At 27.8% G+C, this 144179-nt stretch overlaps 8 protein-coding genes and 1 long non-coding RNA gene across 16 annotated transcripts in view; 3 read left to right on the top strand and 6 right to left on the bottom strand.

Moving 5' to 3' along the window:
• Nucleotides 1-1153: 1153 nt before the first annotated feature.
• On the bottom strand, nucleotides 1154-17547 carry LOC129957816 (differentially expressed in FDCP 8 homolog). Of its 4 annotated transcripts, none has more exons than XM_056070175.1 (11): nucleotides 13005-13476; nucleotides 12821-12900; nucleotides 12152-12301; nucleotides 10996-11140; nucleotides 10465-10529; nucleotides 9553-9652; nucleotides 8902-9029; nucleotides 6831-6944; nucleotides 5995-6216; nucleotides 4681-4790; nucleotides 1154-1381 (listed from the first exon to the last, which is right to left on the bottom strand). In XM_056070175.1, the coding sequence occupies exons 1-11, from the start codon at nucleotides 13150-13152 to the stop codon at nucleotides 1294-1296; spliced, it is 1350 nt and encodes a 449-aa protein (XP_055926150.1). In that variant the 5' UTR covers nucleotides 13153-13476; the 3' UTR covers nucleotides 1154-1293. The 4 variants fall into 4 exon arrangements, with proteins under 4 accessions (XP_055926150.1, XP_055926153.1, XP_055926152.1 ...); XM_056070178.1 differs by having other exon boundaries at nucleotides 12821-12926; nucleotides 13005-13143; XM_056070177.1 differs by lacking the exons at nucleotides 12821-12900; nucleotides 13005-13476 and adding an exon at nucleotides 17423-17547.
• LOC129957863 (uncharacterized) lies at nucleotides 14128-18888 on the top strand. The gene is made up of 3 exons (XR_008782968.1): nucleotides 14128-14320; nucleotides 16632-16756; nucleotides 18382-18888. It is a non-coding gene; the product is annotated as an uncharacterized LOC129957863 (long non-coding RNA).
• A 10396-nt stretch (nucleotides 18889-29284) lies between these two features.
• On the top strand, nucleotides 29285-32976 carry LOC129959060 (peptide methionine sulfoxide reductase-like). The gene is made up of 3 exons (XM_056071859.1): nucleotides 29285-29541; nucleotides 30558-30809; nucleotides 32546-32976. The coding sequence occupies exons 1-3, from the start codon at nucleotides 29312-29314 to the stop codon at nucleotides 32775-32777; spliced, it is 714 nt and encodes a 237-aa protein (XP_055927834.1). The 5' UTR covers nucleotides 29285-29311; the 3' UTR covers nucleotides 32778-32976.
• A 2972-nt stretch (nucleotides 32977-35948) lies between these two features.
• LOC129961885 (prefoldin subunit 6-like) lies at nucleotides 35949-38510 on the bottom strand. The gene has a single exon (XM_056075505.1). The coding sequence runs from the start codon at nucleotides 38363-38365 to the stop codon at nucleotides 37982-37984; it is 384 nt and encodes a 127-aa protein (XP_055931480.1). The 5' UTR covers nucleotides 38366-38510; the 3' UTR covers nucleotides 35949-37981.
• A 6200-nt stretch (nucleotides 38511-44710) lies between these two features.
• Nucleotides 44711-67742, bottom strand: LOC129962003 (PSME3-interacting protein-like). The gene is made up of 7 exons (XM_056075664.1): nucleotides 67459-67742; nucleotides 64563-64782; nucleotides 63896-64033; nucleotides 60803-60846; nucleotides 58753-58942; nucleotides 52959-53021; nucleotides 44711-45788 (listed from the first exon to the last, which is right to left on the bottom strand). Exons 1-6 carry the CDS (start codon nucleotides 67571-67573, stop codon nucleotides 52964-52966), a joined length of 765 nt encoding a protein of 254 aa, XP_055931639.1. The 5' UTR covers nucleotides 67574-67742; the 3' UTR covers nucleotides 44711-45788; nucleotides 52959-52963.
• Nucleotides 67743-67937: 195 nt separating this feature from the next.
• On the top strand, nucleotides 67938-84381 carry LOC129962002 (protein NDRG3-like). 4 transcript variants are annotated; one of them, XM_056075660.1, is made up of 13 exons: nucleotides 67938-68090; nucleotides 69222-69338; nucleotides 69483-69582; nucleotides 70042-70162; nucleotides 70257-70319; nucleotides 71051-71111; nucleotides 71749-71913; nucleotides 71998-72101; nucleotides 72943-73008; nucleotides 73123-73222; nucleotides 77460-77544; nucleotides 77631-77684; nucleotides 82782-84381. In XM_056075660.1, exons 2-13 carry the CDS (start codon nucleotides 69243-69245, stop codon nucleotides 82889-82891), a joined length of 1125 nt encoding a protein of 374 aa, XP_055931635.1. In that variant the 5' UTR covers nucleotides 67938-68090; nucleotides 69222-69242; the 3' UTR covers nucleotides 82892-84381. The 4 variants fall into 4 exon arrangements, with proteins under 4 accessions (XP_055931635.1, XP_055931636.1, XP_055931634.1 ...); XM_056075661.1 differs by having other exon boundaries at nucleotides 67978-68115; XM_056075659.1 differs by having other exon boundaries at nucleotides 67982-68194.
• Nucleotides 84382-86999: 2618 nt separating this feature from the next.
• On the bottom strand, nucleotides 87000-116012 carry LOC129960708 (peptide methionine sulfoxide reductase MsrA-like). 2 transcript variants are annotated; one of them, XM_056074286.1, is made up of 4 exons: nucleotides 115748-116012; nucleotides 95468-95719; nucleotides 92268-92397; nucleotides 87000-87336 (listed from the first exon to the last, which is right to left on the bottom strand). In XM_056074286.1, exons 1-4 carry the CDS (start codon nucleotides 115837-115839, stop codon nucleotides 87175-87177), a joined length of 636 nt encoding a protein of 211 aa, XP_055930261.1. In that variant the 5' UTR covers nucleotides 115840-116012; the 3' UTR covers nucleotides 87000-87174. The 2 variants fall into 2 exon arrangements, with proteins under 2 accessions (XP_055930261.1, XP_055930253.1); XM_056074278.1 differs by having other exon boundaries at nucleotides 115752-115984.
• A 3106-nt stretch (nucleotides 116013-119118) lies between these two features.
• Nucleotides 119119-123435, bottom strand: LOC129960717 (uncharacterized). Its single transcript, XM_056074300.1, has 2 exons — nucleotides 123204-123435; nucleotides 119119-120002 (listed from the first exon to the last, which is right to left on the bottom strand). The coding sequence occupies exon 2, from the start codon at nucleotides 119999-120001 to the stop codon at nucleotides 119390-119392; it is 612 nt and encodes a 203-aa protein (XP_055930275.1). The 5' UTR covers nucleotide 120002; nucleotides 123204-123435; the 3' UTR covers nucleotides 119119-119389.
• A 14002-nt stretch (nucleotides 123436-137437) lies between these two features.
• LOC129959959 (OTU domain-containing protein 7B-like) overlaps nucleotides 137438-144179 on the bottom strand; it is an 18800-nt gene continuing 12058 nt past the window's right edge. Inside the window, exons 7-10 of the mRNA XM_056072889.1 lie at nucleotides 141868-141995; nucleotides 140009-140133; nucleotides 138918-139207; nucleotides 137438-138829 (exon numbers count right to left, since the gene is read on the bottom strand). Of these exons, the coding sequence (XP_055928864.1) occupies nucleotides 137724-138829; nucleotides 138918-139207; nucleotides 140009-140133; nucleotides 141868-141995 (1649 nt within the window). The 3' untranslated portion in view covers nucleotides 137438-137723. The remainder of the gene's footprint in view (nucleotides 138830-138917; nucleotides 139208-140008; nucleotides 140134-141867; nucleotides 141996-144179) is intronic.

Below are 144179 nucleotides of genomic sequence, written 5' to 3' on the forward strand. Positions count from 1 at the left end.
TAAGCAATATACCTCCGTATAAAGTGCAACAAAATCTGCATTTCACTTTCTAATGAAAGAACTGTTAATGATCTAAGCCCCACAATCTTATCAAGCTGATAAATATTTGCTGAAATCTATCAAACAGTTATCTTTATGACCTCGTACAATACTATAGAAATTTAAAAAATTATCTTTTATTTATTTATTTTTTCAGTTATCGAAAACTTGAGTAAGCAAACTTGCAATTTTTACAGCATAATATTGAAATGTAAAGCATATTTTCTTTTAAAATCAGACATAACAATTTTTTTGAAAAAGATTATGGATTAAAAAAAGAGCCGCCTATATTTGATAATAGCACTTGCCAAATGATTCACTTTTAATTCTTGTAAACTATGATGCCTTGCTCAGTTAAACAAAATTTGTGAGTCAACTCACTCTATTTCTCAACATCTGCATTTTAAGAGTAGAGTTCTTTAGTATCACTATACTGACTTGCCTATATTGGACTCTAAAAAATATATTAATTTGATCAATTCATGATTATTTTCACACATGTAAATAGTGTAATATTTTCGGGAAGATTGAGAATGATATTTTGTAATTCACAATTCTAAGAAATGCATAAGATTAATTGCATAAAAATCTTATGTTTGTTTTCCATATCCAGTTATGATTGTACAGATATCATCCAGATGATGTCCAATTTAAAATCTTTCACTTTTTAAAATTTCTCTAGAATTTTTTACAAATACTATATCATATAAAAATAGTATTCTTTACTTCTATATAGGATATTCTTTACTACTATATAGGAGATCTTAATATTTCAGTAGTATTGCTGATGTTTCCCTTTAAAAAAAATTTTATACTGTCAATAAATCTCTTAAAAATAGCTTAATTTGGAGAACTGATTTTTCTGCTTTATATCTATCTATGATAGAGCAATTGTTCTATTGTATATGTTCATTAAATTAAAAAATCTCATCAATTTTTCAGAATTCAGTTTTGATTAGCTGGATTAAAATAAATAATACATCATGGAATAAAAATAACAAAATAAATTAGCAAGTGAAGGACAAACTCAACAAGAATGTTCAACAGAAATTATCTGAAACATAAGTAAAATTGATAGCTAAATAAGATTTTTTTAAATGTATAGTACAATTAATTTACAATCAAATAAATATTAATTTTATTAAAAAATGCATTGAAAACAATTTTAGATAATTTTTTAAATTCATAAAAGTGAACAATCATTATACAAATAAATTCTATATACACACATAAAATATACAATTTCAGGATGTGTTATGTGTTATGATCATTAGAATTAGATGCAGTTCTTCCTTTACGAACACATTTTGGACAAACACCTTCCCATCTTAAATAGCAGTCCCTATGAATATGAAGAAATAACATTAGTTACTAGCTAGAAGACATAAATGAAATAATTAAAAATGGAATGGCCGCTTTGCATAAAAAAAGAATCTGGCAAATTTGTCTTGAACTTTTTAAACAAATACTCCCAGAATTCCATTATGATATCTGCACTAAGGTCATAGATAATAATAACCTCAAAGAAAACTATTAAAAAGTTGATAAAGTTACATATTAATGAACTAAATATCACTTCATGAATATATTTATTTAAAAATAGTTGCAAGTATTTATAGTGAAAATGTTTTGATTTCCCATTCAAAATTTTTAAAATTACAAACAAAAATTAAACTTATTATCAAAAATTTAATAATATTATTTGAATAAGTTATTTTCAATGAATTGATACACATACACAAACAAACAAACAAGTTTTCAAAACTTAATTTAAGTACACACATGTTTTTAAATAAGTTTTTTTTTTTGTATAAATAATAATTCTATGATACAAAACATTGATATTTTAAATACAATCGCAGGATTAAAAATCAATCTAAAATAGCAATCTATAATAAAAATTTCAAATTTACAATCTTATTATTTTCAAAACCTAATATCTTTGATTGTAATGAAATGATAATAATATCTGCAAAATTTTAAAACTGATATACCTTGTCTTGCCAAAAGAATTAATCAACGATTCTTACATAGAAGATAAAAATATATTAATATCGTACTTACCATAAAGAAACCATAAACCCATATTGCAAATGTTTACAATGCATATATTTATACTTACGACAAAAAATGACTTAAGCACTCACTGTATTTAAGTCATTTTTTTAAAACTTTTACTACTTTTATTTTTTTTTTTAAATTACATTTTAAAATATTATATGGAAGTCAGGAACTAACTGCAATATGCATTTATTGCTATGCTTTTTTAAAAAAATTATCAGAATTTTTGCTAAACAGGGTTCTCAAGACAGATTTTATTGCAACACAATTGATGTCCAGGCAATATGGGTGCAAAAAGTTGTGAACACATGCTTCAATTTAACTGCTAAATAGAGAAAAAATATTTCGTATATTTTGATAAGTTAATTACATTTTAATATGTTTTACTACTTTATTCTTTCAATAAAACTCTATGCATTGAGTTTTAAAAAGCTGCTTTGATTTTTCCTAAATTAACAAAAATGTTTGAAATCTTGCAATGGGCAAACTTGGGACAAACTGAAATCGGCAACATGCAAGACTTATCCTCAATTGTGTTTAATTCACTTACTTAGAGCATCTGCTTTAAATATTAGCATGCACCTCAAAAGCCAGTTTTATAAGTCACCAGTCAAAGATTCACTACAAAAACAGTCTAACAAAGGGCCAGTGAACGGGAGGAACTCAACTAACTTAACTACTACTTAACTAACCTAACTCAACTTAACTACTAGATAAAGAAGTTCTGTTTCTGAAGAAAATGTTGACAAAATTAATAAAAAATACAAAGAAAGATTAGAGAAAGGTTTAAGGCAGAAAACAAAGGATATAAGAAAGTGGTTTTCTCAAAATTTCTAGCATACATATTCTGTAATAAAGGTGAATTCGTACTTTAGATTTTTTTCCTAACTTCAACCAATTAGAACCAAAATTTGACACAGAACTATGATTGTGGTCACAAAATTATATACTAACTTTGGAATGTTTAAATCATCGCATTTTTTAATTATCACATTTACATGCTTCTGAAAGTACAGACCAGCAGATGTTCAAACCTAATTGAATTTGGTCCCAAATTTGATACTTCTCTATAATATAGATATAAAACCTTTGCACAGAATTTTATCCATGTAGCTCTCTTTGTTTTGCAGTTAATTTATATTCAAACAGCTATGCAGACACATTTTCTATGGATAGATTTTGTTCAAAATTTGATAGAAATCCACAGTTTGGTGTAAAGACCATAAGTCAAATTTAATCTGTCTAGCTCCAAAATTGTGTTTTTCGGGCACAGAAGTCTAAATCTTGAAGATTCATCAAAATCTCAAGTTTGAATTTGTCAACGAATATAATACTTTCTCTACATTTCACATATGAAAGAGGTAAAAATAATAATAATAATAATAAACAAATTTTGAAAAAGAATAGTTTTATTCTAATTTGGGGAGATATGTACAGCATAACATTTTGAAGCAAAGTTAAGAGTTATTTGGGATAGACAAAGCAATTCTAAACATCAATCAGAAAACAAGTACAGCATCTGACTTAAGAAGTCTTCTCTCCTTCCTGCCTTTTCACACAAGGCGGGAGACATTTTAGATTCAATGTACACTAAATTTACTTATAAACTGATTCTTCAGTGAAAACAAATTTAAAACCAGAAATACTTTGGCCCTGAAATTAAGCAGCCCTATTACAAGCAGGTAACCACAGTTTCATTCTGATGGATAAGGTGTTCAATGCTTAGGTTGAAAAATACAAGTGTAATACAAAACATACAAATGTAATGAAAGGAAGTACTACCATTTGCTTATATTAACTGCAATTCTGGTGCAGAATTACTTTTATGTAGATTTCTTAAATAATTTTATCATTATTTTACTCAAAACAAATCATCATAAAATTCATTTACTATCATTAAGCCTAGAGATAATTACCAACTGCTCCATCTATTCTAATCAATAAAAAAATAATAAAGGGAAATTTTTTTTTAATATTTTATTTTTTATTGTTACAACTTGTCCCACATCTATCAAAACTTACACCATAATCAAGGCACATTATAACAACAGATCAGTTGTGAAAAAATGCTTTGTTGTGCTAAAATCAACAAATTGTTGATTTTTTTTTGGTGAATATAACAATTCAATAGTTAATTTATTAAAAAAAAATTTAATCAAAGAATTGAAAATGCATTTGTAAAAACTTGTTACAGCTTGCCTCTGTCAGCCCTACATCTTTTCACCATAAAAATCCTTACGTTTAGGAAAATTGTAACATTAGTTTTCTTTAAGTTTCTAAGAAAAGTAAATCTTGATTTCCGAGTATAAAAAGAGATTGAAATTATGATATAAAAAAGAACTATTAAATTTATCTAAATTAAAAGAAAATACAATATATTAAAGACATATTTAATAACTTACTTGATTTAAAATATATAACAAAAATGTTATACAACATACCATTCTCAAATTGATAAAAATATTTAGATTTTATAAAAATGAATTACGCTATTATATTCATTAAATCTTTATCTAAATTAAAAAAATTATATCACATACTTCAGCTGGAAATTCAATGTAATTCAAAAACTAAACTTACTGATGAAAAATTGATGAACACATGCGACACATTTCAGTTCGGGGCTCAAAAGGAAAAAGTATGTCTTCAGATTTACAAAATTCACAAATGTATCCTTTGCCTTGACAACCCTGTAAAATGACAAATAATAATAGTTACTGACTAATGAAGCTATAATGTTGTATTTTTATTCTATTATCTTCACAGTTCCATAAAGATTTTCCAAAAATGCATTTGGAAAATTCAAAATGCTTTTTAAATAAATTTTTAATTCTTGAACAAATTATTTTAAAAATTGTCTTAAATGCTGGAATTAATTTTAGAATAGCAACACACAATGAATAGCATAGCATCCAACATCTTTTTCTTGTTCTCATTTTACTGAAGAAAATTATTAGTAATCAAGTATGGTTTCTCGCTTAAGCGTTTAAACATAACTATAAAAAAGATAATCAAAGCAAATGAATTCCTTTTCTTTTCCACAAGATTTAGATTAAATCTCAGAATATATAATTACAAATATTTTGAATAAGATTATAAAAAAATATGCAAAATCGCTCATTATTTAGGACATTTTCAATATGGACATTCATATTATCATTCATATTTCATATTCATAATTCATTATGGATTCATGTTAAGAATATTTTCATATTATTTGTATTGGTGTTGTTTGAGCCTTTTTCCTTTTCCCACAATGTTTAACTACTTTGTTTTCATTACTAAATAGATGACAACTCCCATTTTAGGAAGAAACTGACCTACTAATTCAAAGAATGAATAAGTAATTTACTTAAATTAAATAGCACCAATAATATCAGTTATACAGATGGTCACTAAAATGATTAGTTAACATTAAACACAATAAATTTAATATAATATGGTACTCAAGCCAGTACACATATAAAATGTTGTTCATATTTTTTAAAAAAATCACTCTATTAAATTTAAAATCTCTAAGAAAAAGGGAAGTCCAGTGAGATGTTGCAGACCTACTATTCCATGCATAGTATACAAGATGGGGGGAATGATAACTTATTCTACATTGACCATAATATATTTATATTAATATATATATATTTATATTAATGATGTTACAAATTCTTATTTACATACTTACAAATTAATGTAGAAAAGTTTTCGTTAATTAATTATTTCATTTTGTATTTTTTAAACTCCACAACAGGAATATTGCCTGTGATTTTTCCATTAATTTTGAAAAGGATTTTAGGTATAAAAACCAAAATTAAAATGCATAAAAAAAACCCTAAAAAAATAAACATTTTTCACTTAAAAAATTTTTCAAAACCAATATCAAGGGAACAACCTTTATACCTGGCATTTCTGGGTAATATGTTCAATAAATGATGCATGGATCCTTTCTAAATAACTTAATAAGCGACCTGTAGAGACATCAATGAGATCTTGAAGAGTATACTTATCAGCACTTTCTACAAAGTGTTGTCGATCTTTCAGTAGCAAAAGAAGCTTTTCTTCTAAAGCTGTATGACACAGCAAGAAGTACTGTTTCATTACTAAAATATCATTTCTTAATTTCTGAAATGATACAAAAACATTCATTTTATTCAAAACAACAATTACATCCGCAAAAATCTACTGATATTATAAAAAGATGCAGTCAAAATAATTTTATACAGCATTTATATATCATTAATAGAAAATCATATAAGGATGTAATTATTTTCCATTTTAAAAAACATAAAATTATTATATGATTAAAATGCACAATTAAGAAAAAGATTACATGACATTGCAATTTATTATTCAAAGTATCAATAAAAAATACATCTCACTATTCTGAAGAATATTCAAAAGAGAAAATATAAATCAAATCCAAATGCTTCAAAAAAAAAAAAAAAAAAAAAAAAAAAAAAAAAAGATTAAATAATAATAAAAAAAAAAAAAAAACACAATAAAAAAATTGTTCATACATAACAAAACTAACTTTTAAACTTATAAATAATAGATATTAACGTTCTTCAAGACCTTAAACATTTTAAAATACATACAGAAGTTTAAAAAATTTCATCATCTCTAAAAGAATTTAAAGCAAATAATGAAATTTATACTAAAAGTTTAAGCTAAGTATATTGCTTTATTCTTTATTAAATTTGATAAAGTTCATCCAAAAAATGAAAAATATGTCTTACCTTAACATCCCCTAGGTCTGTGACCAATGCAAAGAGTGTTGGATTCAGAGATTCTAAATTTATGATAGGTTTTTTAACCATGAGCCTCAGATACTGAAGAGAAGCTCGGCAGACCTAACATAAAAGTAATATTTAAAAAACAATGTTGATAAAAAAATAACAACCCTTTTCAAAAAATATTATAAAGTAGTTTTGGTAACAGAATGCTGCGGAAAAATAACAAAATTTCGAGAATTCACAAAAATGACAAAAGCAGGGTTTTTTTTTTTTTTTTCCATTTATAATATAGATAAAACTGACAATAATTAACTGTACTATATTTTTTTAGAATAAATGCCATAACAATCATAAACTGAATATAATTATACACTCAATTTTCAATAGACTAAAGGTTAATTACTATAAAAACCATTCTTGTTTACATTTTGCAAAACCTAGTTAAATTGATATATTCAGTCAAAATCTTAAATTAAAAGAATAAAATGTTATAGATTTTAAAAAATGATTACAGTTAAATAAGCAGGATATTATCAATTAAAGCTGAAAACAACTAAAGTAATCTGGAAGGGACACAGAATATTATAAATTGACAGAATGTAGTTTAAAAACTCTATATAACCACAGTATGACTCTGTAAAAACATGTCTTAATAACAAAAGTAAATCAGGTACATATAATAATAATGTGCATTAAAAGTGTCTACCATTTTTTATTTCTGAAAGGTCAATTTTATAATACTTATTTTTCCTTTCAAGGTCACACTACATCTGCCAACTAAATTAAAGAATACTCAAGTTTATTTATTTATTTTTATTGTTTGTTTGTTTCTGAAAGATTTCATGCAGGAGTGGACATACGAAATTCAAGTAAAATTTAATGGGCATGACAACTCACTTATTTCCACATATTGCTTGTTACATGGGGCGTATTCAGTAAAATAAGCATTCTTGAGAAAGAAATCACGCAAAATATTTTTAAATGTTAAAAACAACAGAGATTTTGATTATATAAATAATTGTAACACAATAAATAAATATATAATGAATTAACACCCGAAAAAGTCTTTTTAAAAAAATTCAGCCAGTGCATCACAGTGATATTCAAAGTAAAAAGAACAGTAATGGTTGAAACATACAATTTCATCAGGAAAAATGACTGCAAATAAAAAAAAAAATCAGTGGAAAATTTTGACCCATCAGTAAAGATGAGAGTAAGTTATTACTGTGCAAATTCTGCACATTCAAAAATTAAATTCAAGTGATTATCTTCCTTACCAAATCATTTTCAAAAGAATTAAACTGATTAAAATCCTTAATTTGCCAAAAAGGATTATTTATGATTTACGCGGGGACATTTTGATTGCTTAAACTCAGTTCTAATAAAATACTCTGCATTCTTTTGAAAAAAAGTGGATGTTGATAACTTCCTAAAATAAAGGTTAAAAAAAACATGAAAATTAAGAAAGGCGAGAAAGAAACAATGCAATTTCTTTTTAAATGCTGATATATATATTTGCTGAAATTATAAGGAAGTTCATGACAATTAACAGAAATATTTAACCAAAATAACTCTGAAAGCTTTTGAAAAAATTCTTAGAATAGTAATGTGGATGCAATCCAATATTTGAAGAACGATTTTCCTGGCAAAGTCATAAATAATACATGAATAATTTGTCAATTAACAGAAAAATAATGACTCAACAACTATGCATCAGACAATTTAACTACTCCTCAAGTAATTGCTGATTAAAAAAAAAGAAAGTGTGCATACACCTTGTACTATTTTTCATATTAAAAAAAAATCAAGATCAAGCACAAAGTAACACAGAAAAATCACTTTTAGATTTTCAAGCAGTTTTAAAATGCATGAGCAATTCAAACAGGCAAAATTAAACATAACAATTTGATGAAGGAAGAATTATTTTATCAAGCAAACATTTAATGATAAGTGTGTTCATAAAAAAAATCATTCATGATAAAAATGAATGTACATAAATTGCGTCGTATTTTTAAAGCTTTCAATTTCACAATCTTCATCAAATAATATCAAGGTGGAGAAGTAATCTTAATACCTTTTGTGGTGTGAAGTCCCAGTTATGAACAACCCTTGCTGGGATGATACTTAGGCTGTTCCAATGGCAGTGAGAGCAATAATAAAGACCATTATAATCACACAATCTGGGAAGACATAGATCATTTTCTAAAAAGTCAGAATGCATACTACTATTAGAAAGCTAATCTTACTAAAACTTGTATTGAATAGAAATGTGTTTAGAAAATTAATTATACATTTATATATAATAGCAATATATTAGTTTTAATTAGGAAAGGAGTTAGCAACCTTTATATTTATAAAAAGCCATTTTTAGAATTCTACTTACCAAAATACTTACGAGGTGAGAAATTGACAAATAAATTTATGAAATATATACTTTTCAAATTCACATACACATTTAAAAAATGAGTCATAGCTCATTCTGTTGCCTTTTGAGCAAGAAGCTTTTTCAATAAATAAATCAGTTTAAGAATTGTGGATAAATGAATAATTAATATTTTTATACAGTATTTATTTCCCTATATATAGTAAAGGAAAACTTTTCCTTTAATCACTTCAATAAATTATCTAATATGACAAAATTAGCACTTCCAATTTTAGAATAAAAGAATTTTTGAAATTCTCTATATAATCTAAATTAAATTTTAAAACAAAATTTATTACTTACTAAATACAAACTTTCTTTTACATTCTGCACACCTGAATTTTTGTTGAGAAAGACCAATCTCGGGACAAATGGACAATTCATAAGAGCAATCCTCTAATACCTACAGCAAGAAATTTAATATATTTTTTAAAGACTTTCTTTGTTTTAGCAAATAATTATTAAATAATTTTTTAAAAAAGAATATAATTTCATGCAGTAAATGCAGAAAATATATTGCTCCCAACATTACCTGTACATATTCAAAATTCTAAAACTGCAAGATAAATGCACAAATTAGATCAGAAAGTAATGTATAAAAGAATTTCATATAATTAATGCTATAAAATTGATGCTTTCAAATTTTAAAATAACATTCAAGCCCTTGTCAATTTCAAAATGAGCATTTTACTAAATATGTCTAATACTAAAATTTATCTTCACATATTTCATTCAGATACAAAAAAATATTAGAAGAAATTTAAAGTAAATGACATATTTAATGGCAGTTATATCATTTCGTAATAAAAGTTACTTATATTGAAAATGATTATTTACACAACATGATTTACTAAAAATAAAGTCATTTTAAAATTATTAAAACCTTAAATTTATCCTCTTATAATCATTTCAAGTCTGCACTAGATGGCAAAAAGATATTAGAGAGACTGTGAATAATTAACTCTTTAAAATCAGTACTTTAACATGTTTGCAGGCATGAATGCTAAAACCTACAATCTTTCAATTTGCCATAAAAATAAGTTGATTGCCTATTTTTACAGCTAATTTAAATGCTTATTTTCAAGCTAATATATTAAATCAGAAAATAACACTTCAATTTTTTTTTCTGAAGTTTGGAAAAAAATTGATACATATTTCGAACAATATACAATTATTTATTTTATAATACAAAGATAAAAATAAAATGATTATTACTTTAGAATTAGCGCATATCCTAGTGATGAGATTCAGGCATTTGTTATGACATTTAAAACCACAATCTATGAAAGAAAAGAAAAAAGTAATTCTCAAATTATCTATATCTATCAGTTACACAGACTATCTTTTTAATAAAAACAATCAATATTAATTGATATATAATTGAAATGCTTGAACCATACCAATTTGTGAACTGATTAATAGATAAAATTTTTAAACCTACAACACAATTTAATTCTGATTTCAGACAGAGAGTGATAATGCCAGACAACTCAACAATTTATACTAGCAAATTTAATTTTTTATAAATAAAATAAATCACATAACAAGTAATTTTTTTATCCCTCATTGATTTGCAATTTTACAATGAATTCACAAGCTAAAACATACTTTAATTTCTTTAACAAAAAAAAAAAAAGGAGGAGATTGGAGAAAAATTTAAAAAATACGTGATCCAGATATAAGCTTGACTAATAAATAAATAAATAAATATTATAACAAAAAAAAAAGAAAAGAATAATTTCTTACTTTTACAATGATACCAATTGGTCATCACACCCCAAATTATACCACAACACTTTTCACAATACTGCTTAGGTCTTTCTAAACTGCGCACTTCAAAACTGTGACCTAATACTACTTTTATATCAGGAGGAGGCTCAATGGGTCCATCCTGAAAACAAATATAATTATAAGCAAAAGAATAACATCCTTAATATAAATTTACCATCACACAATGCAAAACAAAATGTTATACCCTTCACAGAACAGTAAGAATTAGTTTTGCTATACTATTAAAGGTAAAATAACTAAAATTTAATATCTTCAAAAAAATTAAATTTGATTGAAACTCCAAATTTTTTTGGTTATTTCTTTCATTAACACATGAGATACAAACAAGTTATGAATTGAAATGTGTATCTTATTTAGGTCAAAATACATTAAACCATATCAATTTAAATTATGTTTGTTTCAAATTTTTCATAAAATTAATTTACAATATCCATTTTCAAAATTAAAAAAAAAAGCAGTATTCATTAAAAAATTTTGAATGCCATTTTACTTAAAATAAAAAGGATAATTTCCATAAATTAGACTTTAAAGAAGTATAATTACATATAAGAGTCCAATGTTCAATTGCAACTTTCAATACAAATAATATCCAAGTAAAATTTATCTTTATCTATAGTTTATTAAAAGCATTAGCAATTTTTATGCAAAATTCAGATAAGTCACAAAATAAAATTATATTGAGACTTCAACATTATTTTGGCTATTGCTGAATCAGATAAAATCTTTTAGTATATATTAAATAACTTTAATTGAAATTTGTGTAAAGACTGTTATAAAAAAGTACTACAGTAACAAAAGTAATACAGATGGATATTTCACAGACTGGTTACAAAAGTATCTATAACAAAATTAAAATTACAATATTAATGCAAGAAAAAAAATTAAAACAAACAACATTTAAAACTTTGAGTTAAAAAAATTCATGTCAAGGCAGAATGTTAAATTAAAAAATTCATGTATAAGCAGAAGATTACAAAAAATTTTTAATGATAAATACATTTGATGCTACACATAAAAATCCATGCAATATTAAACATTTTATAAGACTTCAATTGTATAAATTTAGCAAATACTTCATTGGTGTAAAATTAAGATTAAAATAAAAAGAAACCTTTATTTCTTCCAATTTCAGTTTCAGTTGCACAAGTTTTTTAACAAGCTGCTTCTTTTTTTCTGTATCATTCTCTTCTGATTTTATCATCTCTTTGCAATCATCAATTGCCATCTTTAATTCATCAGAAGTAGAAAAACCAAAATATCCCTGGTAATAAAAAATAAAAAAATATACAACTGCCAATTGATAATCAATTAAATGATTTGAACACTTTGGTATCACAATTAAAAGACTAAAGTAAAATGATAAAAGTATTACTCATAATTATAATAAATATAAAGTAAATGATGCACTTGATATTTAAAATAAAACGTGCAAAGCAGCAGCTGCAATCAAGGCTATGTACTCAAATTCACAAACAATAAAACTGTTTTTATGAAGATATTATCCATGCACAAAGAAAAAAAGTATAATGCCTATGAAAAGTAAATTCATGTTCTGAAATATAGCGATCTAATGTAACATTTTCAGAGATAAACGGAAACGCATATTGAAAGAAATTAAAATTTATTAACTGACTATTTCCTGTAAAAAAAAAATGTTAACACCTATGTGCATATTTAAACAATCCCATCACCTAATACTAAATCTTTTGGATCTTTTTACATTTTTATAATGCTCGAGGCAAGCAGGGTGTAGTAGGAATAAAGTTCTTTTAGAACCAACCTCAGGTCGGGAGAAATGGTTTTCTGTCAAACCCAGTTCCTTATCAATTTCTTGAGATATTTCAGCAGAGGCACTGAGATCTTAAAAAGAAGAATATAAAGAAACCCTGTTATTACTTCACAGATGCTGAATATTATTATTCCCAACAAATTTACAAATGGAATTTTTAAAAAAAAGAGGAAACCTTGTCGGGATCCATAGCTGTACTCATCATCATCTTCTAAATTTCCAATAGTAAAACAACAAGGTGCTCCTATTCGTATGATACTTTTAGTTTCGCTTGCTCTTACGCTTGATTCTTCAAGCACAGAACTTGACTTTTCACTTTGCATTTTTCAAAATAATGTAAAATATCCGACATCTTCGATTTAAAAAATATGATGAATAAAAAACTGCATTTAAATTTATTTGAAATAAAAAGGCAGAAACAAAGACCAATTTAAATAAATTTTTAGAAACTAATATTATAATAATTTAAGATGTACATTCAGGTAAATAATATCAATCATTGATAAAAACAGTTCTTTAAATGAAACTATATACGCAAATTAATCACATTTTAACATAACTATAGATTAACACAAATATAGATCCCTATCAATGACTGCTGAATTTTCCTTCTGCCATGTAGATTAAAAATAACCTTACATTAGCATTTCGTTACGCAATTCTTATCTCAATATAAACAAACAATTTGTAATTTTAGGTTACAGTTAATACCGACATATTTAGATATTATAAGTGATTTATTATAAATATTATCGTAAGTCTAGACAGTTGGCTGAATTCAAATTATTACATTCATTTGATCTAATTTAGGACAATCCCCTTTTTTTATTTCATTTAAAGTGAATTATATGAATGCATCTTATTTACATTCATACACTTCAACTCCTGATAATTGTCTGCACTCTTCAAAAGATCGTTATCGGCAGAGAAAAAAAAAAACACAAGTCTGGTAGACTTGTCTTTTTTTGCAGAAGATGAAGATGCGAACATTTTTTTCAAAAAGAAGCATGTCTGTTTTTTTAATTCTTAAGAAAACAAAAATGGATTTAAATTTTATATTTGGAATTAGTGATTATTCAAACACGAGGAATTCTATTAGGAACTGACCCTATCATGATTGTAATAATGTTTGAATTAAAAACGACGGTGCTCAAAGACCTTGCCTTTTACACAAATGGATCAACATTCTAATCTCGACGTTTCTATCTTAAAAAAAAAAAAAAAAAGTGAACATCGATAATTATATCCAATGAAAAATGCTCATCTTCAGTTCTCGCCCTAACCGTCAGCATTACACATTCGCCCAATTCTCTCTAAATAACGTTACTGTATGGTCTCGCATTGCGATAAACAGGCCGAACTAACTTGCTTAGTTTGATTTGTGAATAATTGTTATAGATATTTTGGTATCATTCGCATATTTATTTTATAATTATCTTCTTCACTGGGATTAATTGCCAACATGACTTACTGGAGACAAGCTGGTCTTTCGTAAGTTTGTTTATTTAATTTTCTTTTCAGTAGAGGTCATCCGGGTTGTTTTAAGAATAACTAATTATCTAAATTTCGGTGTCCTAAACTTTGGAAATTTTAATTATTCTCTTTATAAGTGCTATATATAAAATATAGAAACGTGTATTTCATCTAACAAGGAAGGAGCAAACTTTTGATGACTATTCAATCGTTAAATTTTGTATCGCAGAGATGTTTCTTTTGTTGAATAGGAAGCAATAATAGAATTCAGTTTTAGTTGTTTAAATGTAAGTGCGAGAGTGAAATCTTTTGTATCCGTTCAGGTTGGAAAGATTTTTAGATGGCAATGATAAGCAGACAGTAACTGCTGAATAAAATTTCTTCATTTAGAAAGTTTTTGATTATATTAATGAAAAGAATAGATATGTCGATTCAGTAAGCAACTATTATTTTGTAATATTACTTTTTGTCTGTTTGTTTTTTGCATGTATGCAGATTACAAGATAATGTGCCAACTTAATTGGAATCCAGGGGAAAGATTGGATCATATATCTACCAGACTAATATTGAACAAAAATTAAAGACTAATATTTAACATAGTAAAGAGACTAATTTAAACAAAAACTAAATTTTTTAAATTTATTTTACATTTGCATTACTTTTTGAAAATAGAAAGCTTCAATTACAGATACATTTTTTTATTTAAAATTTTTATCTTGCATTATAATGATTTAAATATTTATAATAGTCTTTTACCATGTGATAACTACGCATAGTATTATAATATATGTGAAAAAAAATTTGCATGCATTAATAAAAAATAGTAAGATATTTGCATAAAAGTCGAAAGATTTTCTTGTTTTGTAGAATTTTCTAGCTATTAGAAATGTTAATATAACAGTGCCTGTTTGATTATAAAAATTGTTGGTAAACTTAGTAATATATATTTTCTTAGACTTTCTTTCTTTTCTTTTTTGCTAAATAAAAACCATAATCTTAAAGTAATTTTATAAACTGCTTTATATTTTAAGCATACAGATTTTGTAACTATATTTTGTGAAATTTAGTTCTTGTATTGCATTATCTTGTATATTTATGTAAGTCATTTTATTGTCAATTTTTGTAAACTTAACTTCAATATTTATTATATATATTTTAGTTTAAATGTAACATTTCATTATGATAATTATTAAAATAATTTTCAAAAAATGCATGTACACTTGCAAAAGCCACACTTGAGAAAAAAGACTGGAGACAACCATATTAAGTTGAATAAAAGTTGGAGAAATTCCATCTTATGAAATGCAATACTATTGATATTTATTATTTTAACAGCTTACAATGCTATATAAATGAGATAATTTAATCATAATAAATGAATGAACTGTAAATTGCATTTAATTTATCATTGTTACGTTTCAGTGGAGAGGAAAATTATCTTCCATAATAATGTGAGATAAATTTCATGCTTATAACTGTAAAATAAAGAAGATTGGTGAGTAAATATTAAAATTAAAGAAACTGTTTTGTTAAATAGCACATTAATTACAGTATTCTTCGTTTGCAAAAGGACTGCCTGAAAAAATCAGTAATTTGCTTGATGCCAAAACACAATGAAGTGTAAATGTAAGATCTCTAAATTTTCATTTTTAGAAAGACTCATAAGAAAGTTTAATTTAGCTTTCTGCTCATTTCTTTTCAGAACAGAGTAGTGGGAATTGCTTCTCTTCAAAATAATTTTTAAAAATATAAATATACTGTATTTAATTTATCACATACAATCATTAACTTGAGTATTCACGATAAATAGCGCATAAAAGTTTTTAAAAAAAAGTCATTTTAATTTTTTTGATGAAAAATATATTACATTTAACATTTAAATTATTCAGTTATAAGAAATTTGTTATGAATTTTTGAGGATTTAATTTTGAAAAACTTAATATATAATGTTCTACTGCAATTTTTTAAAATTGTTTTCCATGATTACAATTGTACCTATATCACTTGCGCTGGAGCTCATTTAACAATTGAGTGCATTTATTTTTTCATTTCTAATGCAAGAATAAACAAATTGAAATCCATAATTTGCTGTTTTCACTTTTGTTGCAAATAAAAAATTAATCTGATTGATATTCAGATTAATTTTTAATTATGTAACACTTCTACACTCTTAACACTTCAAAAATAAATTAATTATGTTCTGTTCATTGAATACATTAATCTACCTTATATTATTTCATCTTTTTTGTATATTTGCTTTTTATTAATGTTTAGTTTGCAATAAAATATTATCGCATTATTATGTTTCTAAACAATGTTTTAATTTCAGCTACCTGAAATTTTCTGCCATCTGCGCACGGCATGTAAGAGCAGCAGTAAAGAAAGAATTTAAAACTGATGCTGCTCAGAGACTTCCAATTAAGCAAACATTATGGAAGGAAGGAAAACCTCTAAGTTAGTATAAATAATTATAATTGAATAAATTATTTATTGTAAATGCTGTGTCTCTCTGATACTTGCTGTTCTCTACTAATACAAATAACAGTTAAATTTGCAAAAATTCTCTTTTTTTTTTTTTTTTTTTTTTTTTTTTTTTTCTTTAAAATATTACATTAATTATATTCTTAACTTGTAACTTTAGATTAGAGTTAATATTTTTTATTACCTGATATGCTTATTTAAAAACTTTTTGTACAGCAATTTTGTTATTACTTTTTTTGTTTGTTTGTTTAAAAAATATTAAACTGTCATTACATAAAATATTAAACGAAATGGCATTTTCTATAATAAATTTTTTTAAATATATTAATATATTTAAAAGAATATGTTTTTCATTTTTATAACAATTTTTTTATATATATATAATTAAAATTGTCAATGTTAAACCTAACATTGAATAAAAGTATTTTTTATGGGAAAAGTAAAACTATATTGCATCAACTAGTAAATTACTGACATATGTCTTAAAACAGGTATATTATTAAATATGTAATTTTATGAATTTTAAAAAACACATACTTGAGAAATTATTTAATGCTTTAAAAAACTGGAAATAAATAAAAAGTAAAATCTACTTCTAATAGTTGTAACCAAAACCAACAGAAATTATTTCAAACTGACCTTGGTTACAGAATAAAACATCAAACTTGAGCACTACCATAAAAAGTTGTACAATTGATGCTTAATTCAAAAGCTGCACTGAAACTGATTATTTTTACCACTTTACTACTACCTTCAAATTAAAGGCATCTGAAGCATCAGATTTGCTTTGAAATTGAAGATACCATGTTATCAGCATGTTATTTATTTCTCGATATGAAAGAGATAATATCATGATTGTATTATTATCAAATTCCATTGTTTTTAATCAACTTGGACTTTTTTACAGATGCATTTTCTTATTATATTAATCGCATAATAATTTAAATTTTATTTTTAAATTATTATTCATAAATTTTATTAATTATTCTTTTAAAAAATTAATTTTTGTTGAATTATATAAAAACCCTAATACATAAATGTGAATTAATAATATTTTAATTTGCTTAATACTTAAACATTTTATTCTCATATTGAAATACAATATAGTTTCAAATAAAAATTCTGTAATGCATATCGTGAAATATCTATTTGTTTCGTACAATAGTCTTGAAGTGTGGTTATTTCATTATCTTAGTCCTGATTATTATCTTAAGTATAAAATACTTGTCAGATTTAATTCTTAGTTATAAAAATGTTAAAAATAACTTAGAAGATTAAATTTAAAAAGATGAATAACTTTACACTGAGAAATATATGAGAAACAGGAATTATTTTAATAAACATCTTTATGAATCATTTATATAAACTAAAACCAATTTAAAATCTTGTATGAAAAAAGTGAAAGCAATAAACAGCAGAATGATGTTTTAATTATGGACCTTCCCATAATGTGTTTAGTTAAAAGTAAATTTTAAAAATTTTCATTCCATCAAGTAGAGAGTTTTCAATATATATGTATTTATATTTCATGCATTTATTAATTTTGTTTTTAAAATCATGTTGTTTTATTTCTCTACATTATTTTCCTCACTTTTCAGAGGCTGGTGAAGTATAAAGTGAAATGAAGAAATATATGGACTTAAGAAAATTATTTAGAAATATGGTGAAGAAATATTTTCTTTTAAATCTTCAAAACAATTCAATGAAAACACTTTTTTGTTCTAAAATATCTACAATTCAAAATTGTGTTCCTTCTTGCATTCAGTAATAATATATTATGAGATGTTTTATTGTTCAAGTGTAGTATATATTTATAATATTTTCACTATTCAGTATTTTTATAGCTAATTTGTATTCATCCATGTGACTTATAAAGGTTAAAAGAAATTAACTTTGTTATTTGTGTATCTCTAAATTCTTTATTCAATTATTCTAATGATCTTCCATCTAACATGCATTTCTCTATGTAGTTTTTGAAACTGCTCAGAAGCAAAATGCTTAATATCAAATGTCCAGTTAAATTAATTTTAAAAAAATCATTTAACTGATTTTAAAATCAATTGACTGATCTTGTATTAGATAAAGAAATAAAGCTGATATCATCATTTTGTTATTCTTCAGTTAAAACAAGGTTTGCTTGTTTGTGTTTTCCTTTGTATGACTGATAGAATGTTTATTTTGTTTTCTCTAGCTAAAGAATCATGTGAAGGGCTCTTAAAATTTTGCCTTACTTTCAGGGTGAAAAATATACATAAACATCAAAATAGCCAAGGATTTGATTACGTATAAAATGGAATATTTAAAAAAAAAAAAAATCAGAAAGCTGTTTGTTGGTACAGTAATGTCTTAGCTACTTTTTTACAACACAATAACAATCGCCATATTATGCATTACTTTTATTTATTACCATTAACAACAGTGTTCCTTTAGAGAAAAGTTAGCATTTTTTGATAAACGAAATTATTCATTTTTACTTCATCCCAGGGGATTATCATTAGACATTCTTAACATAATGAACATACCTTGTATTTTTTTTTAATTTTTATTATTATTATTTTACAAGAAAGTAAAATACATCAAAAAGCATTTCATGTTAATAGAGATTATATTACTAAGCCGAAACTTTTAATGGGGAAAAATAAAGGTGCTTACCACTTATAATTTCAAGCATTGTCTAATGTTTAAAGTTTGTCCAATTCCAAAAGCTTTTCTTCTTTCACTGCTAAGAAAAAATAAAAATTGTTCCCTTTATAAAAATTGTAGGGGTTTTATGGACAGTTTAAAAAATTATCTAAGAGTAACTTAAAGCAGTTACCTCTTGAGAGAATACCATTAAATATATCTGTATCTGTATCTAGATTAATTGTTGTTTACTTAGTGAATATTAAATTCTACCATCATGTATCAAGTATCCATCTATTGATGCATTGTAGAAATTTGGAAACAAAATGCTAGTTCAGTTGTTTTCCTCATCATCTGGCCATGATTTAAAAAGAAAAATATGAGGTTACTTTTAATATAGCACTTGTGTTGCTTACAATTGGGATGCTAATATAACTAAATTAAATTCATTATGGCACATTTTTTAAAATATATTTTGACATGTGTTTCTGTTGAGGTGAGTTTTGATTGGAGTTTAAAATTAGTCTAGATCTTTATAGATATATACAGTTTAAGGATCTTTACCTTAAAAATATTCTGCATGTGAACATTTAATTATCAAAAGTGTTAATAGCATTTAATTAATTAATATAGTTTAAACTTATACATTATGTGATCTAATATTGTATAATTAAAATATGTGCTTATGAAAAAAAGTTATAATTTTCAAATAAAATTTGTAAATTAAACATTATTATACCATAAATTAGAGAGGATAAAACTAGTTGGATGTGCCGATGGTTCTAAAGTCTTTCCATGATTATAAGAAAAAGATTATATAAAAAAAAATTATAATTTTGCTTATGGTTGTTTCAATACATTGTAAAGGTATTTATAAAGTTTTTAATGAAACCCTTTACATCAATAAATTTTTAACGTGAGCACCTTTGATAGTTTGAAGAATATCAAGTTGGTGTTTCAATTCTGTCAGTTTTGTCCAACATTTTGACTGTTATACTATATACAACATATCCTATTCTAATTTTGAGTTCATTGATATCTTAATGTGATGCTACAAACACTTATCCATCATTAATCCTGAAATTGATATTGAATAGTAATGGCCAATTTGAATTCATAGACTCAAAGAACACACTAAACTTCTATTTCTTTGATACCATTTTAATAAAAATCAAATGTAAAAGCATTATTCCTGCATTAATTGCTTTATCTGTAGGATTAAAAGAAATTTAAGAACATGGCTATTCCATTCCAAGCATTTTACCTATTATTTTCAATGGTTCTTTTTTAATAATTTTTGGAATATGCATATTTAGAATACTGGATTGCAGTGGATATGGGAACTGTTTGTTATGTAAAAAAATCAACAGTTGTGAAAGCTAGATGGAAGTATTATCCAGAATAATAGTAGTAGGTGAATATTTAGGAAAAATTACTGACTAATGCAACTGTAAGTTATGCTATAGCGAAAAATTGCAAAACCTTCAACCCAAATCAATGTTCCATGATGTATCATTGGTTTTGACTTATCTTTTTTAATTTAGCATTTTTACGAATTAAAACTATTATAATCTCTTCTTTTGATTGAATTATTTATTTTATTTCAGTTCGGTACCGGCCTATTGTAAAAATAAGATGAAAAAAAATGAGAGTTTTCAAGTTAAGATCGAGTTCTGATTGTCTAATGCAAAAAAAAGTTGCAGAAGGGTGCAACTACTTTAATTGTAAAACAATTTAAAAGCAACAGAGTGTCCTATCAAAAATTTGAAAATTTATTTCCAAAAATAATTGTTAAAGCTAACTTTACACTAATAATAATTCTTTGAAAAAAAAAAAAGAAAAGAAAAAACTCTGGACATAAATGCAAAGATTATGGAGAAAAACATAAACATATTCCTCTTAGCAGAAGAGGCACCATAAAATCAGCAGCACGTGCCATTGAAGTTCTCAAATCTACATTATTCAAATTTTGAAAAAAGGAAAATCCATAAAAAAAATTTATGCACTGTCAAGTCATCAAAAAAGATTAAGAAAGTGAAACTTTGCAGCTAAGGGCTCCTACTTATAAATTAAAAGTGTAATTACTGAAAAATTCAGAAATTATCTGAACACTCAAAATAAAACTTCCTAACTGGAAAGCTTCAAGCTCGAGGCCCGATTTCACCGTGATGAAACCGGTCTGTTGCACGTTAAATCCGTCAGGGCCAAACGTCCTCCTCCTGCTGGTGTGGTGTGGAGAGGGGGGTGCCAGCTCAGGTGTCGTTCTCGTCATCTGACCGCGGTTCAAAATTGCGAGGTCCATCACAAAATAGCCCTAGTGTTGCTTTAAAACGGGACGTTGATATAACTAAACTAGTATTAATGGTTTATGAAGTATCTGCCTCGGTTCCAAGGCTATCTCCGTTCTAGCTTTATTTCTGTAGTCCTGGCCTGTCTGGGTCTGAGATAAAGTGATTATTTTGTCTAAGTCGGGTAAAAGGCCTGGATGAATTGTTAATATGTATTGCAATTTTAAAATTGTTCACAACATTATAAAGAACTATCTGACAATTTTAAATATCCAGCATAATATGAAATCTAATCAAGTATGGAAAAAAAAAAATTGCTCAATTCTTTTACATGAGTGGAAAAAAAGACATGTCAAATTTTACTGAGCCAGAAGTCGCACTTTTACATTATAATTAAATTTAGGGTAAGTAATTTAATTGCAATGATCAGTTTCGAAATATATGCACAAAAATTATTCTTATCTTATTAATAATGCAAATAAGAATCTGAAATTATATTACAAATAATAAGCTGACTTACAAAATAAAAAAAACTCAGTAACCAATAGCAGCAAAGATTTTTTTTTGACTCTTCTTTTTCGAATATTATCAGCTTTATATCTAAAGGAATTTCATGATTGCAGGTGATGATAAAATAGAGAGAATGATGATAAAATCTTGATAATAACATATTCAAAATTTTGCAGTGATTCACCAATGAAAATATTATCAGTGGGAATTTTCACATTGCCTGATAATATGTGTATTTATAGAAATTTACTGTAAATGTATTAGAATTGTCAGATGCATTTTATTATTTATATTTGAAATCTTATTTCTTTTATTAGTATTACTTATGCTTAATTTCATATTCAAGTTTCGAATTAGAAATGATTTTATATTTCAGAGAAAAACAATTCAAAATTCTTTTAAGTATTTATTCCTCGACAACTAACACTATAAAAATGAAACTCACTCCAATAGCGAAAAAAGTTCGTTTCAAAAATGTTGCATTTTGTAATGCAAAAAAAAGTATAGTAAAATTCTTCTTTAAACGTTAAATGGAGAAATAACATAAAAGAAAATGACTGCGATGACATTGTGACAAATTACCAATATGCAAATATACTGACAACAGTAGTATTACGCATAAATGATTAGTGCATTGGCAGGACTTTCATTTATATTCAAGGGATTCGTGTGAAAAGATTTAACGTTATTATGACTAAAACGACGAGAATGAACAGACTTGGAACGCGGAATGGCAGTTGGAGCTTGTCACATGGGACGTTCCATTTCAGATATCGTTTGGGAATTAAACATTCCGAGATCCACCGTATCAAGAGTATGCTGAGAATACCTAATTTCAAGGATAACCTCCCACCATGAACAATGCACTGACCTAAACTTAATGACCGACCAGCAACGTGTGCGCAGAATTGTCCGTGTTAATAGTCAATTACTACTGCGCTAAAAAAACCGCAGGAATCAATGTGAGACATGCATCGGACGTGTCTGTAAGGACAGTGCAACATAATCTGGCTTTAATGGGTTATGGCAGCAGAAAATAGTCAATGCCTTTCGAGTGCCTTTACTGACAGCATGACATCGTTTGCAGTGCCTCTTCTAGGCTTGTGACCATATCGATTGGATCTTAGACCGCAGCTTGGACAGGTGAGTCATGATTTCAGATGGTAAGAGCTAATGGTAGGGTTGGAGTGTAGCGCAGATCCCATGAAACCATGGACCCAAATTGTCAACACGGCTTTCCGAAATGACCTTCACTATTTCTTTCTTCATATTTTTATGGGAACTACTAGCAATATGTAAATTCTCATTTTTTTAAAAAATTTATTTATTTTTTCATATTAACACTTAACAAAACAAATAATATCTTACACACGTTTTCAATCGAAGGAAACTATTTTCAAAATTAACATTACCTGAAATATGACATTTTTAACAACTTAACGTCATTAATATTGACCAAAGTCATTGCCTGTTAATCATGACATCAACCAATTACAAAAAGAAAATAAATTAGGTTGTGTAGGTTAGCAGACGCCGTTTTAGGTTTGATTAGAATCGTGGCGACGTCTGCCTTGATCGTCTGCCTTTTTTAATCGACTGCCTGCTGTCCCCCATCAACCCTATAGCCTTTGGCAACAGAACAGTTGGAAATCCGCTACTGCTCATTTATATATATAAAAAAATGGGTATATTTAAATCTTAATCTAAGTCGAATTTGGCATTACATTCACACGAAGCAAAATAAACAATATACAAAACAAACAATCAATAATTAAATTATTTCAACAAAATGCTAATAAATATTTTGCAAAAATACCGAGTTGAGTTATAAAATTATGGTCTTTTTATCCAAATATCGTCGACGAGCACAGTAAAATATTACGTAAATATCATAGGCAACAACATAAAGTAAATGCACAGTTTTCTCCAAGAACATTTCGAATTATATGGAGGGACACTATTTTTGATATATGTCTTCTTCATAAAGCTCAGGGCACTTGTAGTTTTTGTCATATTCATGAATTATTTTTTAAGCTTTAGACGCAGATGCTGAATGCTCTATTTTTTGCTGATGATAATTTTGTTTACTTCTTTCGTTTCCCAATTGATTATATCAAAATTAAATTACAAAATACAATGGATAGAATTTATTAATAGTGTTCTTGAGAGATTTCAATCAGTGCACAAAAAAATATCATTGATATATCAAAAAAAAAAGTTCCACTTTACTTCTATACGTAAGCTATGTCGGCGAAGTTCACTTATATAAAATGAATTAATCAAATATCTTGAAATTCCGTTTGTTAAAAAAAAATGGAATTTTTTTAAAAAAAAAAAATTTAAATGCTTTAGAAATAAGGCAATTAAAAATACAAAGTCCAAAAATTTTAGTTTCCAAAGGACACAGTTCAAGAACAAAAAAATTTAATCATAATCGTAAACAATATTGTAATTAGTTTATGCTATTGCTCTATTATTAACAACTTCACTTTTATATTATCGGATTCGGACATTTCGAATCCGATAATATAGTTCAAACAATGGCCCTGAGAGTAGCTCTTGGATTACTCATCTGAATTCCCAACACCAACCTACTAAAACTTTCAGAAAAAGAAGTACTTTCTGAAAAAAATTAAATGCCCAACAATAAAATTTTTCATCAAGCAGCTTGCAAATATTTCCTTTTCACTTGTAATCAATAATTCTAATGAACTGTACATCCATTTAACTGAAAAAAGGGAAGAAAGTCTCAGAGTTACGCTTCAAATCTGTTGCTAGAACCAACAAGTGCTCCTTCCGGAGTATCTAATAAAAATATAGACTTGCTTTTAATGGATACCTAGTCACAGTACCCACAAAAAGGAACGCTTCCATTTATCACCTCCTTCTCTCTCTTCTTCCATCTGCTTTTTTATTCCATAGAGTATCGGATGGATTGAAGAAGCAGACGTACTTGCAAAAGCAGTCACGGAATCTCGCTATTTATGAACTGGACCTCTCCAGAAGAAATGATCTCCAACATCAGAAAGCACTCAAATAGCCTTAGATAATTATCACAGAAGCAAATATCGAATTTTCATTGGGAATTTTTTACACATCATTAATATCACTAAATAAGATTTATTACAAGTGTAATTTATAAAAGGATATTATATTTGTAAAAAAAACTACAGGTTTCTTACACAAATCCAGTCTTTCGACAACTTGTGCATAAATGCAACGAAAACTACTATATTTACCAATCCTGTTAAAATACTCAAAGTATACAACCTACAGAATTGTGTTTTGAAAAAAACAATATCTAGAGATCGAAAATTTGATTTGTCTATCTTTTGTCTCAAGCTCTCGCAAGCAAATATCATTTAAACATCTACATTCAATCAGGCTCTCAAGTATTTGTATATTCATTAATTGTCGTTATATTCCCTCACTCTTTACGTTCGAATTCAACGCTATTTTTTGGAGTAATATGAAAAATGAATTTTAAGTCAATCGTCGAAAACGAGAAGTTAATGTAATTGACGGTGTTAAATAATTCATAAGTAGATCCAGTTGGAATGAATAAAATAAAAGAGCATTGTCAATTAATTTCTCCGTCTTAAAGTATAACTAATGTCTTAGTATGCTCTATCATTATTACTCAAGTATAAAATAACACGGCATCTTTTTATGATGATGTTAAGATATATTTCATGAAAATTAATTAACATGACTAAAATAATCTTTTACTAATACTTTCCGTCCTTGAAGGTTATTTCGATATTATTAATATTACGACTACCAATTTTGATGAAACACATTTTATCAAAACAGGGAAAGAGAAGTAAATTTAATTTCGATTTTTAAACATTTTAGAATTATACTTTTTTTCCTTCTTCTAACATTTATATGTATCAGCTTCAACAAAATTTTAATTTTATTAGAAATTCATGATTTAGTTTTTAGTAATTAATAAAAAATTCATGTTAAAAATTCGTGCAATTCAAATAATTTAATTTCAATTTTAATAATGAGGGTATTTATAAAATTTTATTACTATCAGAATAGCATAAATGATTGGTCAGAAATCGAAGCAAGCTAAGATCATAAAGTGATTGCAAAAGAACACAACGTGATTCTTAGGAAATAAGAGGAGAAGAATATAATCCCTTAATATTAGATTTAAAAAAAACCGATAAACAAAAATACAACTTTGAAAACAATTTCAAAAATATTGCAGCTCCGCATTCCTAATAAACAAACATCTACTGCTTGAACCATTTTGAAAATTACCAAAATTGGGTTTAATAATTTCTGTGCTTAGAATTTACATCAGATATGAATGAATTAAAGTTTTAGAACTTGTTTTGTACTTTATTAATTTTTAGTTAATTATGCTGCATTGATCTCGATTCAGATCAAAAGAAGCAAGTGCCTGTTTGCGGATAAGGCCAGTATGGGAAGATGAAGGATCCAAAGGGAAACAATTTTTCTAAGCCAGTAAATATATGAATGATGAAGCAGTACATGATTTTAATGAACCGATTAATAATATTTATTTATAATGTTTTAAATAATTATTTTAATAAAATTTCTTGCATAATAACTGAAATTTTAAAAAGAATTCAAAAATTTTGTATCGGTTTTTATTTTTATTGTATTCATTGTACAGTACTTAAGTTCTCGGTTGAGTTTAAGGATCTAAAGAGTCATTTCTTCAGAAGAGATGAAAAAATAAGAATTGAGAAATATAAAATATTACAATGTTTAATTTTGACTGTGAATAAAGCAAACTAAATTAGGATAACAGATGATAATTTTACATCATGTTAATAGAAAATTCCAGAAATCAAGGGAAAAAATTCCAATCATAGAAGAATTTGTATTAAAAACATTCGAATTAGCCAAATTTAACTGTAATAATAATGAATTCACTTATTTCTTCAAAGCAAATTCAACATAATAGTCATTATAAGTCACAGCATTTTTTCACGCGTTACCTAGATTCAAATAAGGAAATATTGTCCTTTCTCAATCTGTTGTTTTTAATATTCGTTTATCATATTAATAGCTAAAAATATTTACCTAATCAGAATTCAGAGACTTCTGTGATGTGAAATGGAAAATAAAGTATTTGAAATGATTGATGCTGACTACTTTAGATACTGAAAAATGGACGAAAAAAATTTCATTATAGTCTGAGTGTTTTCTGAATTTCAAGCCTTTTTACAGAAGCGTATTTTAACTTTTATGAACATTTCATTGTTCCAATAAATGCTAATTGAAATGACCATATCTTTTATAAATTTTGTACTAAAAAAACAGAAACAGCAGTGTTTTCTTCACATCATGAACTCTACTGCCCTGATTACTTTTTTTTTGGGGGGGGGGAATCAAACCTATCTTTAGACATAACATTCTACTACTGTTATTTTAAATCATCTATCTTTTTGCACTTCGACAATGATAAACAGGCTGATTTTATAAATCACTCTAAGATTTCTAATCTAAAAGTAGCCTTGAAGCTCTAATTTAAATTACTGTCACTCCAATTTAAGTTAATTTTATTTAGAAACCAAAAAATGATTAACTAGTTGACTTAAACTCTCCATGTTTCACTCTACTTGATCTATTCGCATCTACTCTCTTTTCAACTTTATAACACCTAGCAAAATTATTTTGAAATTTTCCGCTCTCAGGAATTTAAACCATATTAATAGCCATTTTAGCAATTCATTTAAAATTAAAAGCAGATTAAAATAATTAAAATTTTAATGAATTTGTTTTTACAGAGACAGAAGCAACAAGCAATACAGTTTTTCTTTCCTTCATAAATTTTAATCCCTATTTTTCGTAGCCCAATGAATAAAAGAAAAAAATTCAAAAGGCAACGAATTCTAAGTAATGAAAGACATAATCAACCGTGAAAAATATTATTATTAATAATAATTCATAACATCATTATAGAAATAATAATAATATAACCATAATTATTACAAAAGACATCTACAAAATAAGTTTTCTGCATCCTCGAAAAAGAAAAAAAGCATCTAGAAAGATTTAGTACAAAAGATGCAACAATATTTCAACTATTTCTCAATTTAATATTCATTGGAATTGCCGCACATATCATTTCGTAGCTTAAGTTTTTCTAGTCCAATGTCTTTAAATTCTGCTGCCCGGGCATTTAACCTTCCATCTGTTCAAAAACTGTGGGAAGAGATGACTTGACAAGAATTCTTTAAATGTAAAAGCAGATGGAAGTCGCTGACAGCAAGACCAAGATTATATTATGGAAGGGTAACAACTCGCAGCGAACTTCTGCAGCAGATTTCTTTTTCTTTTGTAAAATTAATCATATATGGGCGAACGCTATTGTAGAACGGCACAACACCAGTAGTGAGCCTCCTACGCCTTTTATTTTGATTTGATGTTTTCTATGCGTTTAAAAACTTTATCACGAACCTAACTTCGAAGTAAGCAGAAAAAGAAATGGGAGCCGACATTTTCAATCTGTACAACAAATTTAAAGAAGGGAAGTAGAAACTTCCACATACGAAAGGCGCATTTACAATTTATCCGGTATGTGCATTCGCATTTTATATTTTTAGAAATGTGAAAAGTTTACTTTCTGGATGACCCCCATGAATACTGGAACAGGACCTCATATTCGAGACCACACAGCGAAAGAGAACGGACATTCACTATTGTATTCGCATTAATTTTCTTAATTCAGTTTCTTTTTTTATTAAGGTAAACAATAGGAAGTAGTTATTACATTTCATCTTCGAAAATCGCTGTAATTATTCGAAACAGCATATCGCTATAATTGATATAATTCACAGGAGAATGGTCAAAACTATGAAAGTCTCACATAAGGATTTTCTAGGTGGAAAACGACACTAATGATAAGATCTAGTGCGACATTATCTAAAAAATTAAATTTTTTCAATTTGAATTCAATGGTGAAAAATATTGGTTTAATATATACGTATGGAAAACCACAAAATTGTGAAAGTTAATATAAAAAAAGGATTTTGCAAAAAAAAAAAAAAAAAAAAAAGAAAAGAAAAGACTATTTTATGCATCAAAATCGGTTTTAGAAGGTACTACAATATTACTATTCAAAATGTATGCTTTACTTCAGATATTGACAACAAATGCCCGATCATTATTTACAGTTGTTTTCACTCCTTATCACGCTGCGGCTATTCATCAATCTTCAAATATGAAAACAGCAACTTTTGCAATGGGATGTTTTTGGCATCCTGATGCTCTTTTTGGATGCCAAAAAGGAGTTAAACGTACTCGTGTTGGTTATACAGGCGGGTCATTACGTAATCCTACATACCGAAATTTGTAAGTACTAATTTTAGGAAATCAAGTCAAATGATTGGAATTTGTATCGCCCTCCATGATAACACATTAAGTATTAATAGTAAAGAACAATTTAAATGAATGCTAATCTATTTTTACAGTTCCATTCTAAATTTTATGAGATTTTTTGCTGTAAAAAATTAAATTTATTACAATTATATAAATAAGATTTAATAAATCTAATTTCTTCTTATCTTTCCATATCAAACATCTAATGGATATTAAATATTGCTTTAATATGATGAGTATCATCTGAGGTATCATTATCAGAATCATTGTCTCTCATAACAAAATAATATGTGCAGAATTTATTTATCAGATGGAGGTTCAGTGATTCAGCAAATAAAATCTTTCATTTTTTTGCTGAGTTTCAATCTTAAAATGTTGAAGAGATTTCTGTTCTAATTAGGCTATATCTCAGCTTTAGCATTTGTGTCATAAATTGCATATTTTTAAAAATAAATTTTTAATCTGTATAATAAAAATTTATAAAGATAGTTTTTAAAAAATATATAAATTTTTATTTTTATAAAGACTTTTCCATAGTTTTGCTTAATTATAGCTGTTAATTAAAATTTTAATTTCAATGAAACTAAAAAAAACTGATTCTATTTTTATTCAATTTAAATCTGTATGTGAGCTTAAAATTTTGAATTATTACCTTCTTTAAAATTGATTCCATAAAAAAATATTATTATTATACAAAAATACAAATTATTTACCTGATTTTGGCATGGTTAAAATCTATATTGTGTAATAGGGGGAGAAAGCTAATTTGAATCAAAAAATAGTAATGAAATAAAATAGAATTGAAATTGAAGAGAAAAAAAACACAATATCTAATTGAAAAAATATAACAAATAAAATATATACCATATAATTAAAATTATTTTCCACATATTAAGTAATGTAAATTCAAATAGATTTATAATAATAAATTAATGTAGTCATATAAAAATGTTACTGATATTGCATTTATTTAATATGATTTTTTTCAGAGGTGATCACACTGAAGCTATTGATATAGATTATGATCCAGTAATTATTAGTTATGAAAATCTTTTAGAACTCTTTTGGAAAAATCATGATCCTACTGTACCTCATAAAAGGCAATATCGTACTGCTATTTTCTACAGAGATGAAGAACAAAAGGCTTTAGCTTCCGAGAGTAAGAAAGAAAAAGAAAAAGTTTTCAGAAATCAGATTTTGACAGCAATTGAACCATTTAATATATTTTATAATGCTGAAGAGTAAGTTTTATTTTACTGTTTTTTTACTTTTGTGGATTAATTCTTTTAAAAACTAAAATACTGAATATCAATAAGCACCTTCATATTAAGGATACTTTAATTAAATAATTTAGGACAATTAAGAAATGAACATGTAGATAATATAATAATATAGAATAGGGGATCACTTTTTTTAAAAAAATATTTATTTATATTTTTTGGGGGGGATATTCTCAAATGCTCATTAATTTTTGTTTATAAAGTGCTTGAAAAAATACAATATATGCACTGTAAGTATACTGCTAAAAGTGATCAAGTCAAAAGAAAAGCAAGTTAATATTTTCTAATTTTAAAATGCCATATCTATTAGAGAAAAAATCATGGTAAAATCCTAGTTTAGTTACCCCTTATTTTGCCACGGATGTCAAACAGTGCAAAGTTGCCAATCAAAATGGCTGACCATATAAAAATACTATAGAACAAAATTACAACTTATTTTTATTAAAATTATAAGATTTATAAATCACAATGATTTTATCTGAGAATACTTCTTTTTGAATTTTTATAGGTCACAATGACTGAATTTCTTCTAACTGAATTTGCAAATCAGCTGCGCCAGTCTATACTTAAGACAATAAAATTCGATGCTTTTGGCATCTAAAGAAGGTACCAGGCAGCAGTGTGAGTTGTTTTATGGTACAAGGGCCAAGATAGGCCATACTGTGCCAAACAATGGATACCCGGCAGAATTTTTTAACTTGAAAAGACAAACTACAGCTTCGCTAGCAGTGAGAGCATGAACCTAGTATTTTTACTAGCACACTGAATATAAGAAATTTTTTTCAAATAACTCAAAAGAAATAAAATAAATTGGACATACGATGCTTTCAGCAAATGAAAAAGGCACCAGCCATAATTCTTTACTTCAAAAAAACATCTTCCAGCTTCACTAGAACCAGGAACTTACTAGCTCATTAAACTTAAAAGATTCCAGAATAACAAGAACCACAAGGTAAAATGAAAGCATCCCTTCTTAATAGCTTTGTCACTAGAGTGATGCTTTTCTTAGAAATAAATTTGAAGGAATAAACAACTAATTCTTCAATTGAGCAGGTAACACTTTAAGAATTCCCATATAAAAAGCAGCAGAATTTTTCAGTGATGCAAATGTTGCTGTTGGTTCAATGTATGTTGGCAAATGTTGGTTCAATGTATATTTTGAAATGTAGATATTGAATTCTAAAATACAACATCCCTCATAATATTTGTGATCAGACACTCACAGATTTATTGAATATTCACAAGAAATCCACAAAAAGAACAACAAATCTTAAAGAATTCCATTAGAATATTAAGATAATATCAAAATAAAAAACTGTGAATTAAAGATGAATGATTCAAAAGGCTTCAGCAGATATTTTTAGTTTCTGTTCCGATAAAGTTTATAAATATATTATTTTAATTAGAATTAATTATAATGTTATTTAAGTAATTCTGAAAGAATAACAAAAAGATAAATATTATCTGTTCATAGTGCACTTTAAAAATAACACTGAATGGTTTTATTAGCAGTACTAATACTTTCAATTATTAAGTGTAATTTTATTAAATTCTTTTATGCATATTTATAATATTTAAAACATATTTACTAATATATATTATAATAATATTTAATTTAATACATATTAATTAAAGATTGAATGTTTAACGGTAAAATGTAAAAAAATTTGTATTCTAAAATTTTTCTTTTCTTTCAGTTATCATCAAAAATATTATCTCCAAACGCATCATACCAAACTTTTCAATAGCCTAGGGATAAAACCAAAAGATTTGGTTGATTCTACAATAGCAGCTAAATTAAATGGTTATGTTGTTGGAGAAAATACATTGGAGGCTTTCCATTCTGACAGTGAATTATCCAGCCTTTCACCAGAAAATAAAGCTTATGTTGAGAAAATGATAGCTAAAGGAAAGCAAGCTCATTGCTGATACTAGAAGCTGTATCCATAGTACAAAAACAAATATCTATTAAAATTAAAAATATCTATTATGTTGCAGAATTATATTATGCACATTGCAAAAAATTATATTTGTTATATTTTGAATGCATTATACTTTGGTAATAATAATTTATCAGATAAGTTGTTATTACTTTAATTGAAATAAAATATTCTGAAATATGTTTTTATTTATTGAGTATTTATTTATTTATATTCTTGAACTGTAATCGATTATGTACAAGTTAACAGTTATTTTTCCATAGTGTGATATTTTTTATGTGAAATGAGAAGTATTTAGACAATTGACAATATACCATAGAGGAAAATTAATTTTCTTTAAAAACTTGTCAGGTGTGGAGCAAAGATAATATGCAAACAATATAGTAAAAATAACAGTATTTAAAGAAAGCTTTAAACTGCAAAGAAATTGGCATTGTCTTTAAAGTGCCCTCTAATTTTAAGCAACCATCAGCATCAAATGGAATATTCAGTCTTTTTAAAACAACATTGCTTGGATTGGTAAATTCTTTTCTGTCACCAATCTTTTAAATCAAGAAATGAAAAATGATTATCTTTCTTGCATAGACATAATTACTATCATTACGAAAGATAAGACAATTAAGTAACAACCAATTTTGAAGTAGATACAAAAATAAATACAATCAACTATTGCACCCACCCATGATAAAGCATTTCTTTCTAAATCTAAAATTCTCCTTAGAATGTTAATATACAATGAGTTTTTCAGCATGCTTTAATGAATTAGAAACCTTAGTTTCAAATTTATAAATGAGTTATAAAAAAATGTAAAATATATATTCTTAAAACATACATTAAAAATACCAAAATAATGTAAAATTAGTAAGCTTTTTAACAATCAGAAATTTGAAAAAAATCTTTAAATTTTTTAGATTTATGGATAATTTTGGAAATTATAACTACTGCTTTGCAGAAAAAAGGTTAAAAATTCTATAAAGAACCGTAAAAAATTTATGAATATGTTTGTCACCATCCAATAAAACAAATCAGATGTATTACCATGCAATAAGAATACTGTATATGAAAAAAATATACTTGCAGCACTAAAATAGGAATCAATACTATTAATGAAATGCTAGTGCAGGACACCTCAGCTAACTTTTCAAAGGTAACAGCAAGTCCTGTCCTTCATTACTATTATATTATTATCACTGTAGTATTAATTATATCTTTATTAAAACAAGGAGAAAATTATTAATTAATTACTTTTTCTTTTCTCGACTAATGTTTTTATATGCCTAGCCTATAATTAACTTGATCTCTATTTAAAAATGTTTTCTAATTATTAATTATATTTAAGGAAATTCTCATCAGAAAACAATTGCAAACAAAAATGCAATTATGTAATTCTGAAGACAATGAGAATACAAACTAATTTTCCTGTGAGTGAATAATTAACATAGTTGACCTTGAATGATTTATAATATATGATATCTTGAAAAATAATATAATCAGTGGCATTTGCTTAATATTATATGTGTAATACGCTTCCACATTTTGATGTTCCAGATCCGAAATCGGTTTCCACTAATAAATAATGATTTAGTTAATGTTATATCTGCTGAAAATAAAGAAAATACTAGAATGTAATGTCCTATTATTAGAAGCCTTTAATCTCGAAATTACAGGATTCATCCCAAAATAATCCTTGAGTGGCTTAAAAATAAAATATTAATACAACTAATTAATTACTACAAAAAGTTCACTTAAATTTCAAGACCTCTAAGATTGCTCAGTGTATAAATGATATCTTTCAAAAAAATTTAAGAATGGCATGAAGTTTGATTTTTAACTTCTGAGATACATATATTGTACTAAAAGAATCAATTTGCCAACTTCATTCTAGTTGTGAATTATGTTAATAAAATAACAGCCAATCCTATTCTGATTGAAACAAGATTTTACTGCAAAATATTAATGTAGCTTCTTACAAACCTGAACCTGACCAAACATGAAGAAAATCTTCAACATATAACCGAAATAATATTAGTATTATCAGTAAAATATGTCATAAATAAAACTTTAGTTCAAATAGTTTTCAGTCAGAATAATACACTGTTGCACTAAATGACACAAGAAATGACAATTTTCCTGCTAACATACAATCTTGCAACAGCTTTTTATTATTTTTATTCAAATACCTATATTTATTTTAATAGTTCATAAATATAAATTCAGAGAAGGCTAAATGATAAATAGGTTTAAAACAGCAACTCTTATATCTAATGCAACAATAATCTAACTTTTTGTTTTAGTAAAAATTTTGTAAAGGAAATTTTAATATGACAAAATTAAAAAGCATATTAAAGTCATCAAATTTAGAAACAAATGTTTTTTCCACCTTTTAACACTAGTTTACATTTCATTACACATGAGATATGTATTTTATTTTTCGTGATTCTAAAATTGTAGCTCTTTCTAATAGAGCATTTATCATACAATAAATGCTCTTAAATAATTTTGCATGGATTAATCCGTTTCTTAAATTAACAGACTTTTTTGCTGAATAATTGAGTTAAATGTTTCTTGTACTTCTGCTAAAACAATTACTAGCCTATTCTTTGTTTTTATAATGGAAGTTAAAACTTTTCTTCAAAAGGAAAATGAGACAAAATTCGAAATATTTGCTCAAAACTGTAAGTTATTTCTTCAATAATAAATTATGAATTTATTTTTGATTTGTAAAAATAAGATTAGAAAGAAAGAAAAAATGCGATACTTTTATACTTATTCCCACTGGACTTTTCTTCTAATAGACACATTCTGAGATGCCAAAAGATGACTTCAATCACTCATCTTATGGTAATTACCAGTAAAACAGTTGAGTCACATCATCAATATTTATGCATTTAAGAGAATAAAATAATGAGTGATGAATAATATCTCAAGCATTTTACTAATTTTACATATTTAGAATAAAAGAAATTCATTAGCAGGGATTTTGGTAACATTTTTCAAGTGCAAGCTTAAGAAAAACACAAAACAATTCTAGATTAGTTTTACATTTACATAATGATAATGCCGAAAAATAATACCAACCAGCTGTTTTGTTTGTCAATACAATTTAGAAACAAATGAGCAGCTCTGTTTATAGATAAGGTGTCAAGAAAACTAGGTAAAATCATAGTAAAAAATTTTTATCTCTAATTATTCAAAAATCATGAATTATGAGAAATATCACCAGTACATAAAACAAAAACTGAAAGAGAAACATAACCATTTGGGTATGTGATGAAATATAATTGCCCATTTCTTTTCATCTGTCCTCCAAAAAAAATAGATATTAGTTCATTTCAATGTTTTAATTTCGAAAATAAACAAATTATGATATTTGTATGAATGAGTTTATAGAATGGTATCATTAATAAAGAAATATACAAAAAACATGTAAAAATCAATTCTTTGTCATTAAGATAAAAAGTATGAAACATAATTCCATCTTTCAGAAAACAATAAATTTTATACAATAATTTAACAATATATTTTCTTCTGGCTCTTCTAGATTATTTTCAATAGAAGTCAGATCTATTAGCAGATTCACTTTCTCAAATAAAGATTTATCTTGGTGAAGAAGAATCATTTATACATGCATTGATAAAAATTGCACATTTTCTATTTGAATACAGGTAGAAAATGGGCTAAATGATTTAAGAGTATTAATAACCGATTCTATCTAGTTATAAATCATTTTTTTCCTGCAGAATTAAAATCCAAATACCTATTTAACAACATTAAAATATAAAAATAATTAAACAACATTTAAAATAATATATCTAAAACTGAAAATAAAGTTACAGAGCTTAGATATAAAGCAATGAAAAAAACAAAATGTTTAAAAATCTTGCTTACAATTTAGTTTTATTATAAAAACATCACCTTGATTGTTTAATTTTATGATTACATGAACAGTTCATAGATAATTGTCCTAACATTTATTATACTTTTGGAAATTTGATACGATTTCTGACATCCCAATCAATCTATTCTATGGAAACTAAGCAATCACATGCTGTAAGACAGGAAGAACGAATTAATCATGACAATGAAAAATCTTTTCTCTAAAAACTTCATACTTTTAACTTTATAATGAAAGGTTTGAACTCACAAAACAAAAAAAGAATTGTTTTTTTAAAAAAGAAACAAAACAATCATCTCAACATTTTAAACTATAATTTACATGAATTCTAAATTATATTAACTTTTTTTCTTCTGTTACATCAAATATCATACAAATGTTAAGAAAAAGTAATTTTCAATCCATATTTGTTTATCAAAACAGATCCATCATAGTTAAATGTTTTCTATAAGTGTTTCCTTATTCTGTTAAATTTTATTATTTTAGAAATGTCTAGGGTGATAAAGTAAGATGACGAGAGGCAGGAGTAGGAAGATTAAAATTTTTCACAATTTTAGATGAAAATAAAATATTTAATTTATATGTCATAGGTATTTTGAAGCATCAAGGTTTATGTGTTTAATAACTGCACTATTTTATGATGTTTCAGCTGAAAAAAAAATTATTTGCAAAAATTCTGGAATATTTCATAACCACAGCTATGAATAAATGTTTACATATTATTAACATTTTCTTTTATCATAATTAATAGATCTGCCAAAAAAAATTTATTTTAGAATTCAATTCCAAACCTATTCTTTAAAATAGCAGATGAAAACATTATTCATTATGATTTTGTCTTTTAAAAGATACTGCAACAAGAAAGATATAATAACTATCTTCAGATGCCTTAAAAAAATCAGTGTATTGAAAATTTAATAAAATCTCATAAGTAGTAAGAGAATTTTTTTTTAAATAAAAAAAAAATGTGAAATTAAACTTTCACAGTACGGAACTTTATTTTTAAAAGCAAATGACAAATTAATATATAATATCATAGGTCAAATAGTCTTTCAAGCTTTGCATATGAATAGAAATTTTGAACAGCTTTTATTATTCACCATTAGCAACAACTCACACCATTAGCAGACAAATAAACATCTGATATGAAGAATTTGTTCCAGATGAATGATATTAATTCACACCTTTCAACAAGCTATAATGAACTGATGAACAGAATGTAGTAAGCAGAACATTACAGAAAGACTTCGTAACTTGAATTACGTACTGATATATTACATTCAGGCACTTGAAATTAATTACTTTTTAGCCATCTTCATTTGCTGTTCCTCTGCAAATTCCTTCTGGAGACGTTGCAATATTTCTTGCTGCTTGTCCTGCTGGCTGCTTAGATCTTTCAGTAAATCTTCATTACGTCTGATCTCGGACGTAATGAACATAATTCTTTTCTCAACATTTTGCTTGGCTTCTTCGATGTCTTGCTCAACAAGAACAGGCCCTGTCATTTTGTAAACCTTGTTTTCTGGTGTAAGGAATTCCAATTCTTCTTTAACAACATTATTTTCAGACAGCTGGCCATCTAAAGTTTGTTTTGCCGACATCGCTTTTTGCATATTTTTCTGGATTGTTTTCATTTTATCCAGTTCTTGAGATAACCTCTTTTGAAATTCCTCTGATCCCATTTTGCAATTGGAAAAAATTATATTAACAAGACTTTAATGTAAAAAAAGGTATTTTAGTTTATATAAAATTCGATAATTTTCACACCTGGTTAACAGAAAATAACGTGTGCCGATAATGCTAAAGAATAAATAGATGCAGTTGCTGGATGATGCCAGAACCAAACTAATAAATGTTTCCGAGTTCGGTAGATTTCGATTGAACTCTTCTCAATTTGGGACCCTGATCATTTTGTGATCTTTTGCTGATTTAAGAAGGGACTGGTCTCTTCTAGTCCAGGATGACTATGTATGAAAGCTTACATCAGTTCATATTTTATAAAATTTTATCGGTATATGGAGATTTACTGTATTTTAGAGAAGGGAAACTCGTTCAGTTGAAAGAATTTGACATTCACCATTTTGATTCAAGTCATTGAAAATGAATAGTTCGTTCATGAACGACAGAATAACTTCATTTGTTCGTGTGTTTCGCTTCATTGCTCGCAATTCATTATACTGACCAAATTAAAAGATTTCGATTTTATTGAACGTCTTTCCTGTTACAGAATATTGTCCGGCATCTCTACCATGTTGATAAATGTACTGAATGCTATACATTATAGTAAAAATATCGTAACAATTTTCTTTGAAATTTTGTATTAACTGGAGTGGGAAAGTGCGATTCTCTTCAGAAGACATTCACTTCAAGATGGATGATGTTCTATTATTATTAGGTCAGAAAAATCTATATTTCATTCTGAGCAGGCAGTTTATATATAAAAGAGAAAATAAGAGAAACACCGACACTCACATTTTCTTCCTGACAAAACGAATTGAAAAGAATAAAAAGAGTGACATCAAAAATGTGATCATTTCTAATTTGTAACATTGCCTAAGATTACGACGTGGTTTTTAATGCTTTTTTAAGTTGTTCTTTTTATTAATAATATCTCATTTTTACTTTGTAGTGAATAGCTTATAAGCCAGTTAACAACTACGCTCCACGAGCAATTGCTTTTGTATCGTGGTCATGTTACTGGACTGCGAACCACAAGTTCCCAGGTTCCATCATCGCTCATCACAATCCGCTACAACTTTTTGTTGTATTATTAAATGTTTTCTAATATAGTTTAATATTATAGGGTTTCCGGCAGCCTGTAGAGAATTAAGGCTCATACTACTATCATGAATTTTAAAAGTGTATCGTCTTTCAATATTATCTAAACCACTTTTTATAATACTGTTTAAGAATTTTAAAGCCGGCGTCCTGGCATAGGGTTAGCGCGTCTTCCCCGTGACATGGGCGTCCTGGGTTCGAGTCCCGGTTCGGGCATGTTTGTTCGTCATCTGTTCTATCTGTGAGATGTGTGAATGCGCCCCCCTGTAAAAAGGGGTTGTGCAAGCGAATGTGATGTGTGAGTAGCTAAGACGTGCTCTTGACCCTAGTTGGCGCTACTAAAACAAGAGACACTCCCTTGGCTTAAAATCGCTGACTTCGTCAGTGAGCTTGTCCGTGGCAAGTGCCATTATAAACAACAACAACAACAAGAATTTTAAAAGTAATAAATTCAATCAATATTTATTTATATTTTTATTTAATCTAGATTTTATTTTATTACTATTTATATTTATTTTAAACTCTTGTAAGGTTGATCAGTAATCGTATTTCCTAAGAGCTTGGACTCTTGGAATTCTGATTGTTTCTCTATCCAATTTCTACAATACTTTTATGACTTTTACCGCTACTTTTAGAAAAATTCAAGAAATGCTAATTATTCAAAATTATTAAAAAAATTAAACGTGTTTGCATTATAATTAATAATAATAATACACATATATACTTTTTTATATTATTTTAGCAAAGAAATTCTTGTTTCCACCCTCTAATTTCTCTCAGACAATCTCAACTCTTACAAGGGGAGGGCACGGGGTTGAAATCTGAGATCGGGATAAGATTTAGTATAATGATAGTATACATTTAGAATATTCATTAGAAACATTTATCCTTGCATAAAAAGTAGCATATTAATTAAAACTATCTGTAAATAGTTAATTAAATTTAAATAATTTCATTTTGTTTAAAAAATGCATCTGTATATATATTTTTTTTCTTTTAAAATTTTATTTTTATTATTATGTATTTCGATAATAAATATTTATTTTGGATGAAAAAAATTAAAAGCATATTAATTAAGAGTATTTATAAATTTTTAATTGAATAAAAGTTATTAAAAAAAGAAAAAAAATCCTAGCCAGGTTCGAACCCTGACCTTCCACATACGAGACGGTTACCTAGACAACCATACCATCGGGATGTCAGTCAAGTTATCAGTATATAAGCTTTACCAAAAGTTTGAGGACCATTTCCTCGAAATTGACTGGCCATTGCGTTTTAATATTTTCATGAATGAACATTCTAAATGTATACTATCATTATACTAAATCTTATCCCGATCTCAGATTTCAACCCCATGACCTCTCCTTGTTAGAAAAGTATCTCTCTTTCTGTCATAGTTATAAATAGTTATTGAAAATGAGAAAAAAAAATTCTACTCAATAGTAATTTAGCTAAAATTCTTTCTGTAGCAATTCTTACCTCTTTCTCGGATTAAAAGTATCTGATGATACAGTATTGTAGTTTTTCAGATGGGTATTTTTTGTGATGATGAAGTTTTTTGGCTGCTTTAGCTCACATTATCCTTGATATTATTTTTATCAGACTAAATGTTGATGTAAAACTTAAATTTTGTTAAGATCGTGTATAATATATGCAACTTTTTTTCATTACCACTTGACTTTCGACAGAATCGGCGTTAGAAAGAGGGCAATTTTTTCCTCTATCCATAATTGCTTGCGGAAAATTAAAGTTCCATCGGCAAAAATCTTCACCACTTTGGAATGGTTGGGCATTAAGGAGCATAGTAATTTAAAAACTATCTTAAAGTTAAAAAAAATCGAAATGTAACAAAAATCGGCAAGATAAATACATTTGGCAAAATAGTTGACAGTATGACAAGTCAATAAAATGTAATTTGCCGATTCTTTTTGATCGTTCGTTTAAGAAATCAATGCGTCGGATGTAGAGGACATCAAGTCCGCATAGTTTCATATAACTGATTCGGATGCCCTTCATACAGCTAATAATTTGTCCGACTTTTAGCAAAATAACCGACAAATGAAGAAGATGCCGCATGTTGCACTAATCTTTGTCTTTTGGCTAAGGCATCATCATGATTTATGAGTTTTTATTTTCATCCACTATTTCGATCACTTGTCAATGGGATTATAATAAAAACTGAAGTATTTGTATTATACATAAATAAGACGATAGGGTTATTTTCCCTGATTAAGAATTCACTGAAAAGTTCGGAAATCATCATTTTATTCATCTAATTACTACTTCTTCGGTAATGAATTTGCAAGTTTTTCTAATATATTATGTTTATTTTATTATTCGTCTACATGTTTATTTATTTATTTTTTTGTAATCTATTATGCTTATTTATTTATTATTTTATTATGATAATTCTCTGACTAAAATGTGGTTAATGGTTAAAAAGAAAATTTACTGAAAAAGACAACTATTGAAGACACTCTTTTGCCATTTTATGCTTATAAAACTTGCTTTTCTGTTGCCAAATTTAGTGGATTAATTACAAATCACTGATATAAAAAAATTGTTTAATTGTAAATTAAGTTTATTTAACAGTAAAAGTATTTTTTCTTCTTCCAATCCAGCTTATTAGACTTAAATTATTTCACTAATGAAATTTTCTGATTTCAATTGATAACAAATAATAAGTGTAATGCAGTAGCTCTTTAGCTGAACTAAACAAGCTTTCCCAAGCGTTCATTAAACTTCTAAAAAGAATTAGTACCTAGATTTCAAGAATTCTATATTCTGTATTATAAAATGCGATGGCGGAATGTAATTTTTCTTTCAATTACTCTTTATGATAAAAATTATGTAATTGCAAGTGCATTTAAATTTTGAATATGGATAATGGATAAATAAAACAATGACTTAAATAATTATTTATAAAATATTCATATATAACACATTAAAAGAAACCAATACATACAATTGAGAAAAAAATTCGGGGGGGGGGAGAAAAATATTAGACTGCAATAACTCTGAGAGGAATTTATTGATACGAACATGTGCCTAGAAATGAAGATAGGAGATTTCAAATTCAAGATCTATTGCTTTTCAATAAAATTTATTGATTTTAAAGTCTGAATATACACATTAATTTCATGGAAGAATTTAACATTTAAGTAAATCATTTTTCACATGTACATTTTTCATATCTCATTAAGCATAAAATAAATGATTAAGTTTGCACATTTATTTACAAAATATTTCCTCTAGCCTTCTTAAAAAACAGCATCATCGCATCTTTTCCTTCTTCTATACTGCTCATGACTGAGCAGTAATAAATTTTTGTTCGTTTGTTAATTCTTTTAGGTAAGTGACTATGCTTTAAAAAAAACGCTTTTTAACGGAAATATCGAATATTTTTTTAATTAATTATTCTGTATTTTAAAAAGTTTCTTATATAAAACAGCCTGAATTTCATTTCTACATTCATTTTATATAACCTCCATTATAAGAGTACGCATTCGTTCAGTTAGCATTTGATGTCATCCAGACACAATTGATACAAAGCTGAATACGTTGTTTATCAAGATGCTTTCACACTAATTACGCTAAAAGACACGCGAGTGTGAATATCCCAAATTAATACAACAAAATCGAGTAGCTTTGGTCTTGGACAGTGTTTTATGCATTAATTCTGTTCGTATAATTATATACTGTAGAAATATTGCTCATTTTCAAGAAACTAACTAATTAAGAAAACTTTTTATGAAATTTTAGATTTAGTTATTTGATTTTATTAAGTATTATTTTGCATATGTCATTATTATCTAATATTAGGCATTTAGAAATTACTATAGACCTGTCTGATTAATTCATTTTTGTTATTACTGAAGTATTTTATAAGTTTTAAAAAAGAGCCAGAAGATTAAGAATTTTTTAAAATTCGAAATAACTTCAAAAGTATTATTTGCCAATATCCTATAAAATATTTCCGTGATTTCAGTTAAAGTGATTTATTGCCATAATTTGTCTTTCGATAACATGTACTAAAATCTAGAATGGAGTATAACTATATTTTTTCAAAATTAAATCCCTGCGCAATTAAATTTTAAGACATCCATTAAAAATCCTCTCATATAATAACAATCTTTTGATGACCAGTAAAAGAAATCAAGAACATTCTTTTTTTTTTACAAATAACCAAGCAAATTTTTAACAATGAGGAAAAAAATCAGGGTCGGTATTTAAATAGAAAAATAAGAGGGTGAAGAATTTTAATAAGCTAATTGATATTTAATTGGCTTTCATTAAATATGAAATTAATTTTTATGAGCTATTTCGAAGCTAAATTAGAGAAATTGCGCTTGTTCTCCTATCAGATTTGTCTTGCTCCCCCTCCCGTCGGCAACCTCTGACTTTCGATAACGTAGTAGGTTTTGTTTACTCATTTTATTTTTTTCTCATTTGTAAAGAAAACTTTTATGTTCCAAAAGTTTAAATATTATCCAGATATCTCGTTTCTCATAGTATGAATGATTTAAGACAGCAGCCTATATTTATCTCGAAAATTTCAGAGGTCTGAAAGGTTTTTTTTTTTTTTTTTTTTTTTAACAGTTTATTTCTTATCACTCGAGTCTGCTGTTGCAGTAAGTAAGTTTGGAACTGTGTGTTCTTTATATATTGAAGGTCCAAAATTGAAGGTTATTCCAAATTAGCTGTCATATTTCTTCAAAGCGGAAAGTAAATTTAACTAAAAACGAATTAAACTGTCACATCGATTGAAGAATCCTAGATTAAATATTTCGAGGAAAAATTCCAATAATTAGATAATATAAATAATAATAATACAATTTCTAGGCAAGCTGCAAAATTTTATAATTTATACATGACTTTTGCCTTTTCCGTTATTATAGTTTTTTATAGAAATAAAATTAAAAAAACGATTAATAATTTTATGAAAAGTACAATAACTACAAACTTAATTTTTGAGATTTTAATTAATGCCATCTATTTAAAGTTTATTAGATTGTAACTAGAAAAATAATATTATTTCTTTATTTATAAAACAGTAAATGTTTTTTCAATTATTTCAATTAATATCTACATTTGTAAAATGCATTTGATTGCATTATATAGAATATGTCAGTATTTAGAATTCAAAAAGTTCTCTGTACTTTTTAAAGGTAAAATGAAATAAAAAATTTATTTACGATAAAGAAAATGGTTCGCATTAAATTTGACACAAAATAAATTAATAAATAAAAGACATTTTTCCATTCACATTTATTGTACAAATTTATTTCAAAGAAGTAAAAATAAAAAGTTTCAAAAAATAAGTAAATAAATCTTAACAGCTTTTTTTAATAATAATAATTTTAAAAGACATGCATTTATTTTGCATCTTGAATTATTATCAATTTATATTAAAAAGAATATTTCGATAGCTTTTTTGCATCTTAACTTATTTCTTTTCTTACCAGCTACCAGCAATAATCAGTTTTTGAAAAAAATTCTTTTATAGAGGACAGAAATGGCTGGTAAACATTATCTTCTTCCCATTAATTTATATAGCCTTGGAAATCTTGATTTATTTATAGCTTACCACCTTAATGCATCTTATTTCAGAACTATTTATTTATTCTTCAAATGCATATCCATTCCAGATATTAGGATATCCATAAGAATTTTCTCGTTTCTCACTTTCTCAGAAATCATCAACGAAATATTCGCCGCGTCTATCAATCACAGTTCTTTTGTTTCCTTCAATAATTTCTTTGATGTTATGTTTTCATAAATGAAATTCATTTAGCTTTTTAAAACTACAGCTTTGACTGGGTGGAACTTCTGTGCAGTGAAACATTTTCTCTTTGGTCCGGGATTTAAAGAATCTTTTATGATCTCCCGCTTTCAAAAGCGACGCATGTTGCTTATTGCTTGCTGTAGATTAAAAATTGGGCACAATATATAGACGAATCTCTAGAATTCTGCGTCCTCGACTAGGTTGGAATGTTGGCATTCCTTTACAACCATTTTCAATAACTGCTTATCTAGGTGCTTCTTTTTAGTCATGGTCAATATGGTTTCATAAATTTATAAAAAACAAACAAAAAAACCTGGCAGATCCAGGCTAGGTCCGAAAATTCTATTTGTGGTTAAGGAAATAGAGTTTGCTAGATGTTGAAACAAGTCTGAATAACTTTTGTTGCTACATTCTATGCTACTATAGAAATTTCGCTCGTGCTTTTCTTCACAATTTATCTTTTCCCATCTTCATGAAATGAAGAGAATTTCCAAATGAGCCTCCAGAATAGTACGATTCTGGACTTCCTTGCCGATTTCATTCTATTTAAATAAAAAAAAATATATATATATTTTAAAACAATTTATAGATAAAATAGTTTTAAAAAGCACCAAAAATCTTTCTGTAATCAAATTAAAAATGTTATTCCTTCAACTGAAAGGTGAGTTTAACCATAAATAACAGAAGCGGAAACAATTTGACTTTTAAAATGGTAAGATTCTTTTACATAGCAGTATCTTTTAATAGAAGATTAAAACTTTCAAAAAAAATTGTATCGCATTTTGTTTTTTTTTACAATAATAGTTGCAATATCCACATTTGAAGAAAAATACACGTTTAATTTTTCCGATTATCTTTTAAACCAACATAATGCGTTGAACAAACAGAAGACTACTGCTGATAAAATGTTTTGTCTGAATCCATAATATTTATTTCCAGTTAATTCGGCAATACTATACTTTAACTGTTAGTCTTATCTAAATTATCAATGGCATTCAACAAAAAGAAATATTGAAAGAACACAAAGAGTATCCATGTATAGGTTGAAATAAATGGAAGGGAATCAAGCATTATATTTTCCCGTAGCAATATCCGAACACGTAGCTCGATTAAAATAATGTAAACAAAATCAAAATATTTTAGAAATTACTGATTTTTTTAAATCTTTACTTTTCTTGTTACAATGATATCATATTCAGAACTATGAACAAAGAAATAAGATTTTTTAATTCATAAAGAATTAATTTAAAATAATTTATAGATAAAAAAGTTTTAAAATATACCAAAACTCTTTTCATACGTAAAAAAAAAAAAAAAAAAAAAAAAAAATGTTACTCCTTTAAAGAAAAGTGGATTTAACCATAAATGATATAAGCAGAAATAGACTGATTTTTCTAATATTGGTACGAATCTTTCACATCAGCAATGACTTACAATGGAAAATAGAAGATTTGTAAAAAGAATTGCATCGAATGTTTGTGACATCACTTAGTTTGAAAAAAATTATTTATACCATATCTGAAGAAATACCAAATCTGATTACCATATTTGAAGAAAAATACATATTTAATTCGTTTTATTTTCTTTTAAGCCGACATAATAAATACATTGAACAAATAGCATAAATATTTTCTACTGATAAGAAAGAACGTTTCGTCTAAATCCATAATATTTAATTCCAGTTGAATGAATTTATTCTAAATAAACTTATGCAAATGGAATCAAAATATAGCAAAAAATTATTGCTTTTTAAACATATTTTTATTAATTCGTTTTCCGCTCTATCTATTTATTTGTTCGGTGCATATTTTGCAATCGATATTCAATTAATTTTTCTATGAGCTAGATACTTGAAACTTTAAAGATAATTCATATGATGACAGTACAATATTAACTTTCTTGTCTGTTGGTTAGTTTATTTATTCCGCACATATTTTGTTGTGAAGTAAACTCTTTCGTTATCAACACATAGCGCCATGGCAAGTCGTTAGCTCATTGGAAAGTTAGTTCAAAATCGATTGTAATTTCACATACACAAGCCTGAAACACAGAAAATTATTATTTAAATATTTTTTTAATACACCACGATTTTAAAACGGATTAAAATATATAAAATAAAGTCCGATATATTTATAACTCTATGAAATTTGTGACTGTGAATTTTAAAAATTCATAATCACAAATTTTCAGTACAATTTATAGGGGCTGAGAGAAAATTATTTTAAATCTAATATAAATTAATTATTTATCAAATAAAAAAATATTTTATACTTTTTAACCCGATTTAAAAATGTAATATAAAAAATGTGTAAAAATTATTTATTTGTATTTAAATGATTATATACCTTCATTTTTCTTCGCCACAATGATATCGCGTTCAGAATTATAGGCTATAAAAATTCAAAACAAATAACTGAAAATAAAGATATCTCAAAGAATGAAATTAAACCTGGTTTTGTTTTTTAATATATGCTACGGAGTTGTCAGTGGAACATTAATCCTCATTTAGTTTTTTCATAGATTCGCAATTCATAGAATCCAACGAGTTTGCGTGGACTCAGGCAAACACTTTTTTTTATAATTTTTTTTTTTTTAATTAATGGTATTTGGAGCTTACTGTTAAATTGAAGATATTATTTTTTCACTAAAAATAATATATTATTCTATTGAATGTATCGATTTGTTTTAGCTATATCCATTTTTAAAAAAAGCTTGATTTTTCTTTTTCAATAGGTTTTTTTGTAACATTTTCGTTTCTCTGATATAAGATGATGATTTGCCGCATTGAAAAAAGTAGCAGTCGACTTTCCATGGCCGAATGGTTATAGCACTGGTCTCTTAATCAAGCGATCATAAGTTCGAATCCAGCAAGAGACAATGCGATTCACAGTCTGTGTAAATATTTAATTCCTTAATTTATTTTTTCCTTTATTTCCTGTTCCAGAAGATTCTGGACATTTCCTTAGTTTACCAGACAAGTGTTCTGGACTTTTCTTACTGTCTCCAGAAAAGTATTCTAGAACTTTCCTAGCTAGTATAAAAGCAGAAGATCTGTCAGTCACTGTGTTCTGAGTTCACAGTTGAGTTAATAAATTGGTTTAGCTCAACTTCTTGTGTGTGTCATTGAGTTCCATACTGAAGTACCTACGTGACAATATAATGATTTTTTTTTTTTTTTAACAAAATGAGCGTAGTTCTTGGTGTTTATTGTAATATAGGATTTACTTTATACGCATAATTTTTATTTAAAAGGAAATAAGATCAGCGGGTGAGGTTTCACCGATACTTTCACGCCTATTCTCTAATAAAAGTGTACATTCACTTTCCCTGCATAAAACTGTGGACCTCTGGCAAGGCTAAAAATATCACAAATGTTAAGATTTTTATTTTCCCAAATGAGAGTTAAATATTAGGATACATTTGTAGTATGGTAACAAAAAGCGGTACTTCATCTGCATTCTATTGGTGAACAACAGTTAGAAAAGATCGATCTTAACGTGAATTTAGTGTGCGATCTTTAGCGATTAGTAGTTAACATGCAGTTAATACACAAGTACCACAAAATCAAATAAGCATTTTGGACATCTCTTTTCCGAGCAACTGAAATAAAAATTTAACATAGAACTACAATTATTATCACAAGACAAAATTTCATTGATTTAAGTCACTGTGTTTTTAAGTTATTGTGTCTAAATGCACGACAGAAAGACAGACGGTGAACGCTTCAACCCATTCAGTTCAAAATTTGATAACAATTATCACTTCAGATGATAAAATTATGAACCAAATTACATTTACCTAAACTGTTATATTTTTCAATTATTGTGTTTACATGCATGGAAACGGATATGGTTCCAAATTTCATGCAGATTTACATTACAGATGCTACATATGTGTATCATATTTTATCTACTTAGATCTTTACGTTTGCAGTTATCATATTCTCTTGTATTCGGACAGCTGGTCATATAGACTTTCTCTTTAAGAAATTTAGTTCAAAATTTGATAGAAATTAACAAATTTCATATAAAGACCATATACCAAATTTCATTTCTCTAAGTGTTTTTCGGTTATTGTGTTCACAGACAGATTTACAAGCTATTACTCAGATATGCTTGTATTGGGTTGGCAACTAAGTAATTGCGGATTTCACTCATAGATGACTTCAGTGAATTTTTAGGTTTGCAGACGTAGTACAAATGTAAAACACATTTTGTTATTTGATAGTTGGCAATTCAGCTGTCAATGAGTAAAAAAAGTTTTTTGATCGGTTGCGTAGTTTTCGTTTGGCGTTCGTTGAAAAATGGAAAATCAAAAGGAACATTTTCGTCACATTTTGCTTTTTTATTTCCGCAAAGGGAAAAACGCATCGCAAGCTCATAAAAAGTTATGTGCTGTTTATGGTGACGAAGCCTTAAAAGAACGGCAGTGTCAAAATTGGTTTGCCAAATTTCGTTCTGGTGATTTTTCACTCAAAGATGAAAAACGCTCTGGTCGTCCAGTTGAAGTTGATGACGACCTAATCAAAGCAATAATCGATTCGAATCTTCACAGTACAACACGTGAGATTGCAGAGACGCTTCATGTATCACATACATGCATTGAAAATCACTTGAAACAACTTGGCTATGTACAAAAACTCGATACATGGGTTCCTCACGAACTGAAAGAAACGCATTTAACGCAACGCATTAACAGCTGCGATTTGCTAAAGAAACGTAATGAAAATGATCCATTTTTAAAACGACTGATAACTGGCGATGAAAAATGGGTTGTTTACAACAATATCAAGCTGAAAAGATCATGGAGCAGGCCAGGTGAACCAACTCAAACAACATCAAAAGCTGATATTCATCAAAAGAAGGTTTTGTTATCAGTTTGGTGGGATTACAAAGGAATTGTCTACTTTGAACTCTTACCACCCAACCGAACGATCAATTCTGATGTCTACATTGAACAACTAACGAAATTAAACAATGCAGTTAAAGAAAAGCGGCCCGAATTGACAAATCGAAAAGGTGTTGTATTCCATCATGACAATGCAAGGCCACACACATCTTTGTACACTCGGCAAAAATTATTGGAGCTTGGTTGGGATGTTTTGCCACATCCACCATATAGTCCTGACCTTGCACCATCTGATTACTTTTTGTTTCGATCTTTACAAAACTCCTTGAATGGTAAAAATTTCAATAATGATGATGATGTCAAATCGTACCTGATTCAGTTTTTTGCTAATAAAAACCAGAAGTTTTATGAACGTGGGATTATGATGCTGCCTGAAAGATGGCAAAAGGTCATTGATCAAAATGGCCAATACATTACAGAATAAAGTTATTTAGTTCCATGAAAAAATTGTCTTTGATTTTGTAAAAAAAAATCCGCAATTACTTAGTTGCCAACCCAATATATCTGTCTGTGAGTGAGAGCAGTCTTCCCAAAACTTTCTCGCTTACTTTCTCATAAAGTTGTTATACCCCTCATCCCGTATAAAATTTTGAACCTTCAGTAAGACCACGCTGCGAGTATTTTACATGGCATTGCAAGTAGTTACGAAATATTGATCTTTGGCGAGAATTTAGTATTTTTATTAAATCTGTCATGTGATTTTTGGCGGGTTTTTTTTCTGATTAATTTTTGGCATGCTGTTACAGTAAAATAAAATGAAATTTTTGCTTTAAACGTTTGAAACCTAAGTTTGCCACAAAATCACAACTGCAATCGCAAAATCACATACCAAATTTCATATACTTAGTCATTTCGTTTTTTGAGCAATCGCACTCATCTACTTGTGGAAGCACAAGCCGAAAAGAAGTCCACATTTTAATGGATTTTAAATTAATACATTTCCAAATTTGAAACCTATCCACACTTTAGATACTAAATCTGTGTACAAAATTTTATTCATCTCACTCTTTTCATTTTGTAATTATGATGTTAGGTTAAATTCGGACAGCCAATGACTTCTTTAGAATGGATTTCGCTTAAAATTTGACAGAAATCTATAAATATAGTGTAAAGACTTTATACCAAATTTCATCTCTCTACCTCAAAGCATTTTTCAGTTATTGTGTTCATAACTGCACGGAAAAACTTGACGCCAAAGACTTGGAGGTCTTGAAGAGGTTTAGAAAGTGAAGATTCGTCAAAATTTCGAAGTTTGAATTATTTTATGATTACAATATTTTCTCCATATTTCGTACATGCAATTCATGCAATTTAGCTCCATAAACTTACCTGCAAGTGCTTTACAATATCGGAAACAGATGGGTTCCTATTCGCAGTTCAACTTTGTATTGGTATTTGTTGACTAAGTCAGAACAAAAATGATTCAAGATTTAAAAGAAAATCATAAATATAATAAACGAAAAACATACAACTTCAAAATAAAATCGAAATACAATAATTGACTGAATTGAAGTAATTCCAGTGATTTTCTAAAATTTAATTTTCATTTTCAGCATTTCAGATTCAATCATAAAAAATATATATATAAAAAGTTAGAAATGCAAATGCACTTAAATTCAAATGATAATTATTTCAAATTCCTTGTTAAAATGATAAAAATAATAAAAATCAATAAATAGGGTTTTTTTTTTTTTTTTCTTTTTTTCGTTTTGTAATTGTAAATAGTATATGAGTTTTGGATGACTAAAACCTTTATTTCTCATCTGAGCATTTTATTTTAGCGTTATTAACACTCATAAATTCAATGGCGATAGGGCCACTAAGCTAAGAAGCCAGGCTGGTTAATTAAAAAAACAAACATTACTTTTCTAATTGAGAAATGAACGAATCTTAAAAAATACCAATTCTATGAATTATAAAATGTTAGGATACTGTTAACACTTTTTGGAATATATTTGATACAGTTCCTATATGTTTCGAACGTTCACTTAATTAACATAATATTTATACATGCCGATGATCTGCTTGATCAATAATAATATGTGAAAATATGGATATCGGACAGTTTTGAATCATAATAAATAAGTTGAAAATTTAATAAAATAAAAAAAAATTATTATAAAATAAATCATTATTACATTGATGAAGTTAAAAATGTATTGGAATGTTTAACTAAATTGTCCGATTTATTAAAATAGAAGTTTCATAATATGCATTGTCTATGGTCACAAAATACCTAAATTCGCCGCTGGAGAAATTATATATGTATGGAAATGCATAACTTTTTCAGTACAGTCTGTCGAAATTGAATACTTATTATTTTCGTACTTCAACTGTCAACTTCATTCATATTGGGACACATCTACGCTAGCCTTTCTATATTTAGTATTTTAATGTAAAATAAAAATTATTTTCAGATTCATTATATCCTGAAGAGGGGGGGGGCATCTCTAATTCTAAATTCCTATTTAGAATTAGAAAGTATTTGTAGAATTCGTGTACAAATTCCAAATCGATTAAAAAATTCAATTAATTTTGCAAATCTAAATATGAAATCAGCCCTCTGTATGAAAAATATTTCATATATTTATAGAGAACATATTTCTACAATGAGAGGCATTTACATTTTATTGTGCGATAATTAGTGTGAGAATAACGAACAGTGTCTGATTTTTTTTTTTCTTTTTGATGGACCGTACTATTAATATACTTACTTCTATAGGAATTCTAAGAGAATAAAATGCTACTTCTAAATAAAATCAGTTTTGAAAAATATTAAAATAATGAATTTCCAATAAACTCACCGTTTTCAAAATACATTGCTTTTACAGAAAACGACAGAAGTAGACAAACGGGAAAATTTCATCCTAAAAAAAAAAAAAAACCGAATTATTTATTTTTACGTCACAATCTGTATGCATGCTATCTTATATCACAGGCAAATTATTATACAAATGTATCTTGAGCATAATCTTTTTTCCGCCCTCTCCTCCCCTCACATTTGTCGATTTTTAATTTTTATCAAGAAAATTAACTTTGCATTCAGGAATTTTTACACATTTTACTTTTTAAGTGCTACTAAAATTAATTAAATCGATTAAAATTTTAAATTTTATTAAATTACAATGTATTGACTCTGCTATAATTTTTTTAATTATTTTTTTTATTTATCGATAGTGTTTGTGAAAATTACTACGGAATATAGGGAAAGAAAACAATTGAACATTTAAATTTTTTTTATCAAATACAATTATTAAAATTCGAATTTTTAGTTTTAGTTTCTATTATAAATAAATCTACACAAAAAGTCATCGGAAATAATGTTACAAATCGGTATTTAAATTAATAAATTTTTAAAAGGCAAAAATATAAGTAATTTGCACATGCTTCCCTACGCAGCGTAGTGTTTAACTAGATAAATAATTGCCCCAATTATATAAGATGACTTTTAATTAAATATGTATTTTGTTGGTCTTGGAAAATTAATCATTAAATAGAAATTAATTTCCTTGAACACAGCTCAATAAAATAATTGGCATTATGAACTTCATTTTGCTTAATTTGTTTGTGATATGAAAATAATGGCGTAGCAAGGGGAATGGGCGGGCAAAAGAGAGAAATAGATATCCAGAAAATCAAGGGTGATAAGGAGACAAAACATTTGTACATTTATGTATATTCTTAAAGAGCTAAAAAATTATACCTGCTACGATCGTCATGTAATTATGCACCGGGCCTAACTTACACCAACCACCGTATGAACACTCATACATATTCGCAAAGATATCTTGCAAGTCAAGTAGAATGATGTACCTAATACGCTATATTATTTCAATACGAAACATTATTTCTAAGTTCTTATTTTATTTTTGTTATAATTTGTGGAGAAAAAAAAAAAAGAAAATGAATATAAAAATGATTTTTTAACGTCATTTTAAGATTTTATTTATAAATAATTAATTTTCCAAAGAAGGAACGCCAATTATAAAACGATTTCAAATTTCTCCAAAATACCGCTTAAAAAAAACAGTAAAACAAGTGTATCAACATTCTTTTAAAAATATTAATCATAATATTCAATAGACAACAAAATACCTATGCCAAAATTTCAATCTTATATTTTATTGATTCATCAAGTCAGACTGTAACGTTTCTATAAATATTAAACTTTACTGGCTATAGTAGGGAAACTAACTTAAGAGGTGAAAAATATTCGAAATTTAACGGAAATTAAATTTTCAATCAATAACCTTTTTTTCAAAACTTACTGAAATTTTTTCTTTTTCATTATTTTTTTAATTACTGTTATATGATTGCTATATATTACTTTAAATCAATTTTTGTTTCAATCAAATTAGCACAATATTTTTCGAATCATATTTTATGGTGTACGTAATATAGCATATAAAAGCAGGATTCAATAACTATCATTTCATCTCTAATAAATTTTTAATCCTGTATTACTATAAGAGAAGTAGTAAGAGAATAACAAAATAATAGTTCGGGCTTTTTTTTTTTTTTTTTCTTTTGCCATGTGTACTTCAACACGCGAAATTTAAGACATAGAACAATCTTTTTGTCCTATTCTCTGCTGGCAGCCTCTCCCGATAAAAAAAAAATAAAAAAAAGAAGAAGGGGAAAAAAAAAAGAAAGATATATACTAACCCCCCCCCCCTCCTCAAAGCATTTATTCATTACTAGTCACCTCAGGCGACTAGCTGGTTCGACAGGAATATAGCTTTTATTTGTTCTCAGAAAAATCGTTTAGATAAAGCCTAATATCCATGATTTCGCCAATCGTGTTATTTTAATTATCTTCTTTAAGTTCTGTTTACTGAGCATAAGAACCTTTTTAAATTGAATTTCTAAATTCAATTTAAAATTCCTACAATTATTAAATTGGTATCATTAAAAAGATTTTTTTTTTTTTTTTTTTAATTTTGGAATGGTACAAAACTTACTTTGTGCAATAATATTTTCGGAAATTATCGTGGGAAAACGTCAAAGTTCAGCTTAATTAATTAAAAAAATTATTTTTTTAACTCACCAGGCTGCACATTTCCCTTCAAGGTATATATATATATATATATATATATGAGCCAAATTTAATGGCTGCAAGTCAAACAGTTTGGTATGTTGATTGCAAACATACACATACATCTTTAATATTAGTAGAGATCCCACATCAGAGATAGCGGATAATGAAAAGGTGAGGGTGTTTTGCGTAATAATTTATCTCCAATGTATAATCTGATGTATGTGATAATCTCTGCCTAACAACTTAGCTAACCCTGCAGAAGTCTCATACCACTTGTGCTATTGTCACTTCTAACAATCTTGCAGAACAGTATGTGATTTGCTCTGTATGGAATATGATATGCAGCCAAATGTAACATTTCTTTGGGGATGCAGAGAACTGTCTTAAAATATTTTATCATTTTGGGAATAAATTAGCTTATTATAAGGATTGTAATTAGCAGCCAAAATCTGAGCGCTTATGACCGACGAAAATGTCTATCTAATATTAATAAAAGACATGTTAGTTTGATTAATGCCTTATAAGTTTGCAAATCAAAGTCCTTCAAAAACAGGATTTTACAAGTAATCTTCAGCACCCTTCATCATATACATTAATACTTCTAATTTAAAAATTATCGTTTTAATGCCTACATGAAAATAAATTTTTTCTGCTATATATTTATTTTATAAAAAACAATAATGGGTTTCCTATTTTAATTAGTATAATAAAACATATAGTGATACTTTGCAATATAAACAATCAGCACTTTATTTAACATTTATAAAATTATTTGTTTTATTTAAATATGTTAATCTTACATAAATTTTATTACTGCCTTTATTTGTGGCAAATTCATCAGTAATTCTGGTTTGATCTATATTTTCTAATATGCCATATTCAATAAAAAAAAAAAAATGCTTAAAACCCATAACTTAGATTTATCTTAATAGCAGTTTAAGTTAATATATATATTTTTTTACTTAATGTCGAAAATGATTTCTTTCAGAAGTATTCTTTTTCTGTCTTATGCTATTTTTTTCTACATATGTAGTTAAAAGAATATTCTAACTGAATGCCTTTGTATGAATATTTTTTTTATTGATATATATGCTTATGTAATATTACAAAACATAGGATGGACTAATTACAAACTCCTAATTATAGAATTACTTTTAATATAGATAAAATTTTAACTACATAACTCTAAATAAATTATTCAATAACAATTAATATATAATTAGTGTAATAAATTTTGAAGTGCTCTTGTATCTTGCTACTCATGGACTATACCCAATGAAAAAGCCTTAAAAATATTACAGCACAAAAATAATTTTTATACTACTTTATATTTCAAAAAAAAAATTATCTTTTTAATGATATTAATTTAACTATATGATTATTTTCTGTAATTTTTAATAAATTTTTAAAGATACTTCTTATATATAATTTGCAGCAATACTTCTCACTGTTTCAATATACTTCAAATCGTTTTCGTTGTTCATTAGTTAACAGCGTTTTTCTCTCTCTCACATTGTTGAAAGCTAAGAAATGATTCTGTTTATTTTTCATATTACTTGGTAAAATTGAGATAAAATTACGTTCGTTTTTCTTAATCTCATGACTTTTTTTATGGAATTTGTAAACAAAGATCTTCAAGATATTAAGCATTTTAGGAACAGAAATGATATAAGCTCTCTTATGTCTTAAATGTGCTTTATACAACAGGAAAATACAAAAAGATAATCAGAAATTGCAAACTTTGTGAAATATTACTGGAAAACAAGTAAGGAAAGCAGTTATTCTGTCTGTCACCATAATTATAAGCACGAGCTGCAGAAATAGAAGATATTTAACATGGCCAATATAATTTTTGTGGAAAAAGAGGTTTTCGGGAAGTGATATCTATCATAGTATGGTATTGATGCATCGAAACTAAACATCATCAAGCAAAATTCCATTGTGGATAAGAAATTGCAGCCAAATATATGAGGAAAGTATGACCTTCAACATTGCTTCGACAGCAAATATTGATGATGTGTCATATTTGACAGGTGCATTACGAGCTACAGAATTAGACTGATATTGCTTGAAGGACATTGAAGTCGTCTTTTTTCCCTGCATAATTTGATACACGCTGAAATCTCAGTAGAAACAAAAATGCAGAGAAACACTTGCACTGCACGGTAAACACTGGGCAAAATGAAGGATGCTGTACAAGTCCAATCACAGAAATAAGATAGGGAGTTACAGATTGATGGTGCACTAATGCACTCGCATAATGGTTTTTCACAATAAATGGCATAAATTTGAATGTGGAATATGTTTAACTAAAATAATATTCAGTATTTTTATAATATATTCATAATAATATTTCTAATAATATTCAGTGCTTGTGAACAATTCGGCTTGCAAATGTGTATGTGATGTTTGGCAATGAAAGAATTGCTCCCAGCATACAAAACAGTTGCTTGTGAACAATTTGGCTTGTAAATGTATATGTGATTTTTTCATGATGAATGCATAAACATATTCGTGAAGCAATATTAATGTTGCACTTCTCTAGATGCAAAGACTTGTTATAGGAGAGATATAACTAAATGTTTCAACATTCATACATGTTGAAACAGCTGTCACAAAAAGACAAAAGTCTCATAAGTAAAAACTTCAACTTCAGCTATAATAGATGGGGATGCAATAAAAGTAGATGTGGAAACAATATCAAACATTCTCAAATTTAATGTAATCTCAGGAATATGACTCATGACTTTTGTTATTCCTTTCATAACTTCTGTTTTTTCCTCGAAGTAAATCAAATCGTTGATATTTCATGATCAGAAATAATTCACTTATTTTTTATTCAAGGAAAAAAAAGAATGAAAATAATAAGATGATTTTCTTTCTTGTAAATAATCAAATATAAGTAAAGAGATTATTAAGATTTAAAAGTTTCCAACTTCAAATTTAGAAGAGAGATTTTCAACAATCAAATAGCATTTGAAACTTATCATTGTAACAGTGACAAAATTATATCATCTTTTGTTCCACACTAAAGTTTTAGAATTTGCCATTTACCTTGTAATCTAAAGCAACTGTTTTTAAATTATGAGATTGTAAAAACTTTGACATCACTTTCTTTTATCTAATCCTTTCTTGTAAGGAAGCATTAAGGAAAAACTCATAAAATATTTCTCAAGTGAAAAAGCATAAATTTGAAGTTTTGGAAACTGATATCTAATGGTGCTTCTTCCTTTTATAATTAAGAAAAAATATGTAATTTTTAATAAAAGGTTAGCAATATATATAATATAGTAAACAATAAATTTAAATAAAAATTTTACTTAAATCAATGAATATTATTGCAAATGATTAAAGCAGTAATAAAAATATAGAAAAAGTGTGAAGCCTCGATAAAACTTTTATTTCTGAAAACTAAGAACAAAAGCCACAGTTTTCAAGCTCGACATAGCAAGCACAAATGCCACACACTGAATTTCAAATATACAGTAATAGGAATCATTTTATTTTTATTTTTACAGTTCTTTTAACTATCGCTCTGAATTTTATGGACATGTACATGCCTCCTTCCAACTAAATCGTAGTCATTTTCTCTCTCAACTTCTGAGTCGGAAGTGTTTTCAGAATCACTGCTATCAGAATAATAGGCACCAAGACCAGGTAAGACACCAAGACATGATATTGTATTAATAGGTTTAGAAGGTCGCTTAATGACTGGTTCATCCTTTTCACTTTTGGTTTCCTGATCTTTATCTATAAAATTTAAACACAAAAGCATATATTAATGCATGCTCAATGGAATTTACAGTAAAAAGAATATAAACTTTTTTAAAGATATAAAACACTGATTAATACTAAATATTCTGGAAATGCATTATTTTGCTATTTTTTCTCATGTAAAAATTATTTGATTCTAATTTCTTGCAATACATACATTTTATACAATGAATAGAAAAACACCATCTTTCTTTCCATTAAATTTTATTGCATTATGTTTCAGTAAATTCCATACACATATTTACAATTAAAATATACTGTAAATAGGTATATGGAATACCCTAATGAAACACATACATCTATGAAACGGCATGCTATACATACTCAGTGCCTTCCAAAATAAAATTTTACCACAGAGAGTTGGTATTTGAAAATAATAATAAAAATTAACATTATGGTAACTTGAAAAAATATTAATAAAACATAAGGTACCACTAACAGCTTTTAACCTCAAGGTAATCAAAGTCACTTTAAAAAATAAGAAAAAGCAGTTTTGCTATTCATTATAATAGTATTATAATAAGAATAATTTTAATTACTTAATGATGCTATGTTCAAATAAATCATTGCAATTAATTAATAATGGCAGAAAGTGACTCATAGCATCAGTATTTTAAATATTTATTGAAGCTGTCTAACGGATCATGCTTAAAGGAAGCATTTATATTATACTTTACACTGGTGGTTTATGAATGAATCCTTTTAGAAAATGAATATTTCTGAAAGCTGATGGCTCGTAACTTTCCTTTCATTTAGAGTATTTGTACAGAACAAATGATTGCAAGTTCATTCAACAAACTTCCATTTTACAAAATTTTTTTATTGAATAAAAATTTTCTTCTGAATTTCAATTTTGAAATATATTTACATACCGTTTCCTTTCTATATTTCTTAAGATAAGTTTTTTAACAGTGTTACACAATTTCAATAGGAATTATCGAAAAAGGTAAGAACTAGCCAATGATATTGCAGCCAATTTGCAACTGCTGAATATGCAACAGAGCATGGCATGTTTGAAAGGGATACAAATGTAATAAAAACACGACAATTTATGATGAAGATGAGAAGGGAGAAGTTATTAAAAAAAATCTTCTAGAAGTAGAAATGTAACAGCATATGATACAGTGAAAAGGGGTTTACAGTTTCAAGAAAATGCAAGCAATCTAATGTGTATAAAATGAGTAAATTTTCGTTAAAAAAATGTATTTTTAAAAAATCTACCCAAAACATGATTGTAAAATTTTCCTTTACAATTTAAAACATATGTTAAAGTGAATAGGCTAATTTCACTCTTTTTTCCTCCTTTATTTTTATTATAATGAAGTTTTAAAATATGATATGATAAAACTTCATTAAAATGGGACTCACCTGAACATAAGAAAAGATAAATGATGTATACATAAAAAATGTAATGTAATGAAATGATCAGTTTGATGATGAAATTGCTACAAAACAACCACACTTCTTCTTTTTTTTTTTTTTTTTTTTTGAATTTCTTTGTCTATTTTTGATGACAAATTATGTGATCTCGCAGAAAATTCCCTGAATAAATATTTAAGTTTATTGGTACTAAATATAATGTACATTATTTAACTGTTTAATATAAAAGGTTTATAAATTTTTAAGATTCAATCAGCAAACTGATGATAAATAAAATAATCTATGAATTGGTATATCTAGATCTTGGAAGATATGTTTATATAATAAATACAATAAATAATCTCAAAACAGTCTCATCATATAGAAAGAGAGCTTATTATTATATGAAACTCTAATGATTTTCATATAACAACTAATATTTTCATAAAAAGTAAAATAATAATGAGAAGAAATTACCTGTATTTGAATTTTCTTTCTTCTCTGGACTAAGTGAACTGGACCTGAGAAAAATTTAGAGTCATATTTCTAAAAAAATCTAATAAACTTGATATTATAACTTTAAAATTGTAAGTTAATCTACTTCAAAAAGTGCTTTAATATTGACAGGGTGCACAGTGAGAAATTACTGGAAAAAATTAAGCACTTTCTAAGCACCTCAGCCAAAGAAATTAAGCACCATTGATCATGCATGCATACTTAAATTACATATTTTCTAAGTATAGGATGTTTCCTGTTTCATAATAATGCATAGTTCTTAATAAAATTTTTGAAAAAAAAAATTTTTTTTAAGATGTATATTCTTTAAATTTTAATATTTATTTCTGTATTTGCAAATCTTCCATCGTAAAACAAAGAATATCTTTTTAATTTTGATAAAAACTAAAAACGATCAAACTATCAATACCAAAAAAATTAAGTCAACTTTTATAATATTAATAATAAAGATTGTGATCTTTTACAACTCAAAATTAGCAATTTCTTTAATTGGATGCATTATTTCTGAAAATGCCAATAATGATGTAGAATCATAGTATGACCAAAACTCTTGTATTTGATATATGCAACAACAAATAAGATTTGACATGCAGAAAGATTTAGCAGCATGCACGGCCGAAAATTCCCTCCTACACTAATTCACTAAATTTAGTAATTTTATTTGTTGTCTTATAAAGCTAAGAACTAAATCATTCCAGAATGTCTATTATCAGAAGACTGGCAAAACGGTCATGAAATTGACAATAGAATAATACCATGTTCTAAATGAGTTTTTTTAAAGGCTATTTTAAATAGAAAATAGCAGTGTTCAGAAATGGACAGATTATAAAAAAATGTCTTTTTACTTTCAAGGTTTAGTAAAAGACCTTTTTTTTAAATGTTTAATACTTCAAAAATTTAATAAAAACTTGCCTTTTAACCTATAAACAAAAATTCTTACTTTAAAAAAATTACAGATAAACATGATTATATATTTTAAGAAGAAATGTAAATCTTTAAGTCTTTAAAATAAGCAAGTCTTTGTTTCTATAAATAACAAAAACAAATTCATAAAGTTAAAAAAAAAAAAAAAAAAAAAAAAACAGCTTTGTGGTTAGAAGCAAAATAAAAATAAAAAATGACAGTTGAAGAAAAATTTTTTAAGTATTTTGTGAAATCAGTGCAACACAATATTTCACATTACTTCAAAATTGAACAAAATCCATCAAATAAAGAATCTTATTTAATAAACTGCTTAAAAATTTTAAATTAAGTTTAAATTAGATCAAATTAAGCCTTTTCCCTCCTTTTATCATGACTTTAACAGCAGTAAAATAACATGACTTAATGAATTGAAGGAGTAATTATATTGTTTTGAAATTAATTGTAATAAAAATTAACTAATTTTTCAAAAGTTACTAAAACAAAAGGAAAAAATGCATTCATTCAAACAAAAAATTTTTTACCATTGAAAAGCTTTTATTTAAACGATGATAAACTACTTTTTGTGTAACAATAGGCTTTGATGTTATGATGAAACACTTTAAAATGCTTTTTTATATTTTTTAATTAAAATTTTGAAAAACCTCTTATTAGTGGTCCTCTAATGTCCATAAAAATAATTTCCCAAATTTCATACTCCTACCTCAGTTGCTCTTTCAATCAGAGCAAATTTTTTATACGTAAATGTAGATTTTATCAGGAAAAAAAAATTCTATAAGAGTTATAAAAAGAAAAAAAAAAATCCTTATACAATATAAGAATCTGAATCCTGAAAAACATTTTTTATTTCTTAAGATTGACCCAGCAAATAATAATTTTCAAGTGGGTAGGGACATTCAAAAAACATTGAGAAGGAAATCAGGATCATTGAAAACTTCTAGTTGAAGTTGCAATGAATTATTATTCAATAAAATACAAAAAAATTCCTTTTATAGATCATTCAGTCCTAGCTCCAAAATGATATATTAATGAAAATGATCAAATATGTAACACCTATAAAGAGGCTTCACTGTAAGTATTTTTAAGGCAGCTTTTCCCATATCTCTTTTGCACACAAAATTCCTCTCGCTGTATTGTTATTTTTCATTGACTGAACTAATCTGAATATTCTTCTTTAACAACACATAAAAAGTTAAGCATATACTTTCCAGGTATAACTTAAATTCTTCAAAATATAAAATACTACAGATGGAAGTACGAACATTTTTTGAATTGCAACAAGTACATATTTCATACTGCCCCTTCCAGATAATGATTCAAGTATTTCAACAAAAGAGAATGCACAATGTTCAAGAAAAAGGAAGTGGGAGAGGTTGAAAAAAAGGATATTTAAATGTATCTTAATATGTGTTAGAACTCCTAAATTCCTTCTACAAATTCTTCCCTTTTGTTGGTTTTCTTTCTTGATACTTATCGTAAACAAACCTTTACGATCATGCTTTCGAATCATCATTCTCAATGTATGGGGAAACAAAACAAAAGGCTTTCTTCGCACTTCTCAAGAAAATTAAGCACTCTTTAAAGACTATCCCGAAATTAAGCATTTTATAATGCTACACACCCTGCATCGAATAATTTTTAAATGGAGCTAATTTAATTTTTTAATTCAGAGCTAAAAGAGAGATTTTGTTTAAAATAGAATAAGTGTTATTATTCATTTAATAAAAATGAAAAAAAAAAAAAAAAAAGAAATGCTTTTCATAGTTTGTAGTGAAAGAAGAAACTGTTAATCACTATACAAAAAAAAAAAAAAAGGAGTGGCACAGTAAATACAAATGAAAACATTTATTAATATTAATAATTATTTTCGGATTTCTTCAGAAAATAATGAATTCAATAATTTAATTCATTCATCCTTGATTAACATAATTATAAATAAAATCTTTAATCAATTCTCACTCAATAAAATCATAATTAGCAAGCAGAAATAATCCAAGTACTTTCAGTAATAGCAAATATTAAAATTTTGGAATTCAAAAAAATTTAACATTAATAAAATTACATTTTCTACTTCAAAGATTAAACATTTTTTTTTAAATTAGAAAAAATTTAAGCCATTTAAAAAAGACATACGCTTTTCGTTTCAGTGCACCGGCAAGTAATGTTTGCTGACTCTTTTTCGATGAACCTGAAGTTGGTAGATTAAGCGTGCGTCTTAGATGTTGCAGCTTGGCTTCTTGCTCTTCTTCTGTCAAAGTGGATACAGCACGTCTTTTGTTGTTAAAAAAAAAGAAAAAAAAGAATGGTATAGAAAAGTATATATATATATAAACTAAATACTGTAGCTACATTTAATAATTTATTATTATCTCTTCAGTCAAAATTGCCTGGGACAAATACATCATTTTTTATGATTAAAATCAATTTTAGATAAAATTATAACAAAAAAAAATAACATTATGTTTTTAAATTAGAAATAACACATGGATCAAACTATGATAGAGTGATAATCGTGGGAGTAATCAATCTTCTTTTTTAAAAAGAAAGGGATTTTATAAAAAAAAGTATTAATCACAAAAAATTAATTTGAAAAGTAAAAGACTTCTCATTAAAAACAACATCTCATGGTCAGTTTTAACAATTAACTGATATTTCTTTTTTAAGGGATACAAAATCTAAATGAAATATTCATATCTCCCCTTTTCAAAATTATTTCCCATCCTTCCTTCTTTAAAGTATTCTATAATTTTTCAACTAATAACAAAAGAGAAAAATTAGCAAAAGATAAAATAAAATCAACCTGAATTCTTGAATTTCTTTCTTTTCCTCTTCCCACAACTTTGTTTCCATTTCTATTTTAGTTTGGTCTACTAATTCCAAAAAAGCGACTTCATCATCATCTAACCCTTTGATTAAGTTTTTCAAACGACGACTTTCTTCCAATTCAGACTGCTTAAGATCCTTTTGTTCTTGCAGCCTTTCATAGAGTGAACGCGGATCATATTCCTCTTCTGGGGCCTCTGTTAAATAAATTTTATAGCCAACATCTCAACTATATATACTAAGTGGAAAATTATAAATGCTTACAAACTCAGTTTAAATAATTGTCAACAATTAAACACTTGTGATAAAATCTCCATAAAAAAGTGTAACGCAACATATCCTTAAAAAAAAAAAAAAACTACAGCACTAAAATTTTTAAACTGTTTTTTGCCTTATTACAGGAAATATATATATATATTTCTTATTTCAAGTGGTTATATTTTCTAATTAAGTAAATTTCTTTCAATTCAATTTTTGAGAGAAAAGAGAAATATAATATTTAAGTATAATAACTGTAAAAGGAACTATTAAATTTAATTCTACATTTTGATTCTAAATTACTTTAAGGGCTTTAAGCTCAGCAACTATTCTAAGACTACATATTCTTTTTGAAAAAAAATTCAAATGTGATCTTATATTTATACAATATAAAAAATACCATAAATGATTAATCAAACAATAAAATCTATAAATAAATAAACTGTTTTTTTAATCTTATTTATAATTTTAACTTCTGAGTCTATCATATCCTAACTATAAATACTTCTTTTGGTATAACTAAATAAAGAATGGAAAGTGACAAAATCAGCTCAGAAATTTTAAGGCAATTGGATTCTAACAGTTTAGAAATATAACTAAATATGGATACTTAGTCTCACTTTATTTCAGTTATAAAACTTTAAAAAGCAAAAATTTGATAGAAGGCTATGCAAGTAGAAATTTATGAGAGATCGAAAAGAAAAATATAAGAAATAGTCTCCAAACTTGATATAACAAAAATACAAGCAATAAATATATCCTTACATATAATTGGGATAACAAACAAAAGAGAGGTTTATGGGTTTTTTTCCTCAGAAAATTTATAAAATGAAAAAATAGTTGAGATGGAAAAATTACCATACAGAAGCTTCATTGCCAAATCAAATTAGACTAGATATATGGTATCAATATTTTAGCTAAATGACTAAAACTCAAATATCCCCTTTGAAAGAACTTATAAAGATATTAGTATACACCTGCAGCATTCAATGAGCAGGGGGGGGGGGACAGCCATGGAACTATCGAGTATAAAAGTTGTTCAGTAAAGTATATAAGAAATTTACTATCAAATGTGACACAAGCATAGAATAAATAAAGCTGAATTTCATAAAATCATAAATTAATCCAAATAAATAAAAGAGAGAAAGAAATTGTACAATAAAATAAATAATTTATATAAAAAGTGCTTGAGATATTAAAAACATTTTGGAATTATTACATATGAGTAAATTATTTTCAAGAATGATAAAATTCAATTCTGAAAAAGCTGGAATCCGTACAGATGTCATGTCTGTATAATATAAAGTTTTTATAATAAAAAAGTTAATTTTTATCAATAATAGATTAATCTTTGAAGAATAGATATTGTACAGACCAATTTATTTACGTCAATATATATGGCATTAATATTTAATTTTTTTTTTCTGTTTGTTTTTGTGTTTTATAATATTTTGGCTATGTACATATATATGTGTATTCATAGTTTGTGGGTAGGTAAATACATATAAAGAAGCATTTTTTGTATAGTAATATGGAGTGGGAGATGAAAAGCGTAGTTGATAAAAATAAGATATGCTAAGGAAATGAAAAAAAAACAAACACCTTTTTATTTCTATAACATTTTTAGAGTAGATAATACACAAGTTTAATGACGAAATTTAAATAAAGATGAATTTTTGGTAAGAAAAACATTGGACAGTTATAAAGGTTTATTTAGTTTGCATTATATAATCATTTGCAACATAATTTTAATGAGTATGAATGGCATTAAATGAATTTCAAATGATTTTTTTTTACTGTAAGAGACTATTTTTTTCATGATGGAGCAATTTATGCTCTCCAAGAAAGCAGACATGCATCTTATTTATGGGGCTGTGAATTGTAAAGGAAGAGCGGAGTTAATATTGTACCATGAATACTTCCTTAAAAAGACAAAACTGATCACAAAATTTTCTGACTTTATGTCTCTAGGTTTATGAGAATGAGATGGCTTTTCATTTCATGTCAAAAAACTGGATGTGGGTCCTTTGGTCCTCAGTATTCATTATTTCTGCCCACACTTTTCATTTCCAACCCCATCATTGTTATTCAGACAAATGCTCCTTTAAATATATTTTAAAATTTGGTCTATGAATTCAGAGACAGTCAGTATATAGAGAAAAAGAGTACATATATCCCTTGTTTTTATGACAGATGAAGTTTGTGTTTGATTATCAATTGTGAAAGACATACCACCCATTATACCCACCTTTCTGACTACTTTCTCTAATAAATATAACTTTCTTATTTAAACACCACAACCAGAAACTGTTTAGAAAAAGACATATCATGAATATCGTAAGAAAAGTTTTTCATTTCAAATGAATCATAAAATAAAAAAAATCTATAGCAGATTACTTCAAATTTACAAGGGACTGGATTTTTTTCTCTACTGCTGCAGAATAGTATAAGAGTATAGATGTACAATTAAGTATAAGCATTATGAAAATAAAATAATTAACTAAAAAATAATCAAAGAACTTGTAGTTAAAACATAGATAACTGGTGCAAAGTTAATATCATATATTAATAATAAAACAAGATCATTTACATCAGAGAATAACTAATATAGTTACCTTCAGGATCATCTGGTTTTCTAACTTTTTCCCATTCTTCTTGACGTTTCTTTTTCAGTTCTTCAACTTCACTCTCCGTGATAAATTTTTTGCACTGCACAGTACCATCACTCATTTTTTCTACTAAATCTTAACAGTTAATATTATGATACAGATTTTAAGTAAAACAATTTCTAGATAAAAAAAAATTATGAAAAATGAAAATTCAAAACATTAGACGCACACCAATTTTACGGAGTAGCAAGAATAAAACAAAACACTAAACACATTGAATCAAGATTACAGTTACCGTTATCATGTGATACAGGCATAGATCTGTTCTCAAATATCAATCAAATTGTGACAAAAATTGATTTAATTATTTCAACATAATGCAGTGAAGTTATGTTTAATTTTATAAACTCAAATTGCATAAAAAATAATATGTGGCAGTATTTTGATTTTATATATATATATTCGTCTGTTGCTCTAGTGACTATTGCTCCTGCGTCAGCAAGAAAAACGAGTTCACTTCCCCTGTGGTGGTAGTAGGCGGGACTTACTGAAGAAAACCGTAAATTTGGTTGGTTCGTCATATATATACATGTTCAGCTTTTATAAATTACATAAAACGACTGCAAAACAAACTAGAAGTAAATATCCTGCGTGTTTAAAATTGTAAATGAGTATTATTATAAATATTTGTAAAAGTAACTAGTTGCATTTGTATAGCTATTGATTCATTTATTTGCTTATTGTAAGTAAATACAATAATTTTCTTTTCGCAGTATTTATTCAATTATATATTTAAATGCGTTGTATTCAAATTTTATTACATTATGAAGATGGGAAAAAAAAAAATCTATATTCTTATATCATATATTAAACCGTAATCACAAATTTAATACGAAATGAAATATTACATTGTAAACTAACATTTTTTATTCAAGTATGCTGCATTCATTTTTAGGTTAAGTTATCTATTCTTGTTTCTTAATCTGAAATAAGTTTCTGTTTATTAACGAATAGTAATTTTTTTAATTGCTGATAACTATATCGATAATTAATGATCATATAAAAGACTTCTTGACTAGTTGACTTTATTCAAGATTTTTACATAATTGTTTTGTGTAAATAATATTTAAAATGAATTTTATTGGTAAAATATAATAGGATTTCATATGTAAAATTATCAAATAAACCTATAAATTGTAATAGTATGCTTTATTTTAAACAACCTAATCCTAGAGGTCATTCCTCCCTATTATTAGTCATTGAAATAATGCAAATTTAAAAATCTTCATTATGCTTGATACCAGTGAAATTGAAGAAATTTTCTTCAAAATTTTTGCAAATGTATGATAAATTATTATATTTTCATTACATGAGGGCAAAATTGGAATACTTTTTAATTTTCTATCTGCAACATTACAATTCAAGTGTATTTTCAACTTAAAAATTTAAATATATATATATTCATAATTGAATGTTGTTTTGTGTTTTAAATCCCACTGGTTTTTTTCCCCTTCAAAAGTTTTATACAATTACTTAACTGAGTTAACAAAGTTGAAATTTTTAGAACTATAACTTTTTAATAGGTACATCCTGCATGATTAATTTGTGCAGTACTTGGCTCTTACTTTCATTTTGTAATCATTACTAATAAATAATTTTTAAGATATTAAATTTAAATTTGCCTTTTGTTTTGATTAAAAAAATTATTTTATTTTTAGTTTATTAAATTATATTCAACAAATAAATTTATTTGATTTCTTTATTTATAGATACAGTAATATTTGTGCAAAATGAATCTTAACATGGATGATATTGAACTTAGGAATATAGAGCCTGACCAGCCTTTAATCAGATCCTTGTCAAGATCAGAATCTTTTACACAACAGGTGATTTTCTTAAAAACATTGTGTGTTTTTGTATACAATCAATGCATCTTTAAATGCATTTTAATTTAATATTTTTAGTTGTTATAAACTTGCAGTTGATATGTGAATAAATATTCCAGTTTACTTACGTATGTTTTCATTTAGGATGATGTTATTGATACGGAATATGGTGCTATTACTGTTGCTGTTCAGGGAGACCGGAATAAACCTGCAATTTTGACTTTCCATGATATTGGTCTTAATCGTAAGCATTAACATATTTGCTTAGTATCATTCATGTAAACTTATTGTTCTTTGGTAGTATATTTTAAACATGAATTACATTTGAGATTAATACTATTAATATTTGCATCATATTGTGATATTTTAAATAAAAATATGTCGATGATGAAGAAACTATACTCTACAAGAAATTACCATATGCTGTAGTATTTATGTTTAAAATGCTTGATAATAGTTTTATGTTTCAGTAGTATAACACTAATTCATTGTTTATTCCAGTAAAAAAACAAATGATTATTAAATTATGTTAATTTATTTCTACTAATATAAAATATTATTGATCCAGCTTTATTTTTCTAAATAAATATATATATTTTTAATATTGGAATTTTTAAATTCTTAGTTTTATTGCAGCATATGTTTTTATTTCTTGGTTTTCATAAATATATATATATATATATATATATATATTTTTTGTTAGACATTTCGAATTTCCAAGCTTTTTTCAACTTTGTTGACATGCGAATTTTGATGCAAAGCTTTACAGTGTATCATGTGAATGCTCCAGGCCAATCTGAAGGAGCTCCTAATTTACCAGAAAAGTAAGAAGACTCTTTTTATATGCAGCACTTTGAAAATATTTGCTCTGTATTCTGATTTTATATGAAATTATATTTAAAAAATATTCTGTTTTAGTTATATTTATCCTACTATGGATGAGCTGGCTGAAACTTTAGTCCAAGTTATGAAATTTTATGGGTAAGTTTCTTTCTTGTTTCATATTTATCATTGTGCAGTCATTTCAACATAATTTAGCTAACCCTTTTGGTGTTGTTAAAAATAATAATAATATTTCCTCCTGTTTTACCAATAGTAAATTTATAAATGCTTCCAAAAACTAAATCAAAGATTGTTTTTTTTTTCCCTTCATTTATAATGTATAATTACTTTAAATGAATATTTATACGTTTTTAATTTTTATAATTGCATTTCAGGCCTAATGTAAAAGTTCTCTTCAACCATTAATCTACTATGTATTATTTTCTTGGAAACCATATCTTAGAAAATCAATACTTTAGAGTTTATAATATTGATACACTATGCTTTTTTATAATTCATTTTGAATTTTTCTTTCATATTAAAATTTTTGTTATTGTCATGTTTTAATTTCAAACTTTAAAATAAACAATAAATGGAAAACAAAATGTTATAAAGTATTTACTTATAATGAAAAAAAAAAACATTTCTTTGTGAAACCAAGAATTATTTCTGAAATATTTTTAAAACGTGTTTTCTGAAGCATACATTTAAATTTCAAGTATCAAATCCGATCTTAATGCTTCAAAATTGTTTAATAATAGATCATTGGCAGGAGAAATGTAATTAAATAATCTTAGATTATATTTGTTAAGTACATCAAAAGTTATATTGCGTATTGTATTGCGTACAATACAAAATTTAACACTTAGCACTATTTTGTTTTTATTTAGCTTGAAGCATTTTATTGGATTTGGTGTTGGAGCAGGTGCTAACATCCTTTCTCGTTTTGCTGTAAGGCTCCTATATTATATCTCTATTAACATGTATGCCATTCTCTATTTACTTATTTTAATACTGGTATATTTATATTGGAAATTGCAGATAATGCATAGTAAGCATTTTAAAAATTAATATTCATATCTGGATATTATTAGATTTAAATTATTAGATTTAAATTTGTGGAGTTGAAATTCTTACCTATGATATTATGATGATAATGAGTTTTATTTTGCCGTTTAAAGACATTGACTTTGTGGATGAAATGTGATTGAACTATTTAATTAATTTTAAGAAAACATTAAATTGCTTAAACTCTTAATCTTAAAAAATCATTTTCTCATTGTCATTCTGAACATTTCTAACCTTTTGCTATTTTGAGTTCTTTTTTTAATGTATTTTAATTTTGTAATTTATGAGTATTACATTTGATATAAACATTATTGGTTAATTTTTATAAGCCTTTATTTAAAATTTTCAAAATACAAAATGTTTTATTAAATTTTGTAGATTTTTGGATTATTCAGAATTTTTTAAATACTATAATTATACTATGATTTCATGTTATTATCAAACTATTTGCTCATAATTAGAAGAATTTCCAAGCTTGTTTTTTATTTTATTACTTTTTAATAAATATTTGTATTTTTAGTTGGAACATCCTGATTGTGTAGATGGCATGTTTTTAGTTAACCCAACTTGTACAGTGGCCAGCTGGACTGAGTGGGGTTATCAGAAACTGAATGCAATGCATTTACGATCTTCTGGCATGACTGCTTCAACTCTTGATTATTTAATGTGGCATCATTTTGGAAGGGTAAATACTCCAGTATTGTAAATGAAGAAAATATTTGAAATAAAAAAGATAAATGCCCTATTTCTTATAATTAATGTTTTACAGCTTTTGGAAGAACGCAGTCATGACCTGATTCAGATCTACAGACAGTATTTCAACACTGCAATTAACCCCTATAATCTTTCCCTCTTTATTGATTCATATATAAGGTAATATTATAATAAGGTAGATAATTTCAAATGAAATTTATTCAAAATATTAAAATTCTGTACTATCCGTCATTATTTTGTTCTGTATTTCGAAAACTGAAACTTGATAGTTATCTATTGTTTTCTAGATTTTCATTATTATTCCATGCATTAACTTGTATATTTCCATTCTGTGCCAATAATTAATTTTTTTTTATCATTTTTCGATGTTGTATAAACAAATTTTTATATTGATTTTTGGGATTTTTTTTAAAAATAGTTTTGATTTGTCAAAGCAAATTTCACAGATTTTTTAAAAAAAATAGTTTTTAAATATATTTTGAATTTTGATAGTTAGCATTTTTGTCTATTATTGCTGAATTAATTATCAAAGGGAAATGATTTTGAAGTTAATTTTAAAATTCTAAAAATCATATTTTCAGAGAAGTACATTCAGTTGCTACAGTATATTTTCTACAATTGAGACATTTTTTTTAAAGTTGACATTTAAATATAGTTTATGATTTTATTTCAAAAATATTTTTATAAAAATCAGTTAAGAATAATGAATTTGTAATAGAGCATTGCTTCAAATCTTGGCAAAAAACTCGCTCTAAGATTAGGTTAGTTTAAAGTGAAATTATTTTTTTAACCTGTTAAAATTTATAAAAATTTGTATTTAATATAAATTATTTTATCTTACTGTGATAATTTTGAATTGTTTCTTCAAGTAATTACATTTTTGAGTTGTAATAACATTCCTGTTAGGATATGTAGTTATTCGATCTCATTATCTTATAATCCTTAATTTATTTTATAAATTCTCAATATTATTCTTATGTTATAATTTTTTTTAATACAGACGCACAGATTTGGGTATTATTCGTGAAATGGATCCAGTCAAGAAGAAAACTGCAAAGAATTTCAAGTATATATCTTTTAAGTGATCTATTACCAACTCCCTTAAAGCTAATTTTTGGATTAAAATTAAATTTAATAGCTATAATAAGTTTTTTGTACATCTTTTTTTTTTATTTGATAGATGCCACGTTTTGCTTCTCGCTGGAGATATGTCACCTCATCTTGAAGATTCAGTAACAATGAATAGTCGTCTCGATCCTACAAATTCCACTTGGATGAAAGTAAGTTTTGAAGATTTTTATACTAATTTCATACTTTTTTGTTTTATATTTTAATTTATTATTATTTTGCTCTTTTAGAATTATGACAATTAACACAAAATATTATCATAAATCTTTGTCAATATGTTGAAATACAAAATCTTAAATAAAAAAAAGAGCAAATGTAAAAAACATGTTCTTGAAATAAATAGATTTTTATACATTTTATTGATATCTTTTCTTATTCTGAAAATATTTGCTTATTATTTATCTTTAAATGTATATTATTTGCATTTTCACTTTTTTAAAGATAGCTATTTGATATGTTTTTTGTATTTTTAAATGTACAACCTGTTTTTGGTAAGTGCAGTTTGCTAGGAATATTGATAACTCGTATCAATTAAATCTCTGTTACTCATGCCGTTTAAAATTTTCGTACAAAGATATTCGCCTAAATTCAACCTAAACCTAAATTCATTCAACCTAAAATATATTATTACTATTTTAGAATGCATTTTGTGTTTATTGTGCTCATATTTCTACGTAATGCTTATTTTAGTATTAAAATGTAGATGTTATAAAATGTAATTAATACATAACAGATGGACGGGTCACATAAATTTTTCTATTGGCTGAGAAAGGCAGAGCTGATTCAATGTCCATTGAGTGTTAATATAGCTACCTAAGCTGAATCTAAACTTGCTCATAAAAATATTACAATAATATCATTGTAGCAAATATGTTTCATAATTCAATTAGTATTTAAGGGAAATTTTGTGTATAGGAATAATTAATTGATCAGTTATTAATAAAAAGCAAAGTAATAAAAAAAAGGTATTTTGATATATCATTATTCTTTATTCTTATTTCATTTAACTTTTAGCATTCTTTGGATAATGCTACAAGGACATTCATACTTTAGGCTTAAAACTCATATAAAGCAATTTTTTATTCTAGAAATATGGACAGACCCTTTACTGTAATTGAAGCTACTAATTTGGTTATTAATCAAAATGATTATATTGCCTTTCAAAAATTTAACTATGACTAGTAAAGAATTATAAGCATTTATAATGCTTTTTATTAGTTAGTTTTGGAATTATGCAAAGAAGCATTAAAGGTTAATATTCATGTGGAATGTTGTTTGTCCCTTTTTACTTAAACCTGTCTGTATTGGTATTTTTAAATATGGAATTAAGTCTTACTTTTTTAAGACTTGGATTTTTATTTCATTTGCATAAATTTGAACATTAATATAACAGAAAAACAATAGAAATTCTATTAATGAACATCATGTTAACTAAATAAGAACATGCTTTTAAAAAGAATAATTTATAATCAATGTTATGATGCAATATATTGGATATGCATTTGCATTTCCTTTATAAATTAAAAGAGGTTGCCTATAATTCTATCAAATTTAATAAAATTATGTATGGCTTTATTATGATAATGACATTTCAAAAAGCAATGTCAACATTCTCTAATTTTTCTGACAGAAGAAAAAAATATTATATGCTTGATTTAATAGAGGCATAACATGTTTGTAGAAACAATGAAAATTTTTCTAATTTCATTATTGTTGTAGTGTGTATTGTTGGAAATTATGCATAAAAATAATAGTTGAAAATTATAAATATGAAGGAAAAAATTACATTTAAATTGGTCTGATTAAATCATAGTTTTTGTATTTTAAGATTATTTAAATACTGTTCTGTTTGGAAATTACATCAAATTTGGTTATTATAAGCCTAATTGTTTATCTAGTAAATTGTTATCGAACAGATTCCTGTTTTTAAAATTTTTGAAAGGTGTGTAAATCATAAAGAAAATTAAAACCATATATTTGTTCCTAATATTCTTTGAATTTCAGATATAAAAGTAGGCTTCACTTCTTAAAACATTAACTTCTGAAATATTTCAAAAGCATATAAAAAGATTTAACTCCTCTTTTGGCAGTAAAGAATTCACATCCCAACTATTTTTAGAATTTGGAAGACAACCGTATTATAACACTGTAGGTGTTTTTGTTTTTAGGTCCTTTTGAGGTGCACGTTGTCATAAGAAGTGCCTAAATTAAAAACCACTTTTAAGCACCTTAAAAGTGCTTAATTAAAAAAAAAAAATGGTCCTTAAAAATCATTTAATATTCTAGAGAAATGCAAATAATTTTTTAAATTTCCCTTGACTTTGAAAATATAGATCATATAGCTTTTGTTGTTGGATCTCTAAAGGGAAAGTTAAAAACAACAAAAAGAAAGAATTCAAGGAAGGAATCCAGAGTTGCTGCAAAAATTAAAATAACAAATGATTTTTTTTTTTTTCCCCCCCGCAATTCCCCTTTTTTTCAACAATAGGCACCCTTTTTTCTTGAAATACTAGGATGGTTATTCCTAAATAAAAGGCAGTACAAAATACAGATTCTGCCAAATTTTGTGGAATGGGGGGGGGGGAGGAACTTAACTAATGATTATCTATAATTTCTTTTAAAAATAATAATTGAAAAATTCCTTGATTGTTATTTATGACAGTTATTCCTTGACAATTCGCTTATATATTTTTCATGTATTATTTTTCCAAATTGGTAGAATAATGCTGCAGACTGGGTTTCAGAATATCATTTGACTCATTTTGGCATTTGTTATAGTGTTTTCTTCAAATCATTTATTGCAATCAAAATCGCCACTTATCTCTGAGTCCTTGTCAAACAAAAAAGTGGTTTTTCAAAATTTTACAAGCAAGAATCTGCAAAACTTTCAATTTTGCTGCAATATTACATTGAATCAATATAGGAAGACTTTCATAACTGTTCAGAATTTCAGTTTTGGGGTTAACATTTAAATTGGCTTTTTTTAGGCCACTTTACTTTCATTATTGAGTTGCTTTTAACAGTGGTTTATAGCATTTGACAGACTTCAAGCCATACCTAACAGTGTAATTGTCCCTTTAAACCAGTCCAAATCATTCTAGTCCAGATTTGAACCAGATTTCATTGGAAGAATTTTCCATAGTTGCTTCCTTAAAAGTGAAGCTAGAATTTTCATGAATGTTAATTGTTATCACTGAAAATGAAGCATCAGTTGATTCACGAATTCAAATCTAATGACATTAAATGATGTAGAGATTTCACTAAATAAATATTTTTGTGTACATTGGATATGTTGGTTTGGGAGCAGAGAATTTTTATAACATAAGGTGTCTAATAATATTAACCTTGATCACATTAAGCAGTATTCATTCTATTACAAATCTATTTTTAACATATGTGTATATGTATATAAATAGATAGATTCTAATCAATGTATGCCATAAATCAAATTTTTAGAATTTTCTATTCTTGTGTCGGTTATTACTTAAAGATGATATTGTTATTCTCAATGAATAATGAGGCCCAAATGATCTTTAACCAAAATTATAACCATATTTAGAATTCACCATATCGTATTAAAATATTTCAATTGAAACACGAAGATTGTTTCCAGAATGAATTGATTTGAATCAATTATGATTCATGTACCATATTGTTGTGTAATAAATAATATGGCACATGGATAAAGATTTAAAGAATCAAGATAAAATGAATAAGCATAAATTATGTTAGAAATTTCTCAAAACATTTTTATTGCAAGATAAAATCTTGATTTAAAAAAATGCATTCTCTATTTTTTTAAAAATTCTGCATAGAATATTTTAAGTATATGGTAGAAACATGTAAAAAAATTGTAGTCGTTGTTTTCTAATTTTTTTTTTATCATACTTTATTTCTACATCAGTGTCAGCATTTCCAGAATGATGTATCCATCAAAATTAAAATTGTCTGGTAATTTCTTGATTTTAAGAAATTTTGGAAAAGGTCACAATTTGCATTATCATTTTTAATTATTTGTCAAACCAAAAAGACATTTTTATTTTATAGTAATGAGCAAGTATAGAAATAAACATTAAAATTTATGTGTGTGTGTAAGTCTTTCAATTAAAACTTTGCATTATTATGAAAAAGAAAGCATCTTAGAAAATGTGTGAATTGATGTAGATATGCATGTGTGAAAGAACTTAATTTTTATGATTAAGGTGCTTAAAAATTGTTTAATTTTTACAGCAATATCTCTCTACCCATCCTGCCTTTTTTTTATTATTTTTTTCTTTATAATATAGTTAAATATTTGTGTTTATTTTGAAAATAAGTTTAAAAAAATTATCTGTTTATATTCATCATATATATAATATAGATTTATTACATAAATATTTTTTATATTAGCTTTCTAATTGTGGCATGGTTTTGGAAGAAGAGCCAGCTAAAGTTAGTGAAGCTCTGAGATATTTTTTGCAAGGTCTTGGTTATGGTGAGTTTATTTCCAATTTTTTCTCTCCTTCTTTCTTAATATTGATTGAATATTTATGTAAAAAATGACAACTGATATTTTTTCAGCTCTGAACCAATATCGGCGCAAATCATCAGCAGCTTCATCACTTAGTTGCGAAGGTAATGTCACGATCGCCTGTTGAAAAATTTCCTTCTTTTGTAAGTTTTCAGCCATTCTTGTCAATATAATTTCTTTGTAGTGTATTTATAATTTAAATATCTGCGTAGCTAAAAATGTAGTGAATATCAAGTCTAAAATGCACATTTTTGTTCTGCACAAAAGATTCAATAAGTAGAAGTAGTAAGTAGAGTTTTAATTTTCTTTTTTATAGATTAGAAATATTATTAGGTTGCACTTAGTTTCAGTATTGAAAGGAATTAAGCTGCAATGGCACTATTTATGATTTTTTTAAATTATGAAATTATTCCAGGGAATAATTACCTAATTTGAAGAATAAATAATGAATTCTCTGAAATAATATATTTAAAGAAGAAAATTAAAAGGGAACTTATATGTATTTACTTTGCTTTTGTAGAAAGTATAGGCAAAAATATGGTACACTTTTATAAAACATTTTATAAATTATAATAAGTCCTATAACTATGATTCTGGTTCTTATCAGACTTTGTTCAACTGTATTGTAATTTTGAAGTTTCAAAATTTCATTGTTTTATTATTACTTACTCAAATGTACAAATTTTAAAAAAGATTTTCATTTCTCTCCTATAAATAGAACAAAGTTCTCATGGTCCCTGAAAACCCTTGAAAATTCTTTGTATTTTATTTGTATTTGGACCCTGAGGAGCACTTTTGGTCTTTGTGAAAAGTACCCAAATTGTGCACCCGTCAATTTTTAGAAGAGAAAAGATGTCTATTTTTATGATTTACCTTTGTCTTGATATTCAAGATATATCTTGACCATAAAATATTATATATATATTGAGGGCAGTATCACACTTTTCTCTCTGTATAGGAGGAAAGGCAAGCAGGATTACTAATTCATTGCTAAGGAATCTCCTACACAACCAGCAAGAGATAACATTTATTATGCTATTGATTCTGTCTTCACAGTACTTAATTGCAGAATTGAAATTATCTTTAAAGTGTGCACTGTGTTTTCATTCATATAAGTCTTGGAAAGAGATCTTAAGCTTGTTCGGGGAATGTTCCTTGAGAGCAAAATTGTTGAAAAGGTTTCCTTGGATCAGCAAAATGCTTGTATTTAATTTCCTGGGTGTTTTTCATTAAATTAAAGCAGTTTTATTTAAATTTCTGTTTAATTATAATCTAATATTTGACAAAGTATTCAAAAAGTCATTGCAATTGGATTTATTCATACAGTTTTTTGTAAAATTTATTTTGAAAGTAAGTTTAAACTAAATAATGGCTTCAACTTTCATGAACCATTCATGACCAAAGATATTTTATGAGAATTTTGTAATTCTACTGAAAAATTGAAATCGAGGATGGTTAGTCCATCAACTGAATGGAAATTTTTTAACTTTGAATGATGAAATATAGAAAGAATTTTTATTGTTATTAATAAATATGGGGAGTTGTTACTGGTATGTTGTAATAATTCATTTAGATATTGCAAAATCATATCTACATATTAGCCTTTTTTTCTTTTATCTAGTATATATTATTTATTCAAAGGTCCACCAATAAGGTGAAAGATTTACCAAAATTTTTTAAAGTATGAAAAAATTTCCTAAGCATTTTTGTTGAATCAGATGTCTAGAGAATGTAGTTGAGCTTTCAAAATGATCGTCAATGAACTTGTTGTATATTGAAAAGAGCAAGTTTCCTAACCAAAATTTAAATTATATTTATTTACTTTTTCAAATTGGCAGCAGTGATCTGGTCTTATCAATCAAACTAGGGCTTCAATTGTTATTGACTAAAATTATTCAATTGTTTTTAACATTCTGCAAGAGAGACGGTCTATTCTTACTATTTTTTGGCTTGGGATATAAAAAGATGATATACTTGCTGTTTGAAAACTGAATATCATGAAAAAAGCTTGAAGGCCTATGAACATAAAATGGCATTTCTAAGTTTATCAAACAAAAAATTGATATGCTGATACACAAAAGTTTGTGCAGTTTAGCGGAATAGAATACTAAAAAAAATTATTATTATTGAAAAAACAGCTTAAAGATTTCAAATATGAATGCCTGGACATTGCGTATATTTTCATTCAGGGATTTTTGGATAATTCTTCTTTTATGCTAGGTCAAGAGTTATTTAGATTCAAAGAGAATAGTTAAAATAAGCCATTCATACTGTTGCATTCTTTCTGTTCTTGTGAATGCATACAACTATAAGAATGTGATTTTATTTTTACAGAATTTAACAATTTTTTTGAATGATATGGCTTGTAATTTAATAGAATTTGAAGTATCCTAGAATTAATGTTTTAATAAAAACATTTAGAACAGAAAGAAAAAAAAAAACATTTGGATTTTTTTTTTTTTTAATTTTGGGATTTGATTATAATTCTGGTGATATGCTATATGAATACTGCTTCAGATTCTCTACAATTACGATAGATTTTATTGGAAATTTCTACTATCTATTAATACAATTATAATTTGTGTGGGGAATTTTTTTTTTCTGCTAAGATGTTAAATTTTGATTGTGTTAAAAGTCATTGCTAGCTTATTTATTAATTATATTGTTTTCTATAAAACAAGATACCTTGATAAAGGTAAATAAATTTTAGAAGATAGCCATTTAATCTTTTATGAATATCAAGTATTAATGAATATTTTGTATAATGCATGCTTTTGAAGTGTATAGGTATCTTGAATGATATTATAGTAATTTCACAGATCTTTTTCCCCAGCATTTCATGTTTTTCCAAAAAATATCATTATTTCCAAATTTTTTTTTATAATAATAATATATACATATTTCTTATATCATTTGTTCAGATAAAATATTTTTTAGAATATAAATTTCTGATTTTTTCAAAATATCATGAAATATATCAATAATTATAAATTTCATGAAATACATGAATAATTATAATTTTTCATGCATACTTGCATATCTGCCATTCTTGCAGACTTTTCTGCTGTCAGTGGCTTATCCGAAGTTGGCATGTATGGTACTATTCCATTGCCAGCTAATAGTTGAGATTTTTATTGATAAAAATATTAAAATATATATTATTTTCCTTACCAAAGAACATGTATTGTAAGACATTTTGTTTTAAAAGAATTGATTTAGTTCAAAATTTTTAAAAAGTCGCGTATTGGAGAAATGGTTTTTGCACTGCAGTTTGTGGACTAAATAGTTGAAAAGGATGACATGAGCAGAAAATTTCAATATATAGCAGTAAGAAAAGTATTAAGATTTGAAGCTTTAACAGAACAATTTAAAATATTTCAATGATGTACTGTTTGCAGTCATATATTTAATTACATTTAAAATGTTTTATATCTATCTTCTGCATTCTCCCCCTTGATTCTGTTAATCTCTGGACAATACGGTTATTCTTTTGGAATTTCAATTTTTAATGAGATTTTTTCAACTAAATTAAATGTATTGTGTAGTAAGCAACTCAGTCATAATTTATTTGAAATTAGCATCTTGTAATAACCACATGGTGGTTATTAGCAAAGGTGCCTAAAATCTCAAATTTCTCTTTGAACTTCAAATTTAGATTTCAATTACTAAATGAGTATAAGAAAGTCTATTGCCTTTCACTAGAAAATAATTTCACTGAATTTTTAGAAGTAATAAGCGAAATGTAATAAGATATTTGAATGTTAATAATAAAGATTTAAAAAAAAAACAACTTTAAAAAAACTAAATAAAAAAAATTGAACTTCAGTTTCTGTGAAATTCATTATTTACCAAAAGAGAAGAAAAGAGGCAATTATTTTATTCTGTTTTGTATTTATTTTTAATTCAGCAAGAAAGTACTTAAGTACATATGTACTTTTCAAAAGATATGGTTATTAAAAGTGATAAAGATGATAAACTTAATTCTGAAAAAAAAAAAAAAATTAAAAAATCTAAGAATTTTTTTTAAAATTTTAGATGTTTCAAGAATAGAATGTTTTTAGAACCAGAAAATGAAAATAAGTATTTTTTTTAATTTAAATTCAGATAAACATGAATGTTATTCTATAAAAGGTAATTACATTAAGATAAGTGGAATTGCTTTCATCGAGATGCCTCCTGGTGTGTATTTTTGTTGAAAGATTCTTATAATTCTGAATAGAAGCTTTTTAGCTATAAATTGTGATTTTTTTTCTTTTATCTTCCATATTATAATACTCAGATTTAGTTTGCATTCCCTCTCCCCCTTTGTCTTGCTTATCATTGACATAAGAGTCATGTTTGTACGAGAAGAATTTTTAAGATGTGTTATATCTAAAATCATATTTTAAATCTGGATTGTTATAAATCATATATAAGATAATTCTAGAATAAAATGTCTCATTCTGAAAAAATATTAATGTGTTTATCTAATTCAGAATATGTGATGGAAATTGGAAAAAAAAAATAAATAAATTGGACTAAAATTAGTAGATTTTTGTGCTAAAATTGCATATGTGGAAATTATTTTTAGAGATATTAATTGGTGATGATGAAGTGCTTATAGATGCTTAATTTGGATTTTTGCACATGCTTAGTACCCAAATAAAGTTGAATAGACTTCATGGAATGTTTAACACATATTAAAGTTTTCCCTATAATGTTAACTTCATCATAATGTACAAAGACTGCTGCTTGTTCTGTTACTCATTTGAATGATATCTTTCTTCAAGATATCTTATTTTCCCATTGAATAAAATGTATATCATGAAGTTCCATATTCCTACAAAAAAAAAGGATACTTTTTAAATTAAATTAGAGACCTCCCACCTCAATGCATTGTTTCTGCACAAATATTCTATTACAAAATCTGATTATTTTTCTCTGCTGAATCTGGCATTAAATTTTTACTAAGTATTTTAGAATCATTATTGTTATGTCTATTTCTGATTCAGTTCTGTAAAATGATATTTTTAATAATTCATTACTTCTTAATCTGCATGATTGAAAATTTATAATATTTTGCATATGGCAAGAATTTTCTTTCAAGTATCTTTTTATTTTTCAGTATTGAGTAATCTTGTCTTCCACTACATTTAGTACACAATAAACATGTAAATATACTATTAAATATTTCTTCTAATTATTTTTATTTGTTATTTCAGGGTCAAGTTCTAACACATCAAATTCCGCACATTCCAGGGGCAGCTCAGCAGCCAAATTAGAAGTGCACATTGTGGAAAATCCCATCAACAGACTCGATGTTCCTTGCTGATTATAACATTGTTCTTTTCCAAAAAATTTCGATTAACTAAAGGAACAGCTATTATCTAATAGAGTAGCCACTGCCACCAAATAAATGCATTTTTGCCTTGGAATGGAGAAGAAATAAGAATTTCTAAAATTGCTTTTCAAGTGGTTTTTTATTTCTATATTGTAAATATCCTACCCCTTCCCCCTTTTTTTATGAGGCTATTTCAAACTGGCTTTAAGCTTTAGTTATTTTCTGTGTTTGAACTTTTTTTTTTTGCTTCGTTACTGGTATTATATTTAAACATAGCATGTGAAACACTTTTTTTTTACCCCATTTGCTTTTTTTTACAAATAATTTTAACTGAATTTGTTGCATTTTTATCTATACTTTTGTTGAGGATATGAATTTCAATCATGTTATATTTTAAATGTGTTCAAAAATACTGAGCTGTTTGCTAAAGTATTTTGAAACTTGTAGTGAGTTTTAAGTAATATACCATGTATTTATTTTTTAAATAATTGATTAGAATTAATGTTTGTCTTCTTTTTTTGAAAATTGAAGAAAAATACATGATGAAAATCAGCTTTATGTTAACATTGGCATATAATTCGATTGAAAAATATAATGTTTGTTTTGTCTTTTGTTATTTGGTGTATTATTTTTCATTTTTATATAGTTGCATTTTATTAACTTATTGTTTGCTGCATCTCTAAGCGCACTTTTCGCTTAAAGCATGAATAATAATTTTGAATGTTGAAGGTTCTTTTTCTTTTTTTCATTGCATGGTGCTATTTTGATAAAGTTTGCCTGAAGAATCTATTTTTTTACTCTTCCACAAATGATGTTTATTATATGTACAACAAGAACTAAAATCGTGAGTTATCATTTCTTGTTGGTGATTTTGGAATTATAATTTTCTCATTAATTGTGGCTGAACTTTCATCGTTTTATTGTTTAAAAATATTTATTCATGATTGAACCTTTTAGAATAAGTGATCTATTTATAACATGAATAAAAAGGCAACTATTCATAAGATGAATAGTTATTTTTTTGTAAACATAAATAAAAGGGAATATAAAAAAAAAGTTATTTAATTTTGTTGAAACATTTTAGAATGGAATCAAATTGAAAGGTAGGATATTCCCTACAACTATGATATTTTTATAATGTGTGTAATGAATGAAATCTGTAAAAATTTCAAATCTTTTTTTAATCTCTTTCATCAGAAAAAAAAAAGGTATTGCCTATCTATTGTCCAGGAGAAATAATGCACATCAAAGTAATGCATTTCTTCTGAGATGGAAAATCGAATGCCCTAATACCTCTTATTATTCGAATCTCGTTTATTATTAGATGAAGCAAAATATTTTAATGTTTGTTTATGGGAATGTAATTATTTATGTGTCTCAATGTATTTTTTTTAAAAATGAGTTAAATTTGTATTAAATTCTGAATGTTAATTTGTATTTTAGGAAATTTCCCAGCATATTAAATATAATTTGTTATTTCACATGTGTGTGCTTTTTAATATGCTGGATAGTTTGTTTCGCAATATCAACTCTTTTAATACGATTAAAAAGAGTTGATGAACATAAGTGGCAATATCTGGCTAAAGCTATTATAAATTTTGATAAAACATTCTTTAAGCTCTTATGTTGTTCTAAAATATGAAGAATGAATGTTGAAACAAACTTAAGTTCCTCACCTTCCAAATATAAATAATAAATAAATTTCATATCTATATTAAATTAAAAGTAATTTGGGGAATTTTAATCGATAATTTTTAGGATATATTATCAAAATGTAGTTGACTAATTTGATGCTGCAAGTCAAATTTTAAATAAAATTTGGTTACTTTTTTTTAACTGCATTAAGACAATATTTTCTGTTGCAATAATGACATTTGATTCAAATATTTGCTGATAAGCCTTGCTATTTAGCAAATTATTCAAGTTTTGCTTTTGTAAAAATCAACAAATATTTTCTGGATTTGTAAATTATTATTAATAGTATCATATATATTTCTAATGCATGGTATTTCAAAATAATTTTTAAAATTTGCAGCTAAAAAACATCTAGCTTGAGTGTTTCAATCTAATAATTTCATTCTAGTCTGATGAATTTTATAAAAATGAGCTGGGTTATCCTGAAATGTGCAGAAGAACACCTAAATTACATTCAAAGTTTTAATCACTCTGTATGTGTTGTGATTAGATTTCACTTTTCACATTCGACAGATTTTTATAGTTGAATCATATTTGGGGAAAGATTGTATTTGCACAAGTAAATATTGACACAATATATGTTTTCCAGTTCTGTTTGTGTGATGGCCGATATGTATGAAATATATTATTAGTAATAGATTAAATTTATTTAAAAAATGTTACTATAGCATAAATGTTTTCAGATTATTATATGTTGATATTTTATATATTTTTAAAATAAGGACATAGGTATATTTATTGAATGTAACCTTGAAAGCTTTGAATTCTGGTCTATATCAAAATAACTTATAATCTATTCAGTTGTTTTTTTCTAGCTTTATTACAAAAAATTTACTATAAATACTTCATTTGAAGCATTTATTTTATTTTACTTCTTACGGACAGATATTAGAAAATGAATAATTGTTCAAAGTTAGTGTTAGTCAAGCTCTTTCTTTTCTATATTCTATGGAAATCTTTTTGTAATATGATTGCTGTAATGTACTGATTCAATAAGTAAAATATTTATCTGCATGCAGCCTTATTGTTTCCTTCTGAAATAATTTCAATTTCTACTATAATACAATAATTTTTACTTTCTACAATAATTTCAGTGTTGGGACTAAATTTCAAAAATAATTAATGGCTAAATTAAATATTAAAAATAAAGGAATTGACACAATCCGTTATTTTTAATTTGGTGTTATTTTTAACAATAGTTCAATTTGTAACTTTTTCAAATTGTGTAATACATTTTTTTTATGATTCTTTTTACTTATATTTTTTTCTTGTAACTTATAAAAATATAAATGTTAGAAAATCATTTTTCAGAAATTTTTGCTTAACCCTTATGTTTATTTTGTATAGTATACCATACATACAACTTTATAAAAATATACTACCACTATAAGATAAATATATATATATATAATATAAAATAAGCTACCTATATACATTTTTTTTTTTTTTTTTTGCTTTTCTTCAAAAAAGCAATCTTGCCACGATAAGGGTTAATTTATATTTTGTAATTAAATAAAATTATATCCTGCTTAGAACTTTAGTTATGGATATCAACCTTTTTTTCTAAAGTAAAATTTTGCTTTCCCCTTTAAAATAAGAAATTACTGAGTAAACTCATTAAATGAGATTTCTGTACAAAAAAAAAATTTTTTTTTAACTGTATTTTAAAAACCTGAAGTCTAGCTAATTATTTTTAAAAAAAATCCCCCCTTCTTAGAAATTGTTATTTTTAATGAATTTTTAAATCTAACTATAAAATTAAATAGAATTATATGCAGCTTTCTTTTAAGATTTGGATGATATATTAACAGAAAAATTTGTTCTTTATATCATTAAGACAAGAGAGTAAATTAAAGTCAGTATTAGTATGGCTCCAAATGAAATTGTTTTTCTGTATAATTAGTATACCCTTTATCATCTCTCTTGCATCTTTTAAGATGAGAAGTCAAAATGTATATTTATATATATACATATACATACAGAAATGGAATAATAATTAATAGCATACAAGTTTTGAGTGGATGAATAAGCAATTGAAACAATTTGGAAACTTCAGTGAGGTGAAGGGAACTATTAGAATTACTTTGACACACAGCAATCTTTATACAATTTCCAAGTGCATCCCCCACTCCATTTTCCCCATCACTGTGAAGGAATTTGAAGCTGTTTCAAAAATTTGAAATAAAATAGTTTTTATAGGATAAAACAGCATATATTTCCTTGCATAATTATGGTGTTGATTGATTATAGCTTTAATGGGAATGGTAAAATCATAAAAGAATAAAGAATTTACCTGTTAGTTGCTCTCCAGCAATTGTAAATTCCACACGACGAATTACTATGTTCTTAGGAATGGAATAGAGCTTCAGACTCTTGTTTAGGAGCGCAGGATTTTGTGTATCTGTACATACCAAAGTTTTTTATTCTAAAAGATTTCGTAAAGTAAAATAATGTAAAAACTAAAAATATTCATGTACATTTTCTTCTCATAACACATATTATACAGTATTTAGCGAGTCATTGACCTCTGAAACAGTTTGAGCAAATGTGAATCATAAATATTCAGGTGCCGTAGTACACTACAAACCAACGGCTTTCTTTACAAAATTCCAGCCCACTTGAATGACAGTTCGGATGAAAGGTTCGACAGTTGGAGCTTTGTGTTCTCCGGTCATGTGATTCCGAACATATTGGAGCTGCTCTTCCGTCAGTTCAGACAAATATTCATCTTTTTCCATGTCCTGGAAACATAAAAAAGTTATTAAAGAATCTTAGTCTGTTAGGTTTTTACTGCTAAAAGAAAGCAGATAAATAAAAGAGAAAAGAAGGGGAAAAAATTGAAAAACTTTCTTGGAAATCTGGGGGGGGGGAGAGATCCATTATTTTCACACACACACACACACACAAACTATTCAAGGCAGCAATTATCTATAAGTATAAATAATGACTCATAATATAACTGAAAAGAAATAATAATCATATATACTTTTTACTAATACAGTCTTTATAATCTTTATTAACAATGAATTTGTGTATTTTTGATGTCTCTTCACTTTAGACATTATGTTGTGGCAATTGGGCAATGATATAGCTGATGAGTAGAAATGTATATTTCGGATTTTTTTGCCAATTTTCAATTGATCAAAAATTATGCAAGATTTGGCATTTGTTGATAACTTTACAGATGAGTATTTGTTGTTATTGTTTCTGATCTGTTGAAGAAACCAAATATCTCTAAAAAGTCCAAAAACAATAGCAGATCCCTTAAAATCTCAAAAATAGTAAAATTTAACATTTAAGAATATGATTGGGTTAGGCTTGATCTGCCTTGCACCAAGGACATTCAGCAAAGATCCTCTGGCCGTGTTGGAAGGTGAAGGATTTAGTATGTCCACTCAAAAACCGAGAGAGAGCCATTTGCTGTTTTCTAGCGATATCCAGGCATGAGTATTTGTGATACATCTTACAATATTTTTTTTCAGTGATGCAGTTTCGTTCTGTAATTTTTTTCAAAGTTCTTAGAGTTTTTTAAAAAAATCTGCAATATTTGAAATAATATTTTTTATTATTCATTGAAATGTAAGCCATTTTCATTTTTCTACAGAGATCTTTATTTCTGACATTACGCAATTTTTAAAATTTACATCTTTAACAAGCTTATTGAATGAAGAGATTATTATTTCCTACTATTTCACGATGTTGAATGTCAGTGAAATTACAAATACAATAGTATAAAATGCTATGAAAATCAGGTGAATAATAGTAATGCTTTTACAATTTATTTTTCTTTGTGATAATAATATGATGAACTACATACATTGAAAATCGAAATAAATAACTGAAAAGGAAGACTTCTAGAAAAAGAGAGGGAAATAACGAAATTTGAAATTTGTTCCATATCATTAGAATTTAAATTATATAAAAAAATAATTTTCATGATATTTAATTTTGGCTTCTAACCAAATCAACGAAGAAGTAAAATTTCCTGCAAACAGGGGTGTTTGTGCTCCGGGGAAACCCCGGAATTCCGGGGATTTTGAACTTCGATACCCGGAAATTCCGGGGATCGTCTTCAAAAGGAAGTAGGAATAATAATGAATTATTTATTTTGATCTGGGTAATTTTGTTTGCTTTGAAAGCAGAAAACGCAAGGTCAGTGTGTGTGGTGAAAACTTTTCCTTTCTTTCTCCAAAGGCAGTGATAATGCGTGAAAGGAGGGGGGGGGGACTTCTTTTTTGATCTTTCCTTATTGCGAGTTATGACTCATTCCCCCGGTTCTCGGACATTCTCTTCTGGATTCTTTTCGGCAAGTAGGCGCGGCAGAAAAAAAAAGGAGAAACTTCGTTCGACCAGATGTGTCATCACGTGACTCTGGGTTCAAAGGTCTTATCTCTTCTGGCGTGGCGCCAATAAGTAGAGAAAGGGGATTTTTCGCCGTATTAGCTATTTGTCATTGATCGCTTCGCAACTTTTTTTTCTCCGCTGTGTAAAATTTTCGTTTCATTTATTGATGCATGTGTAAATGTTTCGTTTCGTTTATTGAAATATTTTTTTATTTATGTACGCAAGAGAATTTCGCTATGAAATTTCTCGATATAAATAGTGATATTATACAATTAGAAGAAAGTGTCCGGAATGCATTTAGGTGGAATTCGATTGAACGGAGAGATGGTAATGGGGATACCATCGGCACATGGTGCAAGAAAATAAATGTTGCTGGACAAGCATATTGTGTTTTTTATAACTCACTGCTGAAGTATGGTGGGGAAGGATTCAAGGCTTCCACAAATCATTCTAAAACTGTGACGCACATAGAATATTCAAAGTGCATTAGACATTCAATGACTTTAAGTAATTATGCTAATTCAAAAAATACTGTTGACTTACTGGAGACTGATGCTCGGCCATTGGATACAGTGACAAGAAAAGCACGCCAAGAGGTATTAATAACTTCGTTTATCGCCGAGAATTCTCTTTCTTTCAATGTAGCTCCCAATTTAATTGAACTCTGCAAACAGTTGAGCCGCAAGGCACTAAACTCGTTGGAAATGTCCAGGATTACTGCATGTTATAAGATGAAATATGGGCTCGCAAAAACTATTAAGGAAAATATCATTAAAACTTTAAAGGAGACTTCATTTTCTCTAAATTTGGATGAAAGTACTAGCAATGCTCAAGAAAGTATACTGGCAATATTGGTGCAGTTTTATGAAAACAATCAAAATGAAGTTGTAGTTCATCATTTTGCATCTCTAAAGATGGAATCTTGCAATTCAGAAGCTGTTTTTAAAGCAGTTGTTAATACTATTGAAGATAATAATATTCCATGGGCAAACTTAATTAGTGTATTAATGGACTCATGTAACACCATGTGTGGAAAAAAAAAAGGGTGTTGAAACCAGACTACGATCAAACAAAGCACCCCACTTACTAGATATTAATGGTGACACATGTCACACAGATAATAACTGTGCAAAAAAATTTGCTTCATGTTTTGATAAATACGTAAAAGATTTGTTTGATGACATCTATTTCGATATGAAAAGCTGCAGTAAAAGAGAATTTTTTCAAAATCTGTGAATCCCTTGCCATTAAAAAACTTAAGCCCTTGAAGAGACCAGACCATAGGTGGGTGAACATTTTATGTGTTTTAGAAAGAATCAAAGATCTGTGGGATGCTCTTATTGCATTTTATTTTCACTACTTGGATAAAACTGATAAAGGGGATTATTTTTCTTATGTTGAAACTATATACAATAAAAGAAATATTTCTGCAGCTCAGAAAAAAATTGTTGAAGGGGTGTATTCTTGCTTGCATTCCCAACAACTCACAAAGAATGCTTTAGCTCGGAAAAAAAGAATACTAAAAGGGTTATTTGTTATGCAAAACAAAACTTTATTGCATATGGCATTATATTCAGCAGTATTACCAGATTTCAACACATATATTAAATTATTTGTAACAAAAAAAAAACAATATTTCATTTAATACATTCCAGTATTTATAAATTGATGGAAAAAATTTTCTGTTTTTTAATGAAGCCAGAAAATATAGAGTGCACATCTTATAATGATTTATTAAAGGTTGATGTCACAAATCCAGAATTCCATCTACCTAGCAAAGTAATATTTACTGATGCAGAAGCTTCCACTCTCCTGAAGAAATTATCAAAAAATCATCCAATAGCAAAAGAATTCCAAATTTCTCTGATGAAAGCTTATACTAATACAGCACAGCATATGAAACAGAAATTACCCCTTAAAAATTCATATCTAATTAGTTTTACAGCATTAGATCCAGAGCTAAGAGGTAAAACCAGTACAATATTAGCTTTTGAAAAATTATCATCTTTTATGTCCCATATTTTTAGTGATAATGGAAAGTCAAAAGTAGAAGCTGAAATAAGGTTATACCAGAGTGATATTGATATCACCAAAGAAATGCTCTACACATCTGATGAAAGTGGAAATCAAGTCAAGTGTACAATTGATAAATATTGGTCTAAAGTTTTTAATTTAAAAGATGATTTCACAAATGATTTTAAGTATCCTACATTGGCTAAATTGGTCAAAGCCTGAATTGGCTGCTTCCATGGCCCATTAGTGGAAAGTGCATTCAACTTAATGGATACACTTGTCACTGACTATAGAACCTCTCTTAAGATTGATTCCCTAGATGCAGTGCAGATTATTAAATATGATTTAATGGCTTCTAAAGAAACCTCATGTAAAAAATATGGCTCAAAAAATCCAATTCACAAAGATCTCTTACTGAATATGAACAGAAGTTGGAAAACATATCAAGAGGACTTAAAAACATGTATTTCAGATGAGTCATCTATAAAAGTCTCTGAAAAACCTTCTACATTAGCAGAAAAGCAAACTGCTTCTACCTCTGCATGTGCAGTTCTCGAGGAAATTTCTTCAACTGTAAATGAGGAAAATAAAAGTCAACCTTCCTGCAATTATGAAGTTCACCACAAAAGAAAGACAAGCTCACAAACATCAGAAAATAAAAAAAAAGCAGCAGAAATTAGATAATTTTTTTTAAACAATTAATTCAGGTAATTTAAAATATTTACATAAAATGTAGTAGTTTATATGTTTGAAAATTTATGGTTATTAATTTTGCAAAAAAAGTAATTCATTGAACTTTTATAATTAGGTCATTCAATACTTCATAATTGGAATTTTTCATTTCTCTCCCTCCCCCCCTTCTCGAAACTCCAAAATGTCGGTAGTAAGTCCGTAAAAGTTTCAGGGGATTTTTTGGGGTCCCACAAACACCCCTGTGCAAATCGGCGAAGGGAAACAATTATCAATCAACGAAAAAAAAAAAAAAAAAAAACGTGCGGATTTGAACTGGTTGGTTCTAAATAAATTGCTGGGGAAAAAATTACTAAGTCAAAAAATGACCATGACACATTATCGATGTAAAAGCTCATTTTAGAGAATCGGAAACGTAACAGATAAAAATAGGAAGCATTTATTGATGTCCATTGAGAATGCTTGGTTGTTGAAATACAGATACTAACCATTTTAACTATGTATGGCATACGCTTACATGGCGTGGAATATACTAGAAGACCAAGAAAAAGAAAGTGCCGATTTGTTATCTATTTATATTAGTATTTATCTCGGTATATAAAGGAAGTTTTTTGATTAATCTTACCTCTACATTTCCGTGTCCAGACAGATAACCATTTAGACGAGAGTCTCTCGTCGACGTCACTGGGTCATGTTTTGGGAGCCCTCCGTAGAAATTTCTGTGGTATGTGCGTAGAAAGTACTTTTGATGATAACTGCAATGGATAGATAATTTTAGCATGGGTTGTGGTAGAAATACGTCAAGAAAAATGAAGATCAGCAAGTAATTCCACTCACTGAAAAATCCTTGTGAAGAATTAAAAATTTATAACAAATCACCTTTTGCTGGGAAATTGGTTAATTTTAATTTCAATAAAATATTTTATACATTTTTTTGATGTTTCATGATTCTCTCAACAAAGTATTTTAAGAAACAAACTAATACAAGCATTTAGTTAAATATTGTATCATTTAAATAGTTGTACTTCTGTTTATTATCTACACGGGCCTTCCTTTTGGAATCTAGTCCCATGACATTATCGAGTCATTGTGATTTCTTACTAAAACTGCACGGATAATTAACAGAATCTTTCTTCCGTAGTTTCAACAATGAAAGGAAATCATGCGATTAAATATTTGGCGAAGGGATGGAAGTGATTTGAATTTTGTTGCGACATTAAAATCTGTTGTAGTAAATTATGCAAAAAGAGAGATTTAAGAAATATCTAAATTTTGAAAAGAATAAAATAGCACTAAAACTAATTGATCTCAATAAATAGACAATTTATTAAAGTTTATGATGATGACGTTTTTGTGAAATAATATTTTCAAAAATTAAGGCAGTAAAACGCCACAGTCTCTTTTAATTAAATATTTAAAAGGTATACTTTTCAACGTTACAAATATATTTTCCTCACATTTGATAGCTCGTACTTTTCTTTATTATTAGCAGAGATATCATTATCTGCACTAATAAAAAAAACGGATTGTGGGTGTATATATACCTGATGTTTGGCATTATACAGATCAGGACATTTTAGTTAGTTATACCAAATTTAGCACAAATATACTTTGGTAGATAGAAATATGCACCTTGGACCAATTTTTTAAAATATTAATTAATTAGAAATTAAATGGTATTTTGGCTTAAAAAAATTACTGCATAAAATTGTCTATTCGATTCTGTGAATTCTGCTTAAAGCTGCAAAAGTGCAACATTTGCAGTTTTATAATTTAAATAATTGAAACAGTAAAATTTAGTGCATTCCACAGGAACAAAAGAATTTTGCAAGTTTCAACAATCACATTTTAAATCCAATGATATAATGACATTTCTTTAAAAAGCTGAATAATCTAAAACTGATTAATGAAACCAATTCACACATATGTGAAATATCTCTATTAATAATAAACAAGTCTATGTGGTATGGGTGTATCTGTCGGTTGGCACTGTAATCCAGGCCATTTGATATAAAGTAAATAAATAATAAACTTCGGAAGTGTGAATGCGTACTTCGGCGTGATTTTAAAAAACTTGGCGAAAATATTATGTTTTTCCGTGATAACTTTTGGTGGCCTGGTGGTAAGGTCTCGTCTCGTAAGACGTAGGGTTTCAGGTTAGAGACACGATTCCATCGAAGAACCATCGTCTATTGCACGTTAAATCCCTCTGGGTCAAACGTCCTCCCTCTGGTGTGGTGCGGAGAGGGCGTGTGCCAATTCAGGTGTCGTCCTCGTCATCTGATAGTGGTTCAAAATTACGAGGTCCGTCCCAAAATAGCTCTAATGTTGCTTTACAACGGGACGTTAATATAACTAAACTAAACCGTGATAACTTTCGAAAATATTATAACTCTCAAACAGTTCTAAAACCATTATGAAATTCAAAAAATTGGTTACTTTATGATACCAATGAAATTATCCTGCATTTTTTACTAAATTTCATTTATCTTTAGAATTATTTTTGCATAATTTTCAATAATACATTTCATTGTTGCAATAAAATTCAAAACGTTTTCATCGTTTTATCAAATATTGAATTTCGTGATTTTCCCCCATTGTTGAGAAGGAAAGATTCTGTTTATTATCAATCAGTTTACGTGAGAAGTTAGAAAGTAAAACTGTAATACAGCGATACTCAACGTACAATTAGGAGATAGATTACCCAACAGATTATGCTTTTAATAGCACTATGATTTCAAGGGGTTCTACTCCATTAGAAAATTTCTTGAATACAATGAAAAGAATAGGTCAGATTCTTTATTTATGCTTAAACATACCTTTATCAGAAAACAGGAACGCCAAATCACGTATAAACGATTTAATTCAAATTAAAACTCACTAATAAGCTTTCATAAAAAAAAATTAAGGAAGAATAATATGATGGCACTATATGCTGTTTGGCAATTTAGTAAAATCTCGAAAAGCCTTATAAAATCATCCCATTTCACTTCACTGAAGTCATGTATGTTGCGAGTCCTAGCATATATTATCTGAAAAGTTATACCTCTATCAATACCAGAGTTCAGGACTTGACAACCTTTGCCCTTTAGACTTTACTAACTGACTTCTGTAGCTGAATGTCGGACCTTATGTCGACGAAATCGCCCATTTTAGTGAGAAAAGTACTTAGAATACTTCATTTAATATAAAAAGAAAACAACAATCTTTTTTCGTTTATTTTTAAATAACCAGTATTTTATGAATTATCTGATTAAAATCTGGTGAATGGTTAAAGTAAATTTAATGAAACGTAGTCAAATATTGTCCAATATGCATACTAAGAGTTGCTTTGGTACTACCAAATTAAGTGAATTCATTATAAATCACCGAGATAAACCTAATTTACAATTAAACAATTTACTTATCTAAATCTATACTTATAATAAAGATGTATGTGTGTGTGTGTTGGCTCTCTACAGGCCAGACCGTTTGACTTATACCTACCAAATTTGCCACATATATACCTTGGAGTTCTGAAATGTGCACCTTGGAGCGATTTTTTTTTTTTTTGAATTCTTAGTTATAATTTTAATTAATGAAAATTTAAGTGAAATTTCGGCATTTTTCCGCGTGAACTTCCCAAAATATTCAACATTCATTTCAAAATTTCATTTTATCTTAGGAATTAAATTTTTTGCAAATCATTGATAGTTTCACAGAATATCAATTTTGTCATTACATCTTTGTATTATTATTATTATTGGTGGAAGTCTTCAGGAAAATAATCATCTTATGCAGTGAATTCTAACTGGATGTGAAATATAAATACCATCAAGAACTTACTCCTCTGCCTCGTGAAAGATGTTCAAAGCCAGGATTTGAGTAGCCACTTGCTTTTCCAGCTCGCTTTCATGATGTTTCTTGCTGTCTTCGGCCAGTCTTCTTTGCTGCTCATCACTGTAGAAGATGGCTGACATATACTGGCGCTTCTTACAACTGCAAGGATCATGGAACTGCCAAAAAAGACGAAGCAAATCTTCGTACGAGATAATGGACGGATCATACGTTATTTCCACTGCTTCAGTATGATCATTTCTGAAACAGAATGCATTTAAAAAAAAATCTTATCGATTTCATAGCACTTTTTCTAAAAAATACAAAACATTGTTTATTCTATAGAATTTTGTTATACATGTGAAAAAATTACACTTGTAACAAAAAAAAAATGTTTTCATAAATTTAAAAAGGCAATTTTGTACTAATATTGTGAAATTTGGCGATTTTATAGTGTAGAATACTTGCACAGAATTCAATTTAATTTATATATTTTATTTAATAATCGAAATTTTCTGATTTTTCCTATTTCCTTTCTTCGAAATTGTATTACTTTTACAATCTTCTACAGTCAATTTCGAGTTTCATTGCTTAGATACTTTTGACTAAGTAGTTAATGAAATTTTGCTTTTTGAAATTCTGACCTCTCGAAACTACATTTTGGACATTAACTTTTAAAATTTATTAGTCTTCCAATAAAAAAAAAAACTCAGGTTAATTTCCCTTCCTAATAATCAAATCAACGAAATCCTTTTATATTAAAGTAAATCATACGTCCAAGAATAGTCAGAACAATCCCGAGTAAATTCATAATAAAAAATATGATATTTCATTTAGAGGAATTCTCCTTTTTATCTTTTACAATAAATAAAAAAGCTAATATGAGCATTAGTGAAATTAAAAAGTAAAAATATATTATTTATATGCTTCTGTGCTTCTTATTTGCTCCTTTTTTTTCTTTTCTTCTTTATGATTATTAGCTATATTTTAATTCTACTTTTTCCAAAAACATTGTTTAATTTTTATTTCTTGTTCTAAAATTCCTAACCTCTAGATGCGCGTCCTTTGCTTACACATCGTAGTTTTGAGCAGGTCAAATATTAACCTGCTGCTTTATGTTGTTGTACTTGTGGTGAAAGCTTATAAGCCAGTTAACAACTATGCTGCAAGAGCAATTGCTTTTGTATCATGGTCATGTTACTGGACTGCAAACCACAAGGATAGTCTGTGGTGAAAGCTTATAAGCCAGTTAACAAGTACGCTGCACGAGCAATTACTTTTGTATCATGGTCATGTTACTGGACTGCGAACCACAAGGTCCCAGGTTCTATCCTCGCTCATCGCAATCCACACACACTATCTCTTCTCCAGAACTTTCTAGTCAAAAGCCAAATTCATCATAAATATATAAAGTGTATCCAAGTAGCCAATGAAAGGCTGCGTGCAAAAGACACGGTGTATCAATTTATACTTGATAGATTTTCAAATTTTTTTACTCAAAATTCATGAAATCTACAAAATAACCATCGGGAGTGCTCTCTAAAATTTTCGCGCATACTCTTTAATAATTTAATGCCACAGAACACCTTGCATTAGCGTATAATAGTTACGAAATATTTACTTTTGGAACGAATTTAGCATTATTCCTGAATGTATCGTGTCATCCTTGGCAAGTTATTTGGCGATTAATCGCTGGCAAGCCGTTAATAGTTTCCAAAAATCGAATTTGTGCTTCAGACGTTTTTCTCAACCGATTGAAACAAAAATTTGACACAAAACTGCACTTGCAGTCACGAAATCCCATACCAAATGTGATATATTTAAGTCATTGCATTTTTGAATTATCTGTATCTGAAAATGTAAACTGACAGATGGTCAATCCTTAGTTAGATATAGCTCAAAATTTGATAGGTGTCTACACTATAGATGCTAAATCTTATCTATCTAGCTCCCTTTCTTTTGTATTAATAGCTTATATTCGAAAAGATGGACTTACTCTGAACAGATTTTACTCAAAATTTGATAGATTTGTGGCGATCCTGCTTCCATCAAAATGACTGTATTCGAAAAACTATTTTCCTAACTGCGCACCGGAAGTACGAAGCAGTTATCTACGATCAAGCGCGCAAGCTGTGCGAATTAAAAAGATCAATTTCCGGTCTTTCACAAAAAAATCTGTTGTCTGTCGATGTGTTAGCGTTAAAAATTAAAAGATGTTTATTTTTATATAAAAAAGGTCGTCGCTCATTCTTTATGTGTGGATGTAACTTAACTATCCCAATTTGCAACCTTCTCCACTAAAACATCCCACATTTGGTGACTCGAAAAGTGAAAGGATAACTTTCCCAGTTTTCTTTATGCATTAAATGGCGCCATAGCGCATTTCTTCCTAATGGCGGTAAGCGTATCGTTGAATATTGTTTCTATTTTCACAGCCTAAATAATTTCCATCGGAACTTCTGTTATATAATTTGGATTAGCATTTTCATATTATTTACTCTGATTATCAGTATATTATTTGTATTTTCGTATTTCAAAGCAGTTTTGTGAAATTATATTTATAACGTGCCTTTGATTTCTTGAATAAAACATGCCAGGAGATACTCCAAATTCCGCCAACAACGACGCAACAGTTTCTCGTGTTGGCGTCAAACTTCCGCCTTTCTGGAAAGCTAACCCTGCATTATGGTTTGTTCAACTTGAGGCGCAATTCGCCTTGGCGGGAATTACTGCTGACGATACAAAATTTAATCATGTTATTTCTGCCGTTGATTCTGATATTTTGAATTGTGTAAGCGATATAATATTGAAACCTCCTGATACTGATAAATATCCAACATTAAAAAAACGTTTAATTGAGTTGCATTCTGAAAGTGAAGCGTCGAAAATACGTACGCTGCTACAAGGCCTAGAACTTGGCGACCAACGACCATCTCAGTTATTAGCTCGTATGAAAACATTGGCGGGCGATACTGTTGGCGAGCCACTCTTAAAATCTCTTTGGCTCGGAAGACTGCCAAACAGCACACAAACTATTTTAACTGCTTTGAATGAAGATTTAGCTGGTTTAGCATCAGTTGCAGATAAAATAAATGATTTGGCTGGCCATTCAAACATTAATTCCGTTACTCCTCAATCTTCGAATAATCAAATAGCCCAACTTGAAAAACAAGTCGCCCATTTGACGACTTTAGTTGGCGAGCTTACTACAACAATGCGCCAATCACGCTCTCAAAGCAGAAATAGAAATCGACCTTTTAAAAATAGTCGTAGTTGCTCTCGTGATCGCTTAAAAAAATATAAAGAACCTGCTGATGGCATTTGCTTTTATCATACAAATTTTGGCACAAAAGCAAAAAAATGTAGTTTGCCTTGCTCTTTCAAGAATTCGGGAAACTAAATCGGCGGTCGTCCACTGGCCTTGGCCACGATCGCAAAATTAATAGAATTATGCTGGCCGATAAAGTTAGTAAATGGAAATTTTTAGTGGATACAGGCGCAGACGTATCTGTTTTACCAAACAATTATGCTCCTAAAGCTGATTCCCCTAATGAATTACTCCTCTTAGCTGCTAATGGCACAAAAATAGCTACTTTTGGTAAAAAACGCCTTACGCTAGACTTAAATTTACGGCGAAATTTTACTTGGTCTTTCATAATTGCAAATGTGAACCAACCAATTATAGGTGTTGATTTTTTAAAACACTATAATCTTTTGGTTGATGTTAAAAGTGGTTGTTTGATTGATGGCATAACTAAATTAACCACTCAAGGCAAATATACAAACACAGATTCATTAACTTCTGGTATATCCATTTTGCTTGGTGATTCAGAATTCTATGACATTTTATCGCAATTCCAAGACCTCACTAATCCATCTCAACCAACAAAAAGCAAAGTATCAACTAAAATACATCACTTTATTGAAACAACTGGTCAACCAGTATTTTCGAGACCTCGTCGCTTATCTCCCGAGTTGCTAAAAATTGCACGTCAGGAATTTGAATTTTTAATGTCTCAAGGTATTATCCGTCCTTCTAGTAGCCCATGGGCAAGTCCTCTACACATGGTGAAAAAGTCTAATGGAGAATGGAGACCGTGTGGCGACTACCGTCGTTTAAATTCAATTACCGTTCCTGATAGATACCCAGTTCCTCATATTCAAGATTGCACTCAAATGTTTTTCAATAAAACCATTTTCTCCACCCTGGATTTGATCCGAGCTTATCATCAAATTCCTATTAACCCAGCGGACATTCCCAAAACAGCAATCACAACCCCATTTGGTCTTTTTGAATATGTTTATATGCCCTTTGGTTTAAGAAACGCGGGACAAACCTTTCAACGTTATATACATCAAGTTTTGTCAAATTTAGATTTCTGCATTCCTTATTTTGATGACATACTGATCGCATCAAATAATGTAGAACAGCACAAACAACATTTAAAAACAGTATTTGAACGATTATCTCAGCACGGATTGAAACTAAACCCTTCAAAATGCGTCCTTGGGAAGCAATCGGTAAAGTTTCTAGGTTGTCTAATTACATCTGAAGGCGTGAAACCTTTACCGGAAAAAGTTCAAGCCATTTCTGATTTTCCCAAACCTCAAAATATATCTGAGCTAAAGCGTTTCTTGGCCATGCTCAATTTTTACCGTCGATTTTTGCCTCATGCCGCTCAGACTCAAGCTAGCCTACACGAACTTTTAAAAAACTCTAAAAAGAATGATAAGCGACTTGTTCCTTGGACTGACCTCACTACAGAAGCTTTCGAAAAATGCAAATCTGATATTGCAAATGCATCTACTTTGAACTTCCATTCACCTAACCAGCAATTATCTATCATGGTTGATGCTTCAGACTCAGCCATCGGATCTGTCCTCCATACAACTACGTCTAATGGTCAACAACCTCTAGCATTTTATTCCCGAAAACTTACGCCCTCAGAACGTAAATACAGTACGTATGATAGGGAACTTTTGGCGATATATGCAACTATCAAACATTTTCGACACTTGTTGGAAGGTCAAAATTTCATAATATTTACAGATCATCGACCTCTTACTTTTGCTTTCACCAAAAAATCTGACTCTTCTTCTCCAAGACAACTAAGATACCTTGATTTCATTGCACAATTCAGCACCGACATCAGGCACGTATCGGGCTCAAAAAACGTTGTAGCTGATACCTTATCTCGTATTAATGAAATACAGTTACCAAAAATAGACTTTTCTGCCATGGCGGAAGCACAAGCATCTGATGAAGAACTTCAGACTATTTTGGCAAAGAATGAACTGTCACTTTGTTTAAAACCTCTCTCAACCGACCCCAATTCATCTAAACTTTACTGTGATGTCAAGCAAAACAAAATTAGACCTTACGTCCCAGAAATTTTCCGAAAGAAAGTTTTTCTATCTTTGCACAATATTTCCCACCCAGGTATCCGTGCCACTAAACATTTGATTTCAGAGAGATTCTTTTGGCCGTCCATGCAAAAGGACATTTCAAATTTCACCCGTTCATGTCTAGATTGCCAAAAATCTAAAATAGCTAGACACACCAATAGTCCTCTTAAATCTTTTCAATTACCTGCAGCCAGATTCGATCATGTTCATCTAGATCTCGTAGGACCTCTTCCACCTTCAAACAATTGCGAATACCTACTTACCTGCATAGATCGTTTCACACGATGGCCTGAGGCAATTCCCATTCCTGATATTTCTGCTGAAACTGTTGCGCGTGCATTCATAACTCATTGGATCTCACGCTTCGGTTTGCCTTCAATAATCACGACAGATCAAGGACGACAATTCCAAAGCAACTTGTTTTCTTTGCTCAGCAAACTCTTGGGTGTCCAAAAGATCCGAACGACCCCATACCACCCAAAAAGCAATGGAATAGTCGAGCGATTCCATCGATCTCTTAAACAAAGCCTCCGATGTCATGCATCTACGAAATGGACCGAATCAATTCCTTTGGTTTTGCTCGGACTCCGAACCGCATTAAAAGAAGATCTACAGTGCACATCGGCCGAACTAGTTTATGGCTCAACCCTTAAACTACCACCGGATTTTTTTGAATCCCCTTCAATTAACGTCGAGCCTCATGAGTTCCTAATAAATTTACGGACCTTGATGGATCAACTTAAACCTGTTGCTACTGCACCTCATGACACCAAGAAAGTATTCGTTCATCCAGCTCTGGACACTTGCTCACATGTGTTCGTGCGCCACGATGCTGTTAAAAAACCTTTACAAGCGCCATACGATGGACCATACCTCGTACTCAAACGAACTGATAAAATGTTCACAATTGAAAAGAACGGCAAACAGTCCACGATCAACATTGATCGCTTAAAGCCTGCGTTCTTCGAGAACTCTCACCAGTCCTCTGCACCAGCAATATCACCACCAGTTGCAGTTCCGACTTCACCAAAACCAGTACCTGAACTGTCTCCATCGAGTCCTGTGTCACCTACAAATTCTACTCCAGTACCTTATGTGACCAGATCTGGCCGACGAGTTCGCTTCAACACTCGTTACCTCTAACTTCAGTGCCTGCTGCACTACTAGAGGGGGGAGTACTGTGGCGATCCTGCTTCCATCAAAATGACTGTATTCGAAAAACTATTTTCCTAACTGCGCACCGGAAGTACGAAGCAGTTATCTACGATCAAGCGCGCAAGCTGTGCGAATTAAAAAGATCAATTTCCGGTCTTTCACAAAAAAATCTGTTGTCTGTCGATGTGTTAGCGTTAAAAATTAAAAGATGTTTATTTTTATATAAAAAAGGTCGTCGCTCATTCTTTATGTGTGGATGTAACTTAACTATCCCAATTTGCAACCTTCTCCACTAAAACATCCCACAGATTCCCTAAAATGTGGTGTAAAGACGTTATACCAAATTTCAACCGCCTAGCTTAAAACGTTTGTGGGTTATCTATGTCACAGATAGACAAACGGACATTTTACAGAAATGTGTGCAAGAAGGTCTAAAACCTAGAAATTCGTCAAAATTTTGAGTTCTTTGACGATTATTATACTTTTCCTGTACTTATGTATAAGAGTAAGTAAAAAGGGAGAAAGAAAAGAAAAAGAAGAAAATGCCCTTATTTTAGTTTGGAAGCAAAGGAAAAAATTGCAATATTTTTTTGCTCTTCCTGGATAATTATCAGTATCGTCAAAATTCAGTAAAACAGTTTATTGCATCTTTTAAAATAAAAGAAGGAAAGATACAAATTATACCTCTTTTCTTCTTATTGAGATATAATCTAAGTGAGACCTTGAGATATGTTTTGCGCTTGTTACACTTTCCCTTCCAAGCTATTTATTGTATTTCGAGCCACTTAACATTTGTTTTCTATATTTTATACTCTTCCTGAAACATAAAATGTGAAGACAGAAATTACGAAAGACTATCATTGCAGAACAATTACTGTTTTCAATATAAGCCACTAACAATGTAAACATAAAAGAAAATTGCACTGAGTTTTAAGTTCTTAAAAGGACAAAGGAATTCTCTTTCCTCTTCTTTTAGAAAAACAGAAAGATTTTCTGTAAATTGCCTTGATCAGACATGTTTTCTTTTATCAATCGAAGTGACACTGACAAAAAGAATATGTTGATACTTAAATCGTTAGTGAAATGTGTAATCAACGGCAATTCAAATTGATAGAATACTAAAAAAATACCCGAAACTGCATTACTTGTGAATGACACCTTATGAATTTCTAAACAACTTTAGGCCTCGAAACAGTTCCATAAAATGAAATGATTTTCGAACGAAGTAACGAAAAATTGATGCGAATTTAGCAATCTCTCTATACATATATAATCGTAACGTAGAAAGTAACGAAATTTTTGAATTTACTTATCCTTTCTGTAAAGGAAGCAGTTGATTTTTTTTATTATTATTTATTTCTGTATTGTTTACAATTTATTTCTTGAAGGAAACAGGTAAAATCTACCAATAATTTTCCTCCCTTTAGAGATGATTCTTTCTTTTGGTCAAGCTGAACCACACAATTGTGATTATAAAAAATCTTGATAATGATTTGCTGATAATGATTCAGCCAGAAATAAATTGGAAAATGAGTATGAGGAAATAAATATTGTCGTACCCAAAGAGTCCTCAAATGAACTCTTTTCTATTGTAAGCATATATAAAGAAAAAATTAACCGACAATTAAACATTTCAATTATGAAACCTACTGTGCGGGTTGGGGTTCGAACTCACAACGTTAGGGTTCATAGTCGAGTAACATAACCACTAGACAAAAGAGTACTCTCTTCTCCGGAAGTTGTTATCTGGCTTATAATATTACCACCACAACAGTCCCCCACCAGTGAGTCGGTAGAGTTTATAGCGCCAGTTATGGCGAGCGACGAACGTTGATATCTCGCCAAGTGTTATGGCGGCGACGGCGAGTGTGTGTGAGTGGTTGCTGCAGGTAGATGGAGCCACGACAGCAGAATGAATTATTCGGTTGTTCAGAATCAGGGTCACCAATGTGCGGGTTGGGGTTCGAACTTGCAACGTTAGGGTTCGTAACCGAGTAACAAAGCCACTAGACAAAAGTATACACTCTTCTCCGGAAGTTGTTATCTGGCTTATAATATTACCACCACACTACTCTACAAGGGGAAAATTATCTTTACGATGCAAGATCGAGTTTGTGCTGCACAACGGTTAAACTTTGAAAGAATTATAATATACCTGTCACAACGGACGTAATATGGGAGAATATAACCCCGATGTGATATTACGTATCATTTTCTTTATTTGATATACCTACTAAAAGACTACTTGAAGAAATCGCAGAAGAATTAAGCAAACTTAATGATATAGAAATCACCGAAATGGTTCGATTTTTTAAAGCAAAATGAGACTCGAGAAATTTCACCTGTTCTTATCCCCATTCTTGGAACTTCCTTGCCAGATTCAATGAAAATCTGGTTCACAAATCAAAAATTCCAACCTTTTATCGATTGTTCAAGGTAACTTGCAAAAATTTTTTGTTTTGTCCACGCGACAAAAACTTGCGATAGAGCAAGAGTATGTCATCTACTGCGGATGAGGGTGAATGTCAGAATCACCAAAAATATATCAATTGTCAAGGTGCGCACCCAGCTATGATGAAGGTTTGTCCCTTAAACATTAAAGAACAACAGATATTGGAACTGAAGAGTCGAAATCACATAATAACCAGTGAGGTTCATTGAAATTTTAATCAATCAACATCCACAAATTATTCTGCAGCCACCAAAGGATATGCATTCAATTATCGAGATAAAAAACAATGACAAAATAGTCGTATTAAACTATTAATGAAAAAATGGCACAGCAATAAAAAGCTTTCTTCGAAATATTTGAAAAAAACAGTCGAGATTCTTCAAGAAAAATTTTCTTACACATTTTACAGGAGTAAAAAGCTGACTCGCCGATTAGAATAAAAAAAAGCACTTTAAAAACCTGGCCGAATCTAACGGTGTTTCGATGCAATTGGATGCAAGTATCTATGGTGAAAAATATAGAACTTTCTCATCTTTAATTTGACTTTCTACTTTTTTTTCCCTTCTTATTCAATCTTCAAAGTTCTCTGTGCTTTTTCTGTTTTTCATGTGTATTTAACATTTTCTGAATGGCATTTATTCAGTGGAATCACAGAGACCTTAAAAATAAAAATAAAAAATTAGCTTAACATTCATTCTTCTTCTAAATAAGAATTCTGCATCTTTCAGGAAACTTTTCTTAATTCAAAAGATCATCTCCCCAATTCTACCAAAACTTATTTTCATTCATACAGACCAAGTCGTCCTGGCGGAGGTATAGTTATAGGTATTCCCAAGACGGCATCTGGAAAAATTATTCTGAAAAGAATTCCTTATATCATTAACTTAGAAATGTTAGCAATTGAAGTTGTCTACAATGATGTAAAATTTTAATGTCATAAATTTATATGCTCCTCAAGGCCTTAATATAGCCAATACGAAAGCCTCTTTTGATTCATTTTCCGATCCTGTTTTCATGTTAGGTGACTTTAAACTATACCACCCTTTATGGGGTTTAAATGGATCTACCCCAGTTAACAACAATTTCATTGGCTGGCTACAAAACTCCAATTTCATTCTCCTCAATTCTTTTAACCCTACTCATACCGCTTATTCCGGTAAGACATTTTTTACTTGATCTCACATTATGCTCAGCATCCATTTCCCATCAAGTTCAATGCTACGTTTCAGATTCGAATTTCGAAAGCGATCATAGTCCAATCTTAAAAGCATAGTCAGATTTAGGAAAAATATTCAGAAAACGATTGATTGGAATAGTTCTGAAATAATCTTTAAAAATGTTATCGATAAAAAAATAGTCTTGATTCATTAATGAGCAATTGATTCAATAATTAAGGTAGAGAACGCCCTGTATGGCATTAGATACAATATTCTGAATACAACCTTTGGAATTAATAATTTTTACTTACTCACGTCGATCGAATTTAAATTTTTTGATGATTAGAATACTTTCTCTATACTTCGTACATGAGAAAATAAAAATTATTCTTTTCATCGTAAATTTTACATTTTATTTGTATTTCTCTTTTATGCTAGTAATGAATTGTAAAAAAAGTCAATGCAATTTTTACTTTCACGTATACAGAATATAGAGAAAGAACTGTAATCGTCAAAAACTTCAAAATCGAGATTTTGATGAATCGTCACATTTCAGATTTCCCTGAGAACGAAAGATATATCTTTGGAATTATGTCTATCTCCTGATTGTGACAAAGATAATTCAAAAACGCTCTGAAGTAGACGGGTTAAATTTCGTATAGGTCTTTATATTGCCGCATTGAAAAGAGGCAGTCGACTCTCCATGGCCAAATGGTCATAGCACTGATCTCATAATCAAGGGATCGTAAATTCGAATCCCGCTCACAGTCTGTGCAAATATTTAATTCCTTGATTTTATGTTTCCCTTTATTTCATGTTCCAGAAGATTCTGGACATTTCTTTAGTTTACCAGACTTAATGTCTCCAAAAAAGTATTCTGGAACTTTCCCTCTTAGTATAAAAGCAGAAGATCTGTCAGTCACTGTGTTTTGAGTTCAGAGTTGAGTTAATAAATTGGTTTAGCTGTACTTCTTGTGTGTACCATTGAGTTCCACACTAAAGAACCTACGTGACAATATCAAGTTTATAGATTTCTGTTGAATTATGATCGAAATCCATTCAAGTAGAAGTGTGTCTATCCGGCTGTCCGAATGGGAGTTAACACGGTAACTTTAAAAAGAAGAGGAATCGATGGATAAATTTTGGTACGCAGATAAACAATATATTTAACTGAAATATCAATTTAAAAAAATATCAAATATTTTATTATTTAACATATTTAATTACTGAACAGTCTTCTTCATAAAGCCATTTTCATTTTGTTGCTAAGTTCAATCTTTGTGAAATAATATAGATCTCTATATTTGCATAAAATATTCGTTTTATGTTGTATATATACAGAAAGAGAGATAGACTCTACATATTATATATACAATATTATATGATCAAATTTTCGGGTACCCTTAAACTCCTCCAGTGCCTTTCTTTATCCGAGATTATATTCTTGAACAGATAGAAAAATTGTTTTTACATGGATTTCGTTCAAATTGCGATAGAAATATACAACTTTGGTGCCTTCCATAGGCCAAATTTGATTTGTTTAGCTCAAAGCATTTTTGAGTTAGCATACAGCAGGTAAAAAAAAGTATTGGCAATTGCATCTTAATGGGCGTATTTAAAATAATGTGTTCCTAATCGCAAATTAAAGTATAAAATAGATATTAGAATGCATTTTGTTAGGAATTTATTTTAAAATTTATTTATTTGTACTATCAGTTTACCTGCTAAGAATAAAAATATGCAAGACGAAGGTAAAAAAAGTATTGGCTAAGTGCCAAGAATCATTGTATTGAAAGCACGTGATTTTAGGAAAGAATACATATTTTCCTAAAATCACGTTGATCTGTTGAACTTCTGGGTCATTTTTATTCAACGCTGGTTAAAATGTCTACAAAATCGAAAGAGTGATGTGAGTATAAAAAACAACATTATCCGTCTTAGAAATGATGGCTTAACATATCGCGAAATTAGAAATCAACTGCAAATTAGTTTATTCACGGTCAGAAGTGTCGTCAAAAAATTCCAAGAAACGGGATCAGCAAAGTATAAGGTCAGAACTGGGTGGCCTCGAATATTTTCCACAAGGGAGAAACGCGACATTCTCAGAGAAGTAAAAAAAGAACCCAAAAATAAGTGCGCCTCAGTTGGCCCAACACAAGCGGCAAATACTTCTCAAAAAATATTTAGCGTCCAGACAATTCGAAATGTTTTACACGAAAGTGATTATTATGGAAGAGCAGCTAGAAAGAAGCCTTTCATTTCTGAAAAAAAAAAAAAAAAAAAAAACAGGAAACTTTGGATTTCGCAAAAGCTAATATTGATCGGCCAGACGAATTTTGGAATAAAGTCATTTTAGAATGAATCGAAATTCAATATTTTTGGAAGTGATGGAAGACGATATGTATGGAGAAAGCGGAATTCTGAATTTGAAATACGAAATGTAATAGTTACTGTGAAACATGGAGTGGGGAGAGTCTTGGTGTGGGGCTGTATGGCAGCGAATGGAGTCGGTAATTTGCATTTTATTGAAGGTAAAATGACAGCACTTACGTACATCGAAATATTTCGCTGTAATTTAAAGGCGAGAGCACAAAAACTTGGGTTTGTGTATGCTTGGGTCGTTTATCTTTCAGCAAGACAACGACACCAAGCATACGGGAATGGTTACTCTACAATGCACCTCGCCAGTTAAAAACACCACCTCAGTCTCCGGACCTTAACCCAATCATAAATTTATGGCACCAATTCGATTTAGCTGTTAGGAAACATAAAATATCATCTAAAGAGAATCTGAAAAGTATACTCCTCCAAGAACGGCAGAATATACACAATGATAACACGAAAATGTTGGTTTTGTCAATGAAGAATAGATTACAAGCAATCATAAAGGTTAAAGGTATGCATACAAAGTATTGAATATGACCTGTATTTATCTACACTTCGATGTTTCATTTTGCCAATACTTTTTTGACAAGCTTATTGCCGCTTTTGCTCCATTTTTTTTTTTTTTTTGAAAACCTTATTAAGATGAAAGTTCTATTTTATTTTGAGTTTTTATTATCTTTTTTCTTCATTATATTATGCTTAAATTATCGGACATTTTCTGTGTTAAGTAATATGTTTAAATATAAGCAATTGCCAATACTTTCTTTACTCACTGGATTTGCAAACGAACAGAAAAACAGAGGTAATTCTAAAAGATTCTAGAAGATAAAGAAGTAGATAAAAAGCACAGATTCTTGTTTTCAGATTCACACGCAGAAGAGTTTTGTGCTTTGTAATATAATAATAATAAAATTTTTTAAATTTTTTTTTTCTTCTTCTTTTTTTTTCCCACAAACTGAAAGCAAAATTTGACCAAGATTGCAAATCATATTTCATTTATTTGTCATTACTTTATGGATCATCGCGTTTACATGTAAGCGAAACTGCAGACAGACAGATGGTGAACTTTCACAAATTTCATTCAAAATTTGATATAAATTTACAACATACATTCTAAAACTGCATGTGAAACTTCATTTACTCAAGTCGCTGCGTTTTTGAGTTATAGTATTTACATGCATGCGGAAATACAGATCGACAGACGATCAACCCCAATGACAAATTTGACTCAAAATCCCATACGAATCTACACTTTAGAGGCTTATATTAAGGCACTTCCTTAAACTTGCTTTAGGTGCTAAATAGAATTTTATCTTTTTACGTTTACTAATTACTTACGTTTACGATGTGTGTATACTTCAATTCGGACAACCAGTAAGACTTTCTATTGAAAGATTTCGTTCAAAATTTAATGGAAATCTACATATCTCACAAATTTCATCCATCAAACGTTTTTTTAATTATGTTGTTGCTGTTTCTTATGGCACTTGCCACGGACAAGCTCGCTGTTTGAAGACATCCGATTTAAGCCTAAGGGGGAGCGCCTCTTGTTTTTATCGTAGAACCAACTAGGGCCAAGAGTACGACTTGATTACTCACGCATCACTCATTCGCTTGCACAACCCCTTTTTACAGGAGGGCACATTCACACACCTCACAGATAGAACACAGAAGTAGAACAACCATGCCCAAACCGGGACTCGAACCCGGGACGCCCATATCACGGGAAGACGTACTACCCCTATGCCAGGACGCCGGCTTTTTTAATTATTTTGTTCATAAACAGACATACATAAATAAAAAAAATGTAGCTTTCGATATCGGAGAGGTCTGAAGCATGCAGAGATTCGTCAAAGTCTCGAATTCGAATTTTTTGGTGATTATAGTACTTTCTCGTAGTCTAGGTACTGCTTATAAGAGAAAGTAAACAGCAACGAAAAGAGCGTTAAGTGAAGACACGATAGTAACAGCTTGAAATTCGAAATCCTCGGGTTATCGTCCTCTTAATGAGGATTTCCAGCTGTGATGACCTTGCTTGAAAATTAGTATGCTCGTTAAGATGTAACGCATTGTCAGCAACGACATTATTTCCGCGTCCCTAACTATTACTGAAATTGGTTGCAGACGGTTACTTCTTATAACAGGCCAATTTTGATCTTGTTATATTTGCAATTTTGAACTGAGTTCGAATAAAATCTATCAAAATTACTTATCAAATCTGAGTAAATAAATGCTCAGTTTTGTTATTTTGTGGTCATGCTTTCATCAAATAATTTAATTATCATAAAATTAATTATTATTGAAAAATATGACTTTTAAAAGCAAGTTATAAGTTGCCATTGGACGAAACGATTTTTAAGATGAAATTTTCCTTCGAAAAAAAAAGTCACGCAGATAGTTTAAGTAACTACTTTATCAAACAGTTCATTTCATTATCTGATCATTGTTTAAATTTAGATTTATCATCTCAAAATACCTATGAAATAATTAGCAAAACATTCCAACATACTTCAATATTCCACTAAATCAAAATTCCTAAGTCTAATGGGAAGTCATATAAATGAATTTTTCCATTTTAATTTTTTCCCCTATGTACTTGATCAAGTCCTGATGAGTTTAAAAACAAAGATAAGACTGTTTTTTTTTTATTGAACATTTATAAAAACCCCGTGCACCACAAAGTATCACACGGGGCTTACAGAAGTAAGTATATAACACATAACAAAAGAAAAAGAAGAAAATTTAACAGTTATGAAGGATTACAGATGTCAACAATAAATTTACAGAAATTTTGTAAAGCACTTCTAGTGGAAATAAGTTGGTGAAACTCTGTAGGCCAATTTATATTCATATGCTTGAGAGCCAATCTTAGGATCTGTTTTTCTTTGACAAACTTGGAACATAGAAAGAGCACATGTTTAACATTTTCCTCCCCACCAATATTACAATCGCAGGAAGATGGCGGAAACAAATTAAATTTGTACAAATAACTTTTAAAGTTGCCATGACCAGTTAGAAATTGGGTTATTTTGTAATTAGTATAAAAATGATGGCATGATAGTCTCTTATTAACGGATGGAAAAAATTTCTTTGTTAAACTCCCTTTATTTGAAAGGGGATATTCTTGATTCCAAGACTGCACCATTTTTTCTTTCGTAATCTTCTTGTAAAAGGATTTAGGAATATTAACGTCAATGTCGATTTTGCGCTTAGTGGCAGCTTTTGCAAGCCAATTGGCCCGCTCATTTCCATAAATGTCCGTGTGTTCACGAACAAATGCAAAAACTATTGAGATATCTTTATCTTTCAGGCTTTTAATTTTCTTTTGAATTTCGACTATTATGTTGTTAGACGAAGAAATACACTTCAGAGAATCCAAGGATGATAGAGAATCGGTACAAATAAGATAGTCTGAGATTACACTATTTTGTCCAGCGATCCATTTGATGGCGAAGTTTAAGCATAAGAGTTCAGCTACAAAAACTGTGCATTCATCATGAATTCTGAATTGAAAGTGCTCGGATTCAATACCACCCCTGAAAACAACAAATGCGAAACCAATTCTACCATCAATTTTACTGCCATCAGTATAGCAAATAACAGGAAAAACATCCTTGGTTTTATCACTAAATTGAATAATATTGATAGCGGTTCTCTCTGAGGGATGAGGGAGAAAAGATGGAGACAGAATATAATCATAATTAGAGATGTAAGAAGCAGAGAAATGTTCCTTATAGGCAATATTATGAAGAATAACAATATCAATTGGAGGGAAGCCAGAAATTGCATAAACAGACTCGTAACTTATGGTACGATATCCGCGTATGACTCGCAAAATTATCCTTCTTTGTATGCGTCGCGGATATTTAGAATTCACCTTCCTTTTAAGCGCTGCACCCCAAACTCTAGAACCATACATTATGAAGGGTTCGATTCCTTGTTTATAAATGAGCGAATGATAGATAGATATGACTGTTGGAATCAATGTAACTGCATAACTCATTCCATAAATAATTAGCTTTAATTTATTGAAATGTTCTTTTAACATATTTAAAGAACTCGATGATCGCTATGTAAACATAAATTGTTTGAAAAATCGGTTACAAATTTATAAAATTTAAGCAACATTGTTTAAATTTTAAAAGCGCATTAGAAACATGTTTTTCGAAGAATTTTAATAATTTGTTGAAAAATGCGCAAGTCTGCATAAATCACAAAGTGATTTGGTCTCAGTGAAATTGTGTAACATCGTTCCGTTATGTAGAAGTAACATTAAATTGAGGACCATTATATATCCATGAAAATCTTGATATATGCCCCCTTTCTATCCATGAGTAGAATTAGAAAATAGAAGTGGATCAACCAGAGGATCACAAAATGGATTATTATTATTTGCATTTCATAGATTTCCTTGACTAAAAAATATTTCATTTTGAAATAATCTGTCTATAAGTTGATTAAAAAGAAACTTCATTGGAGTAACTATTATAGGTATTTAATTTTGCATTTCATACAAAATGTACATGTACGTTTCGCGTAACTCTTCTAGGTAAAGACAAATTTCCATTTCTAGATTTAACATAGAAACTTTGATCAGGTATGACATTTCAATGAATACAGGATTTTTTTAAAAAAAATTTTACTCTTGACAATTTAATGATTCTACTAACGCAAATACTTAAATATAGTTCCAAAGGTGAAACCGCTATCGTACCATTTAATTTCAGCCTTCCTTCCTTCGATTATACAAACGTCATCAAAATTTTTAAATTTTGTACCACATAGGCACAAAACAAAACTATATATACCATCATACAAAATACTTTCCGATTGAAAAAATGCATCATAAATGAAACGCTTATAACCAAAGAATAAAATATTTTAAACTTAAATTATTCGTAAATGAAATTTTAAATGAAATTAAATATGGTACATTGTTTCGAATTTATAAGAATCCTTTACTGCTATGTTAATCGTATCGCTGGAAAGAGATTTATATAGATCTTTAATAGATGCTAGATCAGTGACTTCAACCTTGGCGACAGAAATAAAATTTCTAGAAAAGGCAAGAATTATGGTCTTATATTCATTAAGAAACGAGATCTGATGAACTTTCCAGAAGATTCCATGTAACGATATACCTTGTTAGTATACAAACTCAAGATGATAGAACAATGTCATTCTTTCTTTGAAATTCGCAGAGCGAGATAGAAATAGTCGTCGCTAAGCTCTATTGTCATTAACGATTTGCTATATACTATTATTATTATAGTCTGTGTATTTTCTGTATGCGGTTCAAGGTCATATTTTCTACCTCGTTACTGGTTGTCTGCATCGCAATGCTGAGACAGATAACAGTGTCATTCTTTTCTCTCTCTCTAACACAGTTGTTAAGGTATTCCGAAGGTAAGGTATTTCCGAAACATACTAGCGTGGAGAAAAAACAAGCTTTGTCGAAACCATGGCAACGGAGAAGGAGAAAGAGTGAAGAGTAGGGAAAAGAAAAACAGAAATGCCTACAGAAATTACATAGACTATAGTACCTACAAGTGGTGTTTCTTGCGAATATCTGACTGAATGGAGTTTTTGGTGACATGGTTAGCTTTCTCTCAAGCATTTCTAAGCACCATTCATTAGCTAAGTGTTGAATCAAGGACAGCTTTAAAAACGTTCAATAAAGCAGGTTATCGTTGGCAGGACGATTTATTTACATTTGATAACATATAATATTTTTTTGCTATCCGATATATAAGAATAAATTTTGCTACTCGATAATATATAATATGAGCGATTTCGGTGCTACCTTAACGTTATATATATATATTAATGAGCAGAAATTTGAGCAACAACAAATTCAAAACTTAGAACAATATCATAGAAATTGTTGTCCAAAAACCCGACACAATAAATTAGATTTTAATCAATTATTTATCTGTTTTGTTTACAGCACAAATGATTATTCCAAATAAAATCCCATAGAATCCTAGTGCCATTGAAATTGTAACTATCCGTATGATTTATTAACTAATTACATATCGTCTTTTGCGTATTGAAAAGCACGTAATTTGAAGAAACAAAGAACAAGGTCTTCATTGCAAAATTAAAATCTAAAGTTGAAAATTATAAAGAAAAAAAAAGTCAAAATTCAGGAAAAACAATCACACTGGAAATAAATTGGTGTCATTAAAAAGGTGAATTTTCAAATTTTAAAAAGATGTAGAAACTCTTTTTGCGCAATAATATTTTCAGAATTTATTGCCATAAAAAGGCAAAAAATCTTTCTCAGTTTTTTTATTAAAATTTTCGAAAAATCTCTCCGAACTACAGAAATGAAATTTCCATTCTTCAAATATATCTGTGCTAGATTTGCAACTCTAGGTACAACTATCCATACTTTCAAGCGCCATCACAGTTCTTTTTTATCATTAAGAGAAATTGAAGTGTGTTGAAATCATTTTGTATCTCAATTAATTTGGTATTTTGTCTGATAATTTTAAATTTTACGTGATGTATTAAAATTATTGAATCATTAATTTGATCCCAGTCTTTCACAAATAATTTCAATATAATTTAGTTCAATCTCAAATGAAACATACTTTTATGTTAATTTGTAATTTGAATCTCTGACAACTAATAAAAAATGATATATAAATTTTAAATTCAATTGACTTAACTAAATTATGGCAATGAGTATCATCACTGAATGAGTTCCTCGTCGAAATGGATAGCACATTACCTCATTCAAAAGAGCAAATTAGATGTAAACATTAGTTTAAATACCTCTAATTACATTTTATTATGTTGCAAATCAAGGCGAAATATTTCTACTATTATTCGATGTTTAATATTATATATACATTAATCTAATTTGGTAAATAATAATAATTTATTTAATATGTCAAGTTTACTTAGCCCTGAAATTACAATTAAATTTTATAACGCTTTCTTAAAGCGGAATGGCAACAAGAAATGATATTTTTTAGAACAAATGAAGAACTTTACACGAAAAAAGGAATTTATAATAAAAATGTTTTTTTTTAAATGTTTGTTCGTGCTACTTGATGAAAAGAAACCATTTCATGGTAATAATATTTAATCAGATTAAATAAGCAATGCTACGACATATTATATTTAAATAATAGAATATTGTTTGATATTAAATAATGAGCATTCTGGGGAACTCAAACGTCAATATATTCGTGTCATTTTGCCAAAAAGAAATGACTACTGCATAAAAAGTAAAACATTTAAACATGAGGTATCTTTCGACGCAAATTCCTAATGTTACAACCTCTCATCTTATCCTAAAATGTTACTCATTTTTTCCTTCCCCTATACTTTTTCCATATAAAATAATCTGAATCGATTAATTATTTATTTCGAATAAATAAATAAATTTTACTTAGTTATTAAATAATTTAATTTTAATTAAAATTAAAATTTTTATTTTTTAACATTTTTTTAATAAACAAATAAATTTTATTTAGTTATTAAATAATTTAATCTGAGGAATAATTTATTCTGTAATAAATACATTTCACTTAGTTATTAAATAATTTAATTGAAATTGAAATTAATTTTTTAATTTTTTTAAATAAACAAATAAATTTCATTTAGTCATTAAATAATTTAATTTTAATTAAAATTTAAAATATAATTGAATTTTTATTCAACGATGTAATTGCATTCATCATACTTGATAATTTGAGTGAAATGTAAGAAAGATGCTCTTACTCACACACTGGGATAGTTGGGGGCCGGGCCCTTGCCCCCGCAGTACCCGACTCGGGTCTGCAGGACTCCCTTCTGACAACCGAACTGGGCATCGGGCTGCCAGAAGCAAGCGAGAGCGAAACAAGCCTTCTCCGTCATCGTCCGATTAGACGCCGGATCAACTGATTATGAACTCACCTGCGACTTGAAGAGGAAAAGTAGCTAGATATTTCGCAAGTCACGAAGGGCTCGTCAGAAACGCCCTGGCGTGTCCTTGACGAATAAACGAGTTGCTGTCATAACTCGTTATCTTTCGCACCCGCAGCAGTTTCTCTTATCAGAATAACAGCATCATCTGCTTACGAGCACCCCGAATCCGAGTTTACTTTGTTGTTAAATGTAAGCATCTCATTTCATCATCTTTCTCACCTTGCATTTTGACGAATTAATCTCATCCTAAAGCATGCGCAAAAGCGCGGAGGGTTTTAGACTCCATTGGCAAACAATATGTTGCTTATTTTAAAGAACACAAAGATGTATATTTTCAATAAAACATCACGTCCTTTTTAGTTAATTTAATAAGAGATTAATTTAAAAAAATTATGAAAGAATTTTAATTAGATGCTTTTACAATTAAAATTTATATTGCTTTACTTATATTTTTCATATTTGTTTATTTAGAATCTCGCTTTTTTTCCCTATAAATAGAAAAATTTATAGTGTTATGTCCAAAGTTCGAATTTAAGAGGCTCACTGACCATTCAATATACTGCCAAATACGGAAATCTTTATCTAAATTACTATTAAAAACTTTTGTTTAATTAAATAATGTACTTATAACAAACACCATTCACCTTGAAGCAAAACCATTTTTATCGGGATATTGTAATCAAATAATTTATAAAAAATCTTTAAATACATACTTTTGCAATTAAAATTTATATTACCTTACCTATATTTTTATACTTGTTTATTTAAACCTTCGTTTCTGTTTTTTTGTTTTTTTCAATAAATGGATTAATTGAAAGTATTTTCCAAAATTCGGGTTCAAAATGCTCGATGACCGTTTAGTCAGCTGTCAAATATTCAAATATTTTTCTAAAAATATATAACTAGAAAATAAGCGTAATAAGTTGATAGAAATAACAACTTTAGTTTTTTACTTAGGAGAAAAGCAACCAAACCCTCCTCCCCCCTCTCAGGATAGTGGGCAGGAACCTTCTCCACTATGCTGGATAAATCACCTAATAAATAATCAATTTTGGATTATTACAATTCGTACTTTAATTCTTAATTTAACTTTTAGATTATTACAGTTCATACAGTCGGTTGCACCTTTAACTCGAATGCAAAAAGATGCTTTCTTCTGAGCTGCAAACTGAATTTTTTAAAAGCTACTGTACTTCCAGTTTTGTTACTTAACCCTTAGGAAACAACTTTTATATTATTACGAGTCTCACCTGGAGACTCGTAATAATATAAAATAGACTTTATCTTCATCTTTACGAAGTATAGTGGAAGTATTTGTAATCGTTCAAAAAAAAAAAAAAAAATCATTTTAACGAATCTTCTTGTTTCAGATATCCCTGAACCCAAAATACACATTTTTGGCTTTATGTCTATCTACAAGTATGTCTCTTAATACGATAACTGAAAAATGTTTTAATCTAAATTGATGAAATTTGGTGTATGGAATGACAACTAATTTGTTGATTTCTATCAAGTGTTGATTGAAATTCATTTGTAGAAAGTCTGGTTGTCGGCTTGTTCGAAGACCGAGGGAGATAAAATTTGGTGCAAAAGATTAGCATTTAAAATAAAGATTCGTATAAGATTTTAAATTCATCAGTCAAACGGTTGACCACCTGTCAGTTTGTTCTTTCATATGCATGTAAACGCAATAATTCAAAAACAATGATTTAAATCAATGAAATTCGGTATGTTATCGTGCGAATACAATTACAGTTGCGTGTCAAATTTCGATGCAAATCAACCGGCAAAAATAGATGTCCAAAATACATATTCTCGGGATAAATTCAATAAATATCCTAGAGTGAGGTCAATGGTTTATATTTCGTAACTATCACTCACCAATGCTATGCAAGGTATTCGCGGCCTTATCCAAGTTTCCCAATTTTATGCAGAGAAAGAAAAATAAGATCTTTATTGGAGCGTATGTGAGAAAGTTTGAAGATCACTCCCATTGACTATTTGCTGATTTCAACAAGATAATTTTTAGCTGTAAATTATAACATGCGTGAAAACAATCTGAAAGACAAAGCGTAGGAAGGGTTACTAAAACTTGGCATATAATTGCTTATTTCATAGTAGGTACACTAAGAAGTAAGCTTTCAAAGCAGATTTCTTCAAGAGCTTCAGAATATTAATTATTTTTATACTATCTTAAAATTAGAAAATAAGTTTTTCAAATTTACCAATTTTATTTTCTTACAATTTTCTCTAATTTCAATATTTAAATCTAAAATGTTAAGCATATTTTTACCAAAACTTTTCATTGTTTTATTTATTGGATTTATATTCGCATGCATTGCGACCATATTAAATGTATTTTTACGCGCATATCGCCGCTGCTATTTAATGGAGAGTAGATTTTAAGACGTATAAAGAAGGCGAATGAAGCTTAAAACAAAGTACGAAGTTTCAGATTAGAGGTTCGAACTCTTTTAAAACAAAATTTTTTAAAAATCTGCTATAGCAGATATTATTCATCGACAAAAATTTACTGAATATAGACAGTTTTATCAGAATTTTCACTTCAATTTCTGCTGGGGTAATGGCAACTTAAAATCATCGTGGCGTGAGGAATCACGCTCAAAAAGAGTTTTAAAAAACAGCCCCTACGATCCTTAATTTTCAGGCAAATAGTATTAAACAAAATATATAATCGAACAATCTGTTCGCAAGGACTTGACGCGAGAGGGTTGCAAATACCACTCTCCCTGATTTTGTCCCATTTCAAAAAATTTAGAAATAATAAATCAAATATCACACCAGTATTTTATTCACATATCGACAACATTTAAATAAATATTATTGTAGTGTTAAAAAAAAAGTATATCGGCAATGAAAGTTATAATTCAGTGCCAATAAAAAAAAAGTAAAAGATAAATAAATGTATGAAATATTTCCTACAAATAAAACAAAATAAATAAAGAGAATAATGTAGGTAGTATATTACAATTTAAAGAATTAAAAAATAAATTAAAAGCAACAATTAATCCAGAAACAATTTCTATAGTGGGATTTGAAAAGTAGACAAAAAGCAATATTAATTTAATCAGTATGAACAAAATTACTGAAATGTTCTAAGATTTATTACCATTAGTATTCGAAATTTCAAAAAAATATGTGAAATTCTGTTATTCCTTCAACTTTCTAAAAATTAAAAACACTCCCAAAAGATGAACATCATTTTTGCTATAATAATTTTATTATCAAACTTGATTCCTTTTTTCATGATTTAATAATATTTTACTTCAACAGGCTACTTTTTTTTAAAAAAAATCAGTCTGGTTAAACAACTCAAATTCCTCATAGTCGAAACGTTCTCAGCAAAAATGAAAAACACCATCAGCATTTATATTATCTAGTATGCACCCTGTAATAAAAGGTTTTAGTATTCTATAGCAAGTGCACGTTTTTCTATGAAGAAGATATCTGCCAGTCACTTTCTTTAACTGTGGTCAGATCATAGTAAAACTGAAGGGCATTGACATATCCAAGCCCTTTCATCTTTCCCGCTTTCGGAACTGTGCCGATCTCTTTAAATCCCAGTTTTCTACAAATTCTCACCGACGCGCTGTTCGTTTCATACACAAGATTGAAGAAACTGCCCTCATATCCCAAATCTTTGGCGATTCGAAGATACTTCCGGAACAAAATTTCGCCAATGCCTCTGTTCCTAAATTCCTTGTTCACTAAAAATCCAGCATTGCAGATGTGGGAAGATCGGCCCGGAAAATTAGGCTTTACGTAGAAAGAACCCATGATCTTTTGGTCTATGGGGTGACGCATCACAAATACATCATGAGATAGGTAATATTGCTCAAAGTGGTCTCTGTCCATCGTTTCTTGAGGGTATGTTTGACCTTCATCGACAGCATCTTTCACCATGGAGTAGACACCCTCGAAATCAGTGTCTTTGTTGAAATAGTCCAACACAGTCGTCTCCTTAGTCTTCGGAAGAACAATGGTCTCTGGGAGGTAAGTCAGGGAAACATTTGCTTGAGTTGGTTTTGAAATCACGTAAGCCATTCTGAAATATAAAGAAAAACACAAACTCTAATAGAAAAAGATCCCCTTCTCCATAAAATTCAAAAAGATATCCGATGGTAAAACAAACCTGCAAGTATAAAGTAATGTTGATTTACAAAGAAGGACACTAAATAAAAACGTTAAATGTGGTCACTTTAACCCTCTAGCAGCTATTTTTAAAAATCTTTATTTATTCATACGATTTTTTTAAATGAACGAATTGTTATTATATGCTCAATAAAAAATCATAAGCAATTGGAGGGTTAATGTCTGAATAAGGTATATAAATGAAGAAAGACGATGAATGAAAACTTTTTTAATTGCATTAATAAATCTTTGTTGCATCAGCTATTATTAATGTCGAATTGTTCTCATTTATTCAAGTTATTGATGAAAAATGAAAATTATATTAATTTAAGCATTCGAACTATAGTTTATAGAAATGATAAGAATATAGAAATGATAAGCTTATGGAAATCATCATTCGATGTTTTTAGTTTTTCCTGTTAAAATGCCATTTAACACATTGGCTGACGTTTAAAACACCAGTGATTCATACCTACTCTCTAATTAGATACTCCTTTCCTGCTGCTACAGTTACGGGGTAGTAGAAAAGGATCATCTAATTAAACAGATCTCTCATAAGCACAGAAATCTTGTGGAAGTAAGGATGGTCTTAGTTCATAATGTTTGGGAACTTTAATTTAAAAATGAACATGCATTAACAATATAATCCCTTATTATTAAAGAAAGATCTTTTTTTATCATTTTATAAAAATTATGTGTTTTGTTCCCTCGACTTTCACGAATATTTATTAAAAGAAGAATATTTCCAATAAAATATAAAATAATTTTGAGTTGTATTCATATACACATAGACAGAAAATCACAATTTTCCCCTTCACGGATTCGGTCCAGGTGTTGGTACAAATTTATAGTTTAATTGTAATTACTGCATACCAAATTTTATTCAGTCGTTCATTGTATTTTAAATGTTTTCAGATATACATAAAAAAATATAATTCGGGAAGCGATTTTCACTCCGGATTCATGGAAAAATAAAACAAAAAAAGTCATTACATTTTTTTATATAGTTAGTTATATTAACGTCCCGTTTTAAAGCAACACTAGTGCTATTTTGGGACAGACCTCGTAATTTTGAACCGCGGACACATGACGTGGGTGACAACAGACCTGGCACCCCTCCCCCCCCTCCACACCACATTACACCAGGGTTTCTTTTTTTTTTCTTTTTTTTCATAAAAAATGCATTAAAAGTTTTTTTTTTTTTTTTTTTTTTTTTGCAATTACAATATTTTTCTTTATTCAAAAAATCAAAATAACATTAAATTAATTTAAAAATTTTTTGAATTCATTTATCTAAACAGAATTTTCTTTCTTTATTGATATCTTTAATTTGTTCTAAAATTCTGACAATGAAAATCTTTAACAAATTCGTAATTAGTAAGAAAACGTCGCTAATTTTTGACATATTTATAACTGGAATTAGTTTCATTAAATTTGATTCAGTTAACAGAAAAAAAAAATCTTTTTCTTTTCCTATGATTTAACTAACTAACTGCCTTTGACGACCAGTTGGTTCGCTGGGATTAATGTTCGCTAAAATTTTCATTTTATGTAACTTAGTCTCTTTAACAGCTCCTTCAGCAAAATATTTTTAATCTTATTTCGATAGTCTTATAACTCCATAAAATACTATTATAAGAGTCTTACGCTGTTCTATTCATTGTACATTGATCTTTCTAACTTTATGACAGCTGTTGCAAAATTTGAACTTTAAATTGAAGCGGAAGTGACTAAACTTCAATTAAATCATCTTTTTTTCTCTCTCTCTTGAAACTAGACATGCTTTTTAAAAATATGAGTACTGGAAACACAATCGTTCAACATTTGAATCTTATGTGCACTGCAGAAATTTTTTTATAATTTATGCAACATCTCTAGCAATTATTCAATAAGAAATTTACTGATTCATCATAAAATTCAGTTTTTAGTTTTACTTTCAAAAGGATTGAAATAACATAAATAAAATTTTATTTTGTTTCAGCCAACAAATGTACTTATGAAAAAATTTAGGAAGTCTACAGTCCTTAGTTTATAAGGAATCATATTCAGCGAAATATTCTTGACTCTTCATTCAAATTTAACTGAGTAATGTAATTTTGCATATCATTATTTTAGGACAATCTGCAGTTTCGTGATTTTAGGACAATCTTAAAGATATTTGGACGCTGATCAGTGCATCTTCTTCGAGATGGTCAATGGATTGTTTTAAAATCATGTATTTTTATAAGATAGCAATAATCAAATTTTTATAACTCATTTAGCTTTAGTCACAATAAAATGAACCTTTCTTTTCATTAAAAATGTTAGTGTCTCAAAAATATTTTACTAAATATGACTTGTTTGGCAGAGGGCTGTGTACAAATTTTAAATTCGTAATTCATCAGAACATCTATTTACTCAAACCGCATAAAATAATATCCTTCATTTCATTTAGATCATTTGCACTTGCTTTTTAGACAAAAATCATATTTCATATTTATTTTATTTCTTGCAGATACTTGCTGAAAATTACACTTTTCTTGATTTAGGATGCAATTAGAGTTTGTTACAAGTTGATTAACATTAATTTTTCCCATGCAATTGTAATATGCTCGAGCAGGTGAAATTCTAGTTTTATGTTTTGTGAAATAAATTGTTGAAAAGTATGCTAAAACATGTTCTTAAAAAAAGTAATTAAAAATAGAAATTTCATTTACATTTAAAAAAATTGGTATTGTTGAAAAATATGTAAGAGGAAGTTGTTCAGAAGTTTTCGTGAGAAAAATACCAAATTATTAATTAATTTTGAATAAATTAAAATTCTTATTAAAATTTAAGAAATAAACCCGTTTTGAGGTGCACATTCTCATCTTGCAAAGCATATATGTGCAAGTTGATAGCTCTAAGTTACACACACACACACACACACACTTCATTCTAAACAACAATGAAATTTTCAAAGGAAATTTTCTTCATCGCGCAACAAATCATCATATTTAAAAGTAAATGCTGCTGTATTATATCAAAAAAAAATTTTATATTCAAAAATTTGATTTCTGGTATGTATCCTTTCTTTTAACATCAGTTCTGACTATGGTAAAATTAAAACACATTTAAGAGAAGAATAAAACTTTACCTCAACAATTAAATCCAAATAATATTCGTTGTCCTTCTGTGAATCTATTTTCGAAAGCGATTTCTTTATCCGCCTATTTCCTGAGGGGAACTGAAGCTTCGCTTTCTCCGAGTAGGTCTTGAACTTTTGACTTCCGAGGTCAAGAAGTCTGGTGAAATTCATCCTTCCTTAGACAGAGTAAAAGAATGTCGCCATATAAAAGAACACACCACTTGAGATTTCATTTGATGGATTCACGAGATAAATCCTTATGTAAGCGGGCTTTTCATGACAATTATTAGTTTTATTTTCTCACTTTTCAGATCAATTTATGGTTAAGGAAAAAATGTTCAACAGGAAGTAATTGTCGTGGAAAAGTAAGGAGCCAATTTTCAGTACCCTTTTCATCGCTTCCAAACCGTTTTAAATCAATTCGGGCTCCTATATCTTACTTCAGGTATGTGATTGCATTAAAATGTCAAATATTAAACAATATTTCAAAAATTCAATGGTTTTAGATCCCCAATATTTGAGATTTTATTTTCTTTCCAAAATTGATTTCGATCTTGTATAATAATATTTGGAAAGCTAGAGCCCTTAATAGATATTTTGTTTATTTAATCTAAATCCATTACTAATCAGTGGGATTATTTCACAAAATTACTTTTATATCTTCTGAATTTTTCAAGTTCCCCATTCTAACTAATAAATTCGAAATGCAAATCTCATTAATAAAAATAAAATGTGCACTTAAAAAAAATTGTATGAAATGTAAAGGATTTGGATAATTAATTAAATAAATTTAATAAAGACGATTTTATAAGAATGATTTTATTGATGCGTTAAAAAGTATAATTTTTTTCATTCGAATTTTTTTCTTCTTTTAGTTTTTAATTTGTAATCCCTTATGATACATAGAATGAACTTCTAAAACTTCATGGTTAGTGTGTGCCCTCAAGTAGGAATCACAATTTAATTAAATTGATTACAGCATAATCAAGTTCTGAAAATATTAAAATGATAGTGCATTGTCATTGGAAAAACTCAAATGCACAAAAGTTCAAAATTTTGGCACTTAAGGAAGTGGGCAAAAAAAGATTGGCATGAAATTATAATATTGTGCATAGATTTCAATGCTAAGAAAAAACGCAAAATCTCTTGAAAGTGTGTTATACGGGATTTTTTAAAGACTAGAAATGATTATAAAATTCTGTTTGAGAAAACCCAAATATCCAAGTCTATTAGAATTTTTCTCACTATATGTGTAAATGCACAAGAGGACAGCGGAAACTATAGTGATATTATGTTTTTTTTTTTTTTTTTTTTTTTTTTTTCATTATTATAAGGTGAAAACATAAAGAAAGTATCATTTCGGCAATAAAAATTCATAGAGCATTTTGAAGAATAATTTTCTAAAATGAAACAGAATAGTTTAAACTATTTACGGAACATACATAATATCCATCACCAAAATATTTTCATATCCTGTTATTAGATTCTGTATTCTTTTTTTCAAAAGATGGCCAAGCCAGTAAAATTAACCATAGCTTGATAGCATTTTTCATTCCGTTTAAGGATCACAAAGTCAGAGATATAAGTAGTTGCCACACGGTGCCAAATTAGGATCATAACATAAATGATCTGCCGATAATGAACACAATATAAAAACTAGCAAAATATATTCGAATTACCTTATTAATTTTATATGTTTTTTTTTCACGCATACCTTAAGTCAAAGTTTATTATATCTTATATTATACATAAGAATAATTTAATACTTTCAATTTTATTCATTAACTGAATTTATAATACCACTTTTTTGAGCAATATGCCTAGAAGTGATGACTCTTTGAGTTGGAGCACTGAGTTAATTTACAGCAAATCAGCATCGCAACCATTATACATCACTATTAATATATTTACTTCGAGCATTGCTGTGAAGTAAGAGAATTCCAAAATTGAGTATGCCTCGCTTTTTGTTTTGAACTGTGCGACCAATTTCTTAACAATTTTGCAATCGTTCAAAGCAAACAATTAACCCTCCGGCACGATCAATGATAAAAACCACATTTCTTTTATCAGAAAAGAATGAAAAATGATTTTTCGTGTAGCCTTATTGAGTTTCTTAAGGAAACGTTGTATGTCACCATTCCATAGACGAATTTTTTTTTTTTTTTTACTTTCGGAAAGATTAAACAGAATCTAGTGGCATAATGACGGTAAGTAACGTCCAGGCTCCGATTTCTGCACATTTTTAATATACAGTCAAATCTCGAATAAAGAGCAAAATCAAATATTAAAAAAATGACTCGCATAAAGAGCGATGTTTTGCAGAACGAATGGCGAAGAGAAACCGTGACATAACAGCTGGATTATTCTTTATTACTCTGTGCTGAGGGATTGTTTGAAGATAATGCTTTTTTTTTCATGGAAGAGGTTCTAGCCGAATAAGGTTGTTCCACACCACTCCAAAAAATGTGAGTAAGCGTCTGCGGAATCTTAATCGACGAGGACGAGGTTGTGTCTGTATCCAAGATTATGGGGCTGGAGATGGATAGCAACGACATCCATGAGCTAGTAGAAGAACTAACCAGAGCTATCTCATTATTGATGGGCCTGCTTTCTGTAGCACGAAAAAAGCTGCAGAGGAAATGTGATCAGTAAAGGAGAAAATAATAGACTCAACAGAGCAATAAAGGAAATATTGAAAGCACGGGAAATTATTGCATCTTACATTAAGAGGCACTTAATTAGGCAGTGGTCATGAAAATGCTACAAATCCATTTATTGATAATGTTATATCTCATTTTGGCCAAATTTTGAAGCGCAGCCAAAGACAAAGGATTAGACAATTTTCTTGTTAAAAAAGAAGTATGCATTATAAATAATAAATTACAATTTGCTTTTTTTTTTTTCGGAACGGAATGCATTGCTCTATTTTACATGAATTCCTAAGAAAAAAACTGTTTCTCTCAACGAATATTTTGCAGTACGAGTAAGATTCGAGAGCGAATCATGCTCGTTAAACCAGGTTCCACTCGTTGTATATATTTATCTTTAAAAAGGTGCACAAACACACTATTGTTTCTCACCTTGGCGCCCCCAAAAATAGGTGCCCGTGACACTTCGGTCGTTATGCCTCTGCGGGAACTTTCTTCCTCATTTACTAATCATTCTGTGGCGGCGGCTGAAAGTTTCCGACAGGGGGTCAAGACTTCATTGATGGGGAGCAAATAAAATTTCTCTAATTTAACTTCAAAATAACATACAGTAATTAATTTTATATTAATATAAATGCAATTCTTCAATATTCAATTAATTAAAATAATCAATATTTGCAATAATTAATATTTGCATTGGAATAGGAATTGTAGACTGGCGAAGAATAATAGAAAATAAAAATTCGACAACATAATTTCAAATTTAATATTTAAATTGTATAACAAAATAAGATACTAACCGAAACAAAAGAAGATAATTATTTTTTATTAAATTTAATTATTAAATGGTATATATTACGATATACGTTAAGAATTAAACTTAAGTTAAATAAATTGAAGTTGTTGGACAATATTTGACAATAGGAAAAATCCACATTCCGATTTTTTACTTGTAATAGTAAATATGATATTTGAATAATCATCAACAAATTTAGGCATTAATTTTTTAACTGTGGATAATAGCATTCCATGTCATATATACTAAAATTTTGGTCATCAAATTATAATCGGCAGTACTTGATTAGTGAAATAATTGTATTATAAATTACAAAACCAGATATTTTATAATTAAATAAATCTAATTTAATTTTGCACATTTTATTTATACAATTAGTTTATATTGAAGTCATATTACTTGACGAAAGCAAAGAAATTCTTCCTAACAAGTCTGTTTTGCAAAAGAATGATGCAATTTGACGGAATAACCGATATACCGACATCTGTCTCCATTTCAACTAGATTTCTAAGATCAGCCATTCACCAAATAAGGAAATATAAAGTAAAATATTATAAATTATAAAATCTTGGAAATTTATTGTTTCAAAAAGAAACGATTGGACAAATAAAATATCGCTTGTTTTTTTAATTGTTCAGTAAAATTTGAATTGCGGAAAACCAATCTGTTTATGTGATTTTATTATTTATAACATTTTGTTTGTATTTAATTACTTTATTTGTATTTTTTATTCTTTGTATATTTATTCATACAGTAAAGATTAATACTGAACATAGATGGCGCAGTATGCGCTAACCCATATGTATGTTTGGAATGTGTGGGAGGCGCACTTAAGCTTGTTTTTTTGTAAACACTTCTCATTGAAAGTTGGTGTGAAACTGGTGCAAGTAGGCACCGCTCGCTCTTTTGTTAGCGGCAAAAAGAAGTATTCGTTCGCTCTTTGTTAGCGGCAATTTCTACTTTAATTGTATATAGTATTATGTGTTACCTTATATATGTGAAGTCATCGTCCATGTGTTGTTATATGTGTGTGTGTGCAAAATAAATAAGAAAAGTGACAAGAAGGCATCTTTCCTTGGCTTAAATACACACAACCAGCTACACAATCGAAAGATGTTCATGCATTTGTTGCATTATTTGAAAGCGCCGGTCTTTTATAAAACTGACACGTTCATGTTATTTGACAATTTCGCCGATAACTAATGAAAACAATTCATTCAAATTCTCATCATTCATGTCAGCTATTCCATCAAATGTATTGAAAACTACAGGTTGATTGGATGATAACAGATAAAGATGTCCGCCATTCTGCAGACCGAATCATTAAATTCGGGAGAAAAAAAAATCTCCCTGTTTCGACTGCACCCGATGGAATAGTTGTAAGCTAGATTTTAAATTATCGTTGTCTTTGATATTCTTTTTCCACATTTCACTTCCGAAACCATAAAGAACGCCAATTTTTCCACGACGGTTTTGGGCAAGCAGTTACCGACCTGGAGGGGCAATTGACCACTTATTGTCGATGTCCCTATAGTCATTGCAACACTATTTATGTTCATTGTCACGATAGTTTTTTTTTTTTGACAAAAGAATGACACAATGACACGTTTGGAGTACGTTCGACTACAGGTTGGAGTCATTGTGACTATGCATGTTTCGCATCTCCTAAATGACAGGGTCAATTTTAACTTAACTTATAGCTAATAGTATTCTTTAAGACAAGAGAAAGAATACTATTAGCTTTTCAAATTGCAAAAGGTAATGAAATATTGAATTAATTAAAAATTAACCAAAATGTGATTTTCTGCGGTAATTTCGAAGCAAATAATCTTACATGAAATAGTTTAATAACCTCTTAAAATTCAAAATCTTGCCATTTCAAATGCCTTTTCGCTTAATATTTCCTTAAACTGTTAATTTAAAAAAATCTTTACACGCATTATATTTTAAGATTAATTTTGAACTACTATTCCACTATTTTTTAAAATTTCCCTTTTATTTTAATATAAATCTTTTTGCCAGATTTGAATAGTAGAGATTTAACACTGACTAAAATAAATGTAGGTAAATCGCTTGAACGAAGTCAAATAAAGTAAAGCTTTTGGGTGAAAAAGAAACAGATGTTCAATGGCAGCGGCAACTTCAGATAATAAGAAATAATTAAAATTATCCTAGACAGTAAAATGTAATTTTTTAACTACGTCAATTTTATCACTATGCAATTTTTTCAATCGATACTAATTTTTTAATGAAGGTTAGTGCAGTCGATTCTGAAATAAGAAAATTCATGAGCACGCCCTTGCTTGGAAATGTTAAAATTTTGAACTATTTATCACAGTTTTTATTTATATTTCTTTTTTATTTCAATACATACCGTCTTAAAAACAGATTTGTACATTATATTTTATACAAAAGGAATTTCTGTATTAAAAACACGTGCTTGAAAAGATTTTAATGCCGGGTATATCAGCGGTATTAATAAAGTTAATCTGTCACAGATTAAGTTTATTTTTTTAACATCAAAATATATTTCAATTGTATTCACTTCTGTAATGAGGAATCGCACATAAATTAAAGGTCAAGATCTTGATTTACAGAATGAAAACAACACGGTACTTGCTATAAAGAAAGAAATTTATTTTAAATCTTTTTCACAACAAACATAGTAAACAGATCTTATAATTGTGGCAGTTTCCAAAACTAATAACTAAAAAAAAAAAAAAAAAAAAAAACTACAATAACTTTCAACTAGAAATGAGAGTCAGCAAGAAAACATGTATTACAGTGAAACAATAAAAATAGAACAAGAAAAAAAAAGAATAAAACAATAACAGCAATTTATATCTCTATCAAGTGGAAGAAAACCAAGAAGTTTACTGCATAAAAATCTCTATATCAAATAGATACAACAATCATTTAATCCTTCCATTGACAATAAAGGAAACGAACCAAAGAAAATTATACTAAAAATATGAAACAGATAAGCTAGTTACACAATCAAACTACATATCATTTGCATCCAGTGAAACTAAACTACATTTCTGTATAATTAATTCATTTTGATTGTTAATCAGGCTTATAAAACATCACTGATGTTAAGATTTTCTAAAAGTTATCTCTATATATTGATAAAATTTACCATTAAATGTGCTCCGATAAAAGCTATTTCTATTAATTAAAAGAACAAATATCTATAACTTTAATTAATTATATGTATTAATTCAATAACTAAGACCTAAATCTTTCATAATACTTCAAGATGTTGGAATGTTATAATGAAATTGAAATACAAGGCATCAAATGAGCAATACAACAAATTATCGTTCTACAATCCATTAGAATCATACATGTAAAAGCTTAATAAGCAAAATAGTATTTCATAACACAATGGACTCCAGATAAACTTTAACACAATGGATTCCTCCAGATAAACTTTTATACAGATTCTTTCCCACTGTCCTGATTGTTTTCTAGTTCTAATAATAATTTTTTTAATGAAATTCCTCTATTATGATAGGAGAGAAATATCTTTAAATCACAATTTTATTTTTTAAATTTATTAGGTGAAATGTTCTTTAGAATTTCTTTAAGTAATAGGCAAAATTTCAAGCAAGACATACTCCACAACAATGTAGAAGATAAGAAAAGAGATCACAAGAAAACGTTCAGAGCTTATATATATTCAAGGAGATTTAATTTAAATAAATCTAATTTAGTATTAGTTTTTAGAAGTAAGATTTTGACATACTATTATAGCTTAATGCAGGGTAATTAAAGTTACAGAATTAGTCCCAGAGAAGCGAGATAAAACCAAATATTAGTGCAATTCAGAAATTAAAAAAAAATAATAATAATACATTTGAATTTAAATACTTGGAAAATATTTCCATTTCATGTCTGATAGTGTGATCAAGTTTGCTGCTAGTGTGGCACTTTTGATAACTATACACTAAACATGCATATGTATCTGAATTTGAAAATTACTTTTTGTGCCATTCCATTGGGATGTGTCATAGTTTCTATATTAATGTTTTCTCAATGTGCACAGTGAATAAACTGAAAGTACTTATAGACTGTTGAATAATTCACATAATAGGATATAGATAATGAGAGAGAAGATCATGTTCATTTCTTTTGAATAACCCTATATATATATATATATATATATATATATATATATATATATATATATATATACTTTTATTTTAATTCTTATTTAAAATATATTAATGAAATTACTTATTTAAATTTTATATGAAATGAAAACATTAGGGAAGAAGTAATTGAAGATACACACACGGTAAATAGTATAATTTGGCAATTTTAAAGGAAAAAGTCTACATCAAAGGATTTTTGAATGAAGGAATTTTCTTAACTATACTGGAAAACATGATAGAGTGCATTTGATTCCACAAGAATCATAATTTCAACTTACAATTAAATCATGGATTAGATAGTCTTTCTAGTCCCAACAGTCTATATTGAATTTCAAAAATTTGAAGCACATGCCTTCCCAAAGCTATAGTTCATATATTGCCATCATTTACAATAAATGGTATTTTATGCAAAATAAAACACTTCCTCAAAAATGACTGTGTCAAAGACAATAAGTGAATAAATTATCCAGAGTCCATCATGCTTAAAATTTAACAATAGAAAAAAAAAAAAAAAAACTGGATCATCTGACAAATGTTTGTAGAAACCTAGGAATTTCTTTGCAGAAAAAAAAAAAAGTAGCATTTGTAATGAAAACATTCCAAATAAATAATTAACATATTTTAAGAAATGATGAAAATATTTCTAAGCTGTTTTGAACTTTTGAAATCACCATTTTGTCAAAATACAAGCTCTATACAGTATAAAAAATGTAACCAGTTATTATTCCACAAACCTAAACTTTATTTTGTATGATATAGGCACTTGTTTAAAATGCACTACAACACAATCGTGGTAATAATGGTTATCATTATTTTCAAAATTCACTCAACTTGAAAATAAACTAAAAAGATTTTGAGATTCTATTAGAACAAATTAAAATTTACAGAATATACTGAAAATACGTATTTACAACATAACTATAAAAGAAAGAAAAGATATTCTAAGAAAAAATAATGAGTGTAAAATGCACTTTCTGAATGATAAAATGTTTAAAATTATTCCTTATTATATATCTATCAATAACTTTTAAAAGTATGAATTTTCAATAATGAAGTTTTAAAATGATATATTTGTTTCAGAACTATAAGCAACTTCAAAGTTATGTGATTGTGTAATAACTATAAAATAATGATCAGGAAATTGAAGAACATATTTACTGTATATTAGATAACCAAAATTAATTCATAATTTGAACAAGTAAGCAAAATTAGTTTTAAATAATGTAATTAACAGATGAAATATAGATTAAAATGTTTTCCACATTCTATGTTACTTTTTTAGACTGATGTCCATTGAAAATAAATAATCAATCTTAGGAAGAATGAAAAAAAAAAATCTTATTAAAGGATTGTTTTTATTTAATTTTAAAATGGAGGAGAAGCTTTAGATATGTTCAAGTGATATGAATCTTAAGTTTCCAAAGAGGTTAAAAGTTTTTAAATGACACAAAATGCAATTAAATGAAAAAAAAAAATCATTATAACGAATGTGTAATACCAAATATTTTCATGATTATATAAAAGACAGCATATTATAATTATTATGAAAAATATGAAAAAACAAATCATTTATTGTAAAGAGAGGGAAAATAAATAAAAATGTTAATAAGAAATATATAATTTACTTAAGGTCAAGTAAGATAATACTTTTTAAATTTATAAACAACAATAATACAATAAATATTTAAACAAATTTTATAACTTTGTATAAAAAAAAACATTCACAACTTTATGTATTCAAACTATGTTATGAGCATTCTTAATGATCACAATTTTTTAAATAATTTAAATTATATAACATCATGGTACAATACTTTATTCAGCTACTTCGACACTCGAACATATTGAAGAATTTTCTTTATTCGATTTCTTCTGGCAAAATTTTTGTTTTCTTTGACCAATAAATTGAAATTATTAATATTTTTTTTGTAATGATGATATTTAATAGTATATCTGTAGATGATATGCTATTAAATATCATCATTATTCATATTAAAAATGCCCTCTCAAAATGTTACGGAATTTTTAAAGCAAAATAAAAATTATAGTTAATTTTCAAATAAATATTAAGATATTCAACAATTTTTTAAAAAAAACATGTAAAATTGAAAAATAATCGTACTTAATTACTTGATATGAACATTTATTTTGCATTTAAAATAGTGTCTGTTAATTAAAAATCCCAAAATGTTGCTCAAATCTAAAGTAAGATTATAACATTTCAAGCCATAAACTGTAAATCATTTAATATGCTATAATATTCAAACAATAAATCAATCTTAGTATATAAAAGTGAAAATTTGAAATGGGAACAATTAAACCATATATTTTATATCACATGTTCACATCACAAAATAACATACAAAAATTTCCATAATGATTTAAGAGAAAAACATATAGACGAAAAGAAAATCCAACAAATTCCTATGTTAAAATAGTTTTCAAATAGATTTTTTTAAAAACATTTTTGGGTGTGTGTGTCTGTGTGCTGCGAAATTTAACACACAGATAAAAATACGCATAAAAGCTTTAGAATTCACAACCTTCAGTATACAATTTTAACAAATAACACAAAGAATTTTAATAGAAATCATCAATTAGAATTTATCCAATTTATGTTTACTTATAAAATGGCTAAAGATAAATTTGCACTAAACATAATTATTTACATAATATGTATTTGGAATTTTAATAAATGAAAAAAATTAACTAGGGAAAAGTGGAATAAATTTGTAAATGCATTTAAAATCACACTTCCAAACAAAATAGCTGCCAATATAGTTGAATAATACGTATAATCATTCACAGTAAATAAAAGATAATTAGACTTTTAAATGAATAAAACTTAACAATAATTTAATTTTTCATCTTTAACCTAATAAACAAGTCTTTAAACTTAAATCTGTTTTTTTATAATATAATCATTTATAAACTTTTAAATAAATACTTAAAAATATTTGTTATAATAAGAAATGTACAGATTATTTCATATTTAAAAAGAATATAATGGTTACAGTCATGAATAAAACAAATCAGTAAATAAAAATTATAGTTTTTTCTTCCTTTGCAATAAAGTAAGTGTAGATCTTCCTCAGAAAAACTGTACTGATTAATACTATAAATAATACATGATTTTTAAAGGATACCATTGTAAATCAAGGTAAATTGGACTTATTTTTCTTTTCATTCCAGCAATTTTGCACTTCTCAATAAAGTAAATATATGCTTTTAAGCATATTGCCATTTAGGTTAATGGACAAGGAACTTTTTAAGTATTTTTCATGTAACGAAGAGGGAAAATAAACTTTTTAATCTTACTTTCTAATTTATAATTTTTTTTCTTTAAAAAATGTTTGAATATAAAAAAAAAATTACTATAGATACACTACTGGTCCCTTTAAGATAATATTATTTTAGGATAGTACATAAAACTAGCAGTTCTCCAATCACAAACAAAAACACAATAATAAACCCAGATAATTTTTATAATTGATGTTTCAAAAAATTCTTACATGCTTTTTTGTATTTAAAGAATCAATTAAGGTAAATTATTGAATGCATTTGATACTCCATATGATTATTAAATGTTGATACATGTTAGGATTATTCAAATACCCAAAGGGAAATATTTAAAAAAAAATGAATTTATAGTCTGGCATTAACTTTTTGCCTTATTATCATCTACAATAACACTCAATTTTTAAATAATGATAAATGATTCATTATTTCATTTAAAAGTTATATATTCTTATATATTTTCATTAATCTAATATCTACAAACACTTTCTAAATAAAAATATAACTCTGAATGATAGTAGGAACAGTTCTATGAAAATAACTTAAAATACCTACACTTAAAAAAGTATATAAATCGAAAACATTCCTGTCTACATAACATTCACTGGAAAGTTAATACACATGAAATTTGATCTTAATAACATATATACATCCACGGGTAACATATGTTACAAAAAAAAAAAAAAAAAAAGAAAGAAAGAAAGAAATAAAGAAAGAAAAGAAAAGAAAACAATAAAGTTAGTCATTAAGCTACTAAGTGTTGTTCTATATGCTATATATACTTTGAAAAGGTATTAAATTGAATATGATTTAAAAAAGGAAAAATAATATACAGTACGTTCATAAAAAACAATAAAATTAAATTTTAGTTAATTTTTTTCTCCATCTAGACACCTAAATTATTAAGAAGTTTAAAATAAAACCTTCCAAGACACATATAATAATACATTTCTGTAACTTTGTTAAATGGTTTAATGATTTTGAAAGATATCTTGTAGCATTAAAGTTAACAAAAAAAAAATCTATTATAACCAAGAATTATTTATATAAATAAATAAACAAGTTTTAATATTCTCTAATAGACATGAAACATCAGTTTTCACATGTACATTCTACTCATTATTATGAATAGTAAAATGAATATTTATAAAATTGCACAACATGTACATGATGCTAGAGTTTTAAAGATCAATGAAAAAAAACTTTTAATTGAATATTTTCCTTTCTAGTGATTTCAAATCAATTAGTTGTAAAATATATTAAAAACAGAAAAATGGTATAAAATTATTTGGCTGCATAACCACAATTATTGCTCATGGACAATTCAGTAAAATTTTACAGTATTTTCAATCTAAATTTATTAATTTCCTAAACCTAAGTTTATTAATTTAATAATAAACTTAGGTTTTTATAGATATATCTAATTTAATTTAACTGATAATATTCCATAAGTCCTACAAGATCCCCAAAGTGTACAATACAAAAATTTAAAAAAAAAAAAAAAAAAAAAAAAAAAAAAAAGAGGATTTTTAAACTTGGAAATTTGATTTGAACCTACAATGAATTGAAAATTCTCAACTGTAAAGTCCCAATACATTTTTAACAAAAGCACAATTAAAATTTTATTGACATTTCATTTACATGAAATGTCAATGAAATTTGTACTTGCAAGGCATGCCAATAGAATTTATATTTTATATGGCAAGATTACTGAACAAAATATTTCTCTCCTAGTTAGTACATGCATTTTAGATGAAAGCATTTTCTTTTTAGTGTAAATACTTTATGTCATATTATACTGTTAATTTACATTTTTAAAAACTAGAATTCAGTTTTTACATATAATATTGGAAGAATTTCTGTTTTGAAACAAAACATATCAAATAATTTACACATATGCATGTTTATTTTTGGAAGTCTGAATATAACAATTAAATCTGTACAGACAGGTTAAATTCATCAACAATAATTCACCAGTTTTAAGTATCAAATTATGGAAGCACACAGTTAAGCATGTATGTGGATCACATTTTGTACTAAAGGGTACAAAGAGTAGTTTCAATATAGTTATAATTAATAAACTATAAATTAAAAAAGAGCAAAAATATAAATACATTTAATAAATCAATAAAAGAAAAAAGAACTCCCCCCCCCTCCCATAAAAATAAACTAAAATTTTATTTTACAGAAAAGGGTGAGAGAGAAAAGAAAAGAAATTTTATTTAACAATTTTGTAACTACTTCTGTTTTGTTTTAATATTAATTTCTTTCCACATTAAAAATTGAACAGATGATTTATAATCATATTTTTCAAATGCAGTTATTTGATATTTGATTATATATATATCATTAAGAAAAAAGAAAAAAAAAAAGCAAGGAAGGAGGAAAGAAAAAAACATATACAAGTCAAAAATACTTTCCCTCAACTAAAATCCTTACTTCATGACAAATATTTAATTGTTACAAAGTACAACAGAGTTGAAGTTTGAATTAAGATATCCATATTCACTGAATACTTTTCTAGATATTTAGTTGATTCAACATTTGAATGACAGAAACAGTTAATCTAACACTGTCTAGAAGAAATAAGTTCAAGCTAAAATGCATTAAAACAATCTAAAATTATTTTTTCAAAAAAATATTATTTAACTTTAAGCAAAAAAGACACATTTAGTATAACAAAATTAAGAATAATAAAGAAGAAAAATAAACAATAACAAATAAATGAATCTGAATGACTAGTAATAACAAACTTTAAATGTACAGGAATCCATTTAATAGTAAAAACTTTGTAATAGTAAAAACAATAAATGATTAGATTTTTTTCAATTAGTTTCACACATCTAATAATGAATATATATATATATATGATAAAAATAAATACATACTTCTGCTAATAATCTTTTTTGGGTAACTTAAGTATTTTGATGTCAATGCAAATTAAAATAAAGCAAAACTGAATCTCCCTTTACATAAAAGAATGTTCTAATGTCAGTTTTTATTTACAAAATACCAAATTATGTATAAAGTAGTCTCTCAATGATTTTTAACAATTATAAAACCTTTTAATAGATAAATATCAATAGATAAATCTTTAAATATCATTAACATAAAGAAATGGAAACATACAAGGATTTGAGTATCAAACTTTTCAGTTCAAAAATGAAATCATTTTATAAATTAAAACTACATTAGTTGTTGTACTAATGTTGTACGCAAAACTAGAAAGTGCATTAAGATCAACATTTTATTTAATTATCATAAAATATTCAAACTCAACAAGATGCATAGTAATAGACATTTTTAAAAGTTATTTTTAATATGATAATCAATAATTTGGTTTAAATCTATAAATCTTTCAGGAAATATATGGTCTTTATAAGCCCATCAGTTTGAAGGAAATGTAATATCATCATACTTCCAGTATTTCAATATGAATTACATTGATAATGTATATATATATGCATATATCTAAACAATGGGCAAAAATTTGAATAACTTGATGAATATAAAGCCATAGAAAAATCACTTATTGGAATAAGTGAAAAGCTTATTCAGTTTGCAGTTGTAAGTGATGAAAAGGCACAGTCGAATCAGACAATGAAAAATAATAATAATTTTTAATGTAACTTTATATTGAGGATGATTCTTCGATGGTTTTAAGAACTGAGTGTGAATCAAGGCCAGAAGATGGACACTTATGATCTGGAATTAAAGAAGGATATGTCCCATTATCACAATGAAATTTATCATAAAACAGAGAATTTTTATATTCTGATGGTCCATTTGGTAGACGCCCAGCAACAGGCAATTTCTCAACAGATTCTTTCACAGTTTTATCAACTTCAGTATAAAATGATGATTTACCAGACACAACAAGTGGGCCTTCATTAATGACTTCTATATTCTTCTGACCTTGAAGTAACTCTAGTTCTGTATTTTTTTGCTTTGCATAACATGTTGAACACAAGTAACTAGTTGACGGAGAGCTATACATGGTACAACCTGGATTAATACACTGCAATGCAGGAAGTTTGCCATTATGGCAGTAGGAAGTGCCATTTTTTCGAATTTTATCATTCTCATATCGACTAATAGCAGAAGTGAGGTAATTTTGTATTAATTTCTTTTGATACTCATGTTTCTTTTCAGTATTTAGAACAGCCACAACAACTTGTCTTGGATTCAAGCTGCCATCAATTGTAGCAGTTCGAGACATCATGGGAAGCCCGCTTAAAGTTCTTTTGTTTTTAAGTGTATCAGAAGTTCTCTTGATCGTTGTTGTTTCCCCCTTAAAGGAGCCTCCACGACGAGCCATATTCCCAATATGCTTCAATTTCTTACTCATGCTTCGTCCAATGCTACCAAACTGCTTGGCAACAGTCTGAAACTGACGAGCAGCTTTGTTCTTCTTGCTCTTACCACCTGTACAGGAGATTCCATGATCAGAAGAGCTGTCATCTGACTCGTAAGGGTCATAAAATTTAGCTGCTGCTAAATGACCATTCATTTCTTTACAAGTGGTTTTCTCTGTAGATCCATTTTCAGGACTCACTTCAATATTTTTTATATCCAAGTATTCATTGAGCAGTGTGAGTTTTTCTTTGTCAGTTAAAGTTAATCTGGCAATAACCCATGGATCATTCTCATCTTGACTCCAACGAACTTCTGGACCAGGATCAACTGCAAATTGCAAAGGCAATAATTTGTTGTCTGGATCCGTCACTGGTATTATAGCTATAATAAATAAATTTACAATTATTTTTTTAAATATCATTTCAAAAATTAATCAGTTTGGATCAATACGAATAATTTCTGAACTTACCAGGAAGCTCTGAATTACCATTCTCTTCATCCATAGGAACCAAGGCAGAGAAGTGGGCAGAGTCAAAAGTAAGACACAGTGGTGAACGATGGCATTCAGATGCTGGGCATTCTATAGGTAAATAAATTCCACCAAAAGGAATGGGAGCAAAAGGTTCTCCAGTGACATCCTTTAATACAGTATCTGATATAATGATAATGGCTCTCTTCAGAACATGAGCCAAAGCAAGAACATGCATCTCTTCCAAACTTTCGTAGACTTCAGACTGGTAATCACTGCTTTGTGTACCACTAATGAAAATTATTTCAAAGTATTAACAGTCCACCAAAATTGGATTTTCAATTATTTATTTTCAAAACAATGCAATACTATATGACTCCAGGTATTCAATAACTTAAGATTAAAAAGAAATTATGCATGCATGTCAAATTTTTAAAACAAAAATTAAAGCAGATGTTTGATTAACCGAAGAATGGAAGTAATATGATTTTCAAACTTTTAATCGTATAATTTAAATTTTGCTCAATAAATAGATTAAAAACAAAAAGTATTCACCATTTATTTCAAAAAGTTATAGAGTTTTAAAAGTTAAAAAAAGTGTTTAAAATATTATTTTCAGCATATAAATAAATGGAAGAGATTAAAAATTGTTTAACAAAATAGAAATCGTATTTCATAAGGATTTTTATTTTTTTTTAAAAAATTATGTATCCTAATTATTAGTTTAAATAATTACATAAAATTACCAAGAAAAAATGAAATGATTTTAAAGAAAGTAAGTGATGTTCAGAAACAATGTGAAATAGCAAGATAAAAAAAAAAAAAAAAAAAATACAACAGACCACATTTTCCATGTTTTGTATTTGAAAAGAATAATTTCAAAAATTCATTTAGAATTGTCTATTACTGACTTGTCAAAAATATTTTAAAATTTAAACTGAAAAATAAATTTACAATATAAGTACATTAATAAATACTATTCATATTTAAAATTCAAAATCATAAAATTTGTTGATAAATTTTTTTTTCAAAACCCATGCATTTCTTTTTTTTTATATAATTTTTTTCATTAAATAAAATACATCTTTTACCTAGAACTGCACGACTGTTCACTCAAATTCCTTTGAATACTAGACTGTCTTGGTTCAGATGAAGATAACTTTAAAAGGTTTTTCCATTCTCTTTCCCATTCTTCTTCACAATATATTAAGCCAGCCTAAAAAAATTGCAGCAGGTTTAGCTGCATAAATGATATATGTATATCTTTTTTATCGTAACTAAAAAATATCTAAATTTCTGCTCAGTCTTTGAATTTATTTCAAATGCACCAAGAATCTTTCAAATTATATGTTTAAACATGCTACTAATTTTTTTCAAACAGTTTTCTTGTTTCTAAGTACACTCTTCCTAATTCAAATAAATTTATTTGTTAGTAAATAAATAAAAGTTAGAGATGTTAGAGGGTATCCATGATACTGCCATGTAAGATCCAATGAACTTTCTTGGGCCCAAATTAAAAGTAAAAATGCATAGAACAGTACATTATTCCAGTGATCTCAAAAGACAATGGAGGCTCAGAAAAGGTACATATTTTTTTAAGAACAGAAGATAATTTTTAGAGATTAGCTTTTGTAGTATAAAAATCCTCACTTATATTCAAAAATAAAATTGTAATAAAAAAAAAATCTACAAATGAAATCAGTTAGAAGAAGCAAAGCTCCCTTATTTGTCAAATTAGTTAATATTTAATTATTATGCCAGTGTTTTTAAATGAACATTTTATTTTTAACATAATAAATTTAATGCAAAATTGATCAAACAGTCTCTTTGTTATGAAAGAATTAGAGTAAACTGGAAAAAGAAGGAAAAGGCTTGATTTGTTTATGAAAGTTTAGCTTAAAAAACGATAAATTTAATGAAATTTTAAAGAATATTTAAAGCTACAAGTAGAGATGATTTTTAACTATATGGGCAATAAAAATTTCACGCTTCCCTTTTCCTTTTTCAAATTAACAAAACTAGATTAAGATTAGACTGTGGTTTCAGTATCTCACACAAAAAAAATTAAGAGTTGTTGATACTCAGTCATTCAACTATCTGGAGGGGAAAACAAACAAACATGGGAAGCATTTAAATAGAAGGTTTTCACAGAAAATCATAAGCTCTGAAAGATTTAAAACTTTAAATGCTCCTTTAACTTTTTCAGACCATATTTTGAATTCAGAATTTACCATATTTTTAATTTAATAGTGATTAAGTGTTTGAAATTGAAGAAATTTTGCTTTATTTATGTCTGCAAATGAAAATAATTAATATAAGTCTATATTACTTTGAACATAATTGATGGTATTTGTAATACTTCTCATTCCCATTCAAAAATGGGAACTATCCATAAACAATGGAAATGATAACAGAAGTTTTATAATCTTGTATTGGCTTGTATCATATTCTTATAATATGCTCTGCTCAGTATAAAAATGGAATACTTAGGAACAGAATAGTTGACAATACTAAAAATAGAACTAGAAGAAATTATAATTCTTTTTTACTAGTTTTCATTCAAAGAATTTTACTAAACATAACAAGAAAAATAAGTGATGTCACATTACATGAGTGAAAATATAATGTAATGAATTTCAAAGCATAAATAACAATTAAAATAAAAATATTATTTTGTTGAATAATGAGCAAAGGAAACAAGCACATATAGAAATAATATATTTGCCAACAATGTTTTCATGCATTCTATAATTTTAAACTTATTTATTCTTAAACTCATTAAACAAGTTTTTCAGAAAAAACATATAAAATATTGTTTAAGGCCATAAATCATAACATTTTTTTTAGACTTTCACTCCATTCAGCAATGTCTTCTATTTGTTTCATTAATAAATAGTCTTAAATTGCTTCTGCTTTAACAGCTAAATTATCTATTAAAAACATTCTTCACCTCTTTATTTTGTAAAGCTGTTTGCCAACGCCATCTTCTATAAAAGGCATCTGTATAGGAACTATTCATAAGAAGAGAATGCAAAGCCTTCCGTAGTGTTAAAAGTCTGTCGTGAAAGCCCCACATGCCTAAAAATAAAAATTATCCTAATTCACCTTGAATAAATCTTACATAAAAACACTCCAAAAATTAATAAACTACTTTAACAAATGTAAAACACCTAAGTTGGTTAATACAACATTAGTAATAAAGAATAATGTATGACTGCTAATATTCTACAATCCACAATGTTTGATCTTGAGCTACCACATTTCGCACAAATATAATTTGAAGTATAGAAAAATGTACAGTTTTTAAAAAATAGAATTGGAGCTTCATTAATTAAAAATTAATTCAGAAAATATTATGGCACAAAAAATATATTTATACCATTTCAAATTTAAAAATAAATGCCTTTTTAATTTTATCAATTTAATTGATGTGCAGTTTTTTCCCTGTATTTTGAAAATTAAAAAAAAAAATTATTTGCATAACTTTAATAACTCTTGTTGCAATAAAATGAAAAACATTTTCAATGCTTCATCATATATTTAATCTTGTGCCAAAAATTTTAACTGTTAAAAGTTTAGGGAAATTATTTAAATTATTATTATCTGTGCAGTTTGCATAAGAAATATAAAAGTAAAATGGTAATGTCTTGAAACACAAATGTAATTAGATTATAAATTATCTGAAAAAATATCTTTTTAATATAATATGACATAATAGGATTTGATTTCATTAAAAAAAGTTCAAGTAGCCAACAGCGATCAGCTTTCCTTTTTCAAATATTTATAAAGTAAACAATTGTAATAAGTACAGTTTTTAATTACGAGAAAAAAACAATTATTAAATAGTTCACCAGAAATATTTGTTTGGTTTAATTTAAATTAAATCTCTTATACATAACTTCATGCTCATGATTCTATCAACAAACGATTTTTAAACATCAAATTGTCAAACTATCATTAAAGCTCTATTATTTTAATAGTCTAGCATTTCTGTTTACCATGTATATAAGCCACCTTAATGGAGTAACAAATTAACCTCACAGATTATTAAAAATATAACAATCTACTTAAACTATCATTAACCATTTTTTCATAATCATCTGATTCATCTACTTTTGTGATATGTAACTTCTCTTTATATTCCTCATGCAATTTATTTACATACTGAATATAATCTTTTTTTTTTCAGGCTTCAACAATAGAAGATTGTGCAAGTAATTATTGAATGAAACAATAAAAATATTTATATTTTTGTAGAAAATTTCAAATAAATTGATAAAAATTATTAAAAAAAAAATCAAAATGCAAACGTTTAGAAAAATTGAGCATGACTCTCCCATATATATTTTAGCAGGATTTTGTAGTTAACATGTTCTTTTATTATTAATAAGGAGAAGAACCTCTCCTTATTAATTTTTTATTCACCTGTGCTTTATAATTTGGTTAAATGTGCACTTTATAGTGATTTAAATAATGTGCAATTATAGTAAATTAAATTTATGCTTGACCACAGTAATACAAAATCTTAATAAAACTTTCATTTTTACTTTCTTATATACAAAGTATAGAAAAAGTATTGTGTCAAAAAATTCAAAATTGAGATTTTAATGAATTTCTACTTTTAGACCTTTCAGAGCTTGAAATGCACATTTTTCGTAATATGTCTGTCTCACAAACGCTTTGAGTTAGGTAAAGGAAATTTGGTATACAGTTTTTACATCAAATTTGTAGCTTTCCATCAAATTTTGAGAAAATTTAATTCAGGGAAAATCTGTCTGTCCAAATATAGTTAATGTGATAAAAACGCAATACAGAAAGCCAGATAGATAAAATTATTATAGTTTTAAAATTTGTATCCAATAAGGAATTTACCATCTTGTTGGTCTGTACTTGTAAACATGACAACTTAAAAATAAAATGACTTAAATATAATAACTTTGGCATGTGATTTCATAATTACATTTGCAGCTCTGAATTGAATTTTGGTTTCTATCAGATGGAAAAATGCATCTAAAACAAAAATTCGTTTTTCGGATACTATAAACCACATATCAGGTATTAATTGCCAAAAAGACTTACCAAATATCAAATACTACATTTAGTAAAAATTCTAAATTAAGATTAAAATTTTGTGACTATTGTATGCCAATTCCATGCAAAGCATTTTTTACCTTACTCCAGGTCAACATTTTTTTTACAGAAGGAGGAAGATAATACCTTTATTAGAAAATTCTGGAAGACCATTTCTACTGCTTTAGAAAG

This window comes from Argiope bruennichi, chromosome 2 (assembly GCF_947563725.1).
Source record: "Argiope bruennichi chromosome 2, qqArgBrue1.1, whole genome shotgun sequence".
Taxonomy (NCBI): Eukaryota; Metazoa; Arthropoda; class Arachnida; order Araneae; family Araneidae; genus Argiope; species Argiope bruennichi.

What these genes read in the sequence shown, in the direction of transcription:
- LOC129957816 (XM_056070175.1), bottom strand. Translation starts at nt 13,152, where the DNA reads ATGCAAAGTGAAAAGTCAAGTTCTGTGCTTGAAGAATCAAGCGTAAGA. An exon ending in CAGCTATGGATCCCGACAAG is followed by an intron (nt 12,901 to 13,004) that starts GTTTCCTCTTTT and finishes CTTCTTTTTAAG; the next exon opens with ATCTCAGTGCCTCTGCTGAA. An exon ending in ATATTACCCAGAAATGCCAG is followed by an intron (nt 4,791 to 5,994) that starts GTATAAAGGTTG and finishes GTCATTTTACAG; the next exon opens with GGTTGTCAAGGCAAAGGATA.
- LOC129959060 (XM_056071859.1), top strand. Translation starts at nt 29,312, where the DNA reads ATGTATGCTTTACTTCAGATATTGACAACAAATGCCCGATCATTATTT. An exon ending in AATCCTACATACCGAAATTT is followed by an intron (nt 29,542 to 30,557) that starts GTAAGTACTAAT and finishes GATTTTTTTCAG; the next exon opens with AGGTGATCACACTGAAGCTA. An exon ending in ATATTTTATAATGCTGAAGA is followed by an intron (nt 30,810 to 32,545) that starts GTAAGTTTTATT and finishes CTTTTCTTTCAG; the next exon opens with TTATCATCAAAAATATTATC.
- LOC129961885 (XM_056075505.1), bottom strand. Translation starts at nt 38,365, where the DNA reads ATGGGATCAGAGGAATTTCAAAAGAGGTTATCTCAAGAACTGGATAAA.
- LOC129962003 (XM_056075664.1), bottom strand. Translation starts at nt 67,573, where the DNA reads ATGAGTGATGGTACTGTGCAGTGCAAAAAATTTATCACGGAGAGTGAA. An exon ending in AAAGAAATTCAAGAATTCAG is followed by an intron (nt 64,034 to 64,562) that starts GTTGATTTTATT and finishes TAACAACAAAAG; the next exon opens with ACGTGCTGTATCCACTTTGA. An exon ending in TACGATTTAGTTGGAAGGAG is followed by an intron (nt 53,022 to 58,752) that starts GCATGTACATGT and finishes TTTTTTTTTTAG; the next exon opens with GATGAAATTTTCCCGTTTGT.
- LOC129962002 (XM_056075660.1), top strand. Translation starts at nt 69,243, where the DNA reads ATGAATCTTAACATGGATGATATTGAACTTAGGAATATAGAGCCTGAC. An exon ending in AAAACTGCAAAGAATTTCAA is followed by an intron (nt 73,009 to 73,122) that starts GTATATATCTTT and finishes TTTATTTGATAG; the next exon opens with ATGCCACGTTTTGCTTCTCG. An exon ending in CAAATTCCACTTGGATGAAA is followed by an intron (nt 73,223 to 77,459) that starts GTAAGTTTTGAA and finishes TTTTTATATTAG; the next exon opens with CTTTCTAATTGTGGCATGGT.
- LOC129960708 (XM_056074278.1), bottom strand. Translation starts at nt 115,885, where the DNA reads ATGACGGAGAAGGCTTGTTTCGCTCTCGCTTGCTTCTGGCAGCCCGAT. An exon ending in ATCTTTCACGAGGCAGAGGA is followed by an intron (nt 92,398 to 95,467) that starts GTAAGTTCTTGA and finishes TATCCATTGCAG; the next exon opens with TTATCATCAAAAGTACTTTC. An exon ending in CTGGACACGGAAATGTAGAG is followed by an intron (nt 87,337 to 92,267) that starts GTAAGATTAATC and finishes TTATGTTTCCAG; the next exon opens with GACATGGAAAAAGATGAATA.
- LOC129960717 (XM_056074300.1), bottom strand. Translation starts at nt 120,001, where the DNA reads ATGGCTTACGTGATTTCAAAACCAACTCAAGCAAATGTTTCCCTGACT.